This window comes from Molossus molossus, unplaced genomic scaffold (assembly GCF_014108415.1).
Source record: "Molossus molossus isolate mMolMol1 unplaced genomic scaffold, mMolMol1.p scaffold_m16_p_5, whole genome shotgun sequence".
NCBI classification, from domain to species: domain Eukaryota; kingdom Metazoa; phylum Chordata; class Mammalia; order Chiroptera; family Molossidae; genus Molossus; species Molossus molossus.
Window position 1 is genome coordinate 1,750,437 of NW_023425388.1, and position 140,643 is coordinate 1,891,079.

The window sequence follows — 140,643 nt, forward strand, 5'->3', positions numbered from 1 at the left end:
CCTCAGTCCAGCCTGGGGACCACACTTCAGCACCACTGTCTCAGGGGCTGATGAATCAGCACCCGAGGGAGGAACTGAAATTGGACCAGCTGGGTGTGCGGAGCTAACTGGAAACAGGCACGGGACCGATTCTTCCATTCCTATAACGCTTCCCTTCCTGTGAATGTATTTTGGTGCTTTTGTATTTAAACCTGTTTTACAGCTCTCGCAGGGATCAGCGAGGGGTGCATTCAGTTGCCTGTAACAAGCTTTGTGTTTCTCACACAAGAAGAAGCCGGAAGCAGGCGGCTCCCGGCATTAGCTCGGCACTGGGGTCTCTGGGTCGGCATCTCTGCAGTTCCTTTTGCCATCACGCGGCTCTCAGATAGTGTCCCCACTTCAACTATCACGGCTACATTCACCCGGGAAAGGGGGAGGGGACCCCTGAGCTTGCGACCAGACGGGAGCCCCCCTAGAAGCCCACGGGGTTCTGCTGTGTGTCTGGTCGGTTGGAACGGTGCCCCACGGCACAGCTGCCACACCTGGGAATTCGGAGGACAGGGCTCTGACAGCTGGCTTCACCCCTGCTGGTCCGTGGCGGGGAGCTGGCTCAGCAGGGAGCAGGAAGGGTACCACTCAGTCGCGTGAGCACGGCCGTGGGTCTGGTGATTCTGCTCCTTGACTCCTGAGCACGTTCAGCCTCTGGTAACCTTGTTCTCATCCCCGGTCGTCTGAGAAGGCAGAAGCCACGTGGTCGCCGTTAGGTTCCTGTGGGGCCTGACTGGTTTGGCATGTGGGGGGTGCACAGTAGATACGGGGGTCTCTACAACTGACAGCTAGGAAGGCGACTGACTTCCTCGGGGCGGCGTGTGCCGGAGAGGAAGCCGCCTTCTTCCTCCTGGTCAGGTCCGAGGAGGTGATGGCAGAGCAGGTAGGATAGGCCTCCGGGGGCCGGTGGAGGGGGTGACAGGCTCTGTGTCTTTAAGACCTTGAGTCACACAACCCACAGTATGCTTCCTAAGGTAGCCTTTCAGGGTTAAAAACACTTCCTTTTCTTAGCCTTCAGAGGAAAAGCCATGCTTCAGAAACTCATCTCATCAATGATTCAATCAAAGAAATGTCTGAATGAGAAGAAAAAGAGAAAAAAACCCCAAAATCCCCAGCATTATATTTGGGTAGATTTAGCAGTTCATTTAGATTTCAAAATGTGAATATAAACGAAAAGGCTAGATACATAAAAGCAAAAAGAACTTCCTGTTTGACATTCCCGTCGGTGGATTGGTCACATTGGCTGGATGTTGCCGGTGGAAGGTCACATTGGCTGGATTGCTGGTGGAAGGTCACATTGGCTGGATGTTGCCGGTGGAAGGTCACATTGGCTGGATTGCTGGTGGAAGGTCACATTGGCTGGATTGCTGGTGGAAGGTCACATTGGCTGGATTGCTGGTGGAAGGTCACATTGGCTGATGTTGCCGGTGGAAGGTCACATTGGCTGGATTGCTGGTGGAAGGTCACATTGGCTGGATTGCTGGTGGAAGGTCACATTGGCTGGATTGCTGGTGGAAGGTCACATTGGCTGGATTGCTGTGGAAGGTCACATTGGCTGGATGTTGCCGGTGGAAGGTCACATTGGCTGGATTGCTGGTGGAAGGTCACATTGGCTGGATTGCTGGTGGAAGGTCACATTGGCTGGATTGCTGGTGGAAGGTCACATCGGCTGGATGTTGCCGGTGGATTGGTCACATTGGCTGGATTGCTGGTGGAAGGTCACATCGGCTGGATTGCTGGTGGAAGGTCACATTGGCTGGATTGCTGGTGGAAGGTCACATTGGCTGGATTGCTGGTGGAAGGTCACATTGGCTGGATTGCTGGTGGAAGGTCACATTGGCTGGATGTTGCTGGTGGAAGGTCACATTGGCTGGATTGCTGGTGGAAGGTCACATTGGCTGGATGTTGCTGGTGGAAGGTCACATTGGCTGGATTGCTGGTGGAAGGTCACATTGGCTGGATTGCTGGTGGAAGGTCACATTGGCTGGATTGCTGGTGCAAAGTGCTAACGTGTGGCCAAGGCGTTGAACAGAGACCGACGGAGACCCTGTTTCCTCACGTCCGAGTGTGCGTGCCGTTTCCCACGCCGCACACACTTGCTGCCCTGCGGTCCCTCCTGCCGCGAGGACACGAGAAACTATTCGTGTTGGACTGGCTCACGCACCTCTGCAGAAAGCAAAGGGGGGGTTATCCAGAGTCCTAGACTCAGGGGATAAAATGCACAGCCCAGTTTGGTGTTCTCGTGGGTTCCTCTCATTTACTCCTTTGCTTCCATTTCTTTAAAAAAAAATTTTTTTAAATTGATTTTAGACAGAGAGGAAGGAAAAGGGAGAGAGAGATAGAAACATCAATTGGCCACTTCCCGCACGCCCCCCACTGGGGATTGGGCCCACATCCTGGGCATGTGCCCTGACCGGGAATTGAACCAGTGACCTCTTGGTGCATGAGTGGCCGCTCAACCACTGAGCCACACTGGCCGGGCTGGCTGGCTTATTTCGCTTAGCATTATACTTTCCAGGTCTCTCCATGTTGTCTAAAAGAGTAAGAAATCTCTCTTTCTTATAGCTGCATAGTATTTCATTGTGTACATGTACCACAACTTTTTTTTTTTTTTTTTTAATCCTCACCTGAGGACATTTTTCTATTTTTTGTTCAGGTAGAGTGGGAAGGGGAGAGAGGAGGGGGAGAGAGAGAGAAACATTGACATGAAAGGGACACATCGAGTGGCTGCCACCCGCACGACCAACCAGGGCCGGGGACAAACTGCAACCGAGGTACACGCCCTCAGCGGGAACCGAACCCGGGTCTCTCGAGACCGCAGGCCGACGCTCTAACCTCTGAGCCAAACCAGCCAGGGCTGTACCACAACTTTTTTATCCACTAATCTATTGATGGGCACTTGGGCTGTTTCCAGATTGTGGCTATTTTAAATAGGGGTGTATATATTCTTTCTGATTGGTGTTTCAGGCTTCTTAAGATATATTCCGAGAAGTGGGATCACTGGGTCAAATGGCAGTTCCATTTTTAATTTTTTTTCCTATTTTTAATTTTTTGAGATAACACCATAGTGTTTTCCATAGTGGCTGCACCAGTCTTCATTCCCACCAGCAGTGTACTAGAGTCCCCTTTTCTCCACACCCTCGCCAGCACTTGTTGTTTGAGGATTTGTTGAAGGCGGCCATTCTGACAGGTGTGAGGTGATACCTCACAGTTGTTTTAATTTGCATCTCTCTGATGATTAGAGATGATGGGAATTTTTTCATATGTTTTTTGGCCTTTCATATGTCCTATTTGGAGAAGTGTCTATTCAGGTCCCCTGCCCAGTTTTTGATTGGATTTTTTGTCTTTTGTTGAGTTGTATGAGTACTCTATATATTTTGGATATTAACCCCTTTTCTGATGTTTTGTTGGCAAATATGTTCTCCCAGAGAGTGGGTTCTGTTTTCATTTTGATGTTGGTTTCTTTTAAGTTTGATGTCATCCCATTCATTATTTTTTTCCCTTTGTTTCTCTTGCCCTAGGTGATGTATCAGTAAAAATTCCACTATATATGACATCTGAGATTTTTTTGCCTACATTTTCTTCTAGGATTTTTATGGTTTCACAGGTTACATTTACATCTTTTATCAATGTTGAGTTTATTCTTGTGTATTTTACATACAGTATATTGTGAAGTGATTGCTACAATAGGCTCAGCTAACATCCACCTCCTCAAGAAGAAAAGGAAGAAAAATGTTCTCCTTGTGATGAAAACTTTTAAGATGAAAAGTTCTTAATCTCTTAACTTTCTATATTAATCATACAGCAGTATTTTTTTAAAAAATTTTCACCCGAGGACATTTTTCCATTTTTTGTTCAGATATTGTGGGAGGGAGAGAGAGAGAGAGAAACATTGATGCGAAAAGGACACATTGAGTGGCTGCCACCTGCACAACCCAACCGGGGCCGGGGACAAACTGCAACCAAGGTACATGCCCTTAGCGGGAACCGAACCCGGGTCTCTCTGGACCGCAGGCCGACGCTCTAGCCGCTGAGCCAAACCAGCCAGGGCCATACAGCAGTATTATGTATAGTTATCATCATCACGCTGTACATTGCATCCCCATACGTATTTATCATATAACTGGAGCTCCGTACCTTTTGACCACTCTCTGCCTCTGGTAACCACACTCTGTTCTCTTTTCTAGGAGTATTTTTAAAAATAGATTCCACATATATGTGAGATCATACAGCATTTGTCTTTCTCTATCTGACTTATTTCACTTAGCATAAGGCTAAGGTCCATCCATGTGGTCACAAATGGTAGAATTTCCTCTTTTTTAAAATGGCTGAAATATATGTATGTGTACACACACACACACACACAGACACACACACACTGTTTCACAATATAACTTCACAACCTTATGCATTCATGCGTCGATATACACTTAGGTTATTTCCACGTTTTAGCTATTGTAAACAATGCTGCTATGAACATGGAGGTGCAGATACCTTTTTTTCAATTAGTGTTTTCATTCCCCTTGGATATATACCCAGAGTGGAATTTGTGGATCATATGGTAGTTCTATTTTTTTTTTTTAGCTTATCTTTATTGTTGAACGTATTACAGATGTCCCCTGTTTTTTTCCCCATTGACCCTCTCTTCCCCCATCCTGCCCCCATCCTGTCATCCCCATACTGTTGTCTTTGTCCACTGGTTATGCATAGATGCATAGAAGTTCTTTGGTTGATCTCATCCTTCCTTCCCTCCCAACTTCCCTTTGAGGTTCATCAGTCTAACAACCAATTGGTACTTCTCAATTCCTTTATCTTTTCACCTGCTTCCCCAGTCCTTTCTCATTTGGCAAGCAACAAAAAGTTCTCTGTATCTATGAGTCTGTTTCTGTTCTGCTTGCTCATTCTGTTTGTAGATTCAATTGTTGATAGATATGCATTTATTGCCATTTTATTGTTCATGTTTGTTCTTCTTCTCCTTCAAGAAGACCCTTCAAAACTTCATATAATAGTAGATTGGTGGTGATGAATTCCTTTAACTTTTTCTTGTCTGGAAAACTCTTTCTATGTCCATCGATACTAAATGATAGTTTTGCACGATAGAGTAATCTTCATTGTAGGTCGTTGCTTTTTATCACCTTGCTTGTTCTATTTTTAATTTTTTGAGACACCTTCATATTGTTTTCCATAGTGGAAGAACCATGTTTTTCTTTCTGTATTGCATTCTCAGTAACTCCATCATATCTATCTTCCATTTCACCAATTCTCTTTGTAGCAGTGTCTAATCTGCTGCTTTCCTGTATGTTGAGATTTAATATCATTGAATACATTTTGCATTTCTAGAATTTCTGTTTGGTTTCTTTTTCAATCTACTTGTTTTCTTTTATAGTTATGTGTTCACTCTGTGAGGTTTCATATCTCCTATTTTTTAAACTTGTTTTTAGCATATTTAATTTGTCTTATTTTCCAGACTGTTGATTCTTTTTTTTAAAAAATCTTTATTGTTGAATATAGAATGTATTACAGATGTTCCACATTTTTTCCCCCATTGACTCCCTCCTCCCTCCCGCCTTTTCCCACACTATTGTCTGTGTCCATTGGTTATGCATATAAGTTCTTTGGTTTATTTCTCCCCCCCCCCCCAGCCCCTTTCCCTTTGAGGTTTATCAGTTTAGCAACCAATTTGTACTTCTTAATCCCTTCACCTTTTTCACCCATTCCCCACAACCCCCTCCTATCTGGCAACCAACAAAATGTTCTCTGTATCTATGAGAATGTTTCTGTTCTACCTGTTCATTTTATTTGTAGATTCCATTGTTGATAGATATGTATTCATTGCCATTTTGTTTGTTCATATATTTTATCTTTTTCTTCAAAAAGACCCTTCATCATTTCATGTAATAATGGTTTGGTGGTGATGAACTCCTTTAACTTTTTCTTGTCTGGGAAAGTCTTTATATGGCCAGCCATTCTAAATGACAGCTTTGCAGGATAGAGTAATCTTGGTTGTAGGTTCTTGCTTTCCATCACTCTGAATATTTCTTGCCACTCCTTCTGGCCTGCAAAGTTTCTTTTGAGAAATCAGCTGACAGCCTTATGGGAACTCCCTTGTAGGTAATTAGCTGCCTTTCTCTTGCTGCTTTTAAGATTCTCTCTTTGTCTTGAACATTTTGCTTTTTTTTTTTTTTTTTATCCTCACCCGAGGATATTTTTCCATTTTTTGCCCTTAGCAGAAACCGAACCCGGGTCTCTCCGGACCGCAGGCCGATGCTCTAACCGCTGAGCCAAACTGGCCAGGGCGAACCTTTTGCATTTTGATGATGATGTGTCTTGGTGTGAGCCTCTTGGGGTTCATCTTGTTTGGGACTCTCTGTGCTCCTGGACTTGTATGTCTGTTTCCTTCACCAAGTTAGGAAAGTTTTCTGCCATTATTGTTTCAAACAGGTTTTCGATTTCTTGTTCTCTCTCTTCTCCTTCTGGCACCCCCAAGACGCTTGAGGTTGTCCCAGAGACTCCTTACACTATCCTCATTTTTTTGGATTCTTTTTTCTTTTTGCTGTTCTGATTGGGCATTTTTTGCTTCCTTATATTCCAAATCGATGGTTTGCTCTTTGGATTTACGTACTCAATATTGAAGCTGTGTAAATTATTCTTTATTTCAGTTAAAGCCTCCTTCGTTTCTAACTGTACATCGATTATTTCTGACTGGTCCTTTTTTATGCTCTTGAGGCCCTCACTGAGTTCATTGAGCATCCTTATAAGCAGTATTTTGAACTCAGCATCTGTTAGGTTGCTTATCTCCATTTCGCTTAGTTCTTTTCTTGGGGTTTTGTTCTGTTCTTTCATTTGGGACATGTTTCTTTGTCTCCTCATTTTGGCTGCCTCCCTGTGTTTGTTTCTGTGTATTACTTAACGAGCGGTATGGGGCTAGCTGAGACCAGATGCTGCTCATTTGAAAAAATTTAGGAAAACCTGAAGCAGGATCCAAGTCAGGCCAATCCTATGATTAAGCAAGTGCCAACAGCTTGGGTGGGCCTGAAAGTTGGGTGGGGCGGGGCAGGGCCTCAGGGAGTCAGCAGGGCGGGGCTACCAGTGTGAGCCAGGTTTCTGGAGTCCCAGATATGGCGGCTGTTTGTCCCAGAGAAAGCCCCCTCTCCAGCCCTCGCTCCAGTGCCAAACAGCTCTTCCCTGTATGTCTCTGGTGCCCCTCAAGCTGCCTCCCCTCCAAGCTTAGAGGGAGAGAGTCCGGTAAGTCCATGCGCGGGCCCTTTAAGGAGCTGCCTGGGGCTCCAGCTGCCTCAGCCTCCCTGAGCCTCAGTTCCGGCTGGTTTTTCCAGCCAGAATTTATGGGGATTCTCTTCCTGGCACTGGAACCCTGAGCAGGGCACCTGGTGTGGGAGGGGACCCCTCAGTCCTCAGGGAGGACCTTCCCAGCCGAGGTATCCTCCTGATTTTTATCCGCCACACGTGGGTGTGGGACCAGCCCATCCCCTCCGCCCTCCTGCCAGTCTCGATGCAGCTGCTTTAATTCCGTAGTTGTAGGACTTCCATTCAGCTTGATGTCAGGCGGTTTTGAATGGTGGTTGCTCTGTAGTTTTGTTGTAACTTGGATGTGGTTGTGGGAGGAAGCGATACTGCATTTACCTACGCCACCATCTGGACCGGAAGACCAGACTGTTGATTCTTAAATCTTAAAGTCTTAGGGTCTCTCATTCTTTTGTGTGTTTTGTCTTGTGATACCTGTGAGTTGTGTGTATGTATGTATACATACATGTATATTTACATATATATGAATATATATGAAATGTAACATATTTATAAGTTCATTTTTATTAAGACTCCTGTTTTTTGGAGTTCTACTGTGGCCTTATTTGCAAGTATCTCAGAGATCATCTTGTATTTTCTTCTGTCCTGGTATTTTTTCCTAGCCCAGAATCAATTTTTATATTAATTTCCCATTTTGATATTTTCTGGACTCTATAGTTAGTATAAATTAGAACCTCAGATGCATGAAGCAATGGCTTGTTTTGTTTTTTTTGTTTTAAATCCTCACCCGAGGATATTTTTCCATTTATCTTCAGATAAAGTGTGAGAGGGGAGAGAGACAGAGAGAGGAGCATTGATGTGAGAGAGACACATCAACAGGGCCAGGGACCGAACCACAACCAAGGTATGTGCCCTTGACTGGAATCGAACCCACTACTCTTTGGTCTGTGGGCCCACACGCTAACCACTGAACAAACGGCCAGGGCAACGACTTGGTTTTCATTTATTTTTATTTTATACTCAGAGCCCAAGCCAAAAACAGATGAGCTGTCTTCCTTAGCACCTGGCTGTGCTAATGGGTGGACTTCTCTGCTCCACCCTTTTGCGGAGGTGAGGCTGTTGGGCAGGGGTTTCCACTCCCCTGCTCACCTTGCCCGGGGCCTCAGTGTATCCTCAGAGGGTACTGAAACCCAGGTGCCTTGGTCATTTGGACCAGCAACCACCCCCAGCGATTCTGCAGCCGCCGCTCACGTGCCTGGTCTCCATCCTTCACTCAGCCTGGGTTTCTCCTTTCCGTCTTGTATGCTCAGCCGTAACATGTGAACAGGTTTTTAAAACCTGCTATAGGTGATGCATTTGGAGTTTACTGAGAGAGGCTTATGTTGCACCAGCCTGCCTTCTTCCTAGCAGCCCTGCGCCGGCCCCATTACTGTTTTCAGAGTGTCTTTTGCTGAGCGATCACTGCTGCTGGGACGATGCGAGCGTCAGGCTGCGCTTAGGGAGGAGGGGGGGCGACTCAGTAAGGAGGGGCATCCTTGCCGCAGTGAAGCCGTGATGTGGAGTCGGTGCTCGGCTTGTCAGGTTTTCTGTCTTCCCCAGCGAACAGTCTGAACACGGCGTTGAATGACCGTTTTAGGACAAATCACCCAATGTATGAATTGTTAGATCTTTTGCCTTTATTCCTTTTCTCTGCTTATTAGCATTCCTACTGTTGGCTGGGACCAGGAAGGAAAGTTGTCATGGGAAACACTGAACAAAACTATCGAACGACTGTTTGCTGTTACAGTCAACACGCATTCTCATTGGTTGGGAGTGGTAGTACCCATGTCATTGTAGTGGGTAAAGAAACGACACCATTGCCCTGGCCCGTTTGGCTCAGTGGTTAGAGTGTCAGCCCACGGACCTGGGTTCGGTTCCCGCTAAGGGCATGTACCCCAGTTGCAGTCTGTCCCTGGCCCTGGTTGGGGTCGTGTGGGTGGCAGCTAGTTGATGTATCTCTCTCACATCGATGTTTCTCTTCCTCTCTTCTTCCCTCTCTCCCTCCCGCTCTATCTGAAGATAAATGCAAGAATTTTCTTGGGTGAGGAGAAAAAGAAGAAAAAAAGAAACCACACCATCCATTGCCCCAACCCCACATCTCCTCTGCCTTTCCAAGATGCATTGTAAAATATTCCAAGGAGCCCTGGCCGGTTTGGCTCAGTGGTTAGAGTGTCAGCCTGTGGTCCAGAGAGACCCGGGTTCGGTTCCCGCTAAGGGCACGTAACTCGGTTGCAGTTTGTCCCCGGCCCTGGTAGGGTTGTGCTGGTGGCAGCCACTCGATGTGTCCCTTTCACATCCATGTTTCTCTCTCTCTCTCCCTCCTACTCTATTTGAACAAAAAATGGAAAAATGTCCTCGGCTGAGGATAAAAAAAAAAAAAAATGAAAAAAAAAATATTCCAAGGAAAAAGTCCAGAACTTCTAAGGAGGAAGAAGAAATTCACATCAACAGAGCCCCAGGTCGTCAACACCAAGGAGTGAAGAGCTTAGTTCCGGAGCCAGGCTGCATGCAGCAGGGCTTCCGAAATCATCTGGAACAAACTGTCCGCCCGGAGGAAGCTTCACAGGACTGCAGAGTCTGCAGGAAGGAAGTGGAGCCCAGACCACCCCGCGATTCTCCTGATCGAGACAGAACCAGCTTCCCGAGTCTCGCTTGCTGTCCTGTGATTTCCCCTTTCTCTGCACACGTGCGAAAGGAAGCAGACATCTTTGCATGGCTGCACTATGGGGAAGAAAGATGCGTTTTGGTACAAAAGATCTATGAAGGAAAGCTACAGTTGGATTCTGCAGAAACTTGACTCAAACTATCTTTATTTATTTATTTATTTATTTTATCCTCACCCGAGGACATTTTTCCATATTTTTGTTCAGGTAGAGTGGGGGGTGGGGGGGTGGAGAGAGGAACAGAGAGAGAGAGAGAAACATCGATGTGAAGGGACACATCGAGTGGCTGCCACCCGCACGACCGACCAGGGCCGGGGACAAACTACAACCGAGGTACGCGCCCTTAGCGGGAACCGAACCCGGGTCTCTCAGGACCGCAGGCCGACGCTCTAACCGCTGAGCCAAACCGGCCAGGGCTCAAACTATCTTTAAAGAAAATTTTTTTTCTTTACTGATTTTTTTTTTTTTTAGAGACAGAGGAAGGGAGAGGGAGAGAGAGAGAGAAGCATCGATGAGAGAGAACATTGACTGGCCGCCTCCTGCACGCCCCCCACTGGGGATCAGGCCCACAACCTGGGCATGTGCCCTGACTGGGAAGCGAATCAATGACCTCTTGGTGCAGGGTCGATGCTCAACCACTGAGCCACACCGGCCGGGCAATATTTTTATTTTTGGTTAATCCTCACTTGAGGATATTTTTCCATTGGTTTTTACAAACAGTAGAAGAAAGAGAGAGAAAAAAAACTGTCCATGTGAGAGAGGCACATGGATTGGTTGTCTCTGGCGCAACCCCAACTGGGGCCGTGTCTCCAACCCGGGATACGTGCCCTTGACTAGGAATCGAACCCTGACCCTTCAGTCCTCAGGCTGACGCTCTAACCGCTGAGCCAAACCGGCTAGGGCTCTGGGAATCCTTTTTTAATTAAAAATATTTTTCAATTACAGTTGACATTCAGTATTACATTATGCAGTGTAGTGGTTAGACATTCCTATACCTTAATAAGTAACTCCCATACGTCTAGCACCCACCTGGCCCTGGCTGTGGCTTTTACAGTATTGGTGACTATTCCTGAAGCCATCCTCGGAGTTGTTCTAAGGATAAATTCCTGGGTCGGGGGTGTGCACATTTCCAAGTCCTTTCACAGATATTCCAACAATATAATTTCTTCATTAGGGAGGCACCGAAACGGAGTGTTCAACACAATTCCTGTTGCATGTGTTGTTTTTTTCTTAAGCCAGAATTTATTTCTATTTAAAAATGCTCAAGAGACGTTTAAAAGGCCCCAAGGCGTCCAGGTTTAATTTAAGATCGTCCTGAGGCGGTGTCTGTTGGTTTCTCCATTACTGAGGCATCCATCTGATTCTTGTTCATGAAACACCCCAATAATTGTCGCTGGGTCATGATGCTTTCCTCTGACGCCGGGTATTGTTCATAAATGGCCCTCAGCCCATGAATGTGAACAGTGTGATACCAGAAATAATCACAAAACGCCGCAGACGGTACTCGAATGTCCTTTCTGCCTTATTCTTCGCAACCGGCTCCGACGACCAGTTTGGGTGCTGGAGGTCGCGGGGCGGCTCACTGCGCAGACCGTCCAAGGCGCCTTCAGGACAGAAAGCAGCAAACGCCCTCGAGACGAAACACCCCTGTGGCATGTTTCAAATTAGGTTTATTTCTGTTCTGCCTTTCCTTTTTTTAGGAGGACCTTCAGGACCTTCAGGGGAGGTCGAAGTGCTGGCAGGACGATGCGGTCCCATGTCCTCGCCCCACCGGGTTCTCCTCGGCTTCACAGCCGCCGAAGAAACGAGGTTTATTTTCTTGCACACAATAAAGGGTTAATATATTTTCAACCCTTTGAAATGTTTATCTTTATGGCTTTTGCCTCTTTATACTTGGTATTTCAATAAAATCAGCAGTGCTTCTGAAAAGAAATATCAGGAGGCTGCCTATAAATATCACAGCTTTGCAAAAATGTTCCGATTTGAAAATAAAATGTGTCCTTAATAATTGAATCGCTCTGAACACCGATGCTTCGCCTTTCGGAGGAGCAGAGAAAATTGCGAGGTGAGAAGCGTGCTCGCTGCACGTGGCCTGTGACTTGCAAACTTGCTTGAGCAGAAACCAGGAGCCCAGATGTACTCAGAGAGGAGTCAAGGTTTTAATTTTGTGATTGTGACACGCTACTTCATCTCTTAGCACCATGAGTATTAATCTTGCTGGGGACGATCTTTGTCACTTTCATTTTTGCAAACTTCAGATATGTTATCGATGGGTGTCCCACTAATGCATAATCTCTCTGGATGTTTGTACTAACGCTGCAGAGAAGCCTGCTGTTACATCACATTGCACCGCATCATGTCATATATCATATAACGCAGCTAGAGGAGCACCTGCAATTTATAATCGATGTATACTCGAGCTCTCCCTACACTTGCATTTTATTTTATTTTTTATCCTCACCCAAGGATATTTTTCCATTTTTTGTTCAGAGAGAGTGGAAGGGAGAGAGAGAGAGAAACATCGATGTGAAAGGGACACATCGAGTGGCTGCCACCCGCATGACCAACCAGGGACAGAGACAAACTGCAACCGAGGTACGTGCCCTTAGCGGGAACCGAACCCGGGTCTCTCTGGACCACAGGCTGACACTCTAACCACTGAGCCAAACTGGCCAGGGCTACACTTGCATTTTAACTTCTACATGTTTAACAGTTGCATATTCTATGGATCAGTTCATTTCATATATCTAATGTTGAGCTTAGTCAGTGCGAAACTAACTATTCAACCGTATCAGAAAGACAGTCTGTGAAACATACTTCTGTCTGTCAGTCTGTCTGTCTGCCTTAGAACGAATGATATCAGCGAAAAAACTACTACAGGCTCCAGTTTCTTAGATTGGAAAGAAAATGATCTGAATTAATTTTCTCCCCTTCCTGACTGTTGACATGTAATTGACATAGAACATTGTATTAGTTTGTGTCAGCATCATGATTCGATAGATGTATATATTGCATAATGGTTACAAAAGTTTTGTTAATATCCATTACCTCATAGAGTTACAATATTTTATCTTGTGATGAGAATGTTTAAGATCTATTTATTCTCGCCCTGGCCGGTTTGGCTCAGCAGTTGGAGCATCGGCCTGCAGACCAGAGAGACCCGGGTTCGGTTCCCGCTAAGGGCGCGTACTTAGGTTGCAGTTTGTCCCCGGCCCTGGTTGGTCATGCGGGTGGCAGCCACTCAATGTGTCCCTTCACGTCGATGTTTCTCTCTCTCTCTCTCTCCCTTCCTCTCTCTCCCACTCTATCTGTACAAAAAAAAAAAAAAATTCCACCAACAACGCATGAAGGTTCCCATTTCTCCACGTCCTCACTGACACTCATTTTCTGTCCGTGTTGATAATGGCCATTCCAACAGGTGTGAGGTGGTATCTCACTGTGGATTTGATCTGCATTTTCCTGATGATTAGTGATCCTGAGCACTTTTCACGCACCTGTTGGCTTTTTACATGTCTTCTTTGGAAAAACTTTTATTCAATTCCTGTGCCCATTTTAAAATCAGATATTTTTTCTATTTAATTATATGTCTATATATTTTGGATATTAACCCTTTATTAGATGCATGGTTTGCAAATATTTTCTCTCATTTCATAGGTTGCCTTTTCATTTTATTGATGGTTTCCTTTGCTACACAGAAGCTTTTTAGTTTGATGTAATCCCACTTGTTTATTTTGCTATCGTTACCTTTGCTTTTGGTGTCAAATAAAAAAAAAATCATTGCCAAGGAACTACTGCCTATGTTTTCTTCTAGGATTTTTATGGGTTCAGGTCTTATGTTCAAGTTTTTAATCTATTTTGAGTTAATTTGTGAGTATTGTGTAAGATAAGGGTTTAATTTTATTCTTTTGCATGGGGCAGGCCAGTTTTCCCAGTATCATTTATTGAAGAGATTATCTTTTTTCTCCTCGATATATTCTTGACTTCTTTGTTATAAATTAATTGACCATATATATATGGGCTTATTCCTGGGCCCTGTATTCTGTTTCACTGATCTATGTGCCGGTTTCCATGCCAATACCGTACTGTTTTGATTATTATAGTCATGTAATATAGTTTGATATCATAGGCTGTGATGTCTCCAGCTTTGTTCTTCTTTCTCAAGATTGCTTTAGTTCTTTGGGATCTTTTGTGATTCCATACACATTTTAGGGTTGTTTTTCTATTTCTGTGAAAACTGCCATTGGAATTTTGATACGTACTGGATTGAATCAGTAGATTACTTTGAGTAGTACGGACATTTTAACAATGTTAATTTTTTGAGCCCATCAGTGTAGGCTGGCTTTCCATTTGTTTGTTTTTTCCCCTCAATGTCTTATAGTTTTCAGTGTATAAATCCTTTTTTTTTTTTTTTTTTAAATCATTTTGCATTTATCTTCAGATAGAGCAAGAGGGAGAGAGAGAGAAACATTGATGTGAGAGAGACGCATCGATTGGTTGCCACCCAAACGACCCCAACCGGGTCTGGGGATGAACCGCAACTGAGGTACGTGACCTTAGTGGGAACTGAATCCGGGTCTCTCTGGTCCTCAGGCTGACACTCCAACCACTGAGCCAAACTGGCCAGGGCCAGTGTAGAAATCTTAACGTGATTCCCAGGTATTTTATTCTTTTTTGATGCGATTATAAATGGATCTTTCTCTTAATTTCTCTTTCTAGTTGTTTGTTGTTAGTGTCTAGAAACACAACTGATTTTTATTCTTGATTTCGTATCCTGCAACTTGACTGAATTTGTTTGCTAAGACAACAATAGCCAAGTTTCTCTGGGAATTTTCAAATACATTGGCCTTATAGTCCTGGGAACTAGACATGACAGCGGAGTTGCTTCCTTTGCAGATGGAGAACACTGATGTTCAGAGAAGGTGGTGCCCTGCTCAGTAGCCAGCAGGTGAGGGGCCCTGGTTCTAGTTTCCTGGGTTCTGTCTGTAGACAGAAGAGCAGATTCAACCAGCAGAGGGCGCCTGACTCTTCTTGTTGGCACCTGCGGACAAGTTCCGAGTTCAGAGCAGTCTTCTGGCTGCTGGTCTGAGTGAGGGGCCTTGGCTGGGAGTGGGCTCAGTTCTAGAGGCCTGGCTCTCTCAGCATCTCCTCCCCTGGGTCGCAGTTTGGACTTGCCCGAGGCGCGTGCTCAGTCTCCGGATCTCTGCACAGGCGTGGACGCTGCCGGGTTCTGCCCAGTCCCCAGCAAGACGGGGACAGACTTGGCTCCTTAGACGCAGGCCATAAATTTCAAGCCTTGTGCTCAGGGTAACGTCTCCTTCCTGCAATAATACGAATGAGGACCCTGTCGTGAGGTTCATCTCCGGGGCACAAGTATTGATTGTTTTCAGCTGTGGCTTTATGATGCCTGTTCTCCGGCAGGACTGTGTTGCTGTTTCTTTTTTCTTGTTTATCATGGTTCCTTCTTCCACAGGGGAGGCCCTGGGAATTACAAACTCATTCAACCACAACCAACTTGTATGGAGCCCCTCCTGCGCACCAGGCACAGGGCACCAGGCACCGGGCACAGGGCACCAGGCAGAGGGCACCAGGCACAGGGCACAGGCACCAGGCACCAGACACTGGGCACAGGGCACGTACACTCCCAGCCCTCACGCAGCCTCCATTCAAGGGAGGGACACAGCCGGTAGACACAGCAAACAGGGAACACATATAATTTGTCACAGGGCATTAAGTGCTATGAAGAAAAAGCAGGGAAGAGGGGAGTTGGTGGGGGTGTGGTCTGGGGAAGTTTGCCTTGTACACAGAGGTCAGACAGAGGTCCCAGAGAAGGTGACATTTCAACAAAGTCCCAAAGATGGTGAGGGGCCAGCTGTACAGATATTTGGGCAAAAGAAGTTCGGGGGAACTGACCGTGGGAAGGCCCGGCGGAGTGCGCCTGGCCCGGGGGGTTGGTGCGGTCAGAGCAGACAAGGGGCAAGGGGAGGGTCCCTCCTAGGCCATGGGAATGCTGCTGCCGTTGACTTAAGATGGGAAGCCACTTCGCCCTGGACGGTTTGGCGCAGCGGTTAGAGCGGCGGCCTGCAGACCAGAGAGACCCGGGTTCGGTTCCCGCTAAGGGCACGGACCTCAGCTGCGGTTTGTCCTGGGCCCTGGTTTGGGTTGTGTGGGTGGCGACCAGTCCATGTGTCTCTCTCACATTGATGTTTCTCTCTCTCTTCCCCCTCTCTCTCTCCCGCTTTATCTGAAGAGAAATGTCCTCAGGTGAGGATAACAACAACAACAAAAAAAGGTGGGAAGCCACTTCCGAAGTAGAGATGCTCCAGGGAGAGATGGTCCGGGTGGTGTGCGAGGGCCCCTCCCTCTGACGTAGTTTGACTGCATTTCTCTCTGTCTGTATCTTGGACTTGGGGAAATGGAGTCCCCAGACTTCCCTGTGGCTGGGAGGTGGGGGATACATTTCTTACTGAGATAGTTATGACATTGGCCGCCTGGGGACTGATGGGGTACACCCCTACAAGAACCTGGCTCTCCTGGGGGCCACCACTGGCACCCTGTTTGAAGAATGCTCCTTTCGCCCTGGCTGGTTTGGCTCAGCGATTAGAGTGTTGGCCTGTGGTCCAGAGAGGCCTGGGTTCGGTTCCCGCTAAGGGCACATACCTCGATTGCGGTTTGTCCCCGGCCCTGGTTGGTCATGCAGGAGGCAGCCACTCGATGTGTCCCTTTCACGTCGATGTTTCTCTTTCTCTCTCTCCCTCCCACTCTATCTGAACAAAAAATGGAAAAATGTCCTCAGGTGAGTTTAAAAAAAAAAAAAAAAAGAATGCCCCTTTCTCTTAGCTCAGAGCCCCTAGCAAGTAGTCGCAGGAGGGCGCCGGGTGGCACCATCCACACCCATCACGCTGCCCGTGCCACACACACCGGAGGGTCTCTCCTTGCGTGCAGCAGCTGGTGGGAGTCGAGACGAGGCACCTTAGTGTGCCAGGCTGGCACGGGGTTTGGGGCACAAAGTCCCCGGCCTCATGGACCTTCCGTTCCAGAGGGAGAGAGCGAACACAGCAATTGATGTGCAGCCTCCTGTCCCACTGCGAAGGGCGGGAGGGGAGCCGGGCAGGGAGCTGCAGGGAGAGGACGCTCTGGAATGGAGACACAGAGCCCTGACTGAAGGGACGGAGACCGTGACATGGTCTGGAATAAACGTGTCGCCCGAACATCCAGGACGCACACTGAGGTGGGGAAGAGCTTGGCGGTTGCAGGAAGAGCAAGGGGCAGGTACTCTGGGCCTCAGGAGGCCGGTGGCTGGAGTGGGGGCGGGGGCATGCCAGACCAGGCTCTGGGGTGGGGTCTAGCTGGGGGAGGGAACTGATGTGATCTGACTCCCACTTTTATTTTTTTATTAAAAAATTTTTTTTCTGTATTTTTAGAGAGGGGGGAGGGAGAGGAAGAGATAGAAACATCGATGAAAGAGAATGTGGATTGGCTGCCTCCTGCACAACCCTCACTGGGGATCGGGCCCAACCTGGGCAAGGTCCCTGACCAGGAATCGAACTGGTGACCTCTCGGTGCCAGGTTGACGCTCAACCACTGGTGGGGCCTGACTCCCACGTTTCGGGGATGGTGTTGACTTTGGTGTGGGAGCAGGGACACCATTTAGGAGATTTGAGGACGGTGGCCTGAAGAGGGCGACAGAGGGCGGTGGCACAGGGCACAGGAGCCACACTGTGCAGGCAGAGCCTATGGGACTGGCCGGCGTTGGAAGCCAGGCCCGGGAAGGAGAGCAAGCAGAGGACCAGTCCTAGGTGTTGCGGTGAACTTGGCCGAAGTCCTAGGAGAACCCTGGGGAGGGGGTGCGTGTGTCTGAGCCCCAGTTACGTCTGAGATCCCACCACTGTCGGATATGAAGAGCTTGCCCACAGGACTCCGGGAAGAGATCCAGCCTGGAGAAGGTGCTTTGGGAGTTCTCAGGAACGGGGCAGTCGAGTTTGTGGGACTCCGGGCATTGTCGGGTGACTGTCAGTGTTGTCACGGTAACTGCTAATGGGAAAGTCCCGAGCTCTGCGCACAGGGGAGGGGCAGGTGCTTCATGTGGTGCTCTCATTGATGGCTCACCCTCCCTTGACATCCCAGTTGCAAGAATCCGAGGCCCAGAGGTACGAGTGGGGTTCATTCCGAGGGAGTTCTTCATTGTAGGGTGTGGCAGACAGCCCGCTCCGCCACCCACAGCCTTGGTGACCGAGGAGCCCTTCCTTCTTCAGCCTTGCACTGGGCACGTCCAACAGCTGCGTGTTGGGAAAGAATCCCGGTGGACAGGAACTCCGGGGATGTGGGAGCAAGTCCTGCTCTTACTTATTGGAAGCTGTTTGGGGAGAACGCAAGCCTGGAGTCCACGGAATGTCTTCCGGGCGAAGTTTCTTCGTGCCTGCTGTCTGGCTTGGCAGCCTGACCCTCTGGCCAACTTCATTTCCTGGCCTCACCAGCTTGATCACTTCTAATTGTCTGACTGCTTCCAGCTGGGTCTCCTGGCTGGCTGGCTGTGGGGGCCACCTGGGGGGCAAAGATGGGACGGAGCCGGGGAGGAAGGAAGCAGCTGGTACAAGTCAACTGAGACAGCTTCTCAGGTGATTGGTAATGTTTTACTCTATTTTATTATTATTTTTAAATCCTCACCCGAAGATATTTTTCTATTTATCAGCAGATAGAGTGGGAGGGAGGGGGGGGGGAAGAAGTGAGAGAGAGAGAGAGAGAGAAACATCAATGTGAGAAGCCCATCGACTGGTTGCTTCCCCTGCTTGACTAGAGCAGAGCCGGGTACAAACCACAACCAAGAGAGGTGCCCTTGACCGGAATCAAACCCTTGACTCAGTGGTCCGAGGGCCGACACTCTAACCACTGAGCAAAACCGGCCAGGGCGGACATGTTTTATTTTAAAAAATTTATCTTTATTGTTGAAAGGATTACAGATGTCTCCCTTTCCCCCCTTCAACTAATGTGTTTTAAAGGGTTAACTCATCCCAGTTAGAGCATGGCCCATCTTGGACAAGACAAGGGATTGTATTTGTTGACCCCCCAAAGGCAACCAACAACCAGCTGCAAAGGCTTTGAGAAAGTTACTAAAATATCCTTCCCCAGGACAGAAGAGGGTTTGCTCTCAGGAGCCATGACGGCCACTCACTGGTGAGCCATGCCTTTCATTCATTTATTCAACAGATATTTATTGAACAATGACCATGTCTCAGGCACTGTGCTAGGTGCTCTAGGGCGAATCAAATATAAAATAAGATACAACTCCTATTCTCAATGAATCTAAAAGAGAAGAAGAAAACAAAGACACCCATGGGGAGTCATCCAGGCCACCAGAAGAGAGTGAAATGAGGGGTCCACAGTGGGAGAACACAGAGCAGCCCCTTGGCCCTGCCGCTGGGTGGCTTTGGGGGCTTCATAGGACAGGGGACATGGGACTAGGTGGGAAGGAGGCAGAGGGGGCAGATTGGGGGTGGGCAGCATAGGAAAAGGTGCAGAGGTGAGACAGCTGATCTAGTGCCCAGGGCGACCCCACAGGGGGAGAAGAAATTCAGTTTACAACAACTGGGAAGTCTTCGATGCCGGGGGACGGCTTTCAACCAGATGTTTTCTGCGTATCTGATAGGAGAGCCATACATTGTTCTGTGTACTAATTTGTCTTCATACAGGAATTTCTGGGGTCATCCCTTATTAAACAAGGTCATTTCAGAGAGCAGGACCTGTAGTTCACAAACCAATTGCTAAACCCCGGCTGGCGTAGGATTTGAACTTCTCTTTGGCATCCATCCAGCTGATGGAATTAGCAGTGAACTTGAATCAAACCCAGGCAGCAGGCTCGAAAAAGATTTAATGGGCCTGCTTTTTCTCTCTTCTTCACCCCTTTCCTGACCTCCACCCCAGAGGATAATTAAAAGGGAAGAAAATCTCTCTTTCATTGTAAATGTCTTCCACCATTTTTTTTGCCTGAAGCTATTTTTTTTTAGGTCATAAAGAAGCTTTGATGAACAAGAGTCCCTGACATTTGCCTCACACCAAATTAAGGGGATTTCTAAATTTTCATGTAGAGCTAATGTCCTGAATTTTAAAATAAGGCATACTCTATGAATACAACATTGGAGGGGAATCCAAAAGCTTTTCTGAAGGAAGATTCAGAATGGTTTTGACCCCAAAGTGAGCTCCATAGCCCTCATTCATTGGAAAGTGTCCCCCTCACCCCATGTTACTGTCCTCTGAAAATTTGATGAATTAGAGGCAGTAGAGATCGAGCCTTGCAGAAATGGTGGGGGATGGGGTGGTGACAAAAAGGTCCCTTAACCACAGCAAGAAAAACATCTGCAACTGTGTCTTTAATATTGAAAAATCGCAATATTGAGAAGACAGAGAAAACAGCTCGGTCCTGGGAAGGCTGGTGACTTGTAAACATGTGAGCTGTTGATTAGAGCATGCTATTTAAAATTGCATCTATTTAAAATAGATGTTCCCCTGGGTCACTTTTCGGATCGGTCAGAGAAGCACCCACGACGCTGGACTAATGACAGCTGCCCCCCACGCCCCCCTTTCGGAGCACTGAGTTGGACCCCGTGATACCTGTTGCAGCGTCAATGAAAGGAGCTTGGCTGGGGCTAACCTCCCCTTGCAACTCGGGCGCTGCAGGATCTGGGTTAAGTATGCGTCAAACGGGGGCGCCTTCTACCCGGCGGCTCAACAGGTAGCATTCTCGTTCTGTAAATGCGCCCCCCGGCCCCCTCCCCAGCGTCTGCCTCAGGGGATTCCTCGTTTCTGGTCTGAGAAGACGGTGGGGATCCTGGAGAAGATCCCAGTCTCAGGGCGGCTGTGCTTGTTTACGAGGGGAGGTCACAGTCTCGGGGCGCGCAGAACAAAAGCCTCCGGAGCAGGGAGCGCGGGGCGCCGGGTCCCGCACCGCCGCGGCGGAAAGCAGAGTCCACGCGCCCGCCCGCGGCTGCAGACGCCCGGGTTCCCGCGCTGCGCCCGCTGCGATCATTGTTGCGGCTCCTCCTTCAACAGTCCCGCCCGCGAGCGAGCCAGGCAGACGCCCGGCCACCTCCCCAGCTCCCGCCCGCCCGCCCATCCCCGTCCGCTCGCCCAGGGGCCAGGGGCCCTGCTGTCTGCCAGGCCCGGGCCGGACCCCCGGTCGGAGCACCTCCCGCCCTCCCTCCTGCCCCGGGTGGGAGAGGCTGGGGGGCGATTTCGGCGCCGAAAGCTCCAGAAAAGCCCAAGCTCAGGATCCGGCGGGAGCGCAGCGGGAGACGGCCCGACCCGGGCGGCCGGGAGCGCGCGTCCGCCAGGCCGCGCGGGGTCCCCCGTGCGCCCCTCGGGGGGCTGCGCCGCTCCCCTGCCGGCCCCCCTCCAGCGAGGGCCGAGCGGCTGCCGGCGGGGAGGAGGGGCCACGAGCGGTTGGAAAGCGCACAGGCTGCGCGGCGGGCTCGCGGCTGTTCCCGCCGCCCGCGCCGGATTGAATTTCTGCGAATTCCGGCTGAATGGGGCTTTCTTCCGCGGCCGGCCAGAGGGCGCCCCGCTAGGCGAGCCGGGACCAGCCGGCGGCGGGCGGAGGCTCCGAGGCGCCGGGGTCGGGGACCGCGCACCGGACCGCGCCCCCGCCGCTTCCCCGGGCCGGAGCGGCTCCGCGTCCCCCGGCGAGGCCGCCGTCTTCGGCCGCCCGGACGGGCCCGCGCCCTGAAAGGGGCCAGACTACCCTCCGAAGAAGAACTTGTTGGGGGCGGGTCCCCGGCCCCCGTCGCCAGGGCGGCCGCTATTGTCTGCGCGCTCGGCGGCGCCGGGCCCGGGCGGCGGGAGGAGCCGGAGCCGGAGCCGGAGCCGGAGCCGCGGCGGAGGAGCAGCCGGGGCGCGATGCCGGCCGCGGCGGGGGACGGGCTCCTGGGCGACGAGGACGCGGCCCGGCCGGCGGCGGCCTGCGAGGGAAGTTTCCTGCCGGCCTGGGTGAGCGGCGTGCCCCGCGAGCGGCTCCGCGACTTCCAGCACCACAAGCGCGTGGGCAACTACCTGGTGGGCAGCCGGAAGCTGGGCGAGGGCTCGTTCGCCAAGGTGCGCGAGGGGCTGCACGTGCTGACCGGCGAGAAGGTGAGCCGCCCCGGCTGCGCGGGCCTGGGCCGGGCGCGAGTCCCGCTGCTGCCGTCCCTTTCCGGGCGGGGTGAGCCCACCGCGGGCCCGCGGCGGTTCGGCCTTTCCCGGGGGCGGTCTGGGGTCGGGTCCCCGGGGGGCGGCGGGCTCACCCTGGAGCCGCCTGCAGCCCCTTTGCTCCGGGAAGGGCGCCGCCTGGCGGACACCAGCGCGGGGTGGGGGGCTTGGCTCCTGGGCCTTCGGGGCTGAAGGTTAGGGAGAGGGGGAGCGGGCGGGAGTGCGTGCATCCTCACGGTGTGGGTGGGGGCGGGTTAGCCAGCCCTCGGGGGGAGCCAGGAGTGAGCCCCGACTCGAGGCTCTGGGAAAAGGTGGGGGACATTCCTCTCCACCTGTGCGCTGGGCCGGGGCAGCTGAGGCAAGTTTTTCAGCCCGAGGAGGTTACCCCTCCCTTCCCCCCATTGCCTGCGTGGAAGCTGCAGGAAGGACCCTGCCCTGGCAGGTATCGAACTACCTGCCTATCTCCCCAGACTGCAGACTTGGGAGGTGCATTCTTGTATTTCTGGAAGAGGAGAAGGCAAAGGAAGACACCCCCACCCCCCAGGGGCGCCATCTCAAGCCTTGGGACAAGTGAGAAGTTAGGTAGTTGTGAACTCTCGCCCGGGGAGGCCCAGGTAGATCTCAGTTGTAACTTATATCTGTGAGAAGAAATCCAAGGTATAAGGACTGACTTCTGAGGGGAGTGGCCCAGGCATGGGGTCACCGCAAGCTTAGATCATCTCAGATTGCAGGCTCCCCCAGGCTGGGGTCGCTCAGCACTGGTCTGGGAGCAGTCGCTTCTGCGACACACAGCCCAGGGGGGCAGCGGCACTGGTGGGCAGGGGGCTTTGGGCCCCCCCATCCACCCTGGGAACTCCTGGGAATGCTGTGCTGGGACCTCTCCCATGGCAGTGTGAGGTGCCCTGCCTCCTGTCCCCTGGTCCCCTGGTCCCCTGGCTTTAGTTTTCCTCCTTGGTTCTCCACTGCTCCCTGGAGCCAGGTCTCCGGCACCCTTGTCATTTGCCCTAGGTTCCTGAAGCCCTTTGTTGTGGGTTAGGGTTAGGGTTAGAGTGAGTACTTTTAGAAGTGCCTTTTGCTTGAATTTCCATGCAAAAAGGCTGTTTAGGAGGAATTCATGGGATTGAGCAACTCTTCAAAGAAGACAGAAACAAAAAACAACAAAACAAAACAAAAACTCCAAACCTCATTCTAGTTCAAAGGGAGCAGGGCACGCTTGGCTGCTTGGGTAGCCCCCTCCCCTTACACATCCAGTCAGGGTGCAAGTGCCGGAGGCCCAGCCTCCCAATTCCAGAGCACTCCCTGCCTGGCACCGTTCCCGTCTGAGTTCATGTAGGCTGGGGTGGTAGAAACTCATTTCCATTCCAAACATACAGGATTCAGGCTGCTTGTGTGTGTGTGTCTCCTCATGAGACAGCAAGAAGAGACGAGGCTTTATGCTGACAGTGAATGGCCGGCTTTAGGGGCAGACTTACCCGGCCTGTCCTTCCAGGCTGCTCTGGCCCATTTCCACTCCCGTCTCTGGGGTCCTGTCCCTCCCAGTGCCCTTTTGCTCAGGCTCAGTCCCTACCTGCTTGGGTTCCAGAGCTCAGTGCTAGGCGCACAGGAATGCGGGGAGTTCCTGTCCAGATGGGGTTGAAATGAGGAGCCCCTGCACCCCTAAGTGCTCAAGTCCTTTCTCACTCACCTTACCTTTGTTAAGTGATCCATTTCTCCTCATCTCCGCAAGGGCAGAACTGTTAGTTGGATGTAAAATATTTTGCTGCACTGTCTGGCTGGAGCCAGTTAAGGACAGTGGTTCTAAGGGTGGAGGAGGAGGGGTGAGGTGGGGCATTTCTGTCTTGGGCTCTTCTCCAGCCTTGAGCATCATGAGAAACCTGGGTTTGAGCCTGGTAATTACCAGCTTTAAAGAAACAATGTGTGTCACTCAGCTTTTATCTCCCCAATCCAACACCTTGAATGCTTAACTAATAGATTTGGGTTTTGGCAGATCTTAGAGAGAGAGAAAATGCTAGCATCCGCCCGTGGCTCTGCCTGGGAAGGGTTGATGAGTTCATGACCCCTTCCCCTCTGTTCTGGATATTGTCTTACTGAGGCCAAGACAGGTGAAGTCACCCTCACACCACATGGTGCCTCTTGGTCTCTTTCAGCAGTGAGCTATTAAGAGGGTTTTCCCCTGGGGGAGGGCTACTCATGTGAGCCAGGCACGGGGAGGTGACAGAAGGGAGTTGAAGTGTCCCCCAAGGTGGGTCATGTGAGTGGCTCAGGAAGGCCTCTCACCCCAACACTTCCCCCTTTTAGAGGCTGTATACTTTTTGGAGAAAGCATTTCACTTTTCTCCTGTCCTTTTCTAAAGGACATAAACCACAGTGGAAGAGGAGTTAAGTCATGAACACTGTAGTAAGAAATAGATGTATGCGCCCCCCCCCCGCTCCCCCCGAGTGAAAGGATCCAGGACAGCAGGGCAGCAGGGTGGGAGTCAGTTCATGAAAAAGCTGGATAGGGGAGGGGTGGGAATGGAGGGTGTGTGTGTGTGTGTGTGTGTGTGTGTGTGTGTGTATGTGAACTGAGTACACATTTCAGAAGGATTTGGACGACATCCTCCATGGCTTGCTGGGAATTACTGTTTGAGTCCAGGCGACAAAACCACTTTTTTTGACGGTCACGCCAGGCTCCCCCATCGCATCTTACCTAGAGGCTTCCCTTCCCACCCCTGCCTTTTCCTCTGAAGTTGATTGTCTGAAAGTCATTTGAATCTGGGTGGCCCTTTTCTGCTCGAAGAGAAAGGACGGCTTTGGCGGAGACCTAATTTTCTCCGCTAGCTTTGCGTCGAAGCAGTCTCTGTTCATGTGGCTTTAAAAAGCAGTAACTCACTCGGTCGTATGGAACTCTTCCCTGGCACGTTCTCACTCGGCTGAGTGTCATGGGCTAGACCTAAGTTGCTGATTGGGGGAGGGAAAATGATCAGAAAATCAGAGTATTCTCTGTAGCTTTGGGACAAAGAGCAAAGTTGCTGAGCAGGAGTATCTAGTGATTACTTCGAAAGACCCAGAGAGGTTGTGCTCACTGCCCGACAGGCCCCTGCTACCTGTGAAATGCAGAGTTTTGGCTGGCACTTAATGGGTTCTTAGTACATTTTGCTTTTTCCTCACTAGAGGATATGTTTTTGTTGCTTTTAGCCTAGAAGGGAGAGAGAAACATTGATGTGAGAGAGAAACATCAATTGGTTGCCTCTGACCTGGATTGAACACGCAACTTGGGTATGTGCCCTGACTGGGAATCGAACCCGCAACCCTTTGATATATGGGACAACGCTCCAACCAACTGAGCCACCCAGCCAGGGCTCTTAGTACATTAAAAAAAAAAAAAATCGATATAATATGCCCCACTGGTGTGGCTCGGTGGTTGGGTGTTGACCCATGCCCCAGGAGGGCCTAATCCCCAGTGCGGGGCATGCAGGGGGCCAGCCAATCCATGTTCTCTCTCATCAGTGTTTGTATCTCTCCCTTCCTCTCTCTCTCAAATCAATAAAGAAAAAACACTTAAAAAATCGATAAAATATAGTCGGAAAGGCTAACAGAGAGAAGCAATATGCCAGGTACGGAGCCGGTTCGTGGGCGCCGAGAAGGGGAGACAGCGATGCCACAGTAACCTTCTTTAATGACTAAGTGTCTCTAAGATACAAAGTTGGCTACATAACACGATTGGTTAAGATGTCTACTATCTCGTTCTAACCTTTGGTTAAAAACCTAAGCCTGTTTATTGCTTTCCTTGGAGCTGTTCTGGGGCTAAAAATAACAATTGCCTGCTTAGTAAGTTGCTAATAATTACACTTTGAGCACCTCCGCCAGCTACCTGGAGTGGAGGAGTTACTAAAAATACAACTTACTATGTTCTGCAGAGCTGGAGACACGACTAATTTTAAAGGTGGCCTTTTGGAGGATCTGTTTTTAGCAAGTATTTCTGAAACAAACAGGTGCTAAATCCTGTATTTTTTTCTTTTTTTGTTTTCAGTGCTAGAAATGTAGAGGTAATGGCTCTGAGGAACAAGAAGTGCTTAGAGAACTGGAGATTCCTATTCGTCCTCAGCGGGGTTCTTGGCGAGCTGGAGGCGGCTGGCAGAAGCACCTGCCGGGTGCGGGGTGCGGGGTGCGGGGTGCGTGGAGAGGCAGTGCCGTGAGTCCCGAGACTGCCCGCGGCCCTGTGGCGGCCTTAGGAGCTCCCGGCCCCTTCTTTCTGCAGTTCCAAACTGTCAGTGATGGAAACTGGCTCGGGGGGCTGGCTGTTCATCCCACAGATGGCAGAGGTGCCTCGAGTCCCATCACAGAGCTGCCCAGAGAGGAGCACAGTCCAGCACGGGCAGGGGCCAGAGCAGGGGCCCGTCATCTTCCCGGTGGCTCCCCTCCCGGAGGACGCCGAGAGCGGCAGCTGTGTCTGCCCCAGGAGACGGCAGGTGGTGTCCTCTGTGGGAGGCTGGCTTGGGCACGAAGCGTCATTTGCCTTGGAGTAGACACCCCACCTTGATTATTCATGGTGACAGTGACCTGCTTTCGTGGCTAACAAACCCGTAGATCACCGTCACCTAGCCTCATTTTAGCAAACTGGCGAAACCTTCCTCCGCCCGGCCCGGGCTCTGCTGAGTGCTGCCTTGGATTTCACACTCTCTGGGGTGCTGCTGGCTGGCTGGTGAGATGCTCAGAAGGAAAGAGGTGAACCCCGGGGCCTGAGGGGTAGCCAAGCAGGGTGATACCTCTGCCAGGTGGAGAGAGCTATTGCCTCTCCTTTGTCGAAACCCCAGCTCAGGGCCGTCGTGTCTTGTGCTTTGCACAGGGTCCGTGGTGCATTTCCCCCTCCGGGGCTGGTGGGGTCCCCGGGCACTGACGGCAGGACCGCGTGATTCGGGTTCCCGCTGACCGCTTGTCTACTGCTAGGGCTGCCGTAACGGTAACTAACTGGGGGGCTTAAACAAATAGAGATACAGTCTCTCGTGGCTCTGGAGGCCAGAAGTCCAGACCAAGGTGTTAGCAGGGCCCCCCTCCCTCTGGAGGCCCCAGGGGAGGGGTCTTCCTTGTCCCTTCCAGCTTCTGGTGGCTGGACAACCCTTGGCTCGGGCCACATCACTTCACTCTCCTGCTGTGTTCATGAGGCCTTCTCCCCTCTGTGGTGCCTGTGTCCACATCGCCCTCTCCTTCCTAGTGAGGACACCGGTCATTGGAGTTAGGGCCACCCTAATCCAGTAGGACCTCATCTTGACTTGTTGACACCTGCAAAGACCCTCCTTCCAGTAAGGTCACACTTACAGGTACCGGGGGTTAGGACTTGAACATAGTTTTTGATGGGACACAGTCTGACCCGTGTCACCCTCTTGGATTGTTTGAATTGTGTTGCAGGTGATTTCTTGGTTCGCAGGGGGAAGAGGAAAGGGGAGATGATTGTGGTCTTAGGTAATGCACTCAGGCCCAGCGCTGGGCGGGGCGGGGCGGGGCGGGGCGGGGTGGCGGAGGGAGAAGCTGGCTCCAGGGCTCCAGGGCTCCCTCGCAGTGTTAGCTGGAAGTCCTGCCAGGCCGAGGTGAGCCCCAGAGCTCATGCTCCTTCAGAGGTATGGAAGTCTGGCCAGGGGACTGGGCCTGTCACTGGAAAGGGAGCGTGGCATTGGACACTTGCTGAGGGCCAGCACGTCCTTAAGCCCCGCAGTGAAATCTGGGCTGCAGTCTGGCATCCGCTGCTCTCTGAGAGACAGCGCCCGGGCCCAGGGCCTCCTTTGCCCAAGTCTGGTCGGCTTCATAAAGAAAGTGGGCAGCTCCCCCCCAGGGGTGGTCCCTCTCAGCCTGAAGTAGGGGAGCCCCAGGGAGCCTACGTTCCAACCGCTCCGGCCAGCCTGCAGGGTTCTGGCCTGAGCCTGCTCTCGGTGGACTTCCCGGGGCTCTGCTGGGTGTGTCCTGTGTGTTTCCTTCTGAGGACCCGTATCAGCAGAGCTCAGCGGACTCCTAGGCCCGACCCGTGTGCCCAGCCCGAGGTGGTGGGGCTCCCCTGGGGAGACCCTCCTCCCCTCTGTCTGAGCGGGGAGCTGTGGGAAAGCGGGTTGTCCCCGCAGGGTTCTGTCCCGCCTGGCTGGGCGCCTGCCCGTGGCCGGGCGCCTGCCCGTGGCTGACTTCTGTGGTCTTTCATCATGTTTGTGTGTTTGAAAGACCCATTTGGTTAAGTGTTGGTGTCGTTAATACCAAGAGCTGGTCTGAAATGCGGTGTGTGTGTGGTCAGAGGTGATTCGCGCTCACCTGGGGGCCTCGGCTGGCTCCTGCCTGGCAGCCCTGCTTCTGGTCCCGTCCACACCTGCTCCAGTTGCACACAGGTGTCGCACCTGTCCGTACATCGTAGGTATAGAGAGATGTACTTTTAAGCCCTGGCCGGTTTGGCTCAGCGGTTAGAGCGTCAGCCTGCGGTCCAGAGAGACCCGGGTTCAGTTCCTGCCAAGGGCACGTACCTCGGTTGCAGTTTGTCCCCGGCCCTGGTTGGGTTGTGGGGGTGGCAGCCACTCGATGTGTCCCTTTCACGTCGATGTTTCTCTCTCTTGCTCTCTTCCTCTCTCTCCCTCCTACTCTATCTGAACAAGAGATGGAAGTGTCCTCGGGTGAGGATTAAAAAAAAAAAAGAGAGAGAGTTGTTCTTTTCGCTGTTCAGTATCTTGCTTTCTTCACTCAGCGTTACGTCTTGAACATCTTTCCCCAAAATTACTGGCGTGTGGCCCCTTCTCATCACGGCACAGTGCTCACAGTGCGGAGGGCCCGGTCCTTGTTGCTTAAGTCACGGGATGTTCCTTAAAGAATTAAGGACAATGGTAGAATGGACATTTGGGGGGTATGCAGTTTTCTGTTATTCCCGAACCGCGCTGTGGTAAGTATCTCTGTCTTTGTCATTTCATAAATGTTTCAGTTATATCCGAGGGATGCATCCCTGGTCCGTGGTGGGTCTGCTGTTGCAGCTGTTGGTAAACAGAGCCAAGGTTTGCCTGTCACAGAGGCTTTTCTGACTATGCTCACCTCAACCTGGCGTGGGGGTGTCTCTCCACATCCGGTCCGTGCAGGGTGCTCCCAAACGTTTGAGCGTTGCCAGTCCAGTAGATGGAATATGGCATCTTGCTTCTTGTGTGTATGGTTTCTCTTATTTACAAACGAGCTGAGCATATTTTCATATGGCCGACAACTGTGTGTCTGTCACTTATGCTCATTGTTTCTGTCTGTTCACCATTTCCCCTTTGGGTTTTTGGTCTTTTTCTTAGTGATTTATAGGCACTTTTTATATATGAAGGAAATCAGTGATGTATCTTACAACCATTCCCCATCCCCCCTCCCTCTTTATTTTTTGTTTTTGTTTCTGGGTGATTCTTGCAGAGGTCATTTCCCTGGATCCCACTAACTAGAGAGGGACCATAGACGAGCTTTTGAGTCCACGAACCCCAATAAATTGGATGTGTATAATTCTATTTCTGGTGAGAAGGTCCATGGCTTTCCTCAGATTCTAAAAGGAGTTATCTACCCCGGAATGTTAAGAGCTACAGCTTTGTTTGCCCCCCACCCTGCCCCCGCCACCCCATCAACTGTGCTGACCGCTGGAGGGTTGTTGGGGTGAGGGTCGGGGTCCCCTTGGCTTGTTAGCACCTGTGCTAACTGGGCTGATGCTGCAGAATGCACTCAGACTAGGCAGGCTGGTTCTGCAGCCGTGACCTTGGACGAGGGTCCAAGGACGCCCGATTTCTGCTCCCAGCCCCCACCATGCCTGAGTCAGAGGTGCGACAGGACCGAGCGTCCACGGACCTTGGGAAAATTCGGCTGTCGCGGGGCAAGCTCCGAGTCTACGCGCCTTCCTCTGTCCGCGGAGAGGCGAGAGAATCCGTGGTGGGTGGCGGAGAGAATGAGAAGGAGCAAGGAGGCAGAGTAGCCGTTCTCGGACACGCAGTGCCCCGAGCGCGAGTGTCGTGTGGAGCTGTGGCTCAGGACCCTGTGGGACTGTCTGCCCGGGGAGCCCGCTGGGCGGTCCTGGGAGAGGGGACTCCTGGGCCTCTCTGATGACCCTCTCTAAAATCCCCGCCAGTGTCTGACCTTCCCCCCGTTTTGTCTTTCCCCCTTGGTTCTGGCCACCTGGATTAGTCCGCCAGGGCCGCGGTCGCCAAGTGCCGCAAACTCGAGGCCTTATTCCGGACTGTCTCCCAGTTCGGGAGGGTGGCGGTCCAAAGCAGGGTGTCCACAGGGCTGTCCCTTCTGAGGCTGTGCGGGGGGCGTCCAGGCCGCTGTCCTTGGCTGTAGACACCCACCTTCTCCCTGTGTCCTTTGTCATCTCCTCTCCCTGTGTGTCCGTCTCTGTCTCGCTTTCTCCTTCTTAGGAGGCCACCAGTCCTCGTAGATCAGGGTCCATCCAGATGCCCTCACTTTACCTCGGTCACTGTTGTAAGGACGTCTCTCCAAACAGGGTCACATCCCGAGGTCCGGGGGCTTGGACTTGCTGGAGCCTGAATGTCTGCGTCCCACGCAGGTTTATGGGGAAACCGATTCCCTGACGGGAGGGCAGCAGGAGGGGGGCCGTTGAGGGGTGACGAGGTATGAGGTCAGAGGAACCAGGAAGAGAACTCTCACCACACCCCAAATCTCCAGGTGTCCTGATCCGCGCTGCCTCGGCCCCAATAGTGTAAGACACCGCTTCTGCTGTCTGTGAGCCAGCCAGGTGCGGCTGTTTCTGGCCCAGCGGCCTAATTGGACTGAGACGGGACTTAACAAACCCACCTGGTGGGCGAGACACGCTTCAGCACCTCCTGTCGCCGGACCCAGAACGTGTGTTTCCGTGTCAGTGTGTCTCCCCGAGGAAGGACGGCCGCCCCGTCCCGGTGCCTGGGCTGGGACTGGAAACCGAGATGGCCCTCCGTCGATAGCCTTTGAGTGGTTCACAGGCTGCTTTGATTTTCCTGGGACGTGAGCACGCCTTCTGGACGACAGTGTCCAGGTGGCAGGGACAGGTTGGGAGCCTGTCTGTCTCCCTTGCAGCTCCTGGCTGCGCCCGCGAGGGGTGGGGGTGGGGTGGAACAGGTGGTCCGGCTGGCGCTCTTGGACAGCTCCCAGCTCTGGAACAGCTGAGCCGTCTAGGGATCCGAGGGGCAGGTGATCAGAGGGCAGGTGACCGGCCGCAGCAGGACACGTCTTGCCCTGTCGTGCTGTGAGTGAACCCGCAGCTCCTTCCCGAGAAGTTGTACCGACCGCGCAGCAGGTGGGAGAGGCTGTCCGTTTGTCCCCCTGGAGCTACGCGGAGGCTCGGTCTGTCTCCTCCACCGTGGTTTCTGGTGTCTTCGGTCTCCTCAGCCAGAAGCTGCCCACACATTTGCAGTCCTGTTGCTGCTGTCCCCGTTCTCCGAGCGGGGCTCCTGCGTGGGGGCTTGCCCTGCATCCCGCCTCTTGGCTTCTGGGAAGGGGTCTGGCCGTCTTTCTGCCTCTGTTCAGATGCTCCGGGGCTCGAACTTCTCTCCTCGTCAGAGCTCTGTGCGCAGCGCACGGGAGCCTGGGCTGCGGTGACGGGCGCCCCGTGGGCTCGGGGCGTGGTCCTCGGGGACTAAGGCGGGAGAGGGTGCAGCCGCTGCCCGCAGTGGGCTGGGCATCTCTGCGCCGACCACAGGCTGAGTTCAGACCCCCAGCGATTCCTCTGTCCGCCTGGAGCCGAGCAAGGATTTCATGAGCTCCCAAACCACCAAAAGCCCACGGGAGAGAAGTGGGGACTGCCCACTGCTTTGCCCAGCAGGACGCCAGGCTGATAACGGTGCTGCGCACGCACGGACCTCGCACTGTCTGCTCGGCTCCGATCTCAGAGCTTTCCTGCGCATATGCCTGTTCCTTACGGCGGTCTTTCAAAAAGTTTTCTTCATTGATTTTAGAGAGAGGAAGGGAGAGGGGGAGAGACAGAAACATTGATGAGAGAGAACATCGATGGGCCGCCTCCTGCACGTCCCCTACCGGGGATCCGGCCCACAACCTGGGCATGTGTCCTAACTGGGAATTGAACCGGTGACCTCTTGGTGCAGGGTCCATGCTCAGCCACGGAGCCACACCAGCCGGGCTGCAGTGGCCTTTTGTGTGGGTGCTGTTGTCCCGATTTTGCAGGGTGACCAGGGTGCTTCTCCTGGTCCTTGGCTCCAGTGTGCTAGGTTCATAGCGCACAGTCGCAGCACCATCTGCTGTTTCCTATACATTCCCTTTCACATGAGGAGAGTTAGTGTGTGTGTCCCATACACGCAAACACGTGTGTGTAATGTTTGGGATGCCGACCCCCCCAGCACAGTCAGAGTCCACGTAACACATTGGACTCCCTCTTTATACTGGTAGGTTCACATTCGCAGATTTGGCCAATTGCAGATCAAAGAGTTTTCTGTGTGCTTGGGAATCCGCGGATGCAGGGGGCCAGCTGCGCTGGTGGCCTGCTGTTGACCAGAAGCTTGACCGGTCACAGTCTGTTAACACGGAGTTCATGTGTTGTAGGCTGTCCACACTGTGTTCTCACAATCAAGTGAGCCAGGGAAGAGGAAATGTCATTAAGAAAATCATAAGGAAGAGAAAATGTATTTACTGTGTCAAATGAGAAAATCCACATATAAGTGGACCCATGCAGTTCAAACCCGAGTTGTTCAAGGGTCAGCTGTGTGTGCATGCACGCGTGCACGTGTGCTATTAAATATAAGTTTGTCCTAAATATAACATTTTGGTAGCAGACTTTCTGTATCCTCCCTTGAGGATATTCTTTCCATTGATTTTTTTAGAGAAGGTGGGAGAGGGAGGGAGGGGGGGAGAGAGAGAGAGAGAGAGACAGATGGACAGACAGACATTGATGTGAAGGAGACACATCGATTGGTTTCCTCCTGTATGCTCCCTGCCTGGCCGGGGATCAGACCTGCAACCCAGGTACGTGTCCTTAACTGGGAGTTGAACCCAAGACCCTTCCGTGCTCGGGCCGACACTAACCACCGCGCCACACTGGCCAGGGCGGTGGCAGACTGTCTCAATGAAGGAGCATTGGGGTTTCCGGAGGCCCTGGCTGGCACCCCCTCTGGGCACAGGGCCTGTCTTTGCGTTGGACGGAGGAAAGCCCGTAAGAGGGGCGAGGGTTTGGACTGAAGGGTGCGCACACCCCGCGGTCCCTGAGGTCCCCTGGCTAACCACCCTCCTGTGGGAAAGAGCACGGATGAGTCATTGCACACCCCGCCGCATGCTCAGGGCGTCCTGCTTACTGTGCAGGTGATCTGGGCCGAGGCCCGCCTGGAGCGCCGCCGGCTGCAGGGCCACCTCAGGCCCGGGGAACGAGGAAGTGCCCGGAGCAGGAAGCCCCGGGGAGAGCTGGCTGTCCGGCCCGGGGTCCGACTCCTCTGGCATCTTATCTGAGCTCCACTTAGGGAGACCACAGCGCTGGAGGTCAGAGCGGTTTCTCCCGTGATCTGGGCTCCCCTGGAGTCCCGCTGCCCCCACGGAGAGGCCCGAGTGCATCCTCACCCAGGGCAGGACCCGGCGAGACAGGCGGCTCCGTTCTCGGCTGGTCGTGGACGCTCAGGAACAGGAATAAGAAGAGACTTGTCTCGCAGACGTGTCTCCAGCTTTGTGCAGCGGTGTTCCCACAGGATGGCATTTTATTCTATTAAAAACGAACATTTGTGAGCAGGCAATTGTTTGACCGAAGGAAACCTGAATTTCCCTCTGGAGGGAGGGCTGCGTCGTGATTATACCGCCTCCCGGTTCGCGACTCCAGATATTTCTGCCTAGATCAGGAGTGAGCTTATCGGACGGCCGTTCGCTAACGCCCTGGAGAGTGGGGAGAGCCAGGCAGCTTCTTCCACTCAGACGTGGAGCAGCGTCTTCCACGTTTCCAAGGGGCACTTGTATTCAAAGGTAGAGACAAAGTCATCCTTATAAATCAGTGATCAACTGTGCTATTTTAAAAATAAAAATTTAAAGTATAAATTCTTTTTACTTGTTTAAAGTATAACTGTTTTATTTGTTGTTTTGTTTTGTTTGTTTTTTATCCTCACCCAAGGACATTTTTCCTTTTTTTGTTCAAATAGAGTGGGAGGAAGAGAGAGAGAGAAACATCGACGTGAAAGGGACACATCGAGTGGCTGCCACCCGCACAACCAACCAGGGCCGGGGACAAACTGCAACCGAGGCACGTGCCCTTAGCGGGAACCAAACCCGGGTCTTTCTGGACCGCAGGCTGATGCTCTAACCGCTGAGCCAAATTGGCCAGGGCTAAAGTATAACTGTTTTAAAGTGAAATATTTAAAAAATAAATGTTAAAGTCTTTTTTTTTCTTTTTTTACCAAGTACTCAGTGTTTGAAAATTCTTTAAACCAGTCCAGTCACAGGTATATTCTAGAATATTTGAAATTACTAATCAACCAAGATAAATCCTGGGCTAACATTTGTTAATTGTCGTGTACTTTTTCTTGTATAGCAACTACGACTACTCTTTTTTTTTTTTAATCCTTACCCAAGGACATTTTTTGCATTTATCTTCAGATAGAGAGGAGGGAGAAAAGGAGGAGGAGAGAGAAACATCGATGCGAGAGAGACACATCGACTGGTTGCCACTCACACAACCCCAACCAGGGCCGGGGACAAACTGCAACTGAGGTACATGCCCTTAGCGGGAACCGCACCCGGGTCTCTCTGGTCCACGGGCCAACGCTCTAACCGCTGAGCCAAACCGGCCAGGGCACGGCTACTGTTTTCATTGTTACTTCTTCACTGGCTACGACTACACTTTACTAATCACATGATCTACTCCTGTTTTAGATACATTTTAAAAAATGCTCCCTTCTGATCAAACATGTTTTTTCCCCCCCAAATATATGTTGTTGTTTTTTAAATTTTTATTTATTTATTATTGATTTTAGGGAGAGAGGAAGGGAGAGGGAGAGAGAGAAACATTGATGAGAGAGAACATTGATTGGCCACCTCCTGCACGCCCCCCACTGGGGATCAGGCCCACAACCTGGGCGTGTGCCCTGATGGGGAATCGAACCTCCTGGTGCAGGGTCAACACTCAACTACTGAGCCATACTGGCTGGGTTTGTCCACATTTTAACTGGGCAACAGAGAAAACCTATAGGTGGCCCCCCACAAGTCAGATTGGTGCGGTGTGGAAAAACGTATCGTGTCCCTTAATGGTCCATGTTTAGGTTTGGTGGCCAGGTCTTCGCAACACTCAGCAAAGCTTCGTGCTGTCCTGGGGCTGGGGTTTCTTCATTTGTTAACTGGCTCCCGGCTGCAAGCCCGTTGTGTCCAGTGTGATTCCAGGGCTGCGTTGAGAATTTTGTCTTGGTTATTATCAGCCGAAGTTCTGTCTGTCCAGCTCGTCCCGCCACCCCCGCCCCATCGCCGACTTCAGCCGTGTACCTTTTTAGCTACATTTGGTCGCCGAGTGTCCTGTGATGCGAGAATAGAATATTGATGGTTTCCCGGTGCCGGTGGGGCAGGAGTGCTTCTTAAATTAGAGCTCATTTTGGAGCGTCAAGTCTGAAATGTCACATTTTGGAGACAGCATGTCTCAGATCTCCGTGCGGTAGATGGGAAGGTCATCCAGGGCCCAGGGAGGGAAGGGGGAGAGAAAGTTGTTGATGACTTCTCCCTCTCCTGACTCATTCCTTGCTCTCGCATGGAGAACCCTTCCCATTTTCATAATGTCCCTTTGAAAATCTATGTCTTCTTCTAAAGCCTTTCTAGGTGTACTGTGAGGCCAGACTCGAATCTCCCAGATGTCACGGTTGTCTGTGGGGATTGCTCCTCGTCCCCCCTGGCTGCCGGTGGGAGTGGGCTTCTTGCCATGTCCCGAGAAAAAGACTTTCCTGAGACTCCTGGGAGGGTGAGGTGTTGTGGAAAAGCTTGATTACTGTGGAACTGCACCCCTGAGTTTTCAAGGTCCCGTTTGGCTTTTAGCAGAGCTAAGATCAGAGCCAGTGTCCGGAGTTTTTGTTCCACGTGGGAACACAGTCTAATCCAGCATCATCAGCGTGGCTTGGTCTGTGCTCCCCGCTGCAATGTGTCAGTCGCTGCGTGTGGGGTCTGCAGGGCATGTGGCCATGGAGGGAACACGGGCAAACTCGAGCACCAAGAGCCGAGAGCAAGACAGCGAGAGAGCGAGAGAGAGAGAGCGAGAGAGAGAGAGCGAGCTCCTTTGATCAGGGGATCATGTATCCCCACATTTTCTCAGGCTTGTAGTGGCCCCACCACCTCTGGCCAGAGGTCTCTGTTCTCAGGTTTGACTGACAGTCATCTTCCTCAGGTCACCCCAACTTCACTGCCCCAGTCTGTCTCCCCTTTGCTGGCTCCCTGGGGCGTGTGAAATGCAGCCTCCTGGTGAAGCTCCCCAGACGACCTGCCTGTAACGTCGGACTTCCCCTTTTGTGCCTTTCTCTTATTATTATTTTTTAAGTATGTTTTTGTTGATTTTTTTTTTTTTTTAGAGACAGAAACATTGATGTGAGAGGGAAACATCGATTGGCTGCCTCCTGCATGCCCCCCATTGGGGATGGAGCCCACCACCCGAGCATGTGCCCCGACGGGAATCGACCCGGGACCTCTCAGTCCATGGGATGGCGCTCCATCCACTGAGCCACACCGGCCAGCAGCTCCTATCCTGTTATTAACAACTAGTTCATCACAGTGGTATCACAACCACTTAAAAAAAATAAAAGCATCCCCTTCACTTGGCCATTGGAGAGGATCATGTTTCTTCTTTCTCACACCGAGTGTCCTCATGCAGAGCTGCTGGTGTGGGCTCCTGTACAGTCCCCACCAGGTCCTACCACTTGAAAACAGCACCCCTCGGGGGAAACCAGCGGGTGCGAGGTGCCCCCTTGGGGTGGCAGCATCGGAAGAGCCGCTCCCTTCGCTCTGGGCACACAGGTTGGCAAGCCCGGGGGGTCTGGGTCTCCGTCCCGAGTGCCCTCCAGCGGGGCCAGGTGCACTGAGGACAAGCATGGGGTCAGAGCTGCCGGGAGAGCCTGGCCCTAGAGGCGGAGCCGAGCCGTGAACCCCAAACCCAGAGCGGCCGGCCGTGCAGTGAGAATGCTTCCTGAAGACTGACCGATCGCCTGGCCGGTGTGGCTCAGTGGTCAGAGTGCCGGCCTGTGGTGGAAGGGTCTCGGGTCCGATTCCCGGTCAAGGGCACTTGCCTGGGTTGCAGATTCGGTCCCCGCCCCTGGTCGGGGTATGTGCGAGAGGCAACCAGCCGATGTCTCTCTCATCGGTGTTTCTCCCTTGTTCCCTTGCTCCCTCTCTAAAAATCAGTGGGGAAAACGTCCTCCGGTGAGGATTGACCAGAAATAAGCGTCCTAGGGCTTTAGGGCATCGCAGGGAGAAATCTGCAGTCGGTCCCGGCTCCTCTCCGGAAAAGGCCGCGTGTTGCTTTCCTCTGTCGGAGACAGTAACAGGGTGAGGATGGGGGTGAGAAGGGGACCCAGGGGTGTGTCGTCACTGGACGGGAGACACAGGCCAGACGCCGGTGCAGGTCAGAATTAGGGTCTTGGGACAGTGCCCGTCACCGGGGCCTGGAGACCGCTGGCCCTTCCGGCTCCGGAGCCATCGAGCCACCTGACAGCAGGCCCAGGGCACAGACCCCCGTGCGCTCAGGGCCACCCAGCCATCACCCCCACTCCGCGGCTTTGCGGAGAAACCCCCGGGGCTGCCGCTGTCTGCACGGCCCCCCTCACCCGGGAGAGCAGGGTGACCGGGCAGGAGGAGGTGGTGACAGCCACAGGCAGGTGGAGCCCAGGACAGACAGGGGCTTGGAGCGGTTTTCTCGTTCCCTGGGAAAGGGACAGGGTGGTGTTGGGCTCCCCCCCGTGTGTAACCTGAGCGCCCGTCCGGCTCTGGGCGGCGGGGGAACGTGTCGGTTAGCACGGCGACTACTGATCTATCGCCGGCAGCTGGGTGGGCCGTGCCTCGGTGGTGTCCAGATGTCAGCAGCTCTTCACGCGTCGCTGCTCAGGACGCCCCTGCCTCTGAGGGGCGCGTGTGCTGCTGCTTGGCGTCCGCCCCGCCGAGCCGCTTGTCGTCCTGAGCACCTGTTCGGTGTCCGCTGGGGTTTTCGGGTGGTGGTAGGTGTACCCCAGCACTCAGAATGTGACTGCACTTGGGGATGGAGCCTTTAGACAGGTAATTACAGCACAGTGAGGTCACATGGGGGGCCCTCGTGCGATGGGGCCGGCGACCTGGAAGAGGACAAGCACACGGGACCCAGGGAAGACGACCGGCCACAGAGAATGGACTCCGCAGACTAAAGCTGCCGACCCCTTGCTGTGGGACGGACAGTGTCCAGGACCGAGGAGTCCCGTCTGTGGCTTAGGCCGCCGGCCCGGGCTGCTGTGGCAGCCCCAGCAGTCGGGTCTGGTGTCCGCATGTCCGAACTGGCTGGGTGTCCCGACAGCCAGGCCCGGCCCGGTCATCCTGCGGGCACGGAAACCACGTGTGACGGCCTCCTCGCTTCTTCGGTAACCTGTCTGTTGGAGGAGCGGGTTTCCTGTCACGCCCCTCGCCTCGCTCACTTCTGCTCTGTAGGAAGTGGCGCACGTCAGGGGGCACAGTGCCCACACACGGCCTCCTCGCTCCGCGAGGAAAGTGCCCATCGAGGTCCCGGCTCTCCCCGATGGTGCTGAGTGCCGGCCGAGTCCCTGTGCATGGGCACGGTAAGTAAACCGTAAGCAAGTGAAATGCGAAAATCCCTCAGAGGAAGTACGGGTCCCATCGGTGGCTTCTGGATCCCTGGCCTGTTTATTTCTCCAGCCTGCGGGGGAATCGGGCGCTCACATTTCTCCCGGTTCTCCGGGGACACGCTCAGGGATGTGCGAGGGTGGGGCCCGACCACAGGCCCTCATGGCCCGTGGGCTTCTCGGAGCTGACGTGGCATGTGAGTCGTTGGCCATGATCTGTGTGGGCCCAGCGGCTCTTCTCTGCCTCTCGGCGCCGACATCGAGAGCAGACTGTCGGCCGCCTTTGTCACGCGTGACGGTTTGCTCGGGCGCCGCTGTGGCACGGGGCCGCTGACTCTGGAGGCTGGATCTGAGATCCAGGTCGGGGCGGGGCTGCTTCCCCCGCGGCCACGAGGGAGTGCCTGGCCCACCCTGTCCCCAGCTGCCGGTGCCTCGGTGCTCCCTGCCGTGTGACGGCGCCGTCCCTGCGTCTTCAGTCGCTTCCTGTGTGTGTGTCTCCTTTTCTGTGCGGACGCAGTCGTGAGAGTAGGGCTCACCCTGATGACGTCTTCTCAGCCTGACGTCTGCGAAGACCTGTCTTCAAACAAGGTCGCATTCACGGGTCCTGGGGGTTAGGACTCGGCCTGTCATGTCACATGAGGATTTTTCTCCTTACCCTGTCCCGTTCACTCACTGGCCCTGACGAGGCCTAGGGCCCTTGAAGCGAAGAGCAAGGGACAGGCAGGGTCGAGGGGACAGCGAGGGAGCTGAGGCCGTCAGGACCAAGGACACACTGCCCGGCCTCGCTGTTCCTTGGGCTTTGGCGGGCAGCGCTGCTTGGACCGCCTGTGGCTTCCTCCTCTGTTCCCCGTGTGCTAGCTTTCTGGGCCGCTCGACCTGCCCCTCCCCCACATGCTGGTCACTGTCAGGGCCCTTAGGGTCCTCGTGGAGTGACAGTTAATTGGGGAGAGAAAGGAGGGACGTGTGTTGGAACACGGTGACCGCGTCCGAGAAGACACCACCAGGCCCCGGAGTCAGACCTGAGCTCCGAGTCCCCAGGTGGGCTGGCCCCCACGGGAAGGCAGAGGGGAGGCTCCCGGCAGGATTTCTCAGCTTCGTTCACCCCTGTGCCCTGGGGCGGACCCCCCCCCCCGGCACAGCGTGTTATGTTTCGTGGGTATCGCTGGGACGAGCATTGTATTTTGAGTTTTAAATGAAGGTATTGAACATGTGTTTCGCAAGTTCTTCCCTTCCAGACTCCGGGCGCCTGTCCTCTGTGTCTTGGCCACCCCGGTGGAGAGGCCCAGCCTCGAACGTGGCGGGGGCAGCGGTGGGACCGGGCAAGGGGTGGGCAGAGGCTTCCAGAGTGTGAAGAGAGGCTGACAGATGTCAGCCCCGCCCCGTGTGGAGCCGGGCGCCCAGCAGAGACAGGGCACTGACTGGACGGGAAGCCCTGGTACCACGGAGCGTGCGATCCGTGTGCCCGACCAGGTCGTTGCCGGGGCTCTGGGAGGAATGAGCGACACTGGGAAGCTCGTCTCGTTGGGGCTTCGTGTAAGGAACAGTTAGCGTGAGTGTCAGAGTGGAAACAGTCTCAGTGACTGGAAGTCACCCATCTCCACCTGGTCCTCTGCGTGGGGACCTGCAACCGTGGGGGACAGGTTAGAGCTGGGGAGAGACCCCCCTGGACTCACCATGGACGCCTGCTGTTATATTCTGGGTGCGTTTCCTGGGCCTGTCCTGACACGGCCACAGCCAAGGGGTCTCCCAACGTGGGCAGGGCCCCCGCTCTGGACCCGCAGGGACCCTTCCTGCCTCCTCCAGCTCCCGGGGGCCGCCAGCCGTCTGATGCTCCTGGCTGGCTGCCTGTCCAGTCTCTGCCTCTGCGCACAGGCATCTCTGCGTCTCTTCTCCTCTTACCAGGAACCGGCCAGTTTCCTTGGGACGCTTCCCACTCCCGTGTGACCTCGGCTCGCCTGAGCTGATTACATCTGCAGTGACCCCATGTCCAGATAAGGCCCATTCTGAGGTCCTGGGCATTAGGACTTCAGCATCTCTCTTTGAGGGGACACAGTCCATTCCCCGACACACGGCGCCCATCACTTACTGCCCCACCTCTGACCGCTGTGCCTCCCCAGTACCCTGCCCAGTCATTTCCGCCAACTCCCTCGGCCCTGCCGGGGCGTCTGCGGCTCCTCCGGGTCCCAGCCCTGACCAGCCCCGGGTCCCAGCCCTGACCAGCCCCGGTGCCCCCTCTGGTTTAGTCCTCGATCCTTGCCGTCCCTAGTTCCTCACGGCCGCCCGTCCCAATCATCTGGAAACAAACTCGTACCCGCTCCCACCCTGCTGACGACACCTCGATGGCCTGTCCTCCTGCCTACGGAGAAACTCCGACCTCACCCCTGTACTCAGGCTCCCTGAGACTGGTGCCCGGGCTGTGTCATTGTTCTGTCCCAGGCAAGGTGGGTGGGTCTCCGTCCTCTGAGTGCCTCTGGGGGCCACTGGCAAGCCCCACTCCCTGCCGGAGCCCCGCAGCCCAGCGTCCACCCTCACTGCAACACCCCTTCTCCCGGGGAGCCCGCCTTGACCCCCCAGCCCGTGCCGTTCCCCCGTCTCTGACCCCCGTCTGGGTCACCTCTCGCGCTCCACGGGACACCCTTGGCCTCAGCAAGCCTGTGTGAGCTTCTCCACCCGGGAGTGGGCTCCCTGGGGGCAGAGCTGGGCTTCAGCCACTCGGGACAGACCCATCGTGCCTGTCGTCACAGGACAGCGAGGGGCACAGAAGTCCTCCTGCGTTGCTGTGGCCGCCCTTCTGAGGCTGGCTCTCAGTCCAGAGGTCCCCCTTGAGCCTGGCTCGGGCGACAGCATCACACTGCCGAGCCGTGACCCCGAGTTAATCAGTACTCTGCAAATAGGCCTCGATCCAAAGTCAACCGAGGGTCATTGAGGTTCGTTTTCAGCTTTCCGGTGGGCTGGATGCGGCTGGCTGGGAGGAATTCCCGAGGCCTTGGGCTGGGCCAGAGCAGGCACGGAGCTAGTTTCCTGGGGTGGCCGCGACCAAGTGCCGCCGTCCGGGTGACAGGGAAACAGAACCGTGCTGTCGCCGAGGTCAGAGGCTTGACGCAGGTGTGATGGGTGGGCTCCCTCTGAGGCTCTGGGGAGGGTCTGTCCAAGCCTCTCGTAGCTTCTGGTGGCTCTTCAGCTGGGGCAGCGGAGCCCTGGTCTCACCTGCATTGTCGCGTGTGCACCTGTGTCCGCAACTCCCGTTTATTAGGACGCTGGTCCCGTTGGATCAGGGCCACCCTAGTGACCTCATCTTAGCTAATTACATCCGTGATGACTGTTACCCAAGAAGCTCACATTCTGAGGATCTGTGGTCAGGACTTCAACCCATACCAAGTACCAAGCGTTGGCTCTCCCGAGAGCCTGGGGCATGTCTGCTGGGTGACTTGGGTCAGGCACCGAGGTTTACAGGGAGAGGGGCACACCCTCAGAGACGAGGGAAGTGAAGAGAAGGGGGCGGCCATCTCCAGTCACACTGTCCGCTTGACTCCGATCTGTGCACCCGATCTGTGCACCCGGCCCTTGATACGTGGCAGTGATTCTCGGACGTGAGCAGCCTGGCCGGGGGAGGCGGGCAGTGGGCGGCCCTGGCCATCTGGCCAGCAGACTGGCAGGCTCCCTGGAGAGAATGCTAGAGACCTCAGACTTAGAGACCTAGCGTCTGTCACGCCTCTCCAGCTAGTGGTGGAACGTGTAAGTCACCCTTTTCTGCTTACACTGCTCCACCCCTGTGGCCTCTCCTCTGTGAACTGCATTCTGATCGTGGGTGTCACTGACCACGTCCTCTGTGCTGGGACCCACGGCCGGAATGTCTCCGTGGCAGGCAGTGACGCCGAGATCTGGAAAGTCTGAGTTTAACGTGACCAGTGTGGAGAGTCAGATAACTTGTTTTGTTTTTGTTTTCCTTGGTTACTTTGAATTACCTGATTTAACCATGTACGGTGATCAAATGACCCGCCGGGTGGCCATGGCAAGAAGCAGCTGAGCTGTGGGTTCAAGGCAAAGCCAGGTGCCCCCTGTCCCAGCTGGGCAGCCTCTGGGCATGTTCCCGCACACCAAGGCGTTCCCTGCGGTAGAAAGGGAAAGTGATAGGACCTTCTTCCTAGGGCCATGGGGCGACTCAGACAAAGCACAGGAAATGTCTTGCTCGTTAATAGCCGGGACCAGTTCCATCTGAGGTTTATATGGCTTGGCGACTGAGCGTACGTGTGTTTTTTATTTGTTTTCCCTCTGTGCAGCTGTCTAAACAGCCCATTCGTTTTATGTGTATAGCTAGCTAAACTCGATCATTAGATCACCAGAGGGGTCACCACCAGTTTGGACATTGACATGGCTTGAGTCGTCTGCACTGATGGACTGACTGGCCTGGACCACAGAGCCCCGGCCTGATGGCAACATGAACTCTTAATGCCGTCTGTGCTATCAGTCTTTATGTAGTGATAAAAATCTGTCCAACATAATGAGATCATCACTGCTGACCCGCAGAAAAGACTCGGATAAGGATCCAAATGTCTAATTTTTTTTTTTTGGTGGAGGGAGGAGGTGGGGTTGCGACCAGTAAATCTTGTCTCCTGGGAAAGACATCATTAAAATCTTCCTAGCCCCATTCTGATGTAAGAAGCTCCACTGAATTGGATGGACGGGATGGGTGGTTAGCGCTTGACTCAGAGTCGTGGGACAGGAATCACGCACGGAGACCACGACCTCCAGTCGCCGGTGCTGCTCCACCGCGAAGAAAGGAGAGCTCAGCTCTGAGACGCAGTTTCACGGTTAGTGGTCACGTGGTTTTTTTTTTTTTTTTTTTTTATCACTCGAGGACATTTTTCCATTTTTTTGCTCAGATAGAAGGGAGAGAGAGGAAGAGAGAGCGAGAGAAACATCGATGGGAAATGGACACATCGAGTGGCTGCCACCCGCACGACCAACCAGGGCCGGGGACAAACTACAACCGAGGCATGCACCCTAAGCGGGAACCAAACCCGGGTCTCTCTGGACCGCAGGGCCGACGCTCTAACCGCTGAGCCAAACTGGCCAGGGCAGGTGGGTTTTTTTTTGTTTTTTGTTTTTTAAATCCTCACTGGAGGATATTTTTGCATTGATTTTCAGACAGAGTGGGAGGGAGGGAGAGAAACGGAGGGAGAGAGAGAAACATTGATGTGAGAGAGACACATCGACTGGTTGCCTCCTGCACGACCTTGACCAGGGATGGGGACCGAACTGCAACCAAGTTACGTCCCCTTGACTGGAATCGAACCCATGACCCTTTGCTCCAGGGGCTGATGCTCTGACTGCTGAGTCCAACCGGCTGCCCAGGGCATGGTCACGTTCTTTTAAGTGGGAAACATATTCTTTTATTGGACTTGACTCTATAAATGCTTATATGACTCTGTGTGTGTACTGTCATATGGTTTCATTAGGTATATTTTTGCCATTGGAATAATAAAAATGGTAGAGACTGAAAATACTGTTGAGTTGAAAAGAATTTTAATTCTGGACCAAATAGACTAATATATTCTTGTCAAAGAAATTACCTTTAGGATAACACAATAGTGCAGTGAAGGCAGGAGCAAGTGGGGGGTTCATAGGGGGTCAAGGGGGGGACATTTCAACAATAAAGATACATTTTTAAGAAAAGAATTACCTTTAGGGCAGGCAGTTGACTAAATGATGAATAAAAAGTCTGTGTTTCAGAACAGCTCTGAACACTGGTGGCCTGCAAAGCAATGGAATGATTGTGCTCCAGTCTGGGGATTGCTACATTGTCTGTGTGACCCTGGGAACGTCCCCAATCTCATAGATACAGCTTATCCTTTCCCACCAATGGCAACAAAACTAAACAACCAATCCTTTCTTAAATGGCCACACTTTCAGAGGGGTTGTAATAAGAAAACCGTACTTTTGCAAGATGAGAAAGGTTTTGGAGGAAATGAGAAAAATGTTTTAAGTTAGTTTTTCTAACACATGCTCAGGCTGTGTCTGATGGATGAATAATATTGGTTAACAATGGTTGGTTTCCCGTTGTTGTTTTTAATCCTCGTCTGAGGATAAGTTGGATATATTTTTGTTGATTTTTTTAGAGAAAGAGGGAAATATTGATGTGAGAGAGAAACATCCATCAGTTGCCTCCCGTATGTACTCTGACTGGGAATTGAACCCACACATTTTAGTGTACGGGATGACTGAACCAGCCAGTCAGGGATCCTCTGTTTTTTGTTTTTGTTTTTTGTTTTATTGCTGATCTGGACATGTTACTTTTTTTTTTAATTAATATATTTTTACTGATTTTTTTGGAGAGAAAGAGACAGAAACATTGATGTGAGAGAGAAACATTGATTGGCTGCCTCCTGCACGCCCCCCACTATGGATGAAGTCCGTAACCTGGGAATGTACCCTAACTGGGAATTGAACTGGGACCTCTCAGTCCATGGGACGATGCTCAATCCACTGAGCCACACTGGCCGGGCAGGTCATGTCACTCTTAAATTGTGATCTGATTAAGAGAGTTTCACAATGTTAATGAAAAAAATAGCCTCTTGGGGCTGGATGTGAAATCTTCACCTAATAGCTGAAGTTATGGAAAGAGTCTTAAAGACCTCATTATGGAGGAGGTAGCCAAAAACCAACTCTGTTTCTTCCAAGAACCGTCTCGAGACCCCTTCTCTGTGAGCTGAGCTAGTAGTCACAGCTCTCTGTCCACTGCGTGTGGCTATTCATCGCCCCGGATCGGCCTTCTGTGTTCAGATAGTCCAATCCTGGCAGGTTTCAACGTGCGTGTGCTTTGGGAGATGTTTTGGGGTCTGCTCTTGAGACCCCTTTCTGTCTCTGTTACACTTTTCTTTTGCTTAATCCTCACCCAAGGATTTTTTTTTAGGAGGGAGAGAGAGAGAGAAAATGAGGAACATTGATGTGAGAGATACATTGATTGGTTGCCTCTTTAGGGCTGGGAATCGAACCCACAACCCAGGTACATGCCCTTGACCGGGAATGGAGCTCTTTGTGCACAGGCCGACACCCTAACCGGTGAGGCACACCGGCCAGGGCTGCCGGTTTCTGTTTACTTTTTGCTAAACTTGAAACGATCGAACAAATGGTAAGGGGGAGAAGGCGTATTTTTCTGCTGTTTCCTAAACTTTGTACATTGCTAAAAGCCAGGTTAAAAAAGAAAACCCGCCCTAACAAATGCAGATAAAAAGGTGGTGGCCTCCGCTTCAAAGATGAGCAGGCAGTAGATGTCGGACGTTGAGAGCCCAAGGGTATGCTCGTTCGTAGAGAAGTTAGTCGTTAAAACAGGAAGTACCGGAGCTCAGAAGCAGTAAGACGGGCCCTCAGCACTGGGATTGTTGGGCTGAGGCGCGTGGCTTGAGCGTGGCTTGGCGTGGCTTGGCGTGGCTTGGGCGTGGGAGTGTCCAAAGGGAGCCTCCTCCTTCAGATTTCATGGTTTCTTTTGTTGTTACTAAGATTTGTGAGACATTTTCCCTGGTGTTATGGACTGAGCTCACCCCCACCCCCATTCCTCTGTTGAAGCCCTAACCCCTGGTCTCTCAGAAGGTGACTGTTTGGAGAGAGGGTCTTTAAAGAGGTGATTCCATTTAAATGAGGCCACTGGAGCACGCCCTTATCCAGTCTCACAGGTGCCCTTACAAGGAGAGGACCCTGGGACAGAGGTGCACAGAGGGAGTCGCAGGTGAAGACACAGGTAGGAGACGGCTTGATCTCAGACTCGTAGCCTCCGGGATGGTTTCTGTTGTCCAGCCCTCCAGCCTGTGGTGCTGGGCTGGCGAAGTCGCACCCTGGGAGCTGTTCATGGAAATGATTGAAACAACCCGTAGTCGTTTTTGAAAAGAATGGAGTCAAGTGCTGGGTGTTGTGGTCTCCAGGCGGCCCCCACCCCGACACACCTCCCACCGAGCCCCATACTGCCTGCCTGTGAAGCCCCGCCCTTCCCAAGAGCCTGGGGGCGGGGGGGACAGAGCAGCCGGGTCCCAGCAGCACAAGGGAGCTCAGGAGGGTTTATGGTGTCACTGCAGGGTATTTGGGACAACTGGACGTTCAGTTCCTGAACCAGGGCACGTAATGATTCAGTGTGTTTGGTGCTTTGGGTCCAGCCACTGTGGGTCAGTACCAAGGCCAGTTATCCACGGACCCCAAACACTAGCCATCTGTTACCGAGCTGGGCCTTCTTGACTTTTCTAAAAACCAAAGAAATGATTCTAGCATTGCCTGTTTTCATGTGCACCTCATCTCCCCATTAGATCCCTGAGTTTTGGTGAACTCTTCTGAGCAGGTGCATTTTGGGGTTACTTTTATCCTTGTTTGTAATAAATCCACGCGGACCACGGAAGCCTGTGTATTATGACTTAGTGGCCGGGCTCTGATAAGAATCCCCAACCGCACAAGCCTGCCCTTCCGCTATCTCAGACCCGTCTCCGGGTTCCCACCGGCAGGATGTGCCAGGGTGTCGGGACGTGATGTGCTTTGGGAATCAGAACTGGAGGCAGGGCGAAGACCGGCCCAGGGACCGTGGCTTCGGAGCTCCCTGGGGGGGGCGTGGGGGTGTCTCCCGGCCCCGCCAGCGGACTTGGTCTTTTTCTTCGCGCCGAGTTGAGCTCTTTGCCTTTACTCGGCACTGGATTCTGTTAAGAGTTGCCAAGATGGGTCCTAATGAGTTCTGTTGTTTAAACTGGGGAAGGAAACTTTTCTCCTTTAGTTACAAAAAGACAGATTTTCGCCTGTCTGGAGCCAGGGGTCAGAGCCGCCTCCCTGGGCCTGCAGGGAGCCAGGGGTCAGAGCCGCCTCCCTGTGCTGCGTAAGTAGCAGCAATTAACGTCCCCGTGAAAGACAGCCGGTGTGTGCCTGTGCGGCCGCGCCCTCTGCGAGCTGGGACCGCCCTGAAATTAATTGTAACGCCGCCAAGGATGCTCTCGCTTCCCGGGAAACGGGCATCTTCCACACAGAAGCACGCTTCACCGATGCTTTTCCTGCGCTTACACATCTCTCTTCTTGGAAGAAGGCGTGAAACCAATTTATTTGCAAACCTTCCCACTGGGCCATGCTCATCACCGCAGTTTTCAGCCCTTTTACCCAGAATTCAGGCTCGGGTGTACAGCCTAGGGCCCCAGAGCCTTGGCCCCTTGTCATTTTCCTCACGGCTTTGGGGCGTCTGCTCTGGCTTACCCCTGCCCGGTGCATTTCATCCAGACTGGATTGTTACGACGTGATTTGCAGAGCAAGCCGCTCTGTCACTGCAGGTCACTTGGCACAGGCCTGTACTCTTGCTACAGGTGCGCGAAGGAAGTGACATGGGCTGGGCCTCGTGACACAGGCTGAAACCGCAGACGCTGCCTCCAAGCCCCGGAGGCCGGACGTCTGAGGCAGGTGCTGGTGGGGTCGGTTTGCCGAGGCCTCGCTGCGCTGTCCCCGCCTTTCCCGCGTGCGAACACCCCGTCTCCTCGTCTGATAAGGACACCGGTCCTACTGGACGGGGACCCTTTTCTCTCCTTTCACCGTAGTGACCTCTTGAAAGGCCCTGTCGCCAAGCCAAATAGTCACGGGGGGTTGTAGGCCTTCCGCCTCTGCGTTGCGGGTGGTGGACACCATTCAGTCTACAGATTTTTTTTTTTTTTTTTTAAAGAGAGACAAATGGTTTATTTGGAGTAAAAAGGGAATTTTATTTTATTTTTTAAAAACCTCACCCTAGGATATTTTTCCATTTATTTTCAGACAGAGTGGGAGGGGGAGAGAGAGAGAGAAACCATGTGAGAGGGACACATTGGTTGATTGCCTCCCACGTGACCCTGACCAGGGCCGTTGACTGAACCAAAACCGAGGTACATGCCCTTGACTGGAATCGAACTGGAGACTCTCTGGTCCTCTGGCTGACGCTTTAACTGCTGAGCCAAACCAACTAGGGCTAAAAGGGGGATTTTATTCCTCTTCTGCCTGGTGACTCTGTGGCGGTAGGACGACAGCCCCACGCGGGCTCACGGCCCTTGACGTCCTGCGGAAATGCCGAGGGCCCGGCATGTGACTCGCACCTGTTCCTTCGCGGACACAGCCTCTGTGAACGTGGCCTCCTCGTCGCCCGTGGCCGCGGCCTTGGCCAGTTCGCTGGAAGGCTGCCCCGCATCCCTCGGCGGGGGCATTGCGTGCTTTCTTCGTGATGAACAGCTCAGCGCTCAGACCTCTGCCGAGTGGTGTCATCAGCCAGAGGGCCGGTCGTCTGCAGCCACCCCTGCTGAGTGAAAGATGGATGCGTCACTTCCAGGACCTCCCCACAGGCCCGGGAGCCTGGCTGCGGCCCCAGCTGGAGGGCCGCCAGCAGGTTGTGCCACACAGATGGCATCACGGGTTTTACAAGTTCCTTCTGTTTTGAAGAGGTTAGTTTCCGGCAGCTTCAGCCCCAGGCCCTTCCCAGGCTCGTCCGCCTCGCTGCGTCTGCTGAGTCCCGGAGGCGGGCTGAAGTCCGCTGTCGGCTCGGCCCTCCAGCATCTGGGTGGCAGGTGACCTTGTCACCGCCGGCCACGTGCTTCACGGCCCCTGCAGTCGTCTCCGTGGCTTCCGTGGCCTCGCGAGAGTCCGCATCGGCCACGTAGCGCTCACAGGTGGGGGATTTAGCGTGGTCTCAGATAAGGTCCGTCCTTCCGGGGCTGGCGTCCAGTCTTGTAAACCGGCTCAGTGCGCCCGCCCGCGGCCTCTCCTGAGGCGTGTGGAGCACCCCGTGTGTGGACATGCGTGTCCAGTTCACAGTCAGCCGTGCAGCCGTGGCCACAGCTGCCCGGGACGCTGCTCATCGCAGGAGTTCCAGTCTCTAGGGATCCCAGCTCACCCAAGACGCTGCTCATAAATGGGATTATCTTCGAGCAGACGGTACATTCTGCCCCCCAAGGCCATTTGGGGTCAAGTCCAGGTGCCTCTGACGGTACTGCGTGTCCTCGTCCTTGAGGCCACAGTGAAGAGGAGGCGCCGTTCAAGCAGGGAGACAAGGGTGGTCTCTGAGGGAATGTGCTCAGCCCACCCTGCTTGGTGTTCCCAGTTTTCCCCTCAACTCCAGTCACGTCTCCGTGGTGTAGGTCGTTGCTGAGACGAATAAATTCTTCTTCTGATGTGAAACTCCTGGAACTGGCGGTAACCGGCACCTGGACCTTCCCTCCTCGAAGGACACGGAAGAGGAGCTTTCCCCAGAAGCGCCTTCGACACGGAGCCCACCTGCCACCTTCAGGCATCACTCGGGTGGCCCCAGGCTGTAGGTGGCTATTCTTGGCTGAAGTGCGCGAGCGTGGTGTCTTCATGGACGCTGTGCGGGTCTCCCCCTGGACCTCCCGGTGGTGGCGGGCTTGGCTGTGGATCTGGTCCCTTCGGTTTGGGTCCAAGCTCTCTCGGCACCCGCAGCGTTGTCAGAGGTGCGCTTGGTGGCCGCAGGAGTGGCCCGGCTCAGCGGCCTCTCACTGAGCTCCTCCTTGCCTCCTCCTCCGCCTCCCTCTTCTCCCCGCCGCCTCCTTCCTTCTGCCCCTTGCACACACACGAGCTGGGTCATTCATTCAGGACGTGTCCATGGAGCTCGCCTGTTCTGATGTCGCTGTGCCAGGCACGGGCTTGCAAGGATGAGCCACCGTCGACGGGACAGCGGGTGGTGCCAGGGAGGGGTTCGAGAAGAGTCTCCAGGAAAAGGGCGAGAGGACCCAGTGGGGTTGTGTCAGAGTCTGGGGAGGGGACCTGGAGGTGGAGAGTGTTGTGCCATCAGGGAGGAGCGGATATTGTGCCCGGTGGGAGACCGGATGGAGTGAGGGGACAGAGGCCAGGGGCGGAGCACAGCGGCCGTGTCCGCGGCGGGTCAGGGAGGGCCTCCCGCGAAGGTGGCCTTTCCCCGAGGGGCACCTGCCTCTGCATCGCAGTCACGCGGGAGCTGAAGCGGCGGCGCTGGTGGCGTCACACTTCGTGAGTTTGGTGGTTGGAAGGTCTGTGCCCATGTGGTAGCCGAGGAAGGGAGGGCCCCGGGGTCCCTTGGACCCCTACCCAGGCAGGAGCCAGGGCAACCGAGGACCCACCCCGCGGGCTGTCTGTAGCAGACTGTGGGTGTTTCCATCCACGCGTTGCTGGCTTCCTTCCTTCCTTCACCCACCCCCTCCCTCCCACTTGCTGTCCGTGAGCCAAGCACCGGGCTCGCGAACACGAGAGTGAGCAGGCCAGACACAGCCTGTCCTTCCTGGAGAGTCCCAGTGGCTGCAGGTGTGAGGTGTGGGTGCCAGCCGGGGCGTGTAGGGTGGCCTGACCTCAGGACGAGAAGCAGCCTGGAATCTGAGGTCGGGGAGAAGGGGGAGTTTCCGGCAGGGGGGCGGGAGCCAGGGCTGGGAAGGAGGAGGGGGCCCTGCTCTGGGCCAGACAGGGCGAGGGGTGGGGAGGGACGGGCGGTCTCAGGCAGTGGAGTGACAGGCCCCGGGGTGACTGATTAGGTGGGGGAGGGGTGGGGTGGGTGGAGGAGGACTCCAGCTGGGTTTAGGCCTCTTGTGGGTCCACCTGGGGAGCCCTAGAGGGGAGGTGGCGAGGGGATGGGTTTGAGGGCCTGGGGGACCATCCAGGTGGAGATGTTCACAGGCATGCACATCACACGCATATGGTTGTGGGGACCTGGCCCCCGTTTTTTGAAAAGTGAAGAAACCTAGGCTGAGAGAGGTCCATGCTGCCAAATGGCCAAGACAGGCGTTGACGTCAAGGCCTGGCCACGGAGTCCACGTGGCCACGGAGTCCACGTGGCCACGGCACTTGTGTGGCCATGGAGCCCGCATGGCCACAGAGCCCGTGTGCCCGCTGCAGTGCTGTGCTACCCGCAGAACTGCCGACGAGGTCAGGAAGGCAGCGTTAAGTCTGGCAGTAGCCCTTGGTTCTTATGGACACGTCCACCGTCTGCAGTGTACGGGGACCCAGGACTGTTCTGTTCGTCCGCTCAGGCTGCCGTGAGGAGAGACCACAGACCACAGGGCTCAAACAACTGACATTTATTTTCTCATAGTTATGAAGGCTGGATATCCGAGATCAGGTGCCAGGAGGGCTGCCTTCTGGTGAGGCCCTGGCGCCCCCTTGGTCTGTAGATGGCTGTCCTCTGGCGGTGGCCTCTTGTGGTGGCCTTTTCTTTGCGCATGAGAGAGAGCTCTGGGGTCTCTTCTGATGTGGACGAATCCTCTCCGATCAGGGCCCTGCCCTGTGACCTTGTTTAGCCATAATTTAACCTCCTGAAGTTCCTGTCTCCAAACACAGTGACATTGGGGGCTGGGGCTTCCACATATGGATTTGGGGGGGATACAGTTCAGCGCCTGACAGGTGATTGTCTTGAACCCCTCTAGAGAACCTGCATTGTCCTCACCATGGGCCTGAGGTCCATGTCTGTTCATGGGGTGCACTTGGCTGGTAGAGCAGTGTTGAGGGGTGCACCGCAGGGGTGCTCGATGCCGCTCACTGTCGGAGGAAAGAGTCACCCGAGTTTAACACACAGTGTCGTTAAGAAACCCGAGTGGTCCCGAAAGACCTCTATTTGGCTAATTTCCACGTAGAAGAACAATCAGGAGGTCGGGGCCTGTGCATGCCGATGCTTAGCCACGTTCCGGCGTGAAATCGCGTTGATTGCAGAGACACGGGCCTTGGGAACCAGCACACGCCGTGTGGCAGGCAGGACACGCGTGTGGCGGGCAGGACACACGTGTGTGCTCCGTGGCGTGAAAGCCGGCTCTTGGTCGGTATTTCTCCCTTCTCCCAGGCCCACGGAGGATCCCCTGCCTTTCCGCTTGGAGACCAGGCACAGCCTCGGTCCACGTGCTTCAGAGAGGAATGGGTTTGAGGCAGTGGGGGGCCCGCGGTGAACGGGGGAGTTAAATCCCATCAGCTCGGATCCTCTGTAGACAGTCTCCGCTGAGTCAATATTTAGAGAAGCGAGAGACCAGCCTGATATTGAGCCACTGCCTTGGGATTTAAATCAGCTCCATTCCAGAGAGTTCAAAACACGAGCCGGGGCTCAGCTTCCTTTTTCAACATGCGAAAACCACAGGGCGAGGAAACGCAGGTTTCTTAGCCGAACTGAACCCTCCCCTCCCCCTGGGATGGCGATGCGGTGGAGGGAGAGCCAGCGTACGGAGCACCCAGCCCCGAGTGGTGGGGCTGCCCGCCTCTCGGGCACCGTGGCTCCTGCGGACAGAGCGGGGGCTGGGGCCGCAGGGTCTGTGTCCTGCCTCCAGTTTTATGTATTTATTTTGTCCTCACCCGAGGACATCTTCGCATTTATCTTCAGATAGAGCGGGAGGGAGAGAGAGGGGAAGAGAGAGAGAGAAACATCCATGTGAGAGAGACACATTGACTGGTTGCCACCCACACAACCCCAACTGGGGCCGGGGACAAACTGCAACTGAGGTACGTGCCCTTTGTGGGAACCGAACCCGGGACTCTCCAGTCCGCAGGTTGATGCTCTGACTGCTGAGCCAAACCGGCCAGGGCGCGCCTCCAGTTTATATTGTCATTTTTCTCCTAATACGCTAACAGGAGCCATGAGGCGTGGATTCCGTTCCGCCTGTACCCTTGTCTTGAGGAATTGGGATCCTCAGCCTGGGTCCACCGTCCCTGTCCCTGTGGGGCAGACCCCCTCTCCTTCCCTTCCTCCTGGTTTTCTCACCATTGCCACCCCTCTCTCCACCCCCTCCCCCCCAGCTGCCACCTTGTCATCTTAGATGTTTCTTTTGTCCTTGGGGAATGTCCTTTTCTTGCTTATGAGCTTAGTTGTTTATCCGTCATTGGTCGGCATCTTTGCTGGGGGGTGAGGCTGGGGGGGTGGAGAGGAGGGTGGGAGTTGCCAGTTGTCAGAAATGGTTTCTTACGGAACAGGAGTGGGGGATGAGGAGTGTGGGCTCCGGGCGTGGAGCGCGGGCCCCTGCGCCTTTCCCAGCGCCCAGCGTCGCCGCGGCCGCTCCTCTGGGGAATTCCGGGCAGTCTCTGAATTCAGGAGGTTTTGCAGCGGGGACAGGGAAGAGCTGGAGCCTCCGTTTCGCCGACCTGTCACAGCACAACCGTTTTTCTCGATGAGCTCAGGGCGACCTGGAAGCTTCCACAGGCCCAGACACCCTCCACTCTCAGGGCTCGGGCAGGGCCGTCCAGTCTGGGGCTGCGTGTGCTCCGGGTGAGCCGGGCGGATTTCACTTCGCTCCTTCAGACTCCTGACCCAGGAGGTTTATCTGTCCAGCAAGAGACCCCTCGCCACCCGAGCAGCACCTTCAGGTCCCGGTCGCTGTCGAATGCAGGGAGGTGCCTCCCTTGGCTGCCCTTCGATGCCTTCCTTAGTGCCCCTCCTGTCCCCTCCCTGTTCTCACAGGTGAGGTCGATGGACCGGTCCCGTGTGGTCAAGAATCCTTTCCTCTGTCGGGGTTATCGGTGCCCCTCCTGTTCCCCTCCCTGTTCTCACAGGTGAGGTCGAGGGACCGGTCCTGTGTGGTCAAGAATGGCTTTCCTCTGTCGGGGTTATCGGTGCAGATTATACATTTAGGGGTGAATGAAACAGCCGGTGGGAGCTGGAGATACAAAGGGGGATGGGCTTATAGGAACCCTTCTCCTGAGGCGTCCTAGGGGTTCAGGGTTTGCTCGGAGGGCCTCTCGAGCCAGGGGAACGTGAGAACCAAGATACCGGGTGATAGTGGGGCACCGCGGGTGTGTCAGCTTCCTGTGGCCGCTGTATAAGTGACCGCAGGCTGAGCGACTAAAAACAACCGAAGTTCATTTGCTCACAGCTCTGGAGGCCAGACGCCCAAGATCAGTGTCACTGGACCAAAGTCAAGGTGACGCAGGGCCTGCTCCGCTGACGACTCTAGGGGACACCAGTCCTCGGCCTGTGCAGCTCCCGGTGGCGATGTGTTCCTCGGCGTAAGGCCCGTCACCCCATCTCTGCCGCCGTCCTCACCCGCTTCCCCGGGTGTTTGTGCGAAGGCTCGCTCCGCCTCTGCTGTGTGAGGACCCTTGATGGACACTGATGCTCTGGACCCACCTGGAGAGCGGGTCCGGCTCTCAGGATCCTCTCAGGATCCGGCACTTTGTCCAAATACGGTCACGTTCACATGTTCCCGGGATTGGGGCTTGAAGTCTTTGGGTGGCCGTTGTATAACCTTCTATGGGCAATTAAAGAGCTAAATAAATTGCCCTCATAATGATTGTGTGCTGTTTAAACAGGCAGATCCCATTACCGCTGGGCGTCCAGACTGTTGTTTATTCATAGTTGTGCTTTTAAGAATTTCATTGCCAAAGGGTGTAGTTTTAAAGACTGCAGCACAGACTCCATCGATGACAGACTATGCTCCTTAGCATCCTTCTTCCGCCCACCCCTGCAAGATGATGGCTGTGTGAGTGTGAGTGTGTGAATGTGTATATCAATGAGTGTGAGTGAGTATGTATAAATGTGTGTGAGAATCTGTATGAGTGCGTGTATGAGTTTGTGTGTGTAAGAGTGAGTTTGTGAGAGAGGTTGTGTGTATGAGTGGGTGTGAATGAGTGTGTATGTGTTGTGAGCATATGTGTGAGTGTGTTTGTGTGTGTATGAATGTGTGTGAGTATGGGTGAGTGTGAGAGTGTGGATGAATGAGTGTTTGTGAGTGTTTGTGTATGTGTGTATGTTTGTGTGAGTTTGTGTGAGTGTGAGTTTGTGTGTATGAGTGGGTGTGATTGAGTGGGTGTGTGTTTGTGTGGGTGTGAGTGTATGTAAGAGTGAGTTTGTGGCCCAGCCAGTGTGGCTCAGTGGTTGAGCATCAACCCTGCACCAAGAGGTCGCAGGTTTGATTCCCGGTCAGGGCACATGCCCGGGTGTGGGCCTGATCCCCATTGGGGGGCATGCAGGAGGTGGCCAACTGATGTTCTCTCTCATCTGTTTCTATCTCTCCCTCTTTCTCACAAATCAATTTTAAAAAGTGAGTTTGTGTGTGTGAGTGGGTGTGAACATGTGAGTGTATAAGTATGTAGGTGTGTGTGTATGTGAGAGTGTGTGTTTATGTGTGTATGTGTATGAGAGTGCGTGCGCGCATGTGTGAGTGTATGTATGTGCGCGCGTGCGTGCATGAGTGTGTGCGCACATGTGTGTATGTGTATATGTGTGTGTGTGTGCGCGCGTGCATGTGTGGCGAGTACGTGCGTGTGTGCACGGTCAGGAATAACTACAGTTTAAAGCTGTTATTCCAGCATCTGCTGAACGAGTTGGGGCCACACTGCAGCCGGAGTGTGACTGGCACCTGTGGGGGGACAGCTGCAGCCAGATGGGCCTGGGACTGTGCAGCCCCCAGCTCCTCTGGGCTCAGTTCAGTCTTGTCCAGGTCAAGAAAGTAGCATTTGAGTCCGTTACTGAAAACGCGTATGCCTGTATCTGCCGTTTAATGACCCCCGGTAATTGGGCTCTATCGTACCCCGTATCGATGTACTGAGTGCGTTATGAAACAGTCACGGGATCTGCCTACAGGAAGAGGGAGTGAGAGGCAGTGGAAAGCCACTGTTTCCATCCTGCACGCAGGTGGCTGGACGCCGTGGGTAAGGACGCCCCGTGGGTTGCTGAGCCTCACGTGGGCCATCTGGGCGCCAGGAGGCCAGGTCCTCGATGCCCAGCCGGGTGGTGGCCGGAGCAGAGCGGGAGGACAGGTGCGGGAGGCCGTGAGCAGGAGGCTCCCAGGGTGTCGACGACGGTCCCATCAGAGCCGAGTGAAGATGTAGAAAAGGACGGGTGTGCTTTAGGGCTCGGTGCGTGGACAGGTACTTGCCACCAGAGGAAAGAGCAGAGCTGGGACGGGGTGCAGATCTGCCTGCCCTGTGCAAGGCTGGAGAGTCCACACACGTGACACACTGAGTGTGGGGACGTGGCCCCAGAGGAGTGTCCTGTGAGTAGTGAGATGAGACCCTGGAGCAGCTGCAGGTGGGGTCCCGACATGGGGCGGAGAGAACTTTCTCAATAATTCTCCAAGGGGAACACCTGAGCCCTGGAGGCCAGGGGCAGCCCGGTGTGAGGGCTGATGCAGGGCAGAGGGAGGCTGGGGGCCCAGCTGGAGGGAGGATGGCCAGGCCCGAGGGGCAGGGAGAGGCCCTTCGCTGGGGAGAACTGGTATCTCCCCCTGTGGAGACCCAAGTTTGACACTAACCCCCCACGGAGCCTTCCAGACCATCGTTCAGGTTTGCTAAGTAAATTTCATCCTCTCCTTTAGTAATTGACTCCTTCGATCGTAGCTGATGTTACATTTTTCTTTTCCCCCGATGCTGCCTTAGATCCGGCCATGCTGGAGCAGAAGGGAGCCCTGTTTCCGAGGTCCTTGGGGAGAGTGAGGAGCAGCCCGCCTGCCGTGTCTCACCGTGTGCTCCGTGTCTCCTCAGGTGGCCATCAAAGTCATCGACAAGAAGAGAGCCAAGAAGGACACCTATGTCACCAAAAACCTTCGGCGCGAGGGGCAGATCCAGCAGATGATCCGCCACCCCAACATCACCCAGCTGCTCGATATCTTGGAGACGGAGAACAGCTACTACCTGGTCATGGAGCTGTGTCCTGGGGGCAACCTGATGCGCAAGATCTCCGAGAAGAAGCGGCTGGAGGAGGCGGAAGCCCGCAGATACATCCGGCAGCTCATCTCCGCCGTGGAGCACCTGCACCGCGCCGGGGTGGTCCACCGGTGAGGCGGCCGCTGCCCCTGCCCCTGCCCCGCGGGGGGGATCATCGCGCGTGGTTGAGGACTCGTCTGCATTTGTGTTTCAGGGAGCTGTGTTGGGAGTTGGGTTAATGCCAGGGTGAGGCTTCAAGAGGGGTGTCTGAGGACAGAGTGCCTGGCTCTGCCCTGTAGTAGTTGTGTGACCCTGCGTTAACTTGCTTCACCACTGAACCGTGGTCTCTTCTTCTGTAAAATGGGAGCAATGGTGATGCTTCTCTCGTGGTTGGTGTAAGGGTTAACATACAGAATGTAATGAATTAACGTATGGGAAAAGCTCGGAACAGTGTTTGGTACATAGTAAGGGACATGTAAATGTTGGTTGCTGTTCTTTTTTTAAATGTTCTTTATTGATCTTTTAGAGAAAGGAAGGGAGAGGGAGGGAGAGATAGAAACATCGGTGAGACAGAGAAGCATCAACATCTATGGGCTTCCCGCTGCGCACCCCCTCACTGCGGATTGAGCTCGCAACCTGGGCGTGTGCCCTGACTGGGAATCGAACCAGCGACCTCTTGGTGCAGGGTCAGTGCTCAGCCACGGAGCCACACCAGCCGGGTGGTTGCCATTCTTATTATTTGCAAAATAATGAGACCCGCTGCTCAGGGTGCTGTCACTATATTTGTGTTATTTGTGGCAGTTGCTCACTAGCTGTTTTCTTCAATTAAATTAAATCACTCTGCGAACTGTGAACTTGCCCTTGAAAGTGAGGGGTGCTCCCCGTGAGCCAAACCAAACTTGCAAATCATCATGAAAACCAAACATCTCTAAAAAAACAGCTGTGTCCGCCTGAGGAGGAGCTCCACCAGGGAGGAGATGGAAACAGCGTTCTTAGAAATGTTGCCGTTGGCCCGGCCAGTGTGGCTCAGCGGTGGAGCGTCGACCCTGCACCAAGAGGTCGCCGGTTTGATTCCCGGTCAGGGCACGTGCCCAGGTTGTAGCCCGATTCCCATTGGAGGGCATGGAGGAGGCAGCCATTCTATGTTCTCTCATCGATGTTTCCATCTCTCCCTCTCACTTCCTCTCTCTCTAAAATCAATAAAGGAAAAAAAAAAATTAAAAAAAAAAGAACATTGCTGTTGGTGGCGGGTGCCTACTTACAGTGCCATGCTGAAATTCAGTTAAACATGAAAGTGCCCTCCCTCCCGAGGGGGTGTTCACTTCACCAGTAAACACACAGTTCTTCCTTCGTGGCGTTATAATAGATGATTACTCTGAGGGTGGAGAAAACGCAGGGCTCATGGTTCATGATTCTCATTTTTTTTTATCCTCATCCGAGGACATTTTTCCATTTTTTGTACAGACAGAGTGGGAGGGAGAGAGAGGAAGAAAGAGAGAGGGAAACATCGATGTGAAAGGGACACATCGAGTGGCTGCCACCCGCACGACCAACCAGGGCCAGGGCAAACTGCAACCGAGGTACGTGCCCTTAGCAGGAACCGAACCGGGGCCTCTCCGGACCGCAGGCGGACGCTCTAACCGCTGAGCCAAACCGGCCAGGGCATGATTCTCATTTTTAAAAAAGCAAGATCGAGGCAGAAAATAGGTTGGTGTGAATCAACACATACATCTGTTTACATTTTTTTTTATTGAGATACCGTTCACATATGATAAAATTCACCATTTTTGAGTGGGTTTTCGTATATTCACAGCGTTGTGTGACACTCGCCATGGATCTGATTTTAGAATATCTTCATCACCCCAGAAAGAAACCCTGTACCCCTTAGCAGTCAGTCCTCATCCCTGCCTTCCACCAGCGCCACGCATCCGCTCCTCTGCTCTCTGTCTGTGTGGATTCGCCTGTTCTGGACGTTTCCTGTAAATGGAAACAAACAGGTGGTCTTTTGTGACCAGCTGCTTTCCCTCAGTAGCATGTCTTCAAGGTTCATCCATGTGGTAGAGTATTGGGCTTCACTCCTTTTCATGGCAGAGTAATATTCCACCACATGGCCATGCCACAGTCCGTTGAGCCATCTTCAGCTGATGGGCAGGTGGGTTGTCTCTGCCCTCTGGCTGTTGTGAATAGTGCTGCTGCAAACACTCGTGTGCTGGTTATTGTGTGAACGTAAGTTTGCACTGCTCTTGGGAATTGCTGCGTCATCCGGCAACTCTGTGTTTAGCTCTCAGAGGAAACATACAGTTTTAAAACTTCAACCTCGGATGAGGCCTTTCGTCTGTGTGGAGGCCGTTCATGGTGTGATAGTGGAGAGGGACTCTGGGAGTGGCACTGCGACGCCCCCATCATGCCCTGTCCTGGGACACTGCGTGGCGGTCCTCTGAGCCGGCCTTGACCCGGCGCCCTTCAGGCGGGCCATTCCTCACTGAGCAAGAGAACCTTCTCATGCCTTTCTCAGTCCCACACGCTGTCATGAAATCATGCGTCATTAGGACTCCTGGAGTTTAGATCAGCAGGGAAGGGAACAGCCAGAAATTCTGAGTGAAGACACTATTTCTGGCTCTTTCCAACAATGCCTGTGCAGCCTGCCGCGTCCTAGCTCTGCCGTTACTAGGAAAACAGTGGTCGCAGGTGCACCTGGTGCTGTCTGTGTTTATTAGGGTGACAAAGGAAGGAGCCCGATGAGTCAGCGTGGAACACCCACCCCACCGGTCACGCGAAGACAGAGCCGGCCGCGCCGGCCGCGGGACTCAGGGTGTCACTCGGGTTCACGCTGTCAGAAATCCCACGCGCCCAGCTGGGGAATTCGAGGACGACAGAGAAGCGGGTGACAGCTGTGGAGGGCTCTCCCGAAGGAACTTCTCCACAGCCCTCGAAAGTGATCTGAACAAAATCCACCCCCTCCATGCAATTACTGTCTGAATGCCAACGGAATGAATCGGACAATGTTTTGATTTCAAAGATGGGGCGCTTTTCTGGCTTTTAAATTGGACAACGTTTTGATCTCAAAGATGGGGCGCTTTTCTGGCTTTTAAATTGGACAACGTTTTGATCTCAAAGATGGGGCGCTTTTCTGGCTCTTGAATTGGACAATGTTTTGATCTCAAAGATGGGGCGCTTTTCTGGCTCTTGAATTGGACGATGTTTTGGTCTCAAAGATGGGGTGCTTTTCTGGCTCTTGAATTGGACGATGTTTTGGTCTCAAAGATGGGGTGCTTTTCTGGCTCTTGAATTGGACGATGTTTTGATCTCAAAGATGGGGTGCTTTTCTGGCTCTTGAATTGGACGATGTTTTGGTCTCAAAGATGGGGTGCTTTTCTGGCTCTTGAATTGGACGATGTTTTGGTCTCAAAGATGGGGTGCTTTTCTGGCTCTTGAATTGGACGATGTTTTGGTCTCAAAGATGGGGCGCTTTTCTGGCTCTGCTGTGCATCCGGCTGCTGCCTCTCTCGCCGGAAATACGTCCCCGAGCCGATGACGGCCGAGGCGCTGGTCTCCGGAAGTCAGGGGCGGTCGGAAATGCAGAAATCGTGGAAGGAAGCTCGTTTCTCTGTCTGGAGACCGTGCTCAGGGCGTCGGCACCGGCCGCCGGGGGTCGTCAGGTGGCTGAGACCCGCACGGGGGTTTTGAGCTCACGTGAGCTGGCTCACTGCCGGTCTGGCGTGTACTGTTCTCTCTTCACGGGGGAGAATTTGCACCTTGATGCTGCAAAGGCAGAGTGACTTTCTGAAGTGAGTTTGAGGTTAAGATTTCTCAGATGAAGCGGAGGTGTCCTGGGGTCACTCCCGGGAAGATTTCTGAGCACGCGGATCGGATCATCCGAGAGGCTTCGGGGGCAGTTTGGGGCCACGTTGTGTGGTTTAGGGGCTGTGGGTCCGTGTGTCCTCGAGGCACCGCGCCCGTTAGGCTGATGCTGCTGCGTCATCCTCAGCGCCACACGCGGGGGGGCCCTTTCCTGGGACAGTCAGTCCGTGTACTTCATTTTCTACCCAGAACTGTTTCAGTGTGATTTAAAGGCCAGTCTTTAAAAATCATGTAAATATGTATAAAAAAGGAAACATAACCTCGTGCAGCGGACCCTACGCCGGCAGGAACCTCCGCGCGGGGCCGTGTGGTCGTGTGTCTCGGCTGCAGCGGGGTCGCCGTGACCGGTGCCGCAGCACAGTGTGGTCTGAACCTCTCCGTGTCCGGATTGCCTGAACACCCCGGGTTTAAGCTCAGACGAGCTTCCTTTCCCGTCTCCCCAAACCTGCTCACCCGGCAGGACGCGGAAACCCGATGCTAGGTCTGTTGTACGCGACTCTTCACATTCACCATTAGGGCCCTTGCTCTGCTGATGTGAGCGTCACCTGTGGGCTGTTCAAGCCGACCAGGTCCAGTCACGCTGTGCAGACAGAACAGGACCGGGCAGCACGGTGCCGCGTCCCTACGCAGGAAGAGACAAGCCAGGGGGCTGCCCCGGAGAGGGACACATGATCCCGGGGGCTGGAAGCTGTGCCTGGGGCGTGACCTCCCTTGTTCGTGACGGTGCGAAAGGGCCTGTGTGCCAGGGAGGAACGCAGGGGGAGAGGGGCCTTCTGACGGGGAGCAGCCGCAACCTGCACCCCTCTGGTATTGAGAAGTTCTTTGAACTTGTGAGTTTTCTTGGCGAGGGGAGGGCAGGGCAGACAGATGTGAGGGGCGTCTGCGCTCCCAGGCCGTCTGCTGAGGGTGCACACCTGTCTGGAGGTGCTGGTGGCAGAGACCCAAGGTCGTGTGGGTCCCTGGGTTTTTAGCACAATGGGAATGAGAGGCTTTGCCGAGCCCTCGTGGGCAGCTGTGCGGGCTGGGGTGCACCGTGGTCATGGCGTTGACCCCGAGGCCAGCCTGCCTGCACCCACATGTTGGCATGCCGCTTAGATGCTGCACCCTGCAAATCTCTCAGGCTTCTGGGCCTCTTTTCCCGTCTGCACAGTAGAAATCGGGGGTTACCCACTTCATGTGGCTGTCGGGAGGATTCGAGGGGTCAGTTCATGCCGTGTGCTTAACACTGAGACACTTGGTACCGACAGCAGGTGCTCACGTAACATTGTCGATCGGTTCTCGACTCTAAGGGAAACGATGCACAACACCTCACCGTAGGCCAGGGGCCGTCAACAACAGCTCGTGTCTGCAGCATCTCATCAACACCGGCTCGAAATCACGCGGAACCCAGTGGTGGTATCTGAGGACCTGCCGTACTGAGCACATGTACTGTACTGAGTACGCGGCTGCCTCCTTCGTTTTGCTCATGGGAGGCCGAGTCCCTAGTGCTTAAGGCCTTTCCTGTTTGCAGCTGCCGCGGCCCTTGCCGCCTGTGTCCTGAATCCTACTCATTCTTTTTTTTAATCCTCACCCGAGGACATTTTTTGTTCAGATAGAGCGGGAGGGAGAGAGAGGAAGAGAGAGAGAGAGAAACATCGATGCAAAGGGACACATCGAGTGGCTGCCACCCGCACGACCAACCAGGGCCGGGGACAAACTGCAACCGAGGTACGTGCCCTTAGCGGGAACTGAACCCGGTCTCTCTGTACCGCAGGCCGACGCTCCAACCGCTGAGCCAAACCGGCCAGGGCTCCTACTCATTCTTTAGGTCTCAGCTCCAAGTTCACCTCCTCCAGGCTACGCCTCCTGGTCCTTAACTCCCACAGTACCTTCTACGTTGTTTCCCAAACACCTGTCACCTGATCCATCTCTTCCGCACAGGCCGCCAGCCCAGCTCACGTCCAGCCCGATGGGCACACAGCGAGACTCGCTGAGAGAATGAAGGGAAATTGAGCCCGAACAGCTGTGTCGGGGTCCGCGCTGTATTGGGAGCTTCCTGGGAGCCAGTCCATGTGCTTTCTGGAACAGTCCATGTTTTCCCTGGAATTTCAAGGGGGTTTCTTCTTCGACTTAGTACCAATGTGTTTGTTTTTCAGGTCGTTTGCAGAGTGGCATCTTTTTTTTTTTTTTTTTAATCCTCACCCGAGGACATTTTTCCATTTTTTTGTTCAAATAGAGTGGGAGGGAGAGAGAGGAACAGAGAGAGAAACATCGATGTGAAAGGGACACATCGAGTGGCTGCCACCCACACGACCACCCAGGGCCGGGGTAAACTGCAACCGAGGTACGCGCCCTTAGCGGGAACCGAACCCGGGTCTCTCCGGACCGCAGGCTGACGCTCTAACCACTGAGCCAAACTGGCCAGGGCCTTTTTTTTTTTTTTAAATATGTTTTTATTTATTTTTTTTAGAGAGAGAGAAAGGGACAGAGAGAGAGAGAGAAACATCAATGGAAGAGAGAATCATTGGTGGGCTGCCTCCTGCATGCCCCCCACAGGTTTGAGCCCGCAACCTGGGCATGTGCCACCGGAATCAAACTGGGACCTCACAGCCCATGGGACGGTGCTCCATCCACTGAGCCGCACCAGCCGGGCATGGAGTGGCATCTTTTTAGTGAACAAATAGCTCTTTCATTTTATAAACACTGCAGGGACTCCATAAGGATTCATTTTGAATGAATAAAATCGGGTGCATGCTTACCAAGTTATTCTTGTGTTTTACCAAATTGCCCGTATTATAAATAAATCAGAGATTAAAAAAATCATTTGGTTTTAACACAGAGCTTTATTACTTTTTTTTATCCTCACCTGAGGACATTTTTCCATTTTTTGTTCAGATAGAGTGGGAGGGAGAGACAGGAAGGGAGAGAGAGAGAAACATCGATGTGAAGGGACACATCGAGTGGCTGCCACCTGCACGACCAACCAGGGCCGGGGACCAACTGTAACCGAGGTACATGCCCTTAGTGGGAAGCAAACCCGGGTCTCTCTGTACCGCAGGCCGACGCTCCAACCGCTGAGCCAAACCGGCCAGGGCTTAACACAGAGCTTTTGAAGATAAAACCTAACCCCCCAAAACCTTGCTCACTAAAAATGCTCTTTGCTGTGGGGAGTCCTGTTCTCTTCCCGATGCTTGCTCTCAGCTTAGCACTGAAGTCGGCCCTGTGGAAGGACAGGTGCGAGAGGCGGGAGCCGGAGGCTCACTCTGCGGACCTTTCCCCGCGAGGGCTCGGTCAAGCCCCGCTTCTCTCCAGCCTCCCATCTGAGGCTGACGCCCCAGTACTGTTCGCTTAGCATGAAATTAATCACCTTTCAAGTCTTTCGGGCGTCTCCCCTCCACCTGCGGAGACCCTTTAACTGGATTATCCCAGCCCCAGGCTCGCCTCGGATCTGCTCCTGGCTGCTGAGCCCGGAGTGGTCCGAACGCTTGGGCTCATTTCCTCCTGCCTGGGCCCTGCCAGGAGCCCCTCTTCGGGGTCCAGAGCTCAGAGCGTGAAGAGATGTGCTGAGGGCGGTCAGGTGGTTGGTGGGAATCTGCTCTGTAGCGTCTACTTCTGTCCCCAGGTGCCTTGGCGTTTCACGTGGGTCCCCCGGCCCCTCCAGGTCTCACTCTGGCCTCTGGCCCCCTCCTCGAACCCTGGCAGTCTCTGTTTTATGTCATTCGGTTCCTCACTTTCATGTTGGGTTGACCCCAGGCTGCCTCTTGAGTTCCTGTCCCTGGCCTGGGCCTCGGTGTTTTATAGCCTGACCTTCGACCTCTGCTGGGCTTGGCACACACCCGTCCCCTTCACAGTATTCTGGATGGGTGTTGTTGTCACATCCATGTGGGTATGCATGCAACACATGTGTCCACATGTGTACTCTCATGCACACACCCTCACAACGGATGTGCACAACACACCCACGCACATGCACGCCCATGCCTTCTCCGTGTACACGCACACACTTGACTGTTTACACTTGCAGTCTGCACAGACCCATGTGTGCTCACACTCGTCGCACATGTGCAGAGTGTACACACGCGCACACACACACACACACACTTGCACTCGCACCCCCTCCACCCCAGCATGGCCCCCGGCTACCTCCTTGCTCTCCAGGCCCAGGTCCTCCCCTCCTGACTGTAGTTCACCGTGGCCAGTGTCCACACCTCGAGATGAGTTACTGTCTCTAGAGACAGACCAGGAGAGTCTGGGTGGGGAGAGGCGGGCGGAGAGGGGGGGCGAGGGTGCGCGAAGTCGCTTGTGAACCTTTCACTGTGTCTGGCCTGTGTGCGCTTGTTCTTTTGAAACACCCCAGAAAAGGCCTGGTGATGAGGGCTCCCCGCTCCGTCCCTCTCAGTCTGACACCCTGCCCCGTCCCGCCCCCGGACAGGAGAGAACCCAGCGCCAGATCTGCTGGGGGCCTCGAGGAGGGTCCCATGGGCACTTGCCTCTGTCCCTGTGTCCACGGGGCTCTCCTGGCCACCCTCCTCAGGGCAGCTGCCTTTGTTCCCAAGCCCCAGGCCCTGCTGCCCCGTCCTGGTAGCCCGCCCACTGCACGCTGTAGGTCGTTCCCGTTCCTCCCTCACTTCCTGATTCCTCTCCGAAGCCCTGTGGCCGAGAAGAACCAATTTCCCCTCCACCAGGGGCCCTTTCTCCTCCGTCCCCTCTGTTCTCAGCTGCAGGTTCACCCCGAACACCCAGTGTGCCTGCCCCGGGGAGGAACTGGGCACCGCAGACCTCGCAGGGACGGTCCCTCGGTCCCTCTCTCCTCTCCTGGAAGTGACTGATCCGATCAGGGGCGGCACCGGGAAGCTGGTCTCAGCTGGTCGGCGGTCAGAGCGTCCTTCCCGCCTGGCGGAGGCGCGCGCAGAGCCCGTGCCCTGCCCTCGGGACCAGCGCGCTCACAGGGCCCACGTGAGACCAAGGGAGGATTTCTGCCTCCCAGAGGCTGCTGGATTTTTTAAAAAAGGTGCCTTGTAACATGCTAACACTGAAACTTTACGGATACATTCTTCCCTTTATTGTTCAGGGAGGACTTTCTCAGTTGTGTGGCCTCTGGGATCAGTTGTGGCCTCTTAGGTCGCTGTTGAGTACGTGGGCGGAGGGTCTGAGTGCCCGCGGTGCTGTGTGGACTGGCGACGACTTTCCAGTGGTCAGGACGCTCCGGAGCCACACCCTAGCAGGCGCTGGTGCAGCCCTGCCATCCAGGTCGTCATCGCTCAGGAAAGAGACGCGCACGCCCATCTACTTTAAAAACATTAGCTGATTGTATTTTTTAGAACAGTTTTAGGTTTATAGAAAAATGGTGCTGGCACCACAGAGTTCCCACATCCGTCCCCAACCTCTTCTGCATCTTTTTTCCTACAATGAACATCTTAGATAGTTCATTTGTTACAGTTGCTGAGCCAATACTGATAGTCTCATGGGCATTTGGTGCATTAGGTCACACGGCACATTGGGGCACGTACATCAGGGCATGTGGCACACTAAGGTATGTACATTGGGGCACGTGGCACACTAGGGCACGCACATTGGGGCACGTGGCACACTAAGGTATGTACATTGGGGCACATGGCACACTAGGGCACGTACATTGGGGCACGTGGCACACTAGGGCACGTACATTGGGGCATGTGGCACATCAGGGCACGTACATTGGGGCATGTGGCACATCGGGGCACGTGGTAATTAGGGTGCTCTGGGTTGTACATTCTGTGGACTTGGACAACTCGTGGTGTCATGCAGCCACCATTACAGTGTCATAAGGAATAATTTCACCATCCTAACAAAAAACGAGCTCCGCTTGTCCCCTCTTCCCAAAACCTCTGGCAACCACCGATGTTTTTACTGACTCTGTAGTTTTGCCTTTTCTAGAAGGCCATATGCTTGGGATCATACAGCACGTCACCTTTTCAGACTGCTTTCTGTCACTTAGACACGTCTGAGGTTCCTCCACAGCTTCTCGGGGCTGGACAGCTCGCTCCTTCTCATCACCGAGGACGAGCCCACGGTCTGGCTGGACCACAGTTCGTGTGTCGGCCCCCACTGCGTGCCGCCCGGCTGCTCCCAAGTTTGGTGACTACGAATAAAGCTGCCGTGAACAGCCACGTCCGGAAATTTTCGACTCGTTTGGGTAGATACCCAGGCAAAAGGAACTCGCAGAAATATGACTTCATAGACCCTGTTTCCCTAGGGTCAGAAGGGAAGGGTTCCTTTCCTCCTGGATGCATTTCAGAAGACAAACAGGCCGTGGGAATCAGTGAAGCCTGTGGAGGTGGCATGTCCCCTTCCCCTGGGAGGTCAGGTACACTGATGTGGACGGAGGCCCGTGCAGCTCACCCTCCAGGACCAGCCCTGGAGCCGTGAGGCTGTGGGCTGGGTGACTGTGGACGTGGGTCAGAGACGCTGACAGAAAGATAACAGGGTAACAGCCCAGCACCAGGTTGTGCTGAGTGTGTTCCTGGGGGGCTGGGGGGTTGCTGTGCAGTGGGCGGGACACAGGGACTTAAAGGATTTCGTTTTTCTCGCTTTGCCTAATAATTACATTCTTATACCTTCCCCCTGTCCCCGATTTATTTTTTCGTTTGCGTCTTATTTTTAGTCTTCCATCTACACCTTCACGTCGTGGGGCTATTCCCCAGGCTTTGGCGGCCGTAGAATTATCCGGCTTAGTTTTATTCTTCTGAGCAGTTGCTTTTTTGGGGACCTGACTTTTTAAAGCTGTTTTTCTTCCACGGTATTTGTTCTGAAACAAATTTCTTCTTCAGTGCCTTTGTGAGGCTGCACTCCTGCGGGGGGAAGGGGTGAATCCGCTGGAAACACTGGGGCCTCTCTGTCGATTTCAGGGGTGCTTCAGAATCGGTTTTCCTGGACCCCGCCTGTGCTGCATGAGCCTCGTGAGCCTGTGTGCGCGTGCGGGGTCCCGTGTGCTCGGATCTTGGGTCCCCTGAGCATCTTCAGAGAAGGTGAGGTGCCTACAGGGCCCTGGCAGAGTCTCATCGGGTGGGGCACAATGTCGGTTACTTCACTGTCAACAACAAAGTCGTGGTCGGAGAAGACACATTAACCTTGACTCGGCTTGGGATGACACCCGCCGCTTTTGGAAAGTCCCCCAAGGAAACCAGGAGAAGGGGAGGAAGACATTTCTCCGCGGTTTTGCTAACAGCTTCCGGAGACCTCCCCATTGCCAGGGTTTGCGAGACCTCTCTGCAAACAGCTCACGGAGTGTCCATCTATCAAGGTTTTAAGTGGTGCTTGTTACTGGAACGGCTCGGGGTGAGGGCTCCCGCACGCGCGTCACTCGAGATCCACAACGCGCTTTATCACGAGCATCAGCCCACCTCGAGATCACGCTCCGTGTCTGTTGTCCTTGTCCTGCTTGTGAGCAGTTTTAATGATTTTTTTTCCCATAAAAGGTGAGGGTGTGGCAACAATATTTCTGAAATTAGTTACATCAGTGTGATAGTATATGCTCTTAAATAGGATGGCACAGCTTCGTGGATGAAGAGCATAAACAGTCACGTGATGATTCATTGCATGTCTACAAAGCATACATTTGTGTTTTCCAAAAACCTTGTTCTGAGGGCAGGGCCTTCCCGCTGGGAAAGTGGGGAGGATCGCCTTAGATTCGGGGTCACCCTGCATTTGGGTATATGCAGTTCCTTTTCAGGGCTGTCCCAGTTTGGACGTAGTCTGTGTTCCGTTGGCGTTGGAGTGAAGGGACACCAGTCTTCTCCCCGGGGGGCATGGGTCCGGAGAGTCCCTGCGCGCCCCCGGCTGAGTCTCAGTGCCGGCTCCTCACAGGCCGGCGTCAGCCCGGGGCCCCAGCCTCCCTGGGCTGCTCCCAGGCTTCCCTTCCGGGCCGCGCCTGGACCTGAGCCTGGAAGGGGGAGTCTGCAGCCCGTGTCCTGCCTGCGAGGCTGGCCCACTTGTGCTTGTTTTTGTCCTCACTGAAGGATATGTTTATTGATTTAATTTAAAAAGTTTTTTTTTCTTTCCCCTTGATTGATGTTAGAGAGAGAGGAAGGGAGAGGGAGAGAGAGACAGAAGCATTGATGAGAGAGAACATCGACTGGCCGCCTCCTGCAGGCCCCCCACTGGGGACTGGGCCCACAACCTGGGCATGTGTCCTGACCGGGAATTGAACCCACAACCTTTGGGTGTATAAGACGATGCTCCACCAACTGAGCCACCCAGCCAGGGCGTTAGAATAGTTTTAAATGTTGTCCGGTCGGTGTAGCTCAGTGGTTGAGTGTCGGTTTGATTCCTGGCCAGGACACATGCCCAGGTTGTGGGCCCGATCCCCAGTTGGGGGGCATGTGGGAGGCAGCTAATCGTTGTTCTTTCTCATCGATGTTTCTCTCTCTCTCCCTTCCTCTCTCTCTAAAATCAATCAAGGAAAAAAACAAGAATAGTTTTTAATGTGAATTTGTTGCCAACATCGAACAGTTTGGATGGAATCCAGATTCCTAGCTCCTCCTGTACATGAGCCAGCAGTGCAGGGATGGAGATGTGAGCCACTGTCCCCCCGAAACGGGACCGGCCACCAGCCTACCAGCTGTCCCCCCAGTCTCAGGACTTGGACCAAGTGTCATTAGTTGCTGTTTTTGTTTAGCATGATTATGCCATTTTAGTTCTTACAATAGAGATAAGAAGAAAAAAAAAGAATTCTTTCGCCCATGTGTCTATTCAAAAGTGAGAAAATGAATGTGGGACCAAGAATGCTGTATTTAAGACAGTAGATGAGCCCTGGCCGGTTTGGCTCAGCGGTTAAAGCGACAGCCTGCAGACCAGAGAGTCCTGGGTTCAGTTCCCCTAAGGGCATGTACCTCGGTTGCAGTTTGTCCCTGGTCCCGGATGGGGTTGTGTGGATGGCGACCACTCAATGCGTCTCTCTCACATGGAGGTTTCCTTCTTTCTCTTCCCCCTCTCTCCCTCCTCCTCTCTCCAAAAATAAATGCAAAAAAAAAAAAAAAAATGCTGTTGGGTGAAGATTTAAAAAAAAAAAAAGATAATAGATGAGCTCTGGCCAGTGATTTGGCTCCGTGATTAGAGGGTTGGCCCGAGGACCGAAGGGTCGTGGGTTTGATTCCTGGTCTAGGGCACCTACCTGGGTTGGGAGTTTGATCCCAGCCTGGTGAGGGTTGATGTGTCTCTCTCAAATGGGTTTTTTTCTCTTTCTCTCTCTCCCTTCCACTCTCTCTAAAAACCAATGGAGAAAGATCCTCGGGGGAGGATTAACAACAACAACACAAACAGCAGAAGAAAGCATTTGTGTGCAGAGGGAGGAGTCTTCTGTGTGTCCATGCCAGGCAGGCATACTCTCCGCCCCCGGGGAGCTCCCAGCTCAACAGACCCCGGCACCCACACCCCGCACAACCCTCAGTCCTTTGTCCTTCCCGTGTCCTCCTGTCTGTCACCTCAGCATCAGTGATCGGAGACACCCACCACCTGACTGGCCATCTTCACCCCATCTGCAAACCTACGTCCCTGTGGTCCTGGGAGGTTGGCATAGTCAGGTGTAATGTTGGGGGTTTGGGCCTTGACATCTTTGGGTTCCATTTCTCGGCCACCGTAAGATCCGCTGACTAGAGAGATTCACTTCCTGTCACCTGCCCATTTGGACTCCACGCTTAGAGGCTGCAGGACACATTTTATCTGCATTCAGGTCTTTTACAACTGCTCCCCGAGTCTGGTCTGTCTGCTGCTCACAGGCACGCGGCCACGTCTGTGCCCCCGACAGCTCAGGTCCCCTTCTCTCCAAACGTGTTCTAGTTCACCCCTGGGTTTCTGTGTCCGTGCCACTGCTTCCAGAAGGTTCTCGGACGTGCTCTCTCTGGGTGCCTCGTCTTCCCGATCCTCGGCTGTTTAGTCCGTGGCGGTGCCCCGGGTCACGTGTGACAGATGTTTGCTTACTGACTGCATGTTCTGGCGGAAACTTTATGGGGTGGTTCAGGGCGGCTTGGGAACCCTGGCCTTCCCTTCAGAAGCAAAATGTGATTCTGTCGCTTCAAATGCCCCTCTGACATGTTGTGTGGTTTTTGTTCATTTCAGAGACTTGAAGATAGAAAATTTGTTACTGGATGAAGACAATAATATCAAGCTGATTGGTATGACTTTTTTCTTCTTCTTCAAGCAGATTATCCTTTAAGTATCGTGCTATCCATTGGCACTTGTTTATTGCTGTCTTACTTAGAAAATTATTCCTGGTCTGATTTTAATCCCCAGACCAGGCTTCTAGATCACTTCTGTTTACATCCAGTATTTAAAAATGGAAATTGACTTGAAAAAATAACGTAAACATAGTTAGGAAGGTAAAATGCTGTAATAGCAAGGGGCCGCAGCCCCAAATAAATCTTTGTTGGTTGCATGTTCTTCGGATTATTCAAGCTTCAGCTTCTCCGCGCGCTCTGACGGTTCTGAACTTTTGTAGGGGTTATTTTTATTTGGATTAACCATAACGCGTCTTAAAATAGTGAGAATAGTTCAAAGTGCTACCCTTGGCTCCGCCTGTCTTACTTGGCTTTTTGGTGACTGCAGGGCCACCCCTGGGGGGGAGGGGACGACGCAGTCTCCCTTCCGTTTATTGTGCCTCTCCGCGCCCCTCAGGGCAGAGGGTCCTGCAGCAGAGGGGTCCCGCAGACGTCTGCGCCCATCAGAAGGGGGTCCCAGGGGAGAGTGAATCGTAACTGGGTCACAGAGCAGGGGCCGGAAGGAATGCACCCGGGCTCCGGAGAGCTTCGTCCTGGTTTGCCGGTGTGGTTCTCGGCAGAGTCAGGGCGTCCCTGAGGCAGCACCAGCTCTGGCTCCCCTCCATCTGTTCCTGCCTGAAGTGCAAGGAACTCCTCCCCTTCGACGGCTCGGAAAAGACTCTCCGGGGAAGAGCAGGGTCAGCAGACCTGGAGAAGGGCATTTGGGGCAGATACTGAAAGCCTTCTCAGGACCCTGCCGCCTGTCATCCAAGTGGCCGATTAGAGAGTTTGGGGGCGCAGCTCCCACCGAGGGGCTGCAGGGACAGCTGCCAGGCCCCTGGCCGGGTGACGAATACGCCCATTAGCAGAAGATTAGCAATTAAGCAGGAACCGATTTTTCCACCAAAGATTCTGAAGAATGCATGCTTGGAAGATTATTGAACAATTCAAAGAATTTCCTTTTTATCAGATGGTTTGGGATCGGATTGCACTTTGGTCGTCCTGAGGCCCCACACAGCAGCTTTGCACAGCCTGCCTGCGGGCTGTGTCCTGGCCCTGGTTCCAGGACCTGTGGCCCAAACCCAGGCTTGACCTGGGGGCAGGGGGCGGGAGCAGTGGAGGACAGGACGCTGCTTGTAGAGAGGCTGACCCATCACCTTTGGAAAATGTGGTCAAGGGGCAGCAGAGATTGTGGGCGCACAGGCTTGGAGAAGGCCGGCCGTACAGATGGCACAGTGGAGCCGGAGGCCGGTGGCCGCAGCTGCTGGGCGCGTCCCCGTGGGCCCGCGTCCCGGGGCTGCACTGCTGTGTCTCTTCCCTGCTCCTCTGCCCTGCCCCACGCTGGCTCTCTGCTCTCCCGACCTTTAGTTGCAGAATAAACGGCTTGGAAAGGGGAACCAGCGGCTGTGACCGGTGCAGGTCCAGGAGCCTCCGGACGGGCCGCATGGCGGAACCTGAGACATGAGAGGCAGGGACGAGGACCTGACCGGAGCCCGTGTCCCTGGATGCGGGTGGCCGTGGCTTTCAATGCAGGAACTTCCTTTTCTCTTACGGGTCATGCTTTTGCTACTTTAAAATCGTTTCCAGTCACGTTGGACGTGTCACGTTCTCCTGTTATCGAGACAGCAGCGCAGGGAGGCGTCGAGGGCCGCGGACCAGCTCATCAGGTGCCTCTGTCGCCCCCTCTCAGCCTGGCAGCCACGGGACCGGCTCCCAAACAGGCCTTTCGGCTCTGAGCCCAACTGGGACGTGCCAGAAACCCGGTGCCAGAAACCAGAATTTCTGAAACTGCCAGGAGGAGGCCCCGACACCTGCTTTCTCTTCGTTGGGACTTTCCACTTGGCTCCAAGCAGCTAAAACCCAAGAGCCCTGTCACCGTGACTGAGGGGACCCCACCACCCGTGGGGCGCCTGGAAAGGCGTTTATCTGGCAGAATCTGCATCTCCTCATTTTCTCCCTACGTGGGCCAGGGCAGGTGGAGGGAAGGATGCCCAGTGTCGCCTTTTCACCCCTGAGTTGGGCACTTGGGATCCAATGTCTCTGTGACTGTCCTTTGGCCGCTTGGAAGCCCTTGGGACGTTTTTTTCAAAGGCACTTCACCTAGTTGTTTTTCCTCCCATTTTCTTCTACCATTTCTTCTGAATGGTTTCTTTCTTTGAAAGCTTTGGGTTTAAATCAATGGACTGAAGCCCCGTAAACCATTTTTCAAACGGACGAGAGTTAACCTCCCTCAGATACAAAGCGGCTGGATGTTCGATAGTTTGTTTCAATCTTAAACCGGCGGAGCCGCCTGGGAGCAGGGCTGCCCCTCCCGTCTCCAGAGAGCACCTTGCGCCTGGGGCTCTTCCAAGCTCACCGGGCAGCTCCCGGAAAACCGAGTGACCACTGCCTCGGGTTGACCAGCTCGAGTTGAGGCCAGCCCGTGTGACATTACTGGAACGGCTCCCCAGTTTCACAATCCTAATTATAGGCGTATGTCTAAAACCTTAATAATTGCAATTACGACTGAAACGCACTGGTTATTTCTCGACACGGTATGTTAAATGAAACCCTGTTGGCTAGGTCAGCATAAGTCCCTTCAAATGCAGATTTTATCTCCTCCGCTCCCCAAGCCCTCTGCTCGTTTATCTTCTTGAAACTGTGCTTAAGATAAGGAAGGCTTGTGTGTGTTCCCAAACTGGCCTGGGAACCACGCGGGGGTGATCTGGCCTCTTATCTCTCTCCTGGGCCCTGTCTGCTGTCAAGCAGTCTTTGTAGGGTCCAGGAGCAGAGGGAGGGACGGAAGGGGCCGCCTCTGCTCTTGTTGGAAGGAGCCCCGTGGAAATTACGAACCGAGTCTTTTGTTTTAATCTCAGAAATCGAGAGCTGAGTTTTCTGGAACGCCTAGGAGATGGACTGCTCATGAAACTTCTCTTAAAATGTTACCCGAATAATATAGAATCTGTATTCCACATGCTATCTTCCCACGTCATCAGAGTGGGTTCCCGTTGGGTGCTTGTTGTTTCGTTAAAGTTTTTTTTAAACTGATTTTTGGAGGGAGAGAGAGAAAAACATGGATGTGAGGGAGAAACATCGATCGGCTGCCTCCTGCAGGCCCCCTACCCTCAGGGATCGAGCCTGCAACCCGGGCCTGTGCCCTGACCGGGAATCGAACTGGGACCTCTCAGTCCCTGGGAAGATGCCCAGCCCACTGAGCCACACCGGCCAGAGCTCTTCGGGTCGATTTTCAAACTGAAAGCATCTCAACAAACGTCCAGTGTAAAGCTCAATGTGACTTTTCTTCTTATAAAAGCATCCACACCCCTCCCCCTTTCCTTCAGTTCAGTGACACTGCTGGGTGGGGCCGAGCGCTGGCCCCTGGGGCTTTGGACAGGTGACAGTGAGGCCTGCCAGGGCTAGCTGGGTCCTGGGACAGGAAGTGGGGGCCATGACGGGGGTGGGAGAGTGGGGAGCAGAGAAAGAGAGGAGGAGAGAGGTTACTAGAAAAAAAAAAGGAGTCACGACCACACAAACGAGAGAGGAGTTAAGTGTGTGCGCGTCCCCGTTCGGGGTGGCGTGCCAGCCCTTCTGGTAGGTTTGGGCTCTTCGTCCCCAGCCCCAGGTCAGAGACTTTCAGAACCTTGAAGAGTTTTCGGAGCTCTGCCCAGATGGGGTTCGGAAGATCTTTCGTTAGACAGCTTACCCCACCGACCCCTGGGAGACGTTTCTGAAGCGTCCTGACCCACGCGGTCATGCTGCCACGGGCTCCGAGTGTCCCCTTTCCTGGGCTTTCCCACGCCTCCCCACAGCCGTGCCTTTTGCGGGTGGGAACGTGTTCGAGTCGAGGAGAAAACACACTGCCGAAATCAGATGGAAATCAGGCCAGTTGAGAAAGTGCGAGGGTTTTGTTTCAGGCGAGGAACTGGTCTGACCACAGCCCCTTTCTGACCGAGCCCTGTGGGAGTCCTCTGTTGGGGGACCAGAACCATGGTATTTACATCGAAGTTCAAAGGAGGAACCGAGATCTTGATTCTGAGCTCAGCAGAGATCGGGGAGAGATACCAGGTGAGGGCAGAACAGTGCTCTCTAATTACCTGTCTTGACATCAAAGGCAAACACCGGAGGCAGGAGGGTCCAGGTAGCTGTAGGTTCCCCAGGCTCCTCTCTGCTTCCGGGTCGCCTTAGTCCTGGGGACAGAGTGACGCTGGGACTCTAAGCCTCGTCCCAACTGCCGTCTTTCTGGCGTCAACCTGGCAGCCAACACTCAGCGTTGTCTAAATCATCCCCCCCCCCCATCACCATATGTTCCCACATGCACTGGGAGCATTTTCAAAAGATCTGCACGAAATGAAAACATTCAGCTGAAAAAAATCAACTCTAACTAGTGGGATTGCGTGTCGCTTGGGGTGACGCCGACACCAGCCAGAGAAGATCAATCTTCCTTCAGCTTCTCCCCAGTTGGCCGCTTGGACGCTGGACCCCCGACTCCCAGCCCCACGCAAGGCCCCCTTCCAGCCTCGGGCCTAGAAAGCGGGGCCTCCCGTTCTGCGGGGTGACTCATTTCTCAGACTCGAGCAACGCGTGTTGGGTCCAGCATTCTTTCAGCTAAAGCTGGGTTTCCCGGGGAGGCCCGATAGGGAAGTTTCCGGTGACGCCGGGCGCCGCCCGCCGACACCCTCATGTCTTGAGGCCCGGGGCCAAGAGTCTAGCTTGCAGCTGCGAGGGTCTGAGTGCGTGTTGATGTGTGGGCCCGAGAGAACCCCTCCCTTCTCACGTGCGCACGTGGTAACGGAGCCCGTTGTCCTTCCCTCCTTGCAGACTTCGGGCTGAGCAACTGCGCGGGCATCCTGGGCCACTCGGACCCGTTCAGCACGCAGTGCGGCAGCCCCGCCTACGCCGCGCCCGAGCTGCTCGCCAGGAAGAAATACGGCCCCAAAATCGACGTCTGGTCCATGTGAGTTCCGAGTGCCCCCCGCGCGCTCGCCGCTCCCCTCAGAGTGACCTCGGAGCCTCGGAGGAGAGCACATTTGGCGACAGGCTGTGGGACACGGGTGCTCCGAAGCCCGGCTCTCCTCCTGTCTTCCCTTTGGTCCTCTCTGCACACACTGCCGGAGGGGCCCTCACCGCCTTCGTTTCTGTGCTGGGGAGACGGGACTCACTCCTTTCTGCTCAGAATCCTCCCAGAGATACCCCAGCACCGCACGCTCTGAGCCTGGGTGGGTGCTGGGTGCGGGGCGCACTCCCCCCAGGACCCGCCTGCCCTGCACCTGCCCTGCACCTGCCCTACACCTGCCCCCCCACACCACGACCTGTCCCTCCACCTGCCCCCCCACACCACGACCTGTCCCTCCACCTGCCCCCCCACACCACGACCTGTCCCTCCACCTGCCCCCACCTGCTCCCCTACACCATGACCTGTCCCTCCCACCTGCCCCCACCTGCTCCCCCACACCACGACCTGTCCCCCCCACCTGCCCCCACCTGCTCCCCTACACCACGACCTGTCCCCCCACCTGCCCCCACCTGCTCCCCTACACCACGACCTGTCCCCCCCACCTGCCCCCACCTGCTCCCCCACACCACGACCTGTCCCTCCACCTGCCCCCCCACCTGCTCCCCCACACCACGACCTGTCCCCACCTGCCCCCCCACACCACGACCTGTCCCCCCACCTGCCCCCACCTGCTCCCCTACACCATGACCTGTTCCCCCCCACCCACCCCACACCTGCCCCCCCACGCCACGACCTGTCCCCCCACCTGTCCCCCCACACCACGACCTGTCCCCACCTGCCCCCCCACACCACGACCTGTCCCCCCACCTGCCCCCCACCCGCTCCCCTACACCACGACCTGTTCCCCCACACCTGCCCCCCCACACCACGACCTGTCCCTCCACCTGCCCCCCTACACCACGACCTGTCCCCCCACACCTGCCCCCCCACACCACGACCTATCCCCACCTGCCCCCCTACACCATGACCTGTCCCCCCACCTGCCCCCCCACACCACGACCTGTCCCCCCCACCTGCCCCCCTACACCACGACCTGTCCCCCCACCTGCTCCCCCACACCACGACCTGTCCCCCCCACCACAACCTGTCCCCCCACCTGCCCCCCCACACCACAACCTGTCCCCCCCACCACGATCTGTCCCTCCACCTGCCCCCCCACATCACGACCTGTCCCCCCACCCGCCCCACATCTGCCCCCCCACACCGCAACCTGCTGGGGGGCTCAGACATGGGGCCTCTCTGGGCTTTGCCAGGAAGGCCAGTCCCAGCTCTCCCAGCATCACCACCGCAGAGACAGCTCTGCGTTCCCTGACGCAAGGGCCCCTCGCTGTCTCCTCATCCTTCTCATCTCAGCACCTCCTGGCCGATCGCGTTCCTGTCTGTCTGTCTGTCTCGTCTGACCCCAGGTGAAGCGGGGCTGCGGGGGGGGCGAGGCCTGACCGGTGCTCCGCCGTGTCCGCTCAGCCTGCGCCGCTGGACAGGCCCAGTGCAGTCGGGGCAGCGAGTCACAGGTTCCTCGGGGCTCTGGTCACTGAATCCACGACCCTCAGCCCCGTCGTGTCATCGTATGTCAGTGGAACTGGGAGTAAATCCTGCCCTGGGGAAATGGGCTTCAGACAGACAGACAGACAGGGTGGGCTCCCGACTCAGACAGGGACGCTCCGGTGACAGGGGCTGCTTTGCACCAGGGAGTGTTGTTCTGAAACATTCCTGGGATTCTGCTTCTCCCCTTCCCCTGCTGGTCCGGGAGCAGACAGCCGAGGTGTGCGGCTCCGTCATGGCAGGCTTGCGTCATTAGTTTTCATGGTAACCCAGGGAAACCGCTCCTCCCTGTTGGCCCTGTCTCATGGAGGAGGAAACTGATCGCAGAGAAATTAATAAAATGTTCCAAGGTCAGGGGCCACTAAGTGGTGGAGCCAGAGTCTCCAGGCCTCAGGAGAAAGGCTGAGTCTTGAACGTGCTGTACACGCCCTTGCTCGGCCCCAGTGGCTTTTTGGGGGCCATTACCCCCCGTCCCCATCCCTGTTCCTCACCTGTTCACTAGCCAACGCCACAGTTTACTGCCCCTGAACACAGCTCACACCCCCCAATCCCTGCCCCTCGTGCACAGTCCCTCAGCCCCCCAATCCCTGCCCCGTGCACAGTCCCTCAGCCCCTCCAATCCCTGCCCCGAGCACAGTCCCTCAGCCCCCCCAATCCCTGCCCCGAGCACAGTCCCTCAGCCCCCCAATCCCTGCCCCGTGCACAGTCCCTCACCCCCTCCAATCCCTGCCCCGTGCACAGTCCCTCAGCCCCTCCAATCCCTGCCCCGTGCACAGTCCCTCAGCCCCCCAATCCCTACCCCGTGCACTGTCCCTCACCCCCTCCAATCCCTGCCCTGTGCACAGTCCCTCAGCCCCTCCAATCCCTGCCCCATGCACAGTCCCTCACCCCCTCCAATCCCTGCCCCGTGCACAGTCCCTCACCGCCCCCAATCCCTGCCCCATGCACAGTCCCTCACCCCCTCCAATCCCTGCCCCGTGCACAGTCCCTCAGCCCCCCCAATCCCTACCGCGTGCACTGTCCCTCAGCCCCCCAATCCCTGCCCTATGCACAGTCCCTCAGCCCCTCCAGTCTCTGCCCCGTGCACAGTCCCTCAGCCCCCCCCAATCCCTGCCCCGTGCACAGTCCCTCAGCCCCCCAATCTCTGCCCCGTGCACAGTCCCTCAGCCCCCCCAATCCCTGCCCCGTGCACAGTCCCTCACCCCCTCCAATCCCTGCCCCGTGCACAGTCCCTCAGCCCCTCCGATCTCTGCCCCGAGCACAGTCCCTCAGCCCCCCCAATCCCTGCCCCGTGCACAGTCCCTCACCCCCCCCAATCCCTGCCCCGTGCACAGTCCCTCCAGCAGGGAAGTCTCCTTATTCCCTTTTGCTCTTGTTCTGTTGGGGCCTGTTGCCCTGGGTGCTCTCCTGGCTCTGGCAGGCTGGCTTGGAGGCCTCCCTTGTTTCTCCAGGCCCCGAATCTCCTCTCTCTTGATCCTCACCCTGTAATCATCAGGTCACTGCTCACCTGCTGGAACCCCTTGGACTGCAGGCCGGGGGCAGGGAGCACCTGGCTTGTTCCAGCACCTGGCAGGGAGCCTGGGCAGGGAGGGAGAGAGGGAGGGAGGGAAGGAAGGAGGAAGAGAGGGAGGGAGGAAGGAGGGAAGGAAGGAGGGAGGGAGGAAGGGGGGAAGGAAGGAGGGAGGGAAGGAAGGAAGGAGGGAGGGAAGGAAGGAAGGAGGGAGGAAGGAAGGAGGAAGAGAGGGAGGGAGGAAGGAGGGAGGGAGGGAGGAAGGAGGGAAGAAGGAGGGAGGGGGGAATTGTGGCTGAGGCTGCCTTTGGAGGTGTGTGTTGCCCAGTGACTGGCAGGGCGGTGGTGGCCGGGAGCAGTGGCAGAGGATCCCTCTTTGAGGGGCCCTGGTGGTTTGGCCACCTTGCTAATCACAGACTCTGGACTGGGCCCCCAGGGGCATCTGAATCCCTCCCAACAGGGCCGCCAGGCAGCAGCTCCCCTGGGATCAGAGTCCATGCGGGATGCAGGAAATGAAATGCGTTCTCCCCTTCCCGCGCTGGAGACCTCTCCTGAGCCGGGCACGCAATTTCCCTCCGCAATTTCCCTCCGTACACGTCCCCCTTGGCTGACTGGAGGGTTACGAATGCGCTCTCCGTAACAGCGGGGGACCCGTTATGCTAAACGGAAAGCTCTAAAGGGACAGATTTTGCACCAAAAAAATAAAAATAAATAGATTCAGGGTGTCATGTGACTGTAGTGACGGGGTGGGGTGTGGGGGGGTGAGGACAATGAACAAAGGGAAAGAGAAGACGGTGGCTTGGAGAGCAGGTGACAGTTTGTCCCTGAGGTTTTGCTCTCGAGGGAACAGGACAGTGCTGTTTGGTCACCAGTTGTCATGGTGACGGGGCTCAGCCTGTGGAAGGGGACCCTTTGCAGCCATACCTGGCAGGGCAGGCACCTCCCCAGGTCTAGGACTGCAGTGAGGACCCAGGCTGCGGCGGGCAGCCCAGCCCCTCTGGGAGTCCTTGCCCTGGGAAGGGATCCGCCTTTAGTGACCACCGATGCTCCATTTCTCCATTTCGGGACCTGGCCCTGCCACCCGCTGTGTGCTGTCCACTCTCCGCAGGCAGAGGCTGGACCCAGAAACCATGGGGGTGTCCAGGGGAAGGAGGGGGGGCTGCAGGAGGGAGGGCCTGGCCCAGCACCAGGATGCTGAGACTTCCTCCTCCCTGGCCGCTGACGTGGTTGGGCTGCTCTGGGGACGGCAGACATGACTTGGCTCACCTCCATTTAATTGCATTTTCCCCAAGAAGGTGACATGCTGCAGAAGGCCCTCCAAACGCGCTCATCTGGCCTCATTCTTAGTCCTGGTGCCATGAAGGAGCCTATGGTCATGCACCATACAGACCCCAGTCTTGAATTGATGGTGGTGGAGCTCTGGGGTGACCAGAAACTGCAGCCCCCAGACCCTGTCCCAGTGCCCTCGGTTCCTGTCCCTGTCCCCATGGCAGGGAGTGGAAGCGTTTGTTTGGCCAATATCTGTTGAGCCAGGCCCCACACTGAGTTCTGAGTGTGCACAGTGGTGACTGAAACCACCTCGCTTGTCCCTGCACCGACGGGTGTCCCCGTTAACCCTCACCTGCCCACGACCCAGTGACGAGCCCGGTTCCCAGGGCTTCGCACCTGTCGCTCACCTCATCCACCAGCAGCCTTTCAAGGGAGCGCTTCGCTGTCCCACTGTACAGGTGAGGAGACGGGCCCGCCGAGCCTTCGGCACTTGGCCAAGTGACGCAGGGAGATGAGCAGGGTTTGAGCGCGCCTTCGCCTGGGGTCTGCTCGGAGCGTCAGTGTCCACCCTGGCTCTGAGCTGCCTTTGCTCTCGGGACCTGCGTTCTCGGGGGGCAGACGGACAGATGTGTGCACAGCTGTGACCAGCGGTGACAGCTGCGGAGGGGGTGGGCGGCATGCAGGGAACAAGGACGGGTGGCCTCCTGAGGGGGTGACCTCAGAGCCATGTCCTCAGGATGAGGAAGAATCAGTGGTGGGGGAGGAAGGAGCCTGGGAAGAAGGCTCTGGGCAGAGGGACCGGACGGGTTGAGGGAGGCAGCCTGGAGGAGGCGTGGGCAGGGGTTTGGAGTTGGCCCCCAGGGCAGCGAGGGGCCATTGGAAAATTGTAAGCCGGAAGGTAACAAAGTGTTACAGACTGTCCCCACCCAAAAGATATGCCGCATCCTGACCACTAGGGTCTCAGAACGTGACCTTATTTGGAGGTAATCAAGTTAAAATGAGACCATGAAGTCCAGTACACTGGTGTCTTCCTAGGAGGGGACTGGACGTGGAAAGACATGGGGAACAGTGAAAGCAGAGATTGAGCGAGCGATGTGTCTGCTGGCCAAGGAGCCCCAAGGTGCCAGCACCAGCAGGAGCTGGGCAGCGGCCTGGGGCAGCTCCTCCCCAGACCCCAGAGGAGCAGCAGTGGCCTGGGACAGCTCCTCCCCAGACCCCGGAGGAGCAGCGGCCTGGGACAGCTTCTCCCCAGACCCCGGAGGAGCAGCAGTGGCCTGGGACAGCTCCTCCCCAGACCCCGGAGGAGGAGCAGCGGCCTGGGACAGCTCCTCCCCAGACCCCGGAGGAGGAGCAGCGGCCTGGGACAGCTCCTCCCCAGACCCCGGAGGAGGAGCAGCGGCCTGGGACAGCTCCTCCCCAGACCCCAGAGGAGGAGCAGCGGCGGCCTGGGACAGCTCCTCCCCAGACCCCGGAGGAGCCAGCCCCGCCCCGCCCACCCCTCATCTCCTACGCTGAGCCCCAGACTGAGAAAAGGAGGTTCTGTCGGTTCAGTCTGAACTCTCAGGGAAGGTCACAGGCAACCAACCTGCTAAGCCCTCCCTTGGGCAGCAAGTGCACCGAAGCTGGAGATACAGAGACAGTTAGTGTGGCCCTTGTGCCAGGGTGACGTGCAAATTCGTGAAGCGTCCCATAGTTTTGGAAAGAAAGAAAAAACAACAACGGATGACTGAAAACTCACCTCTCCAGGTGTGAAGAGGCCCACCCCCCAGCAGGCAGGGAGCGCCTCCCTCTGGAGCCCGGCTCTCTGGCAGACAGACGGATCTGAAGCCCATCGCTGTCACCCGGCAGAGCGAGGCCTCCACGGCCGCCCGCAGGCATCGCCAGGAGGTCCGGTCACAGCACCAAGCTCTGTCGTTGCCGTCACCTACAAGTAACACGTTATTGGCTGCAGGAAAGCCAGACACGAGGACAACACAAAGTGTATAATTTTGATCACTGACGGTGGAAGAGGAGAGGGCAGGTCCTCAAGGGAGCGCTTCTCCAGACACCTGTCACGTTTGCTCACGTCGCCTCGGGCAGAGCAGCCGCCTGGCCGAGCCCAGAGTCAGGTGAGAGAGACTCTGCCCCGGAATGGACAAGTGACAAGCACTTAAAAAAATTTTTTTGTTTCTTCATTGATTTTAGAGAGAGAAGAAGGGAGAGGGAGCAAGAGATAGAAACATTGATCCACTGCCTCCTGCATGCTCCCCACTGGGGATCGGGCCCACAACCCCGGCATGTGCCCTGACCGGGAATCGAACCGGCGACCTCTTGGTGCCGGGTGTACTCAGCCACTGAGCCACACCGGTGGGGCCAGCACTGGTTTACCCTCTGGCACCCTACCCGCTTGCCCACTGCCACTAAACTGCCCTGCAAGTCCGTGTGTTGAAGCCCTGACCCCAGTGGTGGTGTTTGGAGGTGGGGCCTTCGGGGGCGGGGTGGGGGGGTTTCCATGAGGCCCTGAGCGTGGAGCCCGTGATGACGCTCCCGTCCTTGTAAGAAGGGACTCCAGAGAGCTGGCTGGCTGGCCCTCCTGTGGGGACGCAGTCAGGTCTGCAGGCCAGGAGGAAGCTCTCACCGGAACCCACCCCGTTAGCACCCTGGGCGCGGACGCCCAGCCTCCAGGACCAGGAGAAAAAGTGTCTGCGGGGGAAGCCACTCCGCCTTCGGTGTCTGCTGCGGCCGGTGTCTGCTGCGGCCGCCCCGCGAAGGCCCCTGCCCACCCCCACGAAGGCCCCCGCCCGCCCCTCGAAGGCCCCCGCCCCCGGAAGGCCCCTGCCCACCCGGTGAAGGCCCCTGCCTGCCCGGTGAAGGCCCCCGCCCGCCCCCGAGAAGGCCCCCACCCGCCCCGAGAAGGCCCCCGCCCGCCCCCAGGAAGGCCCCCGCCCGCCCCGAGAAGGCCCCCGCCCACCCCCACGAAGGCCCCCGCCCGCCCCTCGAAGGCCCCCGCCCCCGGAAGGCCCCTGCCCGCCCCCGCGAAGGCCCCCGCCCGCCCCGCGAAGGCCCCCGCCCGCCCCTCGAAGGCCCCCGCCCCCGGAAGGCCCCTGCCCGCCCGGTGAAGGCCCCTGCCCGCCCCCGAGAAGGCCCCCACCCGCCCCGAGAAGGCCCCCGCCCGCCCCCAGGAAGGCTCCCGCCCGCCCCGCGAAGGCCCCTGCCCGCCCCGAGAAGGCCCCCACCCGCCCCTCGAAGGCCCCTGCCCGCCCCGAGAAGGCCCCTGTCCGCCCCGAGAAGGCCCCTGTCCGCCTGGTGAAGGCCCCTGCCCGCTGCACGACTCACCTGCAGACCAGCACGGGAGGCGGTGTGCAGAGCTCACGTCTGCCAGCGGGTGTGGGGAGGCGGCCCTGAGCGCCGAGGTGGAGAGGAGGTGGGGACAGTGCCCAGGGGAAGCGAGCAGCAGGCCCAGGTGGAGGTGATCGCCCTGGTCTTGGAGAAAGCGTCCCTTCAGAGCCCTCCGTGGGGGGAGAGCGCCCCACTGCTCTGGAGGTTGTGTCAGACGTGGTTGGTCTCTGCGAGGTGCTCACGGCTTTGCTGCCAGAACTGGACATGGAAACCCAAAGAGAATTTAATGTCAAAGGCTGTTTAAAAAGAGTAAAAACAGAACCAGTTTTCTCTCTGGGTCAGACGCCGGTGTCACCAAATATCCCTTTTTATGGCTCGGGAACACAGACGCTGGTGTCACCAAACATCCCTTTTTATGGCTCGGGAACAACGGGAACAACCAGGAATGGAGAGGTTTCCCAGATCGAAAGCAAACAACCCTCTCCGAAGGGTTTGCTCCTTGACGGACAGACCGGCCTTTTCTCTAGACCGAGACCGACCGAGGAAGGAAAGCAGCGTGTCCTTCGAGGAGGCCCCTGCCCGCCCCCGCGAGGCCCCTGCTCACTGCACGAGAGAACACGCTTCCCCGGAACGGGCCCAGGTGCGCCGTCTCTGGTGAGCAGAACAGACGGCGCTGCCCTCCAGCTTGGGGGTTTCCCGTGATTTTCATGGTCATTACTTCCACACGTGGACCCCATATGAACATCTTTAAAATCTCCCTCCCTTCCTTCCGGATGAGAATCCGAGGTTTCAGGTAGGAAGCGTTCCTTCTGGTGCAGCGGACCTGGCTCACTGGCTTTTCCTCAGAGTGACATGGATGGTCACTGAAGAAAATTTTGACGCAGATGTACCTTTTAAATGAAAAGAATCAAAATTAACTTTACGTTCAGAGTGTCGTAATGCTCGTTGGAGAGTGTCTGTGCCTCTCTGCGGGTAAGGAACATGGAAATCGAGAGTTCTAGCCCCAGAAGATGGAGACGCCAACGTTTTTTCAAGCAGAGCTGCTGTTTGCGGTCACGGGGGCGCCTGGGGCAGGGGAAGCATTTGTGGGAAGCCTGGTGCTTGTGGAGAGGGGCACAGCACCCTCAGACGCCGTCCCAGCCTCGCTGAATCGGTCTCACTTCATGGGAAGCTGTTCCTAGGACGGTCCTTTGGGTAGACCAGTTGGCCGAGGGGAGCCATGCTGTTTGCAGCCCACACACTCCTGGCTGTTCAGGAGGAAAAGCTTGTCCCAGGCCTCGGGCTCTGTTTTTGTAAAATTACAAGCAGACCCCTCAGCTACTGTCAAGGGTAAAAGACAGGAGGGCAGTATTTCCTCTTCATTCAGACCCCTCAAAATGAAGGGTGGCAGGACGAGATGGAAAGAGACCTTTGGGTCATTCAGAATCTTGGTTTGTCACTTTTTCGAGGCAGTTTCTTTCTTGAAGCATCACACGGAAGCCAGGTGCCAGCTGAAGGTCCTCTCGGCTGTGCTCTGGCATAGATGGGAACGGACAGGACAGTGTTCGGGTTCCTGCCCCTGAGAACCGCTCATCAGACCCTCCACCTGTCCATGGCTTGGTCCCTGTGTCTTGTCCAAGTTGCTGGCCAGTATCCCCAGGGAGCTGTGACTGTCTTTCTTCTCAAGGACAGCAGATGGTCCCCCAGCTTTTCTCCAGGGAACGCTTCTGTGTTAAACATTAAGGACCCCCATTGGGCTCCTGATTTAAATTGGAGTTTCCACATTTCTGTTGTATGGGGCTTCTTCTCCAATCTTCCCAGCTGCCCTACCGTGTCACTTTCTCTCTGGACACCAGAGTGTCCACACTGGCCAGTACCTCTGGGGTTTTTTTCACCCAGTGATGACTCACCGATATTGCTTGGAAAACCCCAAATTATTTGCTTGTTGCCCTCTTATGTCCCAGAGTCTCATGACTCTTTCTTTAAAACTATCTATGGTTCTTGGGGCCCCCATGTCTGCCATGGAGAAGCTAGAAAGCCCCTGGGCCATGTTGCAAAAGACACGACAGGAAATTATGAGCATGTTTTGTTCCCTGTGCCAATTCTCTGGGATGACAGAGATTTATAAGCTGCATTCCACATTCTTCCCCCTTGGTATTCTCACATAATTCCAAAATGTCAGAGGGACTCGCTTTCTCTTCACCCCAACATTAAAGGTATATGGAAACTCCGGGGGAGAGGGAGTAAAATGCTCAACTTGGTTTTCCTTGTAAAATCCCTGTTTGACCACACGGCTGTTAACATAGGTGTCCGTTCGTATTTGGCAAGTAAGATACACACTGGAGCTTCTTTTTCCTGTTGCTTTTTAAGTTTTGTGATGAAACAATAGATCCAGTTTGTCAGGCACAGACTTCAGCCCTTTCTGTGGCTTAGTTCACTCGACCCTCATGCAACCTGAGTGGTAAATACTATTGTTATTCCCAGGATGGGGGAGGTGGGTGCTCTTTGAGGATTGGGACCGTTTTTGTTGGCGATAAACTGCTCCAAGAGAATGGAACTCTGGAGTAAAATAACCAGTTGGAGTTACTAGACAAACCACCTGCTCAGTTCTGGTTTGACCATAGAGGTTACTGGCACCACCTTTATTAAGTAATTAATTTATTAATTTATCCTTACATGAGGATATTTTTCCATTTATCTTCAGATAGTGTGGGAGGGAGGGAGAGAGAAACATCAACATGAGAGAGACACATTGGCTGGTTGTTTCTCGCATGACCCCGGCTAGGGCCAGGGACTGAACTGCAAACAACATCTGTACCCTTGACTGGAATCGAACCTGTGACTCATTGGTCCACGGGCTGATGCTCTACCCATTGAGCTAAACCGGCCAGAGCAACTGGCGCCACCTTTAAGACAAGCACTTGGTACCTGTATGTGTGGTCCCAGCCAGTGGAGAACTGCGGCGGCTTGAGATTTTTGTCATCTTTGCAGCCTGTTGGTGACAAGGAGACAAGGAGTTTGATGTCTCAAGGACTCCTTGAGAAAGAAAGGTTTTAGAGCTGGCCCTCTGGCCTGTGACACCTAGCTACTACCGTATTGTGGTGTCACATTCTGTAGCATTCCTGTTGCATTCCGCACTGTTTTATACAGCCCACCTCTGACTGTTGCATTCCACACTGTTTTACACAGCCTGCCTCTGACTGTTGCATTCCACACTGTTTTACACAGCCAGCCTCTGACCGGAAGTCTGTATCCTCTAAAGAGAAAGGAAAATAGAATTGGTCAGAGGGCAGTCTTCTTGTAAAGGAAGAGCATCCTTGGTGACCCCTCTTTTGGACTTATTATTTTTATTATTATTATTTTTTGTTAATCCTCACCAGAGGATATTTTTCCATTGATTTTTAGGGAGAGTGGAAGGGAGGGAGGGAGAGGGACAGGGAGAGAAGCATTGATGTGAGAGAGTCACATCGATTGGTTGCCTCCCACATGCACCTGTGACCAGGGCTGGGGATTGAACCTGCAACCTGGGTACATGCCCTAGGCCGGCAATCTGCGACCCTTCAGTCTGAGCGCCAACATTCTTACCACTGAACCAAACTGGTTAGGGTGACTTGTTATTTTTATTTAAATTTTACTTGATGTTCACAAACATAAAATTAAACTACTTTTATTTATGGCTCTCAGCAGATACAAACCAAAAATAATTCACAAGTTATATATAAACAAGTCTAAAAGAACCCCCAGATATTTAAGGAGCCACATTAATTACCTGTCATGGTGACTGTCCTGTGAGGGTTGCCATGGTGACTGTCCTGTGCAGGTCGAACGGCTATGCATAGTCGGAGTGTTCTCTCTGCTGGGCTCCGAGCTTGCCAGGCTGTCTTGTGTCCTTGCACCTGTCCAGTGGCTTTCAGACAGGTGTGTGCATCCAAAGCTCCTGTGGGACTTGTGGACACAGATTGCAGGGCCCCGTCCCCGAGTTCCTGAGCCAGCAGGTGTAGGGCGGGGCCCAGGGATTTGCACTTTAGCCAGTTACTGAGTGATGCTGCTGCCACTGGTCTTTGGGAACCATTACATGACTCAGATCATCAGGACCCTTTTCTGCCACAGATAGAAGCACAAAAACCTCATTGATGAGTTACGACCTCTTCCTTTCTCATTAGCCCGTGTGCCAGTGAACAAATGCAAAATCGGGCTCCGAAATCGAGGGTGAACAGGAGGGTGTGCCTGCGTGCACTGTGGCCCTCCGGTGTTCCCGGTGAGGCTTGGTTCACGAAGCTTTGTTTGGTACTTTACCGAAAAGAAGATGACGCGTAGGACATGTGCATGCACCTCGGCTTGAGAAACACTGTTTAGGGTGGGCGTTCGGGAACATCGCCTGTGGAAATGCAATGTTGTGTGAGGACCAGCCTCTCCAGACCGGCGAGCAGGGGCCTGTGCCACACCGACGGGAGGAGCTGTCCGCTTCGGCTTGGCACTGGGCAGGCTTTTCCCAGGCGGAGAGCTGCTCTGAACAGGACCAGCTGGGTCAGAGACTGTCCGTGGTCTTTGACAACATCTTTGTGGGTGTTTGTGTTTCGGGCATCCCTATCCATAAAAGCAGTGTGTGCACGACCCCTTCGGATGCAGGATTTCTACAGCTTGGGGCCCTCTAGCTTTCCTTCTCAGTCTCCCAGACTCCTCCAAAGCCAGGGTGTTCCTTCCACTCTACCCTAACACCCCACAGTGCAGCAGTGCCCCGAAGGTTCTAGCTTGTTACCCACCCCGGTACTCCTGGCCTCCCCCAGATGGGCTCCTCCCCGAGACGTCCTCGGTTCCGGTGCTCCTACCACCGTTTGCCGGTCCGGCTTCCCGGGCTTGGAACCTGGAGCAGCCCTTCAGGTGTCTGCATTGCACGCGTCAGACTTCCTCCTGCTCCCAGTCGGAGCCTGTCCCTCCCCTCAGTGCCAGGCAACTACTCCCCAGGTGTGGTTGTACCACTGTATTCACCCAGCACCTGTTCTTGACCCGGGGCACGTCCCGCCAAACGGGAGCTCTGCTGTGAGCACGTGCACCGGCCCTGTCCACCCTCACCTCTGTGCCTGGGGCTGTGCAGTCTGTCATCACATCCACGCATCCAGCCAGCCAGAGACAGCCGTGCTCACACACGTGTACCCCCAGAGGCCTCCAGTCTTCAAGGCCTCGTGGTCCTCGTCCTTGATTGAACTCTGGTCAGAAGTAGGGCAGTTCCCTCTGCACCCATCACCACCGGGAAGAGTGTGCTTATTTATCTGTTTCCTTGTGACTGTGTTCCCCCCAATCCAAGAAGGCGGGCCCTTGTCTGGTTGCCCCACCCGACGCCCGCACCACCACCTGGGGCAGACAGCCGGCCGGCAGGTGTGTGGGGATGGCTGTTTGTGCGTCTGTCTCCCTACCTGGATGGTGAGTTCCGGCGTAAGGCCGGTCTCAGCAGGTGTTTGCGATCGGAGAATGATTTCTAGCGGGAGCGGGCCCCGGACCTGTCGTCTGGAGGCTCTGACCCAGATGCGCCTCCGTGGAGTTGGACCCCAGGGTCTTCATTAATTCCCATCTGTCTCATTGGATTTGTCTTGACTGGAAATCCTGTTGTCTGTTTCTAAAACATATTCCCTTGGGGGCTTGAACACTTGGGCCCCTTGGCAGGCAGGCATTTCATCCCCATCAGGAAACCTCATCAGAGTGATATTAGGCTCAGACGTCAGGAAAATAAAACTCCTCCAAGGAGATGCTGCTGGTTTCTAGATTGGCTCTGGATATAAGCCGTGCGGCCCATTCAGATGGTGTTGCCACCACCTGAGAGTCCGGGCTGGGGCTGGGGTACAGAGCCTCACACTGAACAAGGACGTGAACCGTCGGAGTGCGAAGGAGATGCCCCCCACCCCTGGGAATTCCTCTAGTTCCAGGCCAGAGTCCAGTCCAAGGGACAGCCAAGCACCGGTGTGAGGTGTGAGGTCTTTGTTTCTGAGGGCGGAGCAGTGGCCAGGCACACCGGCCGGGCTGCGGCTTGTTCCCCAGGCCGGTCTTGCCTTGTTTCTGGCCTGGCCGCTCCGGGCTGCACCTCGGAAACCACAAAGCTCCGTGTGTTCGAGGCTCCGACACGCCCGGGATTTCATTTGGTCTGAGCTTCCGTCCAGAGGGAAGGGGCTGGTGTGCCCTCCCTAGGGGCAGCCCTTGGACATCTGCAGACCTTGCTCATCGCATCACCCAGTGTGCGCGCCTGTCACCTTGGCTGTTTCCGTGTGATCCCGAGGGTTCCAGAAGGTTCTAGAGAGGGGCAGGACGTGGAGGGACAGGACTAGCGTCACCGCGCCCTGCCCGTCCTCCTGTCCAGGGCCTTGCTCCGTCCTCACGCCCTGGTGTCTCTTTCAGAGGCGTGAACATGTACGCCATGCTCACCGGGACCCTGCCTTTCACCGTGGAGCCTTTCAGCCTGAGGGCTTTGTACCAGAAGATGGTGGACAAGGAGATGAACCCCCTCCCCACGCAGCTCTCCGCAGGTAGGTGCTTGCTGTCCTTGTAGGTCCGGCCGACGTGAGGGGGTGAGGACGACCCACGGTTCGAGGTCTCAGAGTGACTGGGTCTCAGGGCGTCTCTGCTCGTCCTTCCCTGTTCATTGGAAACGACCTGGTTTCTTCCTTCCACTTCACACACGCGTGTCTCGGGGGTCTCGGGGGCCCCACTGCAGAAGTGACGGTAGGCGGGGCTGCGGTTTGTTTTGCTGTTTGAGTTTTTGAGCCCGGTCAAAACCATTCAAATATATATGTTCAGTCACTTGATTAGACTGAACCTTCGGTGTGCTCGGCTGGTGTTCTCAAACGAGCTGGCTCACGTTTCGTAAACAGTTCGTGTTAGGGTTGGGTTTCAGATCCAATAAATTTAGTGCAATTTACTGTTTTGTTTGGATCACAGTTCACTTCAAGTTCCTGGTCTCAGGTTGGTCTTGACAATCATTTAATTGGCTCCTGAGAATTAACTCAGCTTTGCCCGGCCGGTGTGGCTCAGTGGATGAGTGTCCTTCCACGGACTGAGCGGTCCCCATTTGATTCCCAGTCAGGGCACAGGCCCATGTTGCGGGCTCAATCCCCAGTGGTGGGGGGGTGGTGGTTCAGGAGGCGGCCAATCAGTGTTTCTCTCTCACATGGATGTTTCTATCTATCTCTTCCTTCCTCTCTCTAAAAAAAAATCCAAAAAAAAAGAATGAACTCAGCTTTACTGAGATAAGGCATGTGACCAAAAATAAAGTAATTATTTCATTTCAACTTATGATACACGGTTAAAACATAGCATTTTTATTTTACTACCCTTATGTGTTTTCCCCTTGAGTTTATAAAGCATCCATGAAGCTGACCCTGAATTTATGTTTGCAAAGTCGAGTCCAAATGCAAATGCATTCTTGCATGAAACAGTCTGATTGGTTCACAGTTGCACCTTTGCTTGGGAGGCATGTGCTTTGGGAAGAGGAGCTACAGCCAGACCTTGTCAAAGGAACACTTCCCACCGAGAGCAGTAGCTCAGAGTTCACAAGTGTGCACAGTGTTGAGGAAGTTGTTACATTTGCCAGCGCCAGGAAGACAGAGGACAAGACAAATTCAGTCTCTACCTGTGTAGAGCTTACCTAGCAACGGGGAAGGCAAAAAATAAACATCAACAAACAGGTGTGATGTTCAGTAGTGTGAGAAAAGCAAGTGAATCACAATAAGAGCCTAGAGAATAAAGATAGTATTTTTTTTTCTTTATTGGTTTTAGAGAGGAAAGGACAGGGAGAGAGAGAGAGAGAGAGAGAGAGAGAGAGAGAGAAACATCGATGCGAGAGAGATGCATCTATTGGTTGTCTCCCGCACAAACCCAACCAGGGCCAGGAGTGGAACCTGCAATCCAAGTACGTGCCCTCGATCAGGAATCGAACCCAAGACCCTTCTGTCCATGGGCTGACACTCCAACCACTGAGCCAGACTGGCCAGGGCCCAGGTACAGGTTTTTGTGTGAACATATTTTTATATCTCTGGGACAGATGCTTAAGAGGGAGACTGTGGGTCAGACAGTGAGGGGAGCTGCCGGTCCTGTGCGGGTGGCCTGGCCGATTGGCCTTCCCAGGAGCAATGGGCGAGGGATCCAGTGTCTCTGCACTGTTGCCAGCATTGGATGCCATCACTATTTTTTTGTTTAAATCCTCACCCAAGGATATTTTTCCTTTGATTTTCAGATAAAGTGGGAGGGAGAGAGAGAGAGAGAAACATAGATATGAGAGAGACACATCAATTGATTGCCTCCTGCACGACCCCGACCAGGGCCGGGGATCGAATCACAACCGAGGTACATGCCCTTGACTGGAATGGAACTTGTGACTCTTTGGTCCACAGACCAACATTCTAACGGCTGAGCCAAACCAGCCAGGGCGCCATCACTATTTTTTATTTTAGGGATCTGATGATCTCTTGTGGCAAAGGTGATTTGTTGACCAGCAAATACCTCTCAAAGTGACCCTGGTGTTCCTCATGGGGTTTAGAACCTGTTTAGTCCTCTGGACCCATAACAAAGGACAATAGGAGGATGTGTTTGTATCCCCATGCCTGCAAAAGGCAGCCCTTTGGATCCCAGGGAGACCCCGAGGCCCTGGAGAGCTGCTCTTCATTGTATTAGTCAGGGCAGGCCAGGTTCTGCTGCAGTAACAAATGGCCCCCAACTCCCAGTGGCTTGAGGCAATAGTGACCTGTGTCCAGTTCATGCTGAATGTTTATCGGATGTCACGGGAAGGTTCCCAGGCCGATGGAGCCATAGCTCCCGGCTTTCTGAAACATGTCACGGGGAAAGTGCAGCCCGACTGGTCTCACAGGCGAGCAGCCGAAAGTGTCTCAAGCACAGGCTGTGGGAGGAGGGGCAGGGGGTTCAGCCCACAGTCGTCACTAGGGTGGGTGGGCCAGGGAGAGAACAGCACAAGAGTCCATCTCGTTACTTCAGAACCTGCCTGTGTTGACCCCGATTGTAGACCCAGACTCCATGGGCCAGGCTCTGAGTACCTTCCAATGGTGAAATTAAATTCACCCTGAAGAAGTAAAAACTGCCCCTTGTAGAAGATAAAAATTGTCCAAAGGAGCCCTGGCTTGTTTGGCTGAGTGGTAGAATGTCAGCCTGCGGACCAATGAGTTGCGGGTTCGATTGCAGTCAAGGGCATGCACCTCGGTTACGGTTCGGTCCCCAGCTCTGGTTGGGCTCGTGCAGGGGGCAACCAGTCGATGTGTCTCTCATGTCAATGTTTCCCTCTCTCCCTCCCACTCTATCTGAAGATAAATAGAAAAATAGCCTCAGGTGAGGATTAAAAAAAAAAAAGTCCAAAGGAAATACCAAAGCAGACGTATCAGAGGTGATCCGGCCTCCCGGCGGGGGGGTCCAGCTCCGGGGAGCGGGAACGTGACTCCGGCCCGGCGGTTTGTGCGTGTGGAAGACCTGCCCTCTCCTGTCGGACTTGGCTGCCGGGGCGTGCCAAGCAGGAACTGCATTTTTGTATCTGATTTCACATTAGGGGATCTGGATCCCTGGCTTTTAAAAAAAACGATGGGCTCTGTACAGCCTGTTTCACCCAGCCCCCTGCCAGGTGTGGATCACGTGTGCAGGTGCTGGACACGGTCCTGTTGCCCAGAGCCTGGGTAATGACTCAGCTGTTCAGGTGTGTGGCCGGGGGGCAGCCCACACTTCGACCACTCGGGTTGTGGGTGGGCCCATGAGGTCGAGTCCCAGCTACGCACCAGTTGCCAAGGGAGCTAGGGATGTTCAGTTGGGGGGGTCTGCTGCTGCCCTCTGACAGCCCCCCATTTCCCCAAATCTTCACCCTTTGTACCCCCACCAAGTTTATCTCTTCTCCCTTCCCATCAGCCTGGCCCACCTTCAGTTATGATGCCATCTGTTTGCGCCCCCAAATGCTAGTTTGCCGGTAAACAGGACTCGCTGCCATTTACGGAATGGCCCTGCCTGGGGGCTTTTCATGGGCTCTCGTGTCCCCATGGCAACCACAGGTAACTGCTGTCATTTCCAGTGTGTGCGTGAGGCTGAGGCTGCATCTCAGTGCGATTAGGTAGCTTCTGTTTTTGAACTTGTGTCTGCTTGACCCCAAGCCTGGATTTTCCTACTCTGCTGTATACCTCTCCCTGTTTCCTTCTTTCCTTGGGCGTGGGACGCCCGCCCACCCGCCTCCCCCACGCAGACTTGGGGGTGGTATCTGCTGTCCTCATGTTTGAGGACCATCCACATGGAAATGTCCGGATTGAAACATGCCGTCTTAAGTATCTCCCTGACACCTCTTATCACTTTGACGGCTCTGTCTCCCATAGTTGTAGTGATTTCGCCACGTCTCTTGATTAGCCTGCTGTTTTTAGATTAAGTTGGAAGGGTTTCTGCCAAATTTGGGTTGAAAACAATGCAGCGTGACCGCCCTTGGGAGTTCACGGTGCGCGCTTCTGAGAGCCGCCCCGGTCTCCACGGACACAGACACTCCTGGACGTGGGCCGGGTTTCCTCCCGATGGCACCACCACCCGATGAAAATACTGCACGTTGGAAATGCACTTACTGCGCGACCCCGGGACAGCGCGGCCGAGAGCTGCACACGACACCCCTCCGCGCCTGGGCAGCGTCATCCGACAGAGCCCGCTCCACGGTCGAGTGTTGAGAAGCTCGTGTAGTGTCGGACCATCGTAAATCAGGGACCATTTGCAGGTTGAAGACTTAAGCTTTTGGGGTCTTTCTAGGTCTCGCCTGCAGAGTTTCTGGTTCTGGTTCTGCTTCTTGGAGCGGGTCCATTGCGGCGCCGCGGAGGCCTGGCCGGGCTCAGACACTCCGGACAGCTCACCTTTCGGCACCGCGACGGCGATGGCCCTGCGCTCCCCGCCACCGTGCTCCACGGCCCCACGCGAAGCTGCAGGGCGGGGTCGGCCTTGTGAGGTTGGGCCCAGGAGCTCACCTGTCACTTTGTCTCATTGCTGCTCTTCCTGGGAGGCGGAGGGCGAGGCCCGGGCCCATGGACTGCGTGGGCGGCACCGGTTTGGAGCCGATGCCCTGTGTCCCTCCGCCCTGTCCCTGGCACAGCGGTGAGGTGTTCACATGAGCCAGGCCACGCGCGGAAGGCTGACACCTCACGGAGGACGTGTTTCACACACGAGTGTGTGCCGTACAGGTGACGAGAGCCACGCAGAGGGGCCCATGTGGCAGCTCTGACGGGTGGCGCAGCGCCTGGCCGTGCCGCCGGCTCCCGGGACAGTGGAGAATATTTTCATCTCTTCCGCCCATGCCTCGTGGGGATTTTCAAGACCCTAACACAAAGCTCAGAGGGCTCTAAGGATGTCTTCAAAGTCCTTCTGGACAATGACGTGACATGTGTGATGTCCAAAGTCCACAGTTTGTCAGTAGAGATTGTAACTACAATTGCTGGGCTCAGCGGTTTGTGCTGATGCAGAGCCCATGGTTCTGAAGAGAGGGAGACGCACCTGCCGCCTGTTCTGGGCTCTTCTGGGTGATCACACTGAGAAGGCGGCCGGTCCGTGAGGGTGATCGACAAGGTGTCGCAGGAGCATTGGCCACTCCACAGCTTCTCCATGTCAGCCCAGTACGCCACATCCCGTCTCTCTGACCCGCAGGTGCCCCCTGACCCAGCATCCAACGGACTCTTGCAAAGTCCGGGAGTTGAGAGAAGGGAGATACTGCCCCGTGGTGTGGCTCAGTGGTTGAGCATGATCCATCCACCAAGAGGTCACCAGTTCAATTGCCGGTCAGGGCCCAGGCCCAGGTTGTGGGCCCGATCCCCAGTGGGGGGCCTGCAGGAGGTGGCCAGTTGATGTTCTCTCTCATCGATGTTTCTCTCTCTCACTCTCTCTCTCTAAAATCAATAAAGAGAAAATTTTTTTAAAAAGAGAGAGAGAGAAGGGAGATACAGTTTCCAAGAAAGAGGAAAACCTCATTTTGGAGATGTTCGTTTTTCAGACCATTGAAGTCAGTGCAGGGAGGTCTTATCCGGAGACGCAGCCATCAGAGGGTTAAATCATCTCACACTGCGCTGATGTCTACACATGTCTGGTTACCTACTGCATTTTCATTTGATTATTTTAATGGGAATTGTAAGTTAATATTTTATTTTTTGATTGCCTACTACTCGTGTAAAGGGAGATGACCTTCTGGTGACCTCATCGACAGTGTGGGGATTCACCTGGAGGAGTTACTAGGTGGCGTGAAGGGGGTGTCTTTGGGGTGGACCCTGGCATCACAGTGAGCACCTCTTTCGATGGCTCCATTGCTCCCCTGCAGAAGACAGGGAGGCGGAAAATACCCACCGTTCTGTAAAGTTGTTTTAAAATGACATCTGGCGCCTGTGAGAAGGTGCGAATTCCTACGACTTGTCCTCAGAGGGTTTGATTATCTTACAAAACGCAGGAGTAGCTTTGAGAGAAGCATAGGAAGTGTGGGGACCGCGCACATGAAGACGATGTTCAGGACCTGTGAATTGGTACATTGGAAACTGGACATCCCGGACAAAGCCACCTAAAAGCCCTCTGGATGTGTTAGGGACGCGATAGCCCTGCTCCCTGGGGTAAGTCACGGCCGCGGTCCCACAGCCCAGTGACAGCGTCTTCATTCTGGGGCCGTCCTGGTGGTTACGGCAGACGAGGACACCCACGTCCACATGCAGGACGATGTTGGAGCCTGTGACTTCATGTGCCGTATAACGTTTCTCCATGTCATCCGCTGGCTCAGTTGTTCTGCCTCCTGAAGGCTGCATTTATGCTACCGAGAGACCAGCCAGCCCCTCTCCGTCCTGCCCAGGGGGACAGCAGGAGCTCTGTGTTTAGCCAGAGGAGCCCGAGGCCGCCTGCCAAGACCATCTCTGCCAGGAAGGAAGGAAGGGCTGGGAAGGGCTGGGGAGAGCGGGCAGTCGGTCCATTGTCTCTCGCACCCTGGCCTTCCCCAGCATGCCCAGCGTGGCTGATGTGACGCTGACGATGGGCACGGACTTGACTGGCCCCTTCGGTTTCGGGGTTAGTGCAAAAGGAGAGGGCCCAGCAGGAACACCAGGGTTTCCGGTGGGCACTTCCCGGACCTTCGTCCACACACCGGGGTTTTAAACTTGAGTCGCTGGCCCTGGCCGGTTTGGCTCAGCGGTTAGAGCGTCCGCCTGCGGTCCGGAGAGACCCGGGTTCGGTTCCCGCTAAGGGCATGTGCCTTGGTTGCAGTTTGTCCCCGGCCCTGGTTGGTCGTGCGGGTGGCAGCCACTCGATGTGTCCCTTTCACGTCGATGTTTCCCTCTCTCTCTCTTCCTCTCTCTCCCTCCCACTCTGTCTGTACAAAAAATGGAAAAATGTCCTCGGGTGAGGATAAAAAAATAAAAAAAATAAACTTGAGTCGCTGTTCGAGTTGACAGCTGGTGGACTGGCTGTGGTGTTCCGTGGGCCAGTCGGCTCTGCCCAGCGGCCTGGGCTCCTGCTGGCTGGGTGCTCCCGAGCTCCAAGTCGGGGCTACATGGGCCACCATGGAGAAGGGCTTTAAATAGAGGACTGGAAAGAAAACAGGAGCACCCTGGCCTCCTGAGACTACGGTGAGGGCAAGTCGGGGCCCTGCTTTCCAGCGCCTTCAGCCCTGGGTGCCCTTCCACCTGCTCGGAAACCTGCCATGAGGGAGCCTTCGTCTTCGCCCTCGCACCCCGAGCAGGGACCGCGGGCATCTATTCGGCTCACCTGCAGAGGGTGACAGGAGCTGTCGCAGCTGTACTGTGTGGGGCGCTGGGGGGCCCGTGCCTCTTGCTGTCCCATCTACCTGGGGTACCTGCCGAACAGGTGTGTTCGGCTCTGGACTTGGGGCCCGGAGATGCAGGGAGCGTGCTGTGGTGGCTCGGGCGGTGGCGGGTCACCTGCACGGAGTCTCGGTGGCGTCTGCGCCCCCTTGTGACCGCTGTGTCCTCGGCCCACTGTCTCCACAGGAGCCATCCACTTCCTGCGCTCGCTGCTGGAGCCCGACCCCGTGAAGAGGCCCAATATCCAGCAGGCTCTGGCCAATCGCTGGCTCAATGAGAACTACGTGGGCAAGGTGCCGTGCAATGTCACCTACCCCAACAGGTAAGCCGGCGCACTGCGGAGGCACCCTGCCCGGCCGGCCTGCGGGCCCTGCTGGCTCTAGACAGGAAGCTGTGTGGGGTCAAGAAAGGGCTGCTTTCTCGTCCCTGGCCCCTCTACAGCCACACGGCTCAGGCCCAGCTCAGTGCACGGAGGCGGGGTGCACGGACCATCCCATGTACCTGGTGGGGTGCCTGGCAGAGGGGGGGCGAGGCTGAAATCCTGGCCTCATCCCCCTTGTCACCCCTCCTACTGGGGTTTCCTTTCCAGAGGGGCCTGTCAGCCACGCAGGGGAACCCTTCAGACCAGCTGTGGCCCAAATGAGTGTGTGTGCGTATGTGAGTGTAAGTGTGTGAATGATCGTGTGTGTGAGTGTGTGTACATGTGAATGTGTGTATCTGAGTGTGTGTGAATGTGTATATCTGAGTGTGTGTGAATGTGTGTATCTGAGTGTGTGTGAATGTGTGTGTATGTGAATGTGTGTGTGAATGTATCTGAATGTGTGTATGTGAATGTGAGTGTATCTGAGTGTGAGTGTATCTGAGTGTGTGTATCTGTGGGTGTATCTGAGTGTGTGTATGTGAATGAGTGTGTATCTGAGTGTGTGTGTATGTGAATGTGAGTGTATCTGAGTGTGTGTGTGTATGTGAATGTGAGTATCGGAGTGTGAGTGTTGAGTGTGTGTGTATGTGAATGTGTGTGTAGCTGAGTGTGTGTGTATGTGAATGTGAGTGTATCTGAGTGTGATGTATCTGAGTGTGAGTGTATCTGAGTGTGTGTGTATGTGAATGTGTGTGTATCTGAGTGTGTGTATGTGACTGTCCTCTGTGACGGTATCTTCAGAATGCCTGGAAGGCCTAGAAACTTCCACCGGCACTTATGCATGCGCAGTGCTGATTTCTCCACGTGAGATGGGCAGAGGGGTCTGTCTTGGGGAGGAAGTTCTAGAAGAACTTAAGCGGACACGGGTGGACATTCCTGGAGCCTGCATCCATGCTGCTGGCCACGGCCACAGACCAAGGGGGTCCACTCCGCTGTCATCTGGAATTCTAGTGCTGGACCCATGGGCGGTAATGTAAACAAAGTCTAGGTCAGTAGGTTACCAAGGGAACCTAGAAATACACTGGCTTCCAACGCCGCTCGTTTCTCCTCCTTGTCCGCGTCTGCATTCGCGGAGAATCGCGCCGTGGCCTCCTGTTGCAGCTTTTCCATAGGCTGAAGCAGACAGGCCTTTGTAGACTGAAACTTAAACTCGCGCATCCAGGTGAGGGTTTTTGACCTTGGCCTTGGTCGGAGGCGTAAGGCTGCGTGTGAACTAGGGAGGGGCCGTGAAAATGGTTCAGACCACGTGCAGTAGGCGGGGCTGCGTGTCTCCTGCCTCCGGGCCCCTCGCTCACCTCCGCCAGGGCGAATCCGTGCCCGGTTTGGAAGGAATGAAACCAGAATGCCAAACTGTCGGGGAGGCACGTTTTACTTACTGTCTTTATTTTGAAAAAATGTTGAAGGTGGGAAAAAGTGATTGTGATTTTTCTGGACACACCAGCCCACACAGGTAAATGGAGTGAGACCATGGGACCTGAGGAAGAGAGGTTTTCTTGATAAAGTGTATCTTATCGCTTCCCAACATGCCCTGCCCCAGATTTCATTATTTTAGATGTTACCCATGTTTTCTGTTGGGGAAGAAAGAAAAGAAGGTCCTGTTTTTGCACCCCTCTTCTCGAAAGCCTTCTGGGAAGTCCTTCGAGACCCACGTTGATCACCGATAGGCCAGAGGACAATGTCGAAGTACACATAGTAGACGTACACCCTGGTTAGCCAGCCGCTGTTACTGTGCTCGGGCCTGGACAGTGTCCCGTCCCTCCAGTGAGCTCTGGGGAGGGAGGGGAGATGGGCAGTGTTGGTGCCCAGGGCAGAGTTGGACCCAAGTGGCCTACAAGGGGATTTAGTGAGAATGTACTCAGTTATACCTGTGTGCTGCAACGTGTTACCCTGGTCTGTATCATGCGCACATGGAGAGAGAAGACAAATGCAGTAACTGATACTAGAGAGCACCAAGTAGATACATTGTCTCCTGAGAAATGTTTCACTGTTACTCTGAGTCAGTAGGCAGGGTATGTTTGGGCAGACTTGTCCTGGTTGTACAGAGAAAGGATCTGAAGGGCAGAGATGGGGTATCTGCCCCTGCTCATGTCCCTCCTCTCACCCACCCCTCAGCTGCACCCTGGTGGCACCCCACACCCAGAGCACCCTCTTGGGTCTTGCTCCAGGTAGATGGGTTGATTGGCCAGGGTAGGGTCACTAGGCCATGATATGGTTGGTCAGGTGATATAATTAGGCTGTGGTCTGATTGGCCAACAGGGCACATAGCAGTGGTCTGATTGGCCAGGAGCAGGGCCAAGTGACCTTGGTCTGATTGGCCAGGAATGGGGTCAAGTAAGGTGGTCTGATTGGCCAGGGGCAGGGCCACTCCCCCAGAGACATCACCAGGTCTTTCAGACAACAGATCCGTCAGTGTCCAGCACTGGCAATCTTCAAGTCGTATCCTTTTCAACAAACATTTGTTACCATTCATCCTGCCAGCCCCCTTCCTGCCTGTCAGTGTGGCTGGTAGAAGTGAGGAGGCGGGTGTCCCAGTTCCTGGGCACGTTGGGTGGCAGAGGGAGTGGTGCCAACCAGCCTGTGAGCGTGGCAGGTCGGTTTTCCCTGTGTGCACCGTTGTGGATGGGGTCGCACTGTGTGGTTTTTGAGATGTTGTGGTTCTGGGACTCCATCAGAGGCCCCTCCCCCTTGGCAGGGGCTGCACAGGTCTCCGGGCGCACACGGATCTTCTTCAGGGCCTGAGAATGTGCTGGCTGGTGACACCCCTGCTTCCAACACGCACGCCCTGGGCCCCTCAACTGCCAGCCTGTTCGTGGCACCCACCTGTCTGCGAGGGAGCGGTGCGTGTGGAGGCGTACCATCTGGCCAGGGTGCCCGGGTTTGAATCTGGGCCTGCTGCTTCCTGCCTCTGTGACCCTGGGCCAGTTGCTGCACAGTTGTGGACTTAATGTCTTCGTCCGAAATCGGGGTGATGGTAGTGCCTACTCATAAGACTCTCGTGAGGACTAAATTATTTTCTCTCTTCCCCACTGGAACCTAAACTCTGAGAGACAGGGACTTGTTGAATGAATGAATGAATGAATGAATGAATGAATGAATGCCTGGTGCTTTGACACTTTATTACAAGGAGTTTATCCTCCAAATTCTCCTACGAAGGTTTAAATTCTCTGCTCAGAGCACCCTGCTTTGCAGCTGAACCCCACGTTTCCTGTTGGTGAACTTGGGAGCTCACACTGTCCCTTTAAGCACCATCTGGGCTGGTCCCGGACACGCTCCTGTATCACCCAACTTACACCCACCTCAGTGTGGGCTCCGCCACGTCCAGTCACTACCGTTTAAGGAAGAATGCCAGGTTGTAGAGAAATCTGGGACGGCTGGGGAAAGTTGAATAGAGTCTAGATATTAGAAGATATTAAGAGATTACTAACATTTTGCTGGGTGTGCTGATGGTGCTGTGATTCTGCAGGACACACCCTTTGTTTTCAAAGATGCGCACGGAGGTATTTATGAATGAAATGTCATGATGCCTGGGATTTAAAATACTTTAGCAAAGGAGGAAGGGAAGAAGGAAGGAAGGAAGGAAGGAAGGAAGGAAGGAAGGAAGGAAGGAAGGAAGGAAGGAAGGGAGCAAAAGGAAGGGAGGAAAAGGAAGGGAGGGAGGGAGGAAGGAAGAAGGAAGGAAGGAAGGAAGGAAGGAAAGGGAAGGGAGGAAGGAAGGAAAGAAGGAAGGAAGGAAGGAAGGAAGGAAGGAAGGAAGGAAGGAAGGAAGGAAAGGGAGGAAGGGAAGGGAAGGGAGGAAGAAGGAAAGATGGAAGGAAAGGAGGAAGGAAGGAAGAAGAAAGGAAGGAAGGAAAGACGAAAGGACAGAAGGAAGGAAGCAGGTGTGGGTGGTCACACCCTCCCCTCTGCTGTGTACACGTGGCATGTTCATGGTGAAGTCACGTGATGAACGGAGCCGTTGTCCGCGCTGCGTGCCCATGGGCGCGCTCAGCGGGCCTGTCCGAGGGTGCGGGGTGACAGCTCCCTGTCCCTGTGCCAGGATCTCGCTGGCAGACCTGAGCCCGAGCGTGGTGCTGCACATGACCGAGAAGCTGGGCTACAAGAACAGCGACGTGGTCAGCACGGTGCTGGCCAACCGCGCCTGCCACATCCTCGCCGTGTACTTCCTCCTCAACAAGAAGCTGGAGCGCTACCTGGCCGGGGTGAGTGGAGAGGGGGCGCCTGACCCGGGGCCCGCTGGCGGGGGGCCTGCGCTGAGTTCAGACCGGGGTGAGGCCGAGTGTCCTGGCGCGGGTGCGTCCCTTCTGCAGGGCCCTCCAGATGTCCCGCGTCCAGAGATCCCGCCTCATTGGCTCCAGGTCTCCTCTGCCTTTTCCTGGCTCCTCTTCCCCATCCCCGATAGAGGCACCGGGCAGACCGGAGCTGTGTCTCCGCCGCCCGGGGTTGGGCAGCGCTGGTGTTCCCTTCCCCTCCTGAGGGCTGGGACGAGTTCAGGTGGCCTGGGTCCTGTGGGGACAGCTGGGAGCCCCACAGCCCGAGGCGGAGTCACGGTGCCCTCCCACCGCGGGCACCTTCGCCCTGGGCCCCGAGAGGTCGTCTCCCGGGTACGGGGGTTCCCTGTGCGGTACCAGGACTTGGCTTTGCCTCAACCATCTCTCTTTAGAGGGACAACAGCTAGAAGCGAGTGTGTGAGGAAGTGGGGTCGAAGGCAGGGGGGTTCCACACACCAGCCTCCCGCTCTCTGAGGGGAGGCCCCCAGGCAGGTTGGGAATGTCGGGAAACCCGCCTGACGCCTGATTGTGTGCCCACTGTCACGAGGGACACTCCACCCTGTGTGCAGGGACCGTGGGATCCGAGTGGGCTCATCACTGTGAGGAAGACGTTTAGAATCCAGAACATGAAGATGAGCTTCTAAAGCTTCATTTGTTATTTTTAGTGCTATGAAAGGTATGTGATCGCCCAATTTCACTGGGCAGTGGGCTTGGAAAGCTGTTGTGAGGTGTCTGTGTCAAGGTGAGGGTGAGGACCCGCCCGCGGCTGGGACACGGTCTCCGTGCCGTAGCACGGACGGCCCAGGCGGTGCCAGGAGACAGGAGGCTTACGGGGGACTCTAGCGAATGGCTCTGGGAGCCGCCTGGAAAACACGCCGAGGAGGAAGAGCCTCCACCTGTGCAGGTGTTTCGAGGCTGATTCTGCGAAGGGTGTTAAATGACCCACGGGACTGCTGCTTTTGGTGACCCACCGGAGGAAGGATGTACGTGCAAAGAGCCACTCCCAACAGCACACGGCTCTCAGGACGAAGAGCGGTGTTGTGGTGATGGGGGCGCAGGTGCGGCCGCGAGGCGGGGTTCTGGACACAGAGCCGTGGTCGGAAAGCCGCTGTGCGGAGGAGTCAGGGCCGGGACGACAGGACCTTCGACACAGTGTCTTGTTTCTGTCACCTTGTCAGGTGATAAGGAGCGACTCAGAAAGTGCCTTGTAGCGGACAGGTTCTCTGTTCTCCTGAGACAATGAACTGCAGAGACAGGACCCGGAGCTCTTCCCATCTCTCTCTGTGAGGTCACATGTCCCTGCCCCTCACCTTTGTCGTCACTCTCAGTTCCCGTTTTCTGAGGACCCCGTGCAGCCTTTCAGGCTTGTCATTTACAAATAAACAGGCACGTCTTGTGGGTGCCCGCTTACAGCTTTTCCACTCCTGGGGCTCAAGGGCACACCATTTGGGACCACCGTGGTGGAGGACCGTAGTTATGAATGTAAATACTGACGTCAAAGGGGATCGACGCACTGATTTTCTTTTCAAATGATGTCGTCCGGAAGGTAGTTTTTAGAAAGGGTCTCCACGAACCCGACCGCCAAGCTCACGGTGTCCCTCTGTGGAGGACGGAGTGGCTACTTCCCCTCAGCGGGGGGCTCAGACTCGGGTGTCTCCTCCCCTGCAGACACACCCTGGCTCCTCGGCCTGCTCTGCCGCTGTCAGGCGTGTCCTGACGCGTCCGGGGTCTCGCCATCCGCTGTGTTTCTGTCTCTCACTGTCTGGCACCAGGGCTGCAAAGCTGAGCGTGAACTTGTCTCCCAAGAACGTTCTCTGGAAACAGCTCCTGGAATTCTACCTGGAGGCGGTTCTCACTTCACTGTGTCTGGTTCTTTTTTTATCCTCCCCCGAGGACATTTTTGCATTTACCTTCAGCTAGAGCAGGAGGGAGAGAGGGGGGAAGAGAGAGAGAGAAACATCGATGTGAGAGAGACACATCGAGTGGCTGCCACCCGCACGACCCCAACTGGGGCCAGGGACAAACTGCCACCGAGGTACGTGCCCTCAGCGGGAACTGAACCCAGGACTGTGTGGTCCACAGGCCGACGCTCTAACCGCTGAACCACACCAGCCAGGGTGGACAGCTGCTTTTAACTGCAGTGACTCCCCACAGACGACAGCCAGGCCGTTTAGTAATTCCTGCAGGCGGCTCGTGTCATCGCGTGTCCCCCCTGTTCCTAATCTCCACCGATGGCGAACCACTCTTAATTTTGAAAATGAAACGAGTGACCGAAAAAGTAAAATCTGAGACCTTCCTCGTTGGTTCGTTCTCCCCTTCTCTCTTGGTTCTTGTTTCCTTTCTTCGAACGCCAAGAGAAGCCGGGCTTTTTAATTTGAGATCCTGTAGGGACCCTCTGTTGGCTGATGAATTAATGGGCCATTTAATTTTCCCTGTCTCCAGGCGGGCTGCCCCTAGATCACAGGTGCAGGTGTCTGTCTCCTGGAACGGGATGAGTTGCTGTGACTTTTCCTGGGGTGGGCGGTAGGCAGGGCTTAGGGCTGTTTTCAGACAAGCAGGTAACTGAGGTTGGTATCAAATCAAATGAGCTCTGCTCCCTGCTCAGGCCTGTGTGCTCTGCTCTTGGCACAGACGCAGGACCGAGTGAGGCCGGCCCGGAGCGGGACCTGCCAGGGCCACCTGGCCTCACCTGGCTGGCCAGCCCCTCGGGGCCTCAGCCAAGCACTGGTGTGAATGAGTGACCCTCTGTAACGGGCATTCCCGTGTTCCCTCTGCTCCTCGATAGAAGTCCGACGTCCAGGACGGCGTCTGCCCCAGGACCCAGCTCCCCCAGATGGAGAGGTGCAGGCCCGGCAGGGAGCCCTACGAGGTGAGCGACCCCCAGCGGGACTGGTCTGAGGAGCCGCGGTCTCCATTGCGGGGGGCGGGGAACAGGGAACAGTTATTATAGGACCTAGACGTACAGAAGACAGTGCCGCTTGCCTGAGCCCCGAGGCATGGTTCACGGGGGCTCAGTCTGCGGCCGGTTCTCAGCTGTGGCCGAGCGTCAGACTAGATGGCGGGTGCCCGGCGACTCTCGGGCCAGATGGGGCGTCGGTATTTGTTAAAGCTGCTTGGATGAGTCCATGGGGCAGCCACCATGGGAAACCGCTGTCCAGTCTCCAGACGGTGAACATGAGCTGCTCGGAAACAGCGCTGAAGGGGCCCTGGCATCAGGGCCAGAAGGAAAGTGAGGAACGGAAATGCTTTCGGCCGGGCGAGCCTCCCCAGGCTGGCTGCCACCTGGCACACACCTGCGGGGAAATTCCAAGGTCCTTGGGTTTCAGAGTCATAGCTGGTGTCGTGTGGCAGGTTGTCCCAAATTTGGCCCCTGCATACGTGCTGGAATGGGACTGTGCCTGGAAGTTCAGATCCAGGGCCAGGAGCCCCAGGCGCGCCCCGCCCCCTGCCCCGCCCCCGGCCCGCCCGGCCCGCCTCCCTCACCCTGTGTCTGCCTTCTGGGGGTTTTCCTCTTCCATGTGCCCCCGTCCCCCACCCCCAGAGCCTCTCCTGCGACACCAGGAATTCCTTGTTTGGGGAGAAATCAAAAAGGGACCCTTCCTCCGCCCTGCGTGAGGCCGATGGGTGCCCGCTCCCCTCTTCCCTTCTCCAGCTCCGAGGTTTCATCCGGATCCCACGTTCTCCCAGGGCACCAGGGAAGGGGTTCTGGGTTCACCCTGGGCGCAGGCTGCAGCCAGGCAGTGGGGGTGGCAGGGCAGGGGACAGGGCTCCCTGCAGCAGCAGAGTGTGGGCACGGCCCAGGCCGCCCCGCGGGGAAGGTGACGTGTGACGTGGCAGGAGCTCAGGGAAGGGCACCCGTGTGTCCGGCTGGGGGACAGTGATGCGGCTGTCCAGTCCAGACTGAGCCTGGGGGACGGCATGGTTCAAGGAGGCGCAGATGACAGGGACCAGCGAAGACAACGGGGGTCCAGGGGGACGGGGGAGACCCAGGAGGCAGTGCTGCCCGGGCGAGGTCACCTGTAAAGCTGCAGTGATGTCAGGGAGCAGCTGGTTGTCCTGGGACCTTGGAGAGAACAGCGGGTGGGCGTGGAAAAGCCGGAAGAGAGGTCGCTAAGGTTGCCTGTTCGAGGGGTCAGACAGGGATCGTGAATCCCTCTCTTGGTGAAGAGGAGGGGGGGACATGGCTCGGCTTGATGGACGTGTGTGGGGGGGTGCGTATTCGGAGCAGCCAGGGTGGGGCGAGGCCCTGACCCCAGGCTGGGGCTGAGTGGGGCGCAGGTGGAGGGGCGGACTCCCCGGAGCTCAGTCCTGCTCTGTGGCAGCTGCCTACTAACCCTCCTCTTCCAAAGGGAAGTGTGTCTTAAATAGCCTTCCCAGAACCAACCCCAAGCCCGTTCTCTGCCTGCAAATGGCAGCCCCACCCTCTGGACAGGGCGGAAACCCAGCCGTCCTTTTAACTCCTTTCCGCCCCCCCAGAGCCAGGCTGGCCCCAGGTTCTGCCTGCTGGACTCCTAAACTCGAACCTGTCTCCTGTCCCCTCCCCACCCCCATCCCGGGCCCGGCCACAGTCACCACTGCCTTGCACCTTGGCACAGCCTCATCGCTCGTCTGCCCCCTAACGGATGGTGTCCCGTCCTGCTCACACCTTAACCCCGAAGGCAGACGTGGCCACGGGGGAGGCAGGGTCCACGGTTAGCCCCCCCTGAACCCCAGCAGCCGCTGCCTTCCCAGTTCTACCTCTTCTCCCCCACGAGACAGAGGAGCTGAGTTTGTGGAGAAGCTCCCCTCCTGGGATTCAGTGCTGGGTGTTTTTTGCCCACGTCTGTACCGTTTCCCGGGAAGGCGGAGATTATGTCTGTGATGCAGGGCACAGGTATGAGCACCTCGGGCGAGCGTCGGGGCTCCTCTTCCTAAAAGGGGCCGTCGAGGACTCGGGGGCTCAAGGTGGGGTCCGTCATCACTTCTTATTTTTTTATTTTTAAATTTTTTATTTTTGTTATAGATATGTTTCCTTTTTCCCCCATTGACCCCTCCTCCCCCTTTCTCCCCGCCCCGTCCCCAGCTTTGTTGTCCGTGTCCATTGGTCATGCGTACATGCATGTGAGTTCTGTGGTTTATCCCCCCCCTCTTCTGGGGATTTTCAGTCTGTACCCTACTTGTCATGACTTTTTAAAAAATATATCTTTTCATTGATTTTTTCAGAGAGAGGAAGGGAGGAGAAATAGAAACATTGATTGGCTGCCTCCTTCATGCCCCCAACTGGGGATCAAGCCCGGAACCCAGTCGTGTGCCCTGACTGGGAATCAAACCAGGACCTCTCAGTCCCTGGGGCGACGCTCAGTCCACTGAGCCACACCCACCGGGCAGTCATCACTAAAGCCACACAGAGCCTGAAACCATTTTTGTTCAAGTCCTTAAAAATCACGTTAGTTTGTAGAAGAAGGTCAAGGAGAACAGTAATACCTTATCCGGCCGGTGTGGCTCAGTGGTTGAGCGTCGACTCATACCCCAAGAGGTCGCTGGTTCGATACCCCATCAGGGCACATGCCCAGGTTGTGGGCCTGATCCCCAGAGGGGGGCATGCAGGAGACAGCCAATCGATGTTCTCTCTCATCAATGTTTCTCTCCCTCTCCCTTCCTCTCTTTCTGAAATCAGTAAAAAAAAAATAATAATAATTAAAAATAAATAAAATGTTCACTTTGTCTTCTAGCCAGTTTGGTTTAGGGTTAGAGTGTCGGGCCTTGGACTGAAGGGTCACCAGTTTGATTCCTGGTCCTGGTCAAGGGCACGTACCTGGGTTGCAGGTTGGATCCCCAGCCCTGGTTGGGGTTGTGTGGGAGGCATCCAGTCAATGTATCTCTCTCACATCGATGTTTCTCTCTCTCTCTCTCTCTTTCCCCCTCTCCCTCTCGCTCTAAAAAATCCATGGAAAGCCCTGGCTGGTTTGGCTCAGCGGTTAGAGCACTGGCCCATGGACCAAAGAGTCCCGGGTTCAATTTCAGCCAAAGGCAAATACCTCAGTTGCTGTTCATCCCCAGCCCAGGTTGGGGTCGTGCAGGAGACAACCAATCGATGTGTCTCTCACATCGATGTTTCTCTCTCTTCCTTCCTCTCTCCCTCCTGCTCTATCTGAAGATAAATGATAAAATATCCTCAGGTGAAGATTTAAAAAAACAAAAAATCAATGGAAAAATATCCTCAGGTGAGCATTAACAACCAAAACCACATTCACTTTGTGTTCTATTTCAAAACCTACACAGCTTTTTAAAATGAAGTCTCTCATGCAAGCTGTGCTGTTAGAAATCGGAACAGCAGTTACCTCGGGGACTGGAGGAGGACACGGGCTGGGCAGGAGGGACGTCAGGTGCCGGCTGGGTTTCGTTTCTCGACCTGGGTGCCGTCTCCCTGGGCGTTTTGCTGTCTGAGAAAATGCACTGACCTGCTTACTCGTCTCCAGAGACTCCCCCGTGTGTCTTAGACCTGACAAAAAAAGTGCTTGGAAAATTAGGGCACCTTCGGCCTGCTTCCACAGTGACTCAGGAGTTCGGTTTCTGGGGAACATGGAGGTGAATGATTCTCACGAGCCAGGGGTAGGGAGAGAGGGTGGGAGTCACAGCGGGTGCAGCTTTTTGAGTTGTTGACAGATGCTGCTTTTCACAGGCCTCCTTGGACACCTGGACGAGAGACCTCGAATTCCATGCTGTGCAGGTGAGTCTGGGCTGTCACTGTGGACGAGCCGGCGTTCCCCAGGGAGACGGGACTGAGTGCGTGTGCCTCCTGCTTGGCGCCCAGGCAGAGTGGGCATCTCGCTCGAGTCCCAGCGCCTTTGGAGGCAGAACTCCTCCTTCAGGGCCCCTCCGTCGTCTTCTCTTAAGGCCTTTAGCTGATGGTACGGGGCCCACCCATTGGGCTTTACTGCTTAATCTGCTTTACTCAGAGTCCGCCGATGTCGTTGTCAGTCTCCTCGAAAAGAAACACCTTCACAGCGACATCTGGACGGTGTTTGACCCACCACTGGGTACCGTGGCCTCGCCAACTTGACTCATGAAATTAACCATCACGTATGCCCCTGAAGGCTGGTGAATTCTCAGCAAGGAACCCAAATCAGCCAACCAACACCTGCCCCAGCCCGTCCCAGGTGTTCCCAATCCACACCGGCTCCGAGGTCCCAAACAGCCAGGCGAGGTCAGGTCATCCTTACGGGGACACCAGGCTCCAGCGAAGCCGCGGGGAGCTGGCTGGGCAGTTCCCCGGGGCTCCCCCCACATCACGCCCCCGGCCATGCCACTGTGGAGGACAAGGCGGGTTTCCTGGGTAGCGTGCGTCCTCAGCGGGGTGGTGAGGTGTGACCGCATCTGTCCTTGTTACACTGATGAGGCAGGTGACATGTGAGGTTCATTCGAGGAGCAGGAAGGACCCACCCTTTCGGTTACAGATGGCATTTCCCTTCAAGAGAGGTGACTTGCTGAAAGTCACCCACTACACCTACAGGAGGAAGACCGGAAAGGGAGGGGGAGAGGTGCAGGCTTTGGGGCTGGGGCCCGGAGCCCCGGGGGAACAGCCTCTGGAGCTGAGGTCCGGGGGGCAGGGCTCCCTCCAGAGCCCAGCGGGCCACCACTCCCCGGCCCCTTCCTCTCCTCCGTCCAACAGCCCGCGACAGTAGAGTCTTGGACAGTCCTATGGGGCCACAGCGCCAGTGTCCAGTTGTCGCGATGCACTGAGGTCTGTGCGTGAAGGTCTCCTGTTCTGTAAGGCAGCTCAGCACCTGCTCCCCGGGAAATCTCTTGGAAGAAATAGGCCACGTGAATGGAAAGGTGTAGTCAGAGGACCTGCGCTTGGAAGGCACAGATCACAAACACACGCATTTCCTGTGGGCCGTGGGCCCTTCCACGTGGGCGGAGCCGGTGGCTGGTCCCCGGCAGGGAGCGGTCAGGTGGTCCGTTCTCAGCATCCCCCGAGAAACTGGTCACTATGAAATGACTCATTACTGTAGGCTGGAGAAGGGAGTTCGGGGTGGTTTGGAGAAGGAAGGGGGTGGGGTCGGGTCAAATCCAGCAGGGTGGCCAGAGCAGGTTCCAGAACTTTCAGTCCTCAGACCATGTTCCTTCTGCCCCACGGGGCTTTGTGCTCATGGCCGATCCCCCTTTGTGGGTTCCGGGAGGGTTTCTGGAGCCAGGCCTGGTCTCCTACCTCCCGCCTGGCCGCCTCTTGGTGCTGGCGGCTCCGCCCCGCCCAGTGGCGCGGTTTTGCATCTTGATCCTTTCGCCTTTGAGACCTGGAGGGTTGGCCGGGAGCTGAGATGAGCCTGGGGAGACGCCAGCGCGCTCCAAGTGTAGGGACCGCGGAGCAGCCCGAAGGAGGGTGTGCTGGGCTCTTGGGGATGGCTGCCCGTCCCCTTTGATGCTGAGGGTACGAAAGCTCGCTCTCTTTCGCCTCAGAGAAGGGGGCCATTTTGCAGAATCGGAGAGGGAAGCAGAGGAGAATTGCGATCGGCCTTGACCGACCAGGCGACCTGGAGCAGATGAGCCCTTCTCCCCTCAGTAGCATTCTGCGTGGTGACCTGGAGCACCCGGCTTCCCGGATACTGACCTGCGTGGGCCCTGCCCCCGGCCAGCTGCTGTGTCCAGCCTTTCTGTCCACCACGGGGATGGCCTGGCCCTGCCCCGGGCTCCCAGAGGGCAGTGTGGAGTTAGGTTAAGAAGCCCAGCTTCAGGGCTCTGGGGGAAGCATTTAGCCACTCCGGGGGTTCCTTTGTCGGAGGGGGGGGGGGGCGGCAGGCTTGGCCCATCGAGGGCCGTGCTCAGGGTGCAGCGTCCGGTGTTCCTTCCCAAGTGTCCTCCGTAAAGGCTGCTGGTGGCTCTGCAGATGCCCGGAAGGTGCTTGCGGACGCTAAGCCTCTCATTTCTCCCCCGGGGACAGGCTTAGACTTGCTCGGGGACAGGCTCAGCTCGGCATCTCCTTTGCTCTCCTCCGCGCTGGCCTTTCCCACTCAGACTAGACGCCGTGGACCCGACCCGTCCAGCTTTGCCGTCCTCGTCGGGAAGGCAGTCCCTGCACCAAGAGCTCCTCCCTTGAGAAGCTTTGCAGCAACATTAGTGAAAAATAGATGAAGTGTCTCGAATTAAAACGCGCTGACAGTTTAAGGCAAAGATGTGGAAAGCCGTCTCTTGCCCCTAACTCGCGGTGAGGGCGGGGACTCAGGTGCAGGAAGCATCTAACCAAAAAGAAAACTTCTCAGCGGCGTGACCCTCCCAGAAGCTTGAGCTCAGCTCGGTCTGATTCCGTTTAGCTTTCACTGGCTTCTTCCTCTTTAACATTTGGGTAACTATTTGTTACACCTTCTCCGAGTGGCTGGCTTCATGCCCGCGGTGGTGGGTTTGAAGCTGTAACAGTCAAGTTCACGCCCGTCAGATGGGTTACGCTGAGCTCGCCAAGGCGAGATGACAGCAGAACCGGCCCAGGGGTGCTGGTGTGAGGTCCACTCGTGAGCACTGGTGAGCGTTTCCCCCGGTTCAGGGACCCCAGGATGGCCCCCGGCGCCGTGGGTCCCTGGTCCCGCTCCTCGGCTGGACTGAACGCATGAGTCCCGTCCAGGTGAAATGGCTCCGTTTCCTTTGCAAAGTTGCTTTTGCAGCCCTGGCTGGTTTGGCTCAGCGGTTAGAGGATTGGCCTGCGGTCTAGAGAGACCCGGGTTCGGTTCCCGCTAAGGGCATGTACTTTGGCTGCAGTTTGTCCCCGGCCCTGGTCAGGTCGTGCGGGTGGCGGCCACTCTATGTGTCCCTTTCACGTCGATCTCTCTCTCTCTCTCTCTCTCTCTTTCTCTCTCTCCCTCCCACTCTACCTGAACAAAATATCGAAAAATGTCCTCGGGTGAGGATAAAAATAAAAAAAATAAAAGTTGCTTTTGCAAAACCACTACTGTGGGAGGAATCTCAGGGCCCTCCTTTAATGAGACGGTGGGTTTCCGGGAGCCCTCGACTGCTTTGCCTCAGCTGTTGAGCTTGTTCTAGAAGGACCGACCTCCTCGGGAGGACCTTGCCCGGCTGGAGCACCTTGGAACATGCGGGTTGCTGGAGACGCCGACGCCCCCTGTGGCCCAGGGCAGGGAGGCGGGTCCCCGGAGGGCCCCCCAGGCCTCAGCTCTGTCCAGGGGCTGTGAGGGCTGGGCTCCCCTCTGCTGGGTACCTTCAAACAGGGGTCACTGCAGGTGTGTGCATCTCAGCATGTTTGCTTCTGATTTTCAGGATAAAAAGCCCAAAGAACAAGAGAGACGAGGGGATTTTCTTCCCCGGCCTTTTCCCAAGAAGCTGGACAAGAACCTGCCGGCTCACAGACAGCCCTCGGCCTCGCTCATGACGCAGATTCAGAACACCAGGGCCCTGCCGAGGGACCGGAAGGCCACCAAGTCTGGCTTCCCCGACAAAGGCGAGTCCGCGGGCCGCTCTCCCGGCCACTCGTATGCACTGAGCTGTGTGGCCCTGGTCCCCCGTCAGGGTGGCTGTGCGGGCCCCCGGGACAGACGCCGTTCCTGCACCCTCGGGAAAGCAGAGTTAGTGCTCCTGAGGCAACCTGGGAGCAGTCAAGGTCCGGACTGTGTGTTGTCAGCCACCTGTGCGGGAGGGGGGCTGAGAAAGCAGAGACGGGCGCAGGTGTGGTGGGTGCAGAGAGGGGGTGCAGAGATGGTGCAGGTGTGGCAGGCACAGAGTGGGTGCAGGTGTGGTGGGTGCAGAGAGGGGGTGCAGGTGTGGTGGGTGCAGAGGGGGTGCAGGTGTGGGCACAGAGAGAGTGCAGGTTTGATGAGTGCAGAGATGGGGCACAGGTGTGATGGGTGCAGAGATGGGGTGCAGGTGTGGGCGCAGAGACGGGGTGCAGTAGCTTGTCCTGCAGCCGGGCCTTGCCGGGCCCACCGAACGTGGTGGTGAAGGAAGCCAGCACAGGACTTGTGCACAGGACTCGGCTTCGTTTCCTTCCATTCCAAATGGGGGTGGGGGGTTCCTTTCTCCTCTGTCACTGTCTGCAAACCTGGGCCCCAGTCTGCACCCACTGGGCACAGAAACGGGGGTTGGTCATTGCCTTCACAACACAGACAGAGTGCTCCCCGAGGTCAGCGGGGGGAAGACCCACGGATGTCAGGAGTCATGAGGGAGCCCGACAAAGGCACTTGCTGCCACAGCGTGGGGACCGGCCCTCGGTGATGTCAGGGTTAGGGAACAAGCCTGTCACCGAGGGACGAGTCGTGCAGATTCCACTTATGTGAGGGACCTAGAGGGGTCCAGTTCAGGGACGGAAAGTCGAAGGGTGTGCAGGGGCCAGGGGAGGGGACTTCGTGTTTCGTGGGGACAGTTTCAGACTCGCAAGGGGAAGGGGCTAGTTCACGACAGCGTGAAAGTCCCTAACACGACCGACCTGTGTACTTTATAGGGTAAGAGGACACATTCACGTCACGTGCTTGTTTCCATGATTAAAGAGGGAAACGCCCTCCCAGAATTCTGTGCTCAGCACGGTGGGCTGGGTGTCCCGGGCACCTCCGTCCAGGCTCCCTGAAGCCCCGGGCCTCCTTGTTCGGACACTCTGGCACGGTCCGGAACTTCCAGCGGCCACACTGCAGGACCCAAGCGGCCTCCATTTCGGAAGGACTGCAGGGGTGTCCTCCGGGGCGCCCTGTCTCGGGGAGGGCAGAGGCAGGGCGCTCACAGTCTCCTTTGCTTTCTCCGTGCGCAGATCCCTTCGGCTGCCGCAGTATTTTCCGCAAAACCTCAGACTCCAGTTGTGTGGCTTCTTCCTCCATGGAGTTCATCCCTGTCCCACCGCCCAGGACCCCCAGGCTGGTCAAGAAACCGGAGCCCCCTCAGCAGGGCCTGGGGAGCAGCGGCCTCCCCTGCAGGGAGGATCCCCTGATGCTGGACATAGTCCGCTCCTTCGAGTCCGTGGACCGCGATGACCAGCTGGAACTGCTGTCCCCGGCCCGCCACTGCAGGGTTCTGAGCTCCCCCGGGGGCTCGGCTCGCGGACACCCCGGCGAGCAGACGCTGTCCCCGGCCCTGCTGCCTGGCGGCTCCTACCCTCTCCAGACGCCCGTGTACTCCACTCTGGTCTCCTTCGCTCACGAGGATAAGAACTACCTCCCCAAAGAGGGGGAGGTGTGTTCCCCTCCCCCGGGGCCCAGCTCCGGCGCCCCGCAGCCCCTGGGGAGCCCGAACTGCGTGAAGAGCCGAGGCAGGTTCCCCATGATGGGCATCGGGCAGATGCTGCGGAAGCGGCACCAGAACCTGCAGCCCTCGGCGGACAGGCCGCTGGAGGCCAGCATGCCCCTGCTGCAGCCCGTGGGGCCCAGCGGCCTGCCCTTCGCCATGGCCGAAGGCCTGCAGGGCCAGTGCTGACGGGCCAGCGGGGGGACCTGCCTGCTCCCCAGGACAGTGGACAGAGCTCCGTCTCCAGCCCACAGCGTCCCACCCCGGGAGCAGCGGAAGCCCACAGGCACTGCCCAGTCGTGCGTGGGGACCGCAGACGCTGGACTCGCCCAGCAGGGGGGGCTGTTCATGCCCTGCTCCCCCCTCAGCCGGGTGCGGGGAACACCCTGCCTCGGCCTCGGGCCCCCCGACCGCGACCGTTACCGGGTCTTTCTTCACTGTGCTCTGCCCCTGCCTCTCCGGGCCGTTCTCTTTGGCCACCGGCCACTGTCACAGGAGACTGACGGAGTGTCCTGAAGCAGGCCGTCCAGGCCACGCTTCCCTTCCTTCCATGGAGGTGAGAACCTGGGGCGCCCGCCCAGGACCCCGCGGAAGACGGACAGGAGCCTCGGCCACTGGCGCGGCCCCTCTGAGCGGGCGGCTGGGACCCACCGGAAGGAGAAGCCCGAAGGGAACACTCACTTCTGACGCAAGGTTCTAACAGTCTTTCCTGTTTGGGTTGGAACTTGCTGCACGTTGAATTATCTTCTCTCCAAAGATGATTTTTCTGTATGTGATACCACGAAATCAAAGTAACATAATTTTTAAAAACCTGATGGCGAGATGAGAAGTGATTCCACCCAGCTCGTGTCTCACGCGTGGAGGTGTAAGCACTCTCCCACGTGGGTCTGCAGTGGCTGGTGGCCACGGCGACCTGCAGTCAGGCACGGTCACAGCCGGCCCTGCGTTCGTACCATTGTGTCGACAGCCCTGGTCCTTCCGGGGCGTAGGACACGGTTTCCGTCGGTTAGTTAGAGGCCGTGGCTGAGGCTGGATTTGGATGCACGTGGAAGGCGTGTTACCTCCGTGCAGGCGGTTTTCACGCTGCCACGAGCACATGCGTGGATAGAGCTGAGTGGTTTGCTGTGAGCCCGGCGAGGTCGCCTGGTGGGATCGTGTTCCAGGTGCAGCACCGTGTCCGCTGAGGAGTGTGGTTTCCTCACACTGCTCCGAGTCCCCGCTCTGTTCACACCTTTGCCGAGGATCGAACCCAAGAGGCTTCTCGGGTCTGTGTCCACCATCCCTGTGCGCATCATGTGGACCCCCGTGTCTGACCGTGTCTCACTGGAGCCTGCCTGGCCCTTGGGGACCACTCTGTCATGAGTGGCATTGGAAAGACAAGAATCGGTACAGGTCGGAGAGCAATTTAGAAGACAAATTATACAATGGCCTGGAGTCCTCGACTGTTGACTCGTGTGGGAGTGACAAGCCACTGCAGTGGGCACTCTAGGACGTGTCCTCTCTGCCACGGAAGCTGGCCACGGCCCTTGAGAACTGCAGGCGTGTCCTCGGCCACGGAAGCTGGCCACGACCCTTGAGAACTGCAGGCGTGTCCTCCGCCACGGAAGCTGGCCACGGCCCTTGAGAACTGAAGGCGTGTCCTCTCGGCCACGGAAGCTGGCCACGGCCCTTGAGAACTGCAGCCGGTGCCAGGGAGCAGGGATGGCTCATCTGTGCCCCCCTGCCAGTGGCAATCCCCCGCCCCCCGTCTCTTGACTGAGGGGATGGTGGACATTTGCTGAGCCCTGAGGTCACTGCGACACTGGTTTCGGCTGACCTGCGTGAGCCCTGCAACTGCTGCTCCCCACTCGAGGGGGTCACCCCAGCTCTTGGGCTCATTAGGAGGGAGTCAGGCTCCTGGCTGTTGCCATCACTTTGTTATATGGCTCCAGACTGGGTTCTGGAACATTCCACTGAAAATGGAGCTTTGGAAGCCGAGAAAAGAAGCGTCTGAAAAAGGCCCTCTCTCCACTGGACGTGAGTCTGGGTTCCAGTCGGGGAAGGAACTTTCCGCACGTGGTTTCCTGCCGCACGTGCGCGCTGGGCAGGCTCTCGGGTCGCGTCCCTGTGCCTTGTGGGCTCCTCGCCCCGTGTCCGTGTTGTGTCCCACTCCCCCGAGGGCACCAGCCCGTCCGTGCCTCCGTCTCTCGTGTCACTTCAAGAACAGCTGCGGACGGTCATGCGGCTCACCGCCCGCGTGGCCACTGGTAACCAGAACTGCGCTCAGGTCTATTCCAAACCCGTGGCAGGAGCGGGGAGCGCGACGGGGCTGGCCTGCCTGTGTGTGAGCGCCTGGCCGGTCTGTGAAACCGAGTGAAAGATGAAACGTTCGAGTCTGTTATTCTATTTATGTGGAAAACCTGGCTGTCCCTCCGGTCGGTACAGAGCGTGTTGTCTCTCTGCCCACGACCGTCTCACGCGCGTCTGTGCCTGTGACCCGGTCAGCCTGTAGTCACTGACCGAGATGCCTGTCATCGTGTGAGGTCCAGGAGGAAAGGACAGCTTGAACTGTCTGGTGTGGTCATGAGTTAGGACCGTCCTTGTCACCATTATTAAATGTATGTGCTTTTATAACAACTGTGAAATACACTTTCCCTCACTGTGACTGCTTTGTTTATTCGCTGACAAATCTCACACCATCGCGTGCGTGTCGCATTATTGTGACAGCTTCCCCATGAGGTTCTCCTCCCAAGCAGGTGACAGACACAAGTGGGGATCGAGCTGGGGGTGTCTGAGGGCACTCCTCTGCTCCAGTGACCCTCTCTGTCCACAGAAGTCCATGTGGTGGACACCCGGTGGACGTGGTTCAAAATGAGTCCGCGTTTTTCTTTTGGGGCATTCGGGACCACCCACGAAGACGGAACGTATGCGGGACAGAGAGGGTGATGGGGTGCAGTGGGAGGGTCTAGAGGGGCTGTTTGGATCGTCTGGGTTCTGACTCCATTCGTAACTGCACAGTTTTTATATAGCCCACCTGGCTTAAACCTCAGAGGGTGACGTGGTAGAAGGTGAGACCCCTACAAGAAGCTGAGGTTTGATGAAGTGGGGAGGGGGCGAGACTGACTCGTGTTGAGGAGGATGTTCTCTTCGTCAGAACATTGTAGAACAGGAAGTGCCCCGAGGTTTTCTGGCTCCACCTGAGCCTGTCTGCACAGGAGAAAACGGGGCCCCAATAAAGGTTTATTTCTTACACCATTTTTGGTGGTTTGGACTCCCCAGGGTCCTTGAATGAGCTGGGCCGGGGGGGGGGGGTCTGGGTGCAGGGCTCCCCTGCAGAGAACAGAGAATCAGACAGTAGCCGCGTGGACGGAGGGCGTCGGCAGCAAATCATACTGTCACAGGTGTCCCTCAGGCCCCCGCACGGACCCTGTCTGCATTTTTAAGTCATTTTCAAATGGTGTGGCTTCTTGAGAGTCTGAGCATCACACCCCGCCATCCACCATCACCTCCTGAAGCTGGAAGAAGACTCCCCTTCTTCCCAGACGCCCCCAGTGAGCAGCAACCCCTAGGGGGCTGTTGGCTTTTACTAGATTAACGTAACGAGACGTTTTTATGTCGCCATCAAGTGAGGCCAATTCAGAGCGAATGTGAGGCTGGGCGGGGGCGTGGGGGGCTCTCGGCTGCTGTATTGTGTCCTGGTGGGACTCGGAGCTGCAGGCACAGCGGGAATAACTCGGGGGGGGGGGGGGCTGCCCCGAGTGCTGTCATCGCCGCTCACGGCAGGCACGTGTTTCCTGAGTCGTGAGTGAGCGTATTATTTGTGGCAGCGTTTTTGTCAAGGGAGCTTTTCAGACATCTGGTTCCAAAGACAGATGGGAAATGCAGATACATCCACACTTCTTCTCTGTGGCCTTGCTTCCAGGACACCGCTGACTCGGGGACCTGATGTCTGAGCACCTGCGGGACTGGGGGAGGGGGAGAGGCTGGGGGAGGGGGAGAGGCTGGGGGAGGGCAGAGGCTGGGGGAGGGGGAGAGGCTGGGGGAGGGCGGAGGCTGGGGAGGGGGAGGGGGAGAGGCTGGGGGAGGGGGAGAGGCTGGGGGAGGGGGAGGCTGGGGGAGGGGAGAGGCTGGAGAGGGGGAGAGGCTGGGGGAGGGGAGCACATCTGCTCTCAGGTGTGTGCACACGTCTGTGCTGTGCAGACAGGGAGGCGTTCTGGGGTCCAGCTCTGGGAGCAAACGGAGGGGCCACCTGGAGCTGAGACGGGTAACGCAGCCCAGGGGACACTGCAGCGAGGACAGTGCCTGGGAGCTGCACCGTCACAGGTGGGAAATGGCTCTGCCCGAAGGGCCCTGCTCAGAGATGGCCCACAAGCTGTTTTGGAAGGAACGTCTGCGCTGGATGGTTCCTAGCCCTCAGGAAGGACATGCGTTTGTTTATTTTCTAGGCCTTGTCGCCGCAGCCAGCAGAAGGGGGCAGATGCGAGCCCGTGTCAGGCACCAGGCTTCTGGTCCAAAGTTAGGCAGAGAATTCAGGCCCCTCTGAGACAAGAATGCCTTCGTCAGTGTTCATCTCTGGCGACCAGTGTGCCAGCTACAGTGGGCTTTGCTATGATGGCAAACCCCCAGATCTCTGTGACTTGCCCAATAGAGGTTTGTCTCCTACGCAAACTTGTATGAGGCCCAGACTCCAGGGCAGAGAGCCGTCTTCCATGGGGTGACTCGGGGATCCAGGCTGGTTCCAGCCGTGGCTCAGAAAATGCAGTTTGCCTGGCTGCTCCAGCAGGGGGCGCTGCAGCTGGTCCTGGGCCCTGCCTCCAGACTCCAGGGTAGAGAGCCGTCTTCCATAGGGTGACTCGGGGATCCAGGCTGGTTCCAGCCGTGGCTCAGAAAATGCATTTTGCCTGGCTGCTCCCGCAGGGGGCGCTGCAGCTGGTCCTGGGCCCTGCCTCCAGACTCCAGGGCAGAGAGCCGTCTTCCATGGGGTGACTCGGGGATCCAGGCTGGTTCCAGCTGTGGTTCAGAAAATGCAGTTTGCCTGGCTGCTCCCGCAGGGGGTGCAGCAGCTGGTCCTGGGCCCTGCCTGTGGGCCGGAGGCTGAGAAATGCGGGAAGCTTGTGGCCATTTAGGTGTAGTTCATGTTTCTGCCTCAGGGAAGGCACAGAGGCCCACCGCCTCCGGGCCCCTGCAGCTGCCCTGGCCATTCTCACCCTCCCTGATTACGGCAGCTCTCAGTGAAGGGAGAGGTATTGTTCGTTACTGTTCTATTTCATTTAGGGGGGTGCTATGGGATGAAATTCATAGATTGTAGCCCTCACCCCCAGGGCTTTGGGGTACGGCAGTGTTTGGAGATAAGGCCTTTAAAGAGGGGAGAGTAAGTTAAAATAAGACCATTAGGGAGAGTCCTAATCCAGTTTGACCGCTGTCCTCATAAAAAGAGGACATTTGGACACAGAGGGACACTAGGCAGAGAAGGTGACTGTCTGCGAGCCAAGGAGAGACCCCAGGACAGACCAAGCCCACAGACACCTTGGTGTCGGACGTCCGGCCCCCGGCCTGTGAGGCAGCCCACGTGTAAGCCGCGGTCTGGCATGGTGTCACGGCGGCCCCCGCGGACGCACACGCGGGGAGGCCAAACAGGAGCACTTCCGTATTCTGCAGATCTCAGACTCTGTCCCGTTTCCTGCACCCTTCGTCCTTCCCTCACGACGCGATGACGCCCAGAGCGTCCGCCCTTTCCCAGGCGCCGTGTGGGGCCTGTGACTTCCACACACACACACCTTCGGTCCGAACTCCTGCCGAAGGTGGACGGCAAACTGCACTCAGCGGCCCACTGTTGCCTGCTCTTCGTGTGCTCAGTTGTGTGTGTGTGTTCACGCCATTTGAAAATGTGAAGATCATTCTTATCTGGTGGCCTTGCAGAAAGGAGCCACAGCCGCCCGGCTGGTGTGGCTCAGTGGTTGAGCATTGACCCTGCACCAAGAGGTCGCCGGTTCGATTCCCGGTCAGGGCACATGCCCAGGCTGTGGGCCCATCCCCAGTGGGGGGCGTGCAGGAGGCAGCCCATCGATGTTCTCTCTCATCCATGTTTCTATCTCTCTCTTTCTCTCCCTTCCTCTCTTTCTAAAATCAATAAAGAAAAAAAAACTGAAAACAAACAAGCCACAGCCACCATTGGTCCCCGGGCTGGGGTTTGCTCCCCAGGACCCCGTGAAGTGGCCACGTGAGTCGGTGTCACAGGCAGGTCAGGACTTCTGTGGTCAGGCTGCGGATGGGGGTTTTGTGAGTTCTAGAACTCACCACTTGGAAGAAGCGGAGGAGCGCCTGGGATCTGGGCTGCATTCTCAGGAGCGCACCGCGAGGCAGGAATGAGCTGGTGAAGGGCAGTCTGGCCAAAGGGTTTACCCGCGAGGCCTGTGGAGGTGGGGAGGCACCCTGGCCTGTCCCTTGGCTGCGCCTTCCCGTGTGGCGGGGGGACTCCCCTCGGCGGGCACGGCCGAGCTTCAGGAGCGCCAGCTGGCCGCGGTCTGCCCGCTGCTGAGACCCCACTCCCGGGTTCACCCCGCCTTTGACTGCGGGGAGCAGCGTGCTGACACTGAACTCGGTCTCCACTCCAGCTGCGTCTCCCTTCTCGCCGTGAACGGCCTGGCAGAGGTGGCTCTGTCTGTAGAGCCTGCTCGGTCTCCCGAACACGCTGAAGAGGGAGCAGACGGCCGGCTGGCACTCACGCCTGGGTGGCGGCGTCACCTCCAGGGAAGGGGAGTCGTGCCATCTGAGTCCAAGTCTCTCAGAGCCTCCCACCCACGGCCACTTCAGTGCCGCGAGCTGGTCGCGCTGTCCACGCTGGGCCCAGGTCAGAGTGGGCTGGGTGCCGGGTTGGAGGCCGTCCAGAAAGGGCACCGACGGACCCAGGCTCAGACGTTTTGTGACTCACTGCTCGTGCAAAATGACATTTCAAACTAGTACGTGTCATGTGTTCAGATGCGAGGTCCGTGTGAGGCTCAGGAGCCCGCCCCTCGCTGTCCTCTCCACTCTGGGACTTTCGGGATCACTGAAGAAGCCGAGGTCAGGGTCACCGCTGGCCTTCTGCGGATGCACTCGCGCCGGGTGCAGAGGGGGCACAGGGACCCCGGGGCGACATCTGCTCCACGGTCAGTTCTGCTCCCGCTCCCCTGCCCAGGAGTCTGGATTCCGGGAGGGCCGGGGATGCAGGGTGTCGGGGACGGGGCCTGCGTGCGCCCCGGTGGAAATGCGCGGCGCAGGGAGAGTTGGGCACGGTGCTGACCAGAAGGACTGGGCCGTGAGGAGTGTGTGAAGGAAGAGGCTCCGTCAGGGGTGCTCTCCACCTTCCCAGCTGCGCCCCTGCCCTGCTGGGTGTGTCTGCAGAAGGGGCTGCGAAGAGCTGGTTAAACTCAGGTGAGGCCACTGTCAGGGTGACCCTGACGCCATCGAACTGTTTTTATAAGAAGAGGACGTTCAGCCCTGGGCAGTTTTGCTCAGCGGTTAGAGTGTCGGCCTGCAGACCTGAGCTGCGGGCTCGATTCCGGTCAAGGGCATGTACCTCGGTTGTGGTTTGGTCCCCGGCCCAGGTCGGGTGTGTGGGAGGCAGCCAGTCGATGTGTCTCTCCCGTTGATGTTTCTCTCTCTCCCCCTCCCTCGTACTCTATCTGAAGAGATATGGAAAAATGTCCCTGGGTGAGGACATAAAAAAAAAGAAGAGGAAATTCGGTCACGCAGAGACGCCAGGGATGCTCGGGGTGGGGCTCAGAAGACCACCCGGGGAGCACAGACGGAGGCTGTTGCACTGTCACAGGGGTCACAGCCGTCACTCGCGTTTGGCAGAGCCCCGGCGGCAGGCCGGGCGTGGGAAGCTCCTGGTGGGAAAACGTGGGAAGCTCCTGGTGGGAAAACGTGGGAAGCTGTGGCGGGAAAACGTGGGAAGCTGTGGCGGGAAAACGTGGGAAGCTCCTGGCGGGAAAACGTGGGAAGCTCCTGGCGGGAAAACGTGGGCACTCGCTGGTGGGAAAACGTGGGCACTCGCTGGTGGGAAAACGTGGGGAGCTCCCGGCGGGAAAACGTGGGGAGCTCCCGGCGGGAAAACGTGGGGAGCTCCCGGCGGGAAAACGTGGGGAGCTCCCGGCGGGAAAACGTGGGGAGCTCCCGGCGGGAAAACGTGGGGAGCTCCGGCGGGAAAACGTGGGGAGCTCCCGGCGGGGAAAACGTGGGGAGCTCCCGGCGGGAAAACGTGGGGAGCTCCCGGCGGGAAAAACGTGGGGAGCTCCCGGCGGGGAAAACGTGGGGAGCTCCCGGCGGGAAAACGTGGGGAGCTCCCGGCGGGAAAACGTGGGGAGCTCTGGTGGGAAAACGTGGGAGCTCCTGGCGGGAAAACGTGGGGAGCTCCTGGCGGGAAAACGTGGGGCACTCGCTGGTGGGAAAACGTGGGCACTCGCTGGTGGGAAAACGTGGGCAGCTCCCGGCGGGAAAACGTGGGCAGCTCCCGGCGGGAAAACGTGGGCAGCTCCCGGCGGGAAAACGTGGGCAGCTCCCGGCGGGAAAACGTGGGCAGCTCCCGGCGGGAAAACGTGGGGAGCTCCCGGCGGGAAAACGTGGGGAGCTCCCGGCGGGAAAACGTGGGGAGCTCCCGGCGGGAAAACGTGGGGAGCTCCCGGCGGGAAAACGTGGGGAGCTCCCGGCGGGAAAACGTGGGGAGCTCCCGGCGGGAAAACGTGGGGAGCTCCCGGCGGGAAAACGTGGGGAGCTCCCGGTGGGAAAACGTGGGGAGCTCCCGGCGGGAAAACGTGGGGAGCTCCCGGCGGGAAAACGTGGGGAGCTCCCGGCGGGAAAACGTGGGGAGCTCCCGGCGGGAAAACGTGGGAAGCTCCCGGCGGGAAAACGTGGGAAGCTCTGGTGGGAAAACGTGGGGAGCTCCTGGTGGGAAAACGTGGGGAGCTCCTGGCGGGAAAACGTGGGAAGCTCCTGCGGGAAAACGTGGGGAGCTCCTGGCGGGAAAACGTGGGGAGCTCCTGGCGGGAAAACGTGGGGAGCTCCTGGCGGGAAAAGGGAGGGCGTGTGCCGAGGGCAGCTGCGGGCTGGGAGGCCGGAGACTCACCAGAGGCGGGACACGCCACTGCCCGGCGCGGAGCTGCCCGGCGCGGAGCTGCCCGGCGCGGAGCTGCCCGGCGCGGAGCTGCCCGGCGCGGAGCTGCCCGGCGCGGAGCTGCCCGGCGCGGAGCTGCCCGGCGCGGAGCTGCCCGGCGCGGAGCTGCCCGGCGCGGAGCTGCGGGCGCGGTCCCTGCCCGAGTCCTGGCTGGCCGGCCGCTGTGCCGAGGCTGCCGTGCGGCGGTGCAGGTGCCCGCAGAGGTGGAGGCCGGAGTCCTGGTGTCGCGGGACCTGGCCTGTCCGTCTGCAGGCTGCGTGGCGCACAGGGCGGTGCCGTGTCCTCTCGTCCCCTGCGTCAGGCCGGACTCGTCTCGGGCTGCTGTGCAAACCGCCAGCAGCTGGTCGGCGCACCGCGGAAATGCGCTCTCACCTGCCGGCGACCAAGAGTGTGCAGTCACGGCGTCCGCGGGGCCTCTCTCTCTGAAGGCCCTGGGGAGGCCCTCCTTTGCCCCTTCCAGCTTCAGGTGGTCCTCAGCGGTCCTGGGCGGTGCTCGGCGGTGCTCGGCGGTCCTCGGCCATCCTCGGCAGTCCTCGGCAGTGCTCGGCAGTGCTCGGCGGTCCTCGGCGGTGCTCGGCGGTCCTCGGCGGTCCTCGGCAGTGCTCGGCGGTGCTCGGCGGTCCTCGGCGGTCCTCGGCAGTGCTCGGCAGTGCTCGGCGGTCCTCGGCGGTCCTCGGCGGTCCTCGGCAGTGCTCGGCAGTGCTCGGCGGTCCTCGGCAGTGCTCGGCGGTCCTCGGCGGTCCTCGGCAGTGCTCGGCAGTGCTCGGCAGTGCTCGGCGGTCCTCGGCGGTCCACGGCGGTGCTCGGGGGTGCTTAGTGGTCCTCGGCAGTGCTCGGCAGTGCTCGGCGGTCTCGGCAGTGCTCGGCGGTGCTCGGCGGTCCTCGGCGGGTCCTCGGCAGGCTCGGCAGTGCTCGCGGTCCTCGGCGGTCCGGCGGTCCTCGGCAGTGCTCGGCAGTGCTCGGCGGTCCTCGGCAGTGCTCGGCGGTCCTCGGCGGTCCTCGGCAGTGCTCGGCAGTGCTCGGCAGTGCTCGGCGGTGCTCGGCGGTCCTCGGCAGTCCTGGGCCGTGCTCGGCGGTGCTCGGCGGTCCTCGGCGGTGCTCGGCGGTCCTCGGCGGTGCTCGACGGTCCTTGGCGGTGCTCGGGGGTCCTCGGCAGTCCTCGGCGGTCCTCGGCCGTGCTCGGCAGTCCTCGGCAGTCCTCGGCGGTCCTCGGCGGTCCTCGGCGGTCCTCGGCGGTCCTCGGCGGTGCTCGGCGGTGCTCGGCAGTCCTCGGCGGTGCTCGGCGGTGCTCGGCGGTCCTCGGCGGTGCTCGGCGGTCCTCGGCGGTGCTCGGCGGTCCTCGGCGGTCCTCGGCGGTCCTCGGCGGTCCTCGGCGGTTCTTGGCGGTCCTCGGCGGTCCTCGGCCGTACTCGGCGGTCCTCGGCACTGTTCGGCTGCAGACTCATCACCCCGGCGTTTGCCTCTGTCCTCACACACCTTCTGCAAAGACACCAGCTATTGGCTTTAGGGCACTTCCTGATCCAGTATGACCTCATCTTGACCACTTACCCTGTTTCCAAATCAGGTCACATTCTGAGGTTCCAGGCAGACATGCATATTGGGGGACACACCAACCCACTACATGGCGTAAGGGCCCTCTATGTCTGTCCCCAGGGTCGGGATCCTGACAAGCCTGGACTTGACATGGGCCTTGGTGATGATGGGGGCTCAACCCTCTGAAGTCTTGAGATGCCCAGCATAGAGGACGTCAGGAAGCAGCCCTTTGGGGGAGTTTTGGGATGCCCAGAGGCAGGAAGAATAGAAATCCACATCCGACCACGTGGCGTTATTGGCAGGTGCACCCCAATGAAGGCAGATGCCGCAGCCAGGCTGATGCTCTGCTCTCCTCCTGACACACACAGTCACACAGGAACCAGAGAGAGGGACCGCTAAGGGGGTGGGGTGGGGCGTAACTGTAGGAAGGCTTCGCCCAGGGCTATGAAGTCTTGATGTGACCTGTAATTCCTTCCCTCCCAACATCCACGGATGGTAAACATATTTTTGGTCCCCAAACAATATCTTTTTGTCGTTGTTAATCTTCACCCGAGGATATTTCCACTGATTTTTAGATACAGTGGAAGGGAGGGAGGGAGAAAGAGAGAAACATCACGTGAGAGAGACACATCGACCGGTTGCCTCCTGCACGAGCCCAACTGGAGCTGGGGATTGCATCTTTTTTTTTCTCTTTTTTTTATCATTCTCACCCAAGGACATTTTTCCATTTTTTTTCCATTTTTCCATTTTTTCTTCAGGTAGAGTGGGAGGGAGAGAGAGGAACAGAGAGAGAGAGAAACATCGACGTGAAAGGGACACATCGAGTGGTTGCCACCCGCACAACCAACCAGGGCCGGGGACAAACTGCAACCGAGGTACATGCCCTTAGCGGGAACTGAACCCGGGTCTCTCCGGACCGCAGGCCGACGCTCTAACCGCTGAGCCAAACCGGCCAGGGCTGGGGATTGCATCTTGCAACCCAGGTACATGCCCCTGTCCTGGAATCGAACCCATGACCCTTCCGTCCATGGGCCGATGCTCTACCCGCCGAGCCGACCCGGGCAGGGCCCAACTATATCTTAGGAACAGAACCGTCACTGGCGCTCCAGGCGTGTCTGCTGAACTCCAGAGCCGGGCCACACTGAATTCAGCACGTCCAGAAGCGATGGCCTAGTCTGCCCCGCCGGCTTCTCCAGGCTCTTTCGCAGTGAGGGGCATCACAGACCCCGCCTCCCTCCCACATCCAGTCCATCCCAAGACCTGTTGGTTCCAGCCGCCAAAGACAGAGGGCCAGTGAGGGCCAGCACGGCAGACCCCACGGGCAGGCCTGACACCCACTCACTCCGCTTGGCCGGTCAGCATGGTGGTGGGAGACGCACCCCACCTGGAACCCCCTGCAAAGAGGAGCTTGGGGCAAGAGGGTGAATGTGAAGGGTAAATTGTTACGCGTGGCAGACGCTCAGAACCGCCGGGTCAGGGGAGCCCGGAGCAGTGTCGTGCCCGTGGGGGCTGCGCTGTGGGTGGGACAGGACCTGTCCGGTTCTCCCCGTACTCGCCCAAAGAGCCTCAGACTCGGACGAGCCTCCTCAGTCCCGAGGGGCCACCTGCACACAGCATCGCCCACGCGCCCTCGGGGCCCAGGCAGGCCGCGCCGTCAAGCCGCGTTGAGGAATTCTGCTTCCATGTTGCTGCTGGAGCTCATCAGTATCTTTCTTTTAATTGACTTTTTATTTTGGAAAAGAATTTGGATTTACAGAAAAGTTGCAAAGATAGTGCAAACAGCTCTGGCCCGTTTGGCTCAGCGGTTAGAGCATCGGCCGCGGACCGGAGAGTCCCGGTTCGGTTCCCGCTGAGGGCACGTATCTCGGTTGCAGTTTGTCCCCAGCCCCGGTTGGGGTCGTGTGGGTGGCAGCCACTCGATATGTCTCTCTCACATCCATGTTTTTCCTTCTCTCTTCCTCCCCCCCCCCACTCTATCTGAAGATAAATGCAAAAAATGTCCTCAGGTGAGGATAAAAAAGAAAAAAGATAATGCACACAGTTCCCGCTCACCCCTCACCCAGTCCCCGGGGTTCACACCGCACGTGACCAGGGCACCCCTATGGCTATTGAGACTCTGGCCTGGGCGTGTGAGTACTAATGAACCTCTAGGCTTTTCTGGGCATCCCCAGTCTTCCCATTAATATCCTCCTCCTGTCCCGGGATCCAGTCCTGGGCACCACCTTGAACTGAGTTGCCAGGTCTCCCCAGTCTGCTCCGGTCTGGGGCAGTTTCTCGATCTTTTGTTGGTTTTATGACCTTGAGACTCTCGGAGAGTACTGTGGGATGTCCCCTATCTGGGTCTGTCTCTCGATGTCCTCAGGACTAGCCCAGGATTGCAGGTGTCCGTAACGATCACCTCGGAGGCACAGTGCTCTCTCGTCACAGGCCACCGCAGCACACACACTACGTACGGTTCTTCCTTAAGAAAGATGTTTCTCTTTTCCCGTTTATTGGTCTATTTATTCAATCATGTACCTCAGCACGAACCTGTGGATATCTGGTCTCCACTTTATTTTTATTTAAAATTTTTTTCTTTATTGATTTTAGAGAGAGAGGGAGATAGAAACATCAATGAGAGAGAGAGAAATCAACCAGCTGCCTCCTGCACGCCCCCTACTGGAGATGGAGCCCACAACTCGGGCATGTGCCCTGACCGGGAATCGAACCGGCAACCTCTTGGTGCAGGGTCGACGCTCAACCACTGAGCACACCATCTAGTCTCCACTTTAGGCTACACTGTAACACTGCATCATTCATTCTGACGCTCTGAACGTTCCTTCCCTTGATGTTTTTTTTAAAGCGATTCCTCACTTCCTGACCCTACAAGGTGCTCCAGCTTACCTGGCATGTCCTCCCTCAGCCCTGGAGCCCCCTCCCTCCAAAGAGCCTGGCTCATTACCTTCCTTCGAACGCTGCCAAGAGCTGCAGATCCGATTCCTTTGTGAGCGAGCTTCACAACAAAAGTCATTCTGAGTCGTACCCAGTGAAACGGAGATTGGTCATCAAGTGGGTTAAATTGCATTTTTCATCAAAAACTGTGCGACAGGGAGTAAGGAGGGGCCGGCGCGTGAGTACGGCTGGGAGGGGGGCGCAGCCAGAGTTCTTCTTAAAAAATGTTTAAGGGTTTCCAGTCACTCGGGTGTGTCGTCATGACAAACTGGCCAACTCTCTGCTTTTGTGAACCGAGCTCAAACAATGTCGCTGATGCCAAAGAGACAAGGGAGCCCTTTCTTCACCGTTGCTTCTGAAACGGTGTTTTTCCTGAGTCTTGGGGACGTTGACGCTTTGCTTCTGGATCATAATAGGAACATTATGTTCCAAGATCAGTGACTGTTTTTCTCGGGACCATGTGCGCTTTCTTATTTTTGCAAACCCCCACCCCCACCTGGAAAAATCAGCAAATGTTGAGGCTTTTTGGTTTTAACTTCATCGTTCAAAACCTATGGCACAATGTCACAGGAACTCCCTGGTGCTCGACTTGTCCTCCACCTGATGGCGGCCCTTCGGCCATGCTCGGAATCTTGTGCAGCACAGGCCCTCGGCACTCCAGCTCCTGCGAGTGGCCACGCCGAGCCGTCTCCGTCCTCCCTCTTTTTTAAAAAATAAAATAATTTTTCTTTATTGACTTTAGAGAGAGAGGAAGGGAGAGGGAGAGAGAGACAGAAACATCGATGAGAGAGAACATCGAGTGGCCGCCTCCGGCATGCCCCCCACTGAGGATCGGGCCCACAACCTGGGCATGTGCCCTGACCAGGAATCGAACAGGGGACCTCTTGGTGCAGGGGCGATGCTCAGCCACTGAGCCACACCAGCCAGGTGATCTCTGTTCTGTCTTTGCCATCTGTTCTTGGTTTTTCTTCCAAATGCCCCTCTTCAACATGCCCAGCATCCAGCTTCCCCGCCGTCTCACTTTGCACAGAATACGAGATTCTTCGCTCCTACCACGATCCTTATGACGCGGGCCCAAAGCAGTGGGCACGTCGGCTTGCCCTCCGGCACAGGCCTGCGCGTGGGGTGCTGCCGCCGGGCGATGGCAGGTCGCAGCAAGTCCCTCTGAGACCAGTCCTTGACTCCCACAGCCCCGCAGGCCGCCCCTTGGAGTACACAGCAGCCCACCGCAGTGGGCGGGCAGGTGCCATGGTGCCTAGACAAGGTGTTGGTCGTTGGTCCTGTCTGTGATGACTGACGTTACTGTCATCCGACTAGGCGGGTGTCTGGGTGTGTCTGTGAGGACCTTAGGTGAGGTCAGCGTGCGAGCCGGTGGGCTCCGGAAAGCAGGTGACCCTCCCCCGTGAGGGGGCACCGTCCAGTGGGCTAAAGGCGGGACAGCGCATCACACCTGCCCTCAGGCTGGGATTTCCATCACCGCACCTGGTTCTCAGGCCTTCAGCCTCAGACTTGCTCTCCTCCCCTCCCCTCCCCTCCCCTCCCTTCTCCTCCTCCCCCCCTCCCCTCCCCTCCTCTCCTCTCCTACCCTCCCCTCCCCTCTCCTGCCCTCCCCTCCCCCCCTCCCCTCCTCTCCCAGGTGCAGTGAGGTCCTGCTCCTTCCTGAGGGCCTGAGGGGAGAGAGAGTCTGTTTCCCTGCCTTTTCAGCTTCAAGTGGCTGCCTGGATTGCCTGGCTGGTGGCCCCTTCCGAGCACATCACCCCAACTCTGCTGCCTTCATTGCGCCCCTTTTCTCTGTCCCTGACCCTCCTCTCTCCCCCTCTGTGATCAGGGTGCCCCCTCCGGACAATCCAGGATCATCTCCCCTTAATGTTATCACATCTGCACAGTTCCTTTTGTTTTGTTTTTTTATTTTCTTTAATTTTTTAATCTTCGCCTGAGGGTGTTTTTACATTTATCTTCAGAAGGGGGGGGGCGGGGACATCGATGTGAGAGAGACACATCAATTGGTTGCCACCCGCATGACCCCAACCAGGGCCGGGGACGAACTGCAGCTCAGATCCGTGCCCTTGGCCGGAATCAAACCCAGGACTCTTTGGTCCGTGGGACGTCACTCCAACCACTGAACCAAACCTGCCAGGGGTCTGCACAGTTCCTTTTGCCACGAAACGTAACCCTACAGGTTTGGAGACGAGGATGTGGCTATCTCTCGGGGAGCATCACTCAGCCAACCACAGCGCCCCTCTCTGACCGTGTATGACTCCTGGCCGCCCCCCATCAGGTGGACTACAGCCATCAGTTCTGCACCTGCACGGCCCCTCCCCCAGCTGCACGCCCTCCAGGCGGCGTCGGTCTTCCTCGCCACCGTCCGGTCCCAGCTGAGCCTGGCGCACACTGGGGCTCGGCGACCCCGAAGGGGGGAGAACTGAACACCAGACTCGTCCTGGCTTTAAGTTCTGAGCGCGGCTGGCCTGGCCGGGCTGAGACGGCCCAGGAGCGGCCCGTTCAGAGAAGGGCCGCGAGGCGTCCCCCGGTGCCCCGCCGGACAAGGAGCTGCGGGTCGGGTGCACAGGCAGGCGCCCTGCAGAACCCGTGGGGGCTCCCCAGGCCCTTGCTCCCCACGCAGGGGAGGTCCGAGGTCTGAAGATGTCTGTCCTGCGGTGTCCGTGTTGCCAAACCACGCAGTGTTGTGGCTCCTGACCCCACCTGGATCACCAGCCACCCTCCCCGCTGTGGGTGTGGGCTGTGAATCCCCCTGACTCTGCGCCCTGATCTGGGCCGGTGCCCAGGGACCTGCGAACTGCAGGCGGTGTGACCGAGTGTTCCGGAAGGTTCCACAGGCCCTGTCCTCCTGCCCTCCGGGCTCCCAGTGTGGCTGGTGTCGTGGGCCTTAAGGTCATCGGGCCTGGCGGTCCCTGCTCCAGACTGCGCCGATGGGGATTGGGGGGAGGGCACCCTCCGGGGGTGTCCGGGCCAGTCTGCCGATGAGCGACTCAGCAGGTGCCGTGGAAACGAGGAGACAGCCGTGCTGGCGGAGCAGGGACGCAGCTGTGTCCGGCACAGACACAGACCACAGACCACAGACCGGCACAGCCGCGTGGGGCGGGGCCGGGAAACCAGCGAGGCGGGATCCAGGCGCGTGTCTGTCCGAGCGCCCCCCAGGCAGCGGTCGTTCCGGCCAGGGCTGCCCGGCGGCCGCACCTTCACCCCGAGTAAGATCACTTTCTGAGGTCGACATATGTGTATTTATTGTGGGGGCTGGGGGGGCGCAGTTCCACCCATGACTGCCCATCAGCTGGGAGCTGAGCTTTTCACCTAAACGTTCCCAAACGGCCTCTTCCTTTCTGGGAACCTTTCTCTGCAGTTTGGGGGTGGGGGGTGCGCTCCGTCCGCCGCGGTGACGTCCTCTCCCGGGCGGAGGGGGCGGAGGGCGCCCGCTCTCAGCCTCGCCGGGCCCTGGGCCCGGGCCTGCCCCCTCCCAGCAGCCAGTCTGTCTGGTTTTCATCTCTCCGCCCATTAGAGGACGGAGGTGGTCATTCAATGTATTTGCATCAATAGACATGGATTTGCAAGTGTACAAATATTTGTTTATAAATAAATTCTGTGTAAGTTGCTGGTGATCTTAAGACTGCTTGGCCCTTGGACGCCAAAGAGAAATGTTTCTGTGCGAGACGAAAAGTAGCAGAGGGTTGTGCAAGCAAAGGTGCTTCTCCCTAATTGTACGAATACAGTTGTATTTCAGCAGGTCTAGATCACACACACACACCCCCCACAGTGCAGGTGCCAGGCATTTTAGTCGGTGTGTCAGTACTAGAAAATAACGTATAAATAAAGGCACAAAAAATTTTTTTTTAATTTAAAGAAAGAGAGGAAAACCTGCTCACACAACCTGGATATGCAGAAATGACACCTAACCACACACACGCATGCACACACACACACACCATGCGCACACGCGCGCGCACACACAGTACTGCCTGGTGGAGCAGACAGGATGCCACAGGAAACCCTCCATCCTGACATACGGACACAGACACTGACGGGGGCACAGGTCCCGAGCTGTGGGCAGGGGTTGTTGCTCCAACGACTGAGCCACACTGGCCAGGCCAAAGACATATTCTGTTTTTTTTCTTTTATCCTCACCTGAGGACATTTTTCCATTTTTTGGAAAAAAAATGTTCAGATATAGTGGGAGGGAGAGAGAGGAAGAGAGAGAGAGAGAGAGAAACATCGACGTGAAAGGGACACATCGAGTGGCTGCCACCCACACAACCCACCCAGGGCCGGGGACGAACCACAACCGAGGCACATGCCCTTGGCTGGGATCGAACCGGGCCAGGGCTACAGACATGTTCTTGATAAATGTACTAGGTTACATAAGATTTTATCACTGGGCACAGCCATTAGGATGGCTATTATTAAAAACCAAAAGACAGAATATAGCAAGTGTCGGCGAGGATGTGGAGAAATTGACACCACTGTGCATTGCTGGTGGGCATGGAAATGGTGCGGCCCCTCTGGGAAACAGTATGTCAGGCCCTGGCCGGTGTGGCTCAGTGGTTAGAACGTCAGCCCACGGACCAGAGTCACGGGTTCTATTCTGGTCAAGGGCACCTACCTTGGTTGTGGTTCGGTCCTGGCTCTGGTCAGGGTCGTGTGGGAGGCAACCAGTCGATGTATCCCTCTCACGTCGATGTTTCTCTCTCTCTCCCTTTCTCTCTATCTGAAGATAAAAGATTATCCTCGGGTGAGGATTTAAACACACACGTGGATAAGCCATATGAAGAGCTGGGCTGCCCATCAGGGGGTCACCTGCAGAGGCGAACCCCCAGCGCAGGGGGTTGTGAATGAAGCCAGCTCTGTCGTGACCTTCAGTGGGGTCAGGGAGAGAAAATGAAGCGGGTAGGTAGACAGTCCGCATCTCAGGGAAGCTGGGGGCTCCTCTCTCCCGAGTTCCTGAAGACCCCTTTCCATGTCCCCACGTCCCTGACTGCACGCCGCCCCTTGGCTGGCCTTTCCTTGCTGACGGGGCCCTTTGTTCTCTTCCCTCTACTCGGATGGCCTGTTCCTGACGACGCACCAGAGGGGCAGGAGATGAAACTAAGCCCACGTGCTGACCCCAGCGAGAGCAGCGCGCCCTCAGAAATGCTCGCACCTGTGGCTGCTGCCCTGTGGCCACAGCGCGGGCGGGAGGGGTCGACAGCTTTTCCCATTCCTGTTTCTCTTGCTCATCTTCTCCCTCCCTCCCCCAGCCCCTCTCCCTGCTGGAGGGGTTTCTGCTGCCCGAGGGGAGGGAGAGGTGTCATCGGAGCCCTTGCTTTGAGAAGCTGCGTTGCCCTCTGACTGCCACCTCCCAGATGGCAGTATTTTCTCAGGCTTGTGAGATTTTTAACAGTTTTTGAATGTCTGAGATTTTTGGTCTTCCCTAAAAGTTTTTTTGAAGGAAATCCTAACTGATGTTACATACACGCGTGAAAGTGCATCTTTCATGTGTAAACATCATCCACGGTCATCCACGCCCAGCTCAGCTCATTATTACATCACACGGTGAGCCCCTTACCGTCACCCGACCCCGGGCCGGAGGTGGGACCCTCGGGCACCCTCAGGCTCCTCCCCTCGCAGCGTCCTGCCTTCCACCGGAATTCTGGCTCCCGCCGCGGTGTTGCGACACTACTGTTTGTCCTTGTGCTCCTTGGCATGATGCCTTCGCCTGTAGCTGCAGGGCATGCTATGGGGTGCTTCCGGGGGCGGGGTGCTTCTCCCGGGGGTGCTCCGTGTCCGAGCGGCTGCTCACAGTGGGGCTGGCCGCTGTCACCCCTCAGCAGCCGGCGAGAGCCCAGCAGCTCCGTGTCCACCCCCGTCGAGTGGTCAGGCTTTTCGGTTTCCGCTTTCCAGACGGTGCATATGGCTCTCCTTGCGGCTCCCGCGCGCATTGCCCCGTGACTGCGACACGGAGCACTCGCCATGGCTTGCCCCTCGGTTTTGTTTTCAACCTAAACATCTGTCTGTGGCCTCAGGTGGCTCTGACCTTCAGCCAGGGCAGGCAGGACAGGGAAGATCTAAATTCATTTCCAAAACGGTGACTTTTCTGGGGCGGCCCTGTGAGGTGATCACGAACACATTTCTTGCTTTATTTTTCTAGCTCATTAGGACAGCCTCTGGCGGGGGGCCTGTGGGAGCCCCTCGCTCCTTTGTCCTTGGGGTTTTCTCTGCTGGTTTGCTTGGAGGGGTTCTTTACACAGGCTGCCTTTCTGTCCCCCTCAGTGTGAGCCTTGATGAGCAGAAGCTCTCGGGGGCGCGGTCCCGTGAATCACTATTTCCCACCATGGCTGTGTCTTGTTTTTCATTAATCCTCACCTGAGGGTATTTTTTCATTGATTTTCAGATCGAATGGGAGAGGGGGAGGGAGAGAGAGAAACATCAATGTGAGAGAGACACATCAATTGGTTGCCTCCCGCACGACCCCGACCAGGGCCAGGGACCGAACCACAACTGAGGTACGTTCCCTTGACCGGAATCGAGCCTGTGACTCTTTGGACCTCGGGCCGACGCTCTAACCTGGCCGGGGCCGGCTTCTTTTTTAGGAAGATCATTGTAGAAGCAGGCAGATCTGCAAGGGAAATTCTGGAGGAAAAAGGTGGTCATCCTAAGCGAGGAGTTGAAAACTATGGCCCCTGGCCCAAATCCAGCTGTCTGTCCTGGTGTGACCCAAGGCTGAGAATGGTTTTACATTCTCAAATAGTTGAAGGAGAGGGAAGAAGAAGAATATATCGGGACATGTACGAATTACGTAAAATTCAGACTTCAGTGTCCATAACTAGTGCTATTGATTTATTTAGACAGGTTGATTTATTTACATATTACCCAGGATGCTTTTGAGCTACAATGGACACAATTGAGCAGTGTGACAGAGGCCACATGGACCACACCTTAAAATGTTGCTGTTTGGTTCTTTATACACAAAGTTGCTCAACTCCTGCTTAAACCAGGGCAATAAGGTGGAGGCGGCAGAAAGAACGGGGTTGGGCTCCTGCTGAATATGGGATAAGGAAAAGTCGATCATTTTTGTAGCTTGGGAGTTTTGGTAAGAGAGAAAAAGGATCTGAATTTCGGGCCTAGATAATGAGTTGGGTCTTGGACATATTGATCTTAAGCAACTGTGAGACATCTAGATCAGATACATCTTTCTTAAGAAAGATATAGGAGCCCTGGCTGGTTTGGCTCAGCAGGTGGAGTGTTCGCCTGGGGACCAAAAGGTCTTGGGTTCGATTCTCAGTCAAGGGCACCTACCTGAATTGTAAGTTCCATCCTTGGCCCCAGGTGGGGTCCTGCAGGAGGCAAACAATTGATGTGTCTCTCTCATCAATGTTTCTCTCTGCCTCCCTCCCTTCCACTCTATCTAAAAATCAATGAAAAAATATCCTCAGGTGGGGATTAACAACAACCACAGAAAAAGAAAGATACAGGAGCTGGAGATGGAAATTCGGAAACCTTCAGGCTGTGGAGGACCAATGAGCCAGGACAGAGGGTCGAATGGCCTAAATCAGCGGGGTTTCCCCATGGATGGGTCACACCGCCCTTTGGGAATCTCACCAGAAAAATAACACACTCAAAAATCTCCACCTGGTTTCTGGTTCTCGAATCATAGACATCGGGAGGTCCGACACTCAAGATTAGGAACCTCTCTGGCCGGGAACAAACTTGAGAGCAGAGGGCCAAGCGCAGGCTTTGGGGACGTCAACCTTCAAGGCAGAGAGAAAGGAGCGTGTGAATGCGGCCGGGCGGGAGTCGGGAGAGAACCAACGTGCTCTGTCCCCAGAAGAGCAGACTGAGCGGTCGCCAGGTGTGCTGCAGAGATCAGCTGCACACCAGCTGCACGCTGGAGTCTCCTGGGCACTGGGCGGGGCGGTCGCAGGTGACTTGGCCTGGATCTGTCGGGGAAGCTGAGACTGGGTGAGGCCTGCAACGTACGTGGGGGACGAGGCAGAAGAGATGAGCAGGCCCTTCGGTCGAGGGTTTGGGTGCGAGAACGAGGAAAGGGGTGGCGGTCATGGTAGGTGGGTACAGTGAGCCGAGGGGCAGTCAGTACGCGGTGCTGGTATTGTCTTCATCTGAGACAGACTCGATACATAGTCCAAGATATAATAGTTTGGCAACAGTTTGACAAGGAGAGGTTGAAAATATAGCACAGAGCCTGGCCAGTGTGGCTCGGTGGATGGAGCGTCGTCCCATGGACCGAGAGGTCCCGGTTGGATTCCGGGTCAGGGCACATGCCCGGGTTGTGGGCTCGATCCCCAGTGGGGGCGTGCAGGAGGTGGTCAATCCATGTTTCTCTCTCATCAATGTGTCATATAGATATGAAAGAAAATATAGGCGAGAGCAGAGGAAACTGAGAAGACTCTGGTCCAATGAGAGACGGAGCAGGTGGGTGGGGATGGAGGGGTCAAGAGGTTTCACCAGACAGTCCAGGTTCCCACCCACCCGGCAACGTCACCGGCCCACTGTAGCCAGCGTGACTTCAGCTGCCTGGGCCTCCCTCAGTCTTTCCTGCCAATCTGTGACACTGATCCAGTTGGAAACGTTTTGGGAACTTGTATCCAAAATGCTTAGCGTAACTTGAATCTCACCAAAGAAGTCTGGAGCCTGAGCAATATTGGAGCTCAACTGTATCAGTGCCGTTAGTTGCCCTTAAGTAGATGTTGCTATTTAGACGACAGTTATCCTGTCGAGTGGCATACGAAGACAGTCGTTTTGAGGTGTTTGGACCGATTAAACAGCACAATGTCATGTGAGACATGCAAATTAGCAGTAAAATGCGTAACAAACCTTCCTTGTACAGGTATTGCAGAGTTGCAGAATTTCTATATAGGGAAACATGAGTTACATGAGCAATCGATCAGTGTACACATTCCCAGAGAATTTGCTAAAATGTTGCTGTAAGTGGTGAGTGTGGGAGACGGCTCCTTTGGTGGCCCCAGTGGGTGCTGGCCGCTCCCCGTGCTCCATCCCCCTGAATCCGGGCTGGCCCAGGCTGGGTGGATGTGTCAAACGTGGGCAGAGGGGTGCTGAGCCACCTCGGTCTGCACCTGAAACAGTCCGACAGCTCCTGCAGTTTGCTCTGGGGAAGCTCGCCGCCATGGGCGAAGGCCAGCGACCCCGAGGTGAGCGGACCAGGAGGAAGCCCACGCTGACTGGGAAGAAGACACATAGAGGGGGATTGGGGACCAGTCCCAAGAGTGAGGGCTGAGGCCTCGAGTATGACCCCAGTCGGCCCTCGCTGGCCCAGCATCCACGTTGACACCTCGTGGCACAGACACGGGCCCCCCCACCAAAGTCCACTCAAATGGCAGCGTCGTGAGTGCACAGTAAGATCGTAGCTGCTTCAAGCTCCCGAATGGTGCATATATGACTTTGCAGCAATGAATGGCAGAAACACAGCGCTCTCGGGTACATTTAAAATACATCTCAGGGCCCTGGCCGGTTTGGCTCAGCGGTTAGAGCGTCGGCCTGCGGTCCTGAGAGACCCGGGTTCGGTTCCCGCTAAGGGCGCATACCTCGGTTGCAGTTTGTCCCCGGCCCTGGTCGGTTGCGCGGGTGGCAGCCACTCGATGTGTCCCTTTCACATCGATGTTTCTCTCTCTCTCTGTTCCTCTCTCTCCCTCCCACTCTACCTGAACAAAAAATGGAAAAATGTCCTCGGGTGAGGATAAAAAAAAAAAAAAAAATACATCTCAGGTACGTGGATGAAAGTCACATACTTGAAACCTTTGCAAAGGGTAGGTCAGCAGAGCTGGGTTAGTAGAGCGCTGGGCAGAGAGGAGAGGGAGGAAGTGAGGTCCTTGACTTCCACCTAGACGAACAGCAATTCCGAATAAACACTTGTAAGATAAGCCATGTCGGTGCGACGCTGTTCATCAGTTTGGTCTGATTGTCAGGGCGTAGGAGTGGGAAGGAGCAGAGGCGTAAATAACGTCGGGTTCTGAATAGAAAGCCTAACATCCAGATAAGGAAAGAGGAGAAAATAAAAATGATCTACAGTCCCATCACAGACAGATAACCACTGATGGCGTTTTTGTTTTTATTCTTCTAGGAGCTTTCTATACATGCCAAAAATCACAGACAGTGGGCTGATCGTGTGACGGTGATAACCCACTTTGTCGTGTTTTAGAGCACAAACATCTTTGTACGTCTATCAGTAATGCACACGCTGGGGCCGCCCAACGGTGCACCAAACAGGTGCACCATCATCTGTGGAACAGCTTCCTGATGGCTGGACGCTGAGGCGGGTTCCAGAGACTCCGTCACGGTGGACACTTTGGTGGACATCTGTATCGCTAGATTTTTGTGCGCATCGGGAATATTTCTTAGGATGAATTCTGAACACTGGGGTTGCTAAGGAAGTCAGTTTGCATACGGTGAAGGGTTTGATATGCAGTTCCAAACCACTGAGCAAAGAGACTGAAAATGCGCCCTCCCCCGGTGACCTTCCCCGCATGCGTGCTCTCCAGACGCTGGGGACAGCCACTCCTCTGAACCTGTTGCTAGTGTGTGACTGAAAAGCATGTACGTCCCAGCCCCAAACAGCCAAACACATGTGGGGCGGGCGGGCGGGCAGGGAAGAGCCGGCTAACCAAACTTTCAAGAGGTAAAATAGGATAGTACGTAGGCAATTACATCATCATTTACAAATATAAAAACTGTTCGTAACTCTTGGCTTTTCCATGACAGGTGGGGGCCAGAGCCAGCCCTGGAGGCCATGGTCTGCTGCCCGCTGTTCCCCGCGGCTCCCCAGCCCCAGCCCCGGGAACTTCGTCGGATCGTTGGTCCACGTCAGGGTGGTGAGCCACGGTGGGTCATTCTTAGGGTGGGGCTTTGCACACACGTCCCCCGTGGAAGAATTTACTAGCATCCCAGGTGGCCTATAAAACACCTCCAGGCTCCGTGCCCGGTGGCCGTCGCTGTGCGCTTGGGGTCCCGGGGCTGTCAGCTCATTGTCGTGAGGCAGGCGCCTTCCCACTGGTCGGAGCTACCACCTCGCTGCAGAAAAGGACAAGCTCAGAGATAAGCTCTATCCATATTGTGGTCAAGTCCCTTGTAGTCACGTGTGTGTGTGTGTGTGTGTATGTGTAAAAGACAGAGAGATGGAGAGACACACAGAGAGAAAGAGACAAAGAGAGAAATGGGAGAGAGAGAGAGATTTACTCCGAAGCTGGAGTCATATGTGTACACCGTGTGGCACTGTTGGAGTCTGACCTACGAGTGTCCTTGAGTGGTGGACACCACGTCACAGAGATGGGCCTCTTCACATGAACTCCCAGCTGACGGCCGGCTGGCCTGTCCCCGTTGGCGTGCTGTAAGTAATGCTGCCGTGAACATCCGTGTCCATCTCCGTGCGTGTCCGTGCGTGTCCTCGGAACGCATTCCGGCAGCAGCCACTGCCTTTCAAAGAGGAGGCGGGCGTGTGACCTACTTTATACACGTACAGGACGTCGCACAGTCCGTGGCAGTGTGCTCACGTGGTCATAACCGCATCCGTAGGACAGCGTCGTTTTCAGAATCTTTGCTCATTTTGAGTTGAAACGAGATGTGGGTTTTAATGTGTGTGGGCTTCCAGCTGTTTTTACTACTTCACACGTATGTTACCCATTGGTATTTCTTTGCTGAAATGTGTATTCACATCCTTGACTTTTTGCTATTTTCCCATTTTCTGTGGCTTCGTCAGAATTCTTTACATATGAACACTATCAGCCCTGTTGCATAGGTTGCAGAGCCCGCGACGTGTCTGTCCTGTGTGGTCAGGGTGTCTTCAGCGTGTGGAGAGGTTTGTGGTTTCTTGTGCTGCAGTCTAGCAAGCGTCTCCTCTGCGACCTGCCCCTCACTCTTCTGTTGGGGAGGTTCATCTGCGGGGTCCTCCTCCAGCCGCAGCACCTTTGAAGCGCCCTCCTCAATGGCGCCGTGTCTTCGGTCTCATTCCTACGCCATCTGGAGTTAATCTGCCTGGAGGTTGAAGAGCAGCCCCTACTCCATCTTCGTCCCCTCCCCAAAGCGAACCATCTGATCTGGCTTCACGGTCTAATCTCCCAGCAGTGACTGTGCAGGACTTTCTCCCCCTCTGCAGAGAGGGCGGGGAGGGGCAGAGCGGATTCTCTGAGCCACCCTGCAGAGCTGCTCCGTAAGGTCCACAGGAGCTTTTGTCCCCAGCAGCCTGTGGTCCTCAGCAGGGGCCAACCAGAGTG

At 55.9% G+C, this 140,643-nt stretch overlaps 1 protein-coding gene across 1 annotated transcript; it reads left to right on the plus strand.

Moving 5' to 3' along the window:
• Positions 1 to 21,878: 21,878 nt before the first annotated feature.
• Positions 21,879 to 115,002, plus strand: HUNK (hormonally up-regulated Neu-associated kinase). The gene is made up of 11 exons (XM_036243344.1): positions 21,879 to 22,109; positions 57,301 to 57,593; positions 71,398 to 71,453; positions 76,332 to 76,467; positions 90,533 to 90,660; positions 98,119 to 98,254; positions 102,390 to 102,552; positions 105,407 to 105,490; positions 109,283 to 109,330; positions 112,867 to 113,047; positions 114,344 to 115,002. Exons 1-11 carry the CDS (start codon positions 21,879 to 21,881, stop codon positions 115,000 to 115,002), a joined length of 2,115 nt encoding a protein of 704 aa, XP_036099237.1.
• The last annotated feature ends 25,641 nt before the right edge of the window (positions 115,003 to 140,643 follow it).

Excerpts from the sequence above, each read along its gene's own strand:
- HUNK (XM_036243344.1), top strand. The coding sequence starts at position 21,879 with ATGCCGGCCGCGGCGGGGGACGGGCTCCTGGGCGACGAGGACGCGGCC. Across the intron at positions 105,491-109,282 it reads CCGGCAGGGAGCCCTACGAG|GCCTCCTTGGACACCTGGAC; the intron begins GTGAGCGACCCC and ends TGCTTTTCACAG. Across the intron at positions 109,331-112,866 it reads TCGAATTCCATGCTGTGCAG|GATAAAAAGCCCAAAGAACA; the intron begins GTGAGTCTGGGC and ends TCTGATTTTCAG.